Source organism: Chlorocebus sabaeus, chromosome 13 (assembly GCF_047675955.1).
Source record: "Chlorocebus sabaeus isolate Y175 chromosome 13, mChlSab1.0.hap1, whole genome shotgun sequence".
Taxonomy (NCBI): domain Eukaryota; kingdom Metazoa; phylum Chordata; class Mammalia; order Primates; family Cercopithecidae; genus Chlorocebus; species Chlorocebus sabaeus.
The window spans coordinates 23,146,152-23,290,330 of NC_132916.1; the positions used below are offsets into that span (position 1 = coordinate 23,146,152).

At 37.3% G+C, this 144,179-nt stretch overlaps 1 protein-coding gene across 5 annotated transcripts; it reads right to left on the bottom strand.

Annotated features, from left to right (window-relative positions):
- Positions 1 to 6,250: 6,250 nt before the first annotated feature.
- On the bottom strand, positions 6,251 to 83,561 carry FBXL4 (F-box and leucine rich repeat protein 4). 5 transcript variants are annotated; one of them, XM_038001098.2, is made up of 10 exons: positions 83,405 to 83,560; positions 64,686 to 65,001; positions 55,627 to 55,744; positions 54,411 to 54,994; positions 45,370 to 45,715; positions 39,284 to 39,528; positions 32,829 to 33,042; positions 13,740 to 13,811; positions 9,112 to 9,424; positions 6,251 to 8,134 (listed from the first exon to the last, which is right to left on the bottom strand). In XM_038001098.2, exons 4-10 carry the CDS (start codon positions 54,920 to 54,922, stop codon positions 7,971 to 7,973), a joined length of 1,866 nt encoding a protein of 621 aa, XP_037857026.1. In that variant the 5' UTR covers positions 54,923 to 54,994; positions 55,627 to 55,744; positions 64,686 to 65,001; positions 83,405 to 83,560; the 3' UTR covers positions 6,251 to 7,970. The 5 variants fall into 5 exon arrangements, with proteins under 5 accessions (XP_037857026.1, XP_037857029.1, XP_008005717.1 ...); XM_038001101.2 differs by lacking the exon at positions 64,686 to 65,001 and having other exon boundaries at positions 32,829 to 32,991; positions 83,405 to 83,561; XM_008007526.3 differs by lacking the exon at positions 64,686 to 65,001.
- Between the last annotated feature and the right edge of the window lie 60,618 nt (positions 83,562 to 144,179).

The window sequence follows — 144,179 nt, forward strand, 5'->3', positions numbered from 1 at the left end:
TTAAGAACATTTATTTTAGATTTTACTGGATGGAGTTATTTTTATGACTTTCAAATGAAGTTACTAGGGCTTCAACAATATTGACTCTATTTGGGGTATCTGTCAGCAAAAAACCTATCAAGAAAGAAGAATGGTGTGTCAGAATTTATGTTAATATTAACAATTCTCTTGCCTTGGTTGTTGTAATCTTAGCAGCAATTTATAAATATGCTATAGAAAGCGTTGCAGAAATATAACTTCCCATTAAAAAAAAAGAGTTTAACAAAATTAGCATATATTTACTGGAGAAGCTGAAATAAGTATATGTAGGTGGGTATATATACATGTATGTATACATATGTATGACTATACATATAATAGGGTTCACATTTAAAGTATTTATTTGTAAAGAAATGATTCTCATGATAAACTACCCCTTTTCCTTCATTCTCAGACTTCAGCAAAACAGATGCTAGCAGTGAATTTTTACTATACTTTTTTACAAAAGTTACATAAACATTTTTAAAATAGTCACTTATCAGAAGTTAATCTAAAATTTCTACTTTTTTCTATTACTATATAATGGATGGTTAAAATAGTTTATGGACCAGCACAACATGTAAATATTAATTAAAGCACTTGACAGTTAAATCCTACATACAAATATTCATATTAAAATCATCAGCTGGAACAGCAGGCCCTTAAGGTATTCCCAATTACTAGACTACGAGTTGTATTTCACAGAATTTTATGATACTAGAAGTAAATGAATGTTCTAAAACTATAATACATTAATAAAAAATGGACTTAGAAATTATGGGTCAAAATAAAAAGTAATCACGCTCAAAAATATTTTTAAAATCACATCACCAAAATATTAGTAACTTCCAAGGATTCTTCTTAATAAATAAAAAATACTTTTAAAAGAAACAAAATTACAATGCATAATCTTCAATGAGAAGGTTAAAAATGACCTTAGTGAATACTTTTCATAATACATCCTATAATGCTGTTAGTGGCATTTTCCAAACTGTGCTCTGAAAAACTAATTTCTAAGAGAAGTTGACAGGTATTCACAGAAGTCTGGCAAACAGTACAAATCTTAACTCACCTTCACAGTGTCTGTCCATTAGCCTTTTAAAGTCCCTGAAGTTCAGCAGTAAAGAAACCTAAATGTCTTGATACATAACCATTTTGGGAAATTGTACTGTGGTTGTTTGTATGCCTTTTCTGTACCCAGCACCCTTACCTCAATCTGTGCCTAGCTCAAAGCTATCAATGTATTTTTGTTGTCAATATATATTGACTAAACAGTGTCATTCACTCCATCCTAGCTCACCAAAAGTAGTTTGGGGCTAAGAACTGTGGAACAACAGAAGAATTACAGTAATGAAGGGATTGGTTTCTACAAAAGGCCAATACATGATGCTTTGGGAGTAAAAGGAGGAAAACGCTGTATCAAATTTTCATTTAAGTAGCAAATCAAACTTTTAAGTAAGTAAATCTTAATTTGGAGGAATGATTGAGAAGGTAGAAATAAATAACAGTGTGAACTCAGTTTAGAATGTAGTTGCAGACTCCTGTAATCTCAGGGTTTAAAATGCACCCAAATTGATGTCATTTCACAGCATGTGGATGGATTGTTAAGAGTTCTGTACACAGGCGATGGCTCCTCATCTAGGCTGATAATTTCACAGGGGCTGTGACACAAACCTATTTTCCCAAACCTTCCGTTATGTTCAGTGGTGTCCTGAAATGATCAATTTTGAAAGTGAACTAACGAGATACTCAAACTTATGTTACTACTCTAAAGTACAGAATACAAACAACAGAAGTCATTAGATATTGAACAGCATTTTTATGTAAATAAAATTAAAATATCTCAGTTGTCTGTACAGACAACTTCATTTGTAACAGACACTTGTTTTATCTTTGGTATATTCTATTCTATCTGATATGACTATTGTGCTTTTAAATGTTTTCCTTAAAATTTTTATAACTAATACTTCACTAATTACTTTACCAAATACATAGATTAAAATATCCCTAAATGTCAATTTTAGCAGGACTACCTTTTTCCTTTCAAAATGTAGTCAAATATACCTTTAACAGTATTTATATGTACAAAATTTAAGCCAAATACTCAAGCTTACAGGCACAGACCTTGAGTACACTTACTGCTGTGCCAAAAGAGTAATCTTGGCCCCATCCCTACTTATAAAAAAAAATAATAAAATCATGATCTTTGATTAAAGCAAATGACTCTTAACAGAATGTGAGCTATTGCCAAAAAATCACTCTAACAGCTATGGTTTTATACTCACAGCCTAGGCTTCTAGTAGTATGTTGTCAATAAAAGGAAATGAGGTGATGATTGGCAGTTAATGGTCACTGACAAGATTTTAAGGGTAAAGTTTCTCGGAAGTATCAACATCAAATGAGCTAAAGGGAGAAAAGTAGATGCAGCACTGATGTGTCAAAAATGACTTTGAAAGTGAAATTTTTGATGTGTCTGTAACAGGTATCCCTTACTAGCTGAAAGAAACAAATGAAATGCCAAACATTCACTATTAACATACATGGGGCCGGACACAGTGGCTTAAGCCTGTAATCCCAGCACTACAGGAGGCCAAGGTGGGAGAATTACTTGAGCCCAGGAGTTCAAGACCAACACAGGCAACATGGCAAGACTGTGTCTCTATAAAAAATTTAAAAATTAGCCAGGCGTGGTGATGTCTGTAGTCCCAGGTACTCAGGAGGCCGAGGTGGGAGGATCGCTTCAGCCTGGGAGATTGAGGCTGCAGTAAGCTGAGATCATGCCACTGCACTCCAGCCTGGGGCAATAGAGTGAGACCCTGTCTCACATATGTAATACGCACACATACATACATATATACATACATACGTGGTAGCCGAGTGTAATTTTTACTGACTCTTTGGTTAGTGTCATTACACTTGCACATACGAGTTTTTACTCTTCAGTTAATTCCTGGGAAATGCCAAAAAATAAAAATACTGCCACAGAGAAATTAGTTTTTCTTTTCTACATATTGGCTCAAAATTAAGCACCTGAGTATTAACTGTCTACATTTTGTACTTTTAAGATCTTATTTCAAAACAATTTACATTGAGAGGATTATTTATGTTTTTAAACAGGATCAAGGATATCTTTATTTCTAGACTCTGGGAAGATAATTTACCTGAGCAAAATGGAATAAATAATTATACAAAAATTTAAGTCAGTTGTCAAAACTAACAATGCATCATCTGGCTTCAAAATTTAATGAACAGAGAGTCTACATAAATATCTTTCTTGTCTACATATCTTTCTTGTTATGGTAAACACTTTGTTTTTTCTAACAAAACACTGCTCTTCATTTTAAAACCTAAACAGCAAAATGAGAAAGGTAACAGCGGATTAACAGGTTTGAATGTGGTTTATAAAATTTGGAACTGGCAAGCATGGATTAACTGACTCGAAAATACTCCGGAATAGGGTCACAAATTTGGTCCACAGGCCAAATCCAGCCAGCTCATAAGAATAGTTTTACATTTTCTAATGGCTGAAAAAAATCTAATGGCTAACAGAGTAGTATTTTGTAACACAAGGAATTATGTAAAATTCAACTTTCAGTGCTCATGAAATTTTATCGGAACATAGCCACACTCATTCGTTTAGGTATTGTCTATGATTGCTTTCACAATAGAATGGCAGAGTTGAATAAGTGCAAAAGAGGCTTATGTGGTGCGGTCATCATTTTGCACTGCTCCTTGGCACACTAAAAATTGCAGTAATGCAGTTACCAACATTTTGAGTGCTACATATATTGTCATACCACAATATTTTAAAATTTATTACTAGTGCTTACCCATAACATCAAAACAAGAGAAAAAAAGAAAAGTAGACTTGAAGTGACATTTTTAAGGCACATTAGTATATGGATTTTTAAAAATCAGATTAGACGTCAGAGTATGATGTTTAATATGCAATGTCATTAGAGCTGTTCTTTTTTTTTCTTTCTATCTTTTTTTTTTATTATTATACTTTAAGTTGTAGGGTACATGTGCATAATGTGCAGGTTTGTTACATATGTATACTTGTGCCATGTTGGTGTGCTGCACCCATCAACTCGTCATTTACATCAGGTATAACTCCCAATACAATCCCTCCCTCCCCCCTCCCCCCCCCATGATAGGCCCCGGTGTGTGATGTTCCCCTTCCTGAGTCCAAGTGATCTCATTGTTCAGTTCCCACCTATGAGTGAGAACATGCGGTGTTTGGTTTTCTGTTCTTGTGATAGTTTGCTAAGAATGATGGTTTCTAGCTTCATCCATGTGCCTGGCAAAGGACATGAACTTATCCTTTTTTATGGCTGCATAGTATTCCATCATGTATATGTGCCACATTTTCTTAATCCAGTCTGTCACTGATGAACATTTGGGTTGGTTCCAAGTCTTTGCTATTGTGAATAGTGCCGCAATAAACATACGTGTGCATGTGTCTTTATAGCAGCATAGAGCTGTTCTTAAAGAATACTATATAGTGCAGTCAGGGACGGTGGTTCATGCCTATAATCCAAGCACTTTGGGAGGCCGAGGTGGGTGGATCACTTGAGGTCAGGAGTTCAAGACCAGCCTGGACAACATGGTAAAACCCCATCTCTACTAAAAACACAAAAATTAGCTAAGCGTGGTGGCTTGTGCCTGTAATCTCAGCTACTCGGGAGGCTGAGGCAGGAGAATCACTTGAACCTACAGGGTGGAGGTTGCAGTGACCTGAGATCATGCCACTGCACTCCAGCCTGGGCAACAGAACAAGATTCAGTCTCAGAAAAAAAAAAAAAAAAATCAAAAATGAAGATAAAGTCGCAGCCAAAGTGATTCAGTTGTTAACTAAGCAAGGAAAACATTTTACTAACGATGACTAAATTGTGTTTGATTCCATCAGCTGAAGGAACGTGCCCAAAGTAAACTTGCTTAAGACTATTAAATTAGCCTTTTGGCAAGAATGGTTGCTTTAAGAATTGAGAACACTGGGAACAACATCAACAGTCAATAAAAAAGGCAAATGACCCTGAGTGGTTTTCCTTATCTCTTGATGAGTCAACAGATGTTACTGATACTGCCTAGTTATTGCTTATTTGATAAGTCAATGCCAATGTTGAAGTGACTGAAATTAGTCTCTATAAATTATCTGTGTGGAACAATTACAAGCATGAATATTTTCTAAGAAGAAAACACAAATTTCATGCAACCTGAAGTAGAATCTGCTAAGATGTGTTACAACTGGTGGTGCTAAAATGTGTGAAGCAAAAAGATTTAAGTTTGTCAAATTTTTTAAGCCAGTGAAAAGGTAAGAAGGTATTTAAAATCTATGGTTATTTACTGTATTATTCATCAGCAGGTACTTTGTGGGATATATTTGACTCAACTTTGTATTACTGAACTACTATTATCAATGGTGAACTTCATTTGCTCTCATAGTTTCTGACAGATTAAACACCAATGATTCAGTTATCTTTTGTCAGATACAGAAGATGAATGCTCCAATTTGCCCAACCACAATGGCATAATAGTGTTAGTTCTATCATGAGCTTTTACATTCAGGGTTGATATTGACATTTTTCTGAAAAAGAAGACATGTCCTCAACCACTATTATGGAACACTGAATGGCTTTGGAATTGAGCTTTTGCTCAAGACTTAATAAAATTTTGAAATGAATTCAAGCCAAAATTACAAGGCAAAACAAGTGTTTACAAGTGAAACATGTCAACAAAAGTTATTTTGATGACAACACTATTTGAATTACAAGTAACAACAAGCTGCTTTACACATTTCCTGTGCTATCAAAAGGTAAGAAAACAAAGCGGGATCTCCATTCTCACACAAATTTGTAGCTCACACTATAGTTCCCATTTGGAGTTTGGAGTTTGCAAGTGCAAAGGAAATTTCCATTTTTCAAAATCGATTTAACCCAGTGCAGTTGAGAAGCTCCTACCTAATCTTCAATTGGAAGTGATTAAGCTGCAATGTAATAACATGCTAAAAGGAAAATATCCAAAGAAGTTACCTTCGAAGTGATGAATATGCTCAACAAAAATCATATTCTCATGGATTAAGTATTTAACAATATCTATCTGCAACGAATTTTCAGAAGATACGTAAAATCTTATTACAGATCAGCATTAGCAAGTAAGTACTTATAATCAACTTTAATGACACAAAACATTAACTTTGATCCTCCCCCTAAATTATTTTCATTGGTAAACCCATATTACAAAAAGATAGTTCTCAATTATTGTTTTGAATTTTGTCAACAAAATTTTTGTGCAAATGTTATTTCTCTCCAGTTATTTAAGTACCTACATATCAATCTCAGTTTTACCTCTTAGCCCACAAAGCCTAAAATATTTACTATCTGGCCCTTTATAGAAAAAGTTTCCTGACCTCTGCCCTAGAGCCAGAAGCTACCCTGAACATTTAAAAGCACAGGTTGAATGCAACGCCTCAGAAGCCAGATGGCCCGGGTTTATATGTTGGCTCTGCCACTAGCAGCTTTAGGATCATGAGTAAATTATTCAATCTTTTTTTGCCTCAGTTTCCTCATCTGTAAATGGGGGTTAGTAATGGCATTTATCTTACAGGGTTGTTGTGAGAATTGAATTAGTAAATGCAAAGCACAAGAAACAGGGCCAGGCACAAAGGAAGCATTATCCTCATATGACTACTGAACACTTGACATGTAGCTAGTGCAACTGAAACAGTGAAGTCCTACTTGAATTCAATTAAAATTAATAAAATAGCCACATTAGCGGCTATTTTAGTGGCTACAGTATTACCACAGTTCTACAGGATCATGCTAGGGTGTGCGGATGCTGGAATATAACCATTTTGCACTGAGTAGGACAATGAATTTTGTTATACTACAGTTAATATTAGTTTTCTGTTCAAAACAGCTGTGCCTTTTCGTGCCACAAAATATTTTCTACTTTCTCAGTAGCAGAATTAATTAATTTTTTAACAAAACAATGTATGTTTTTGTATAATTTGTATAATTTTATATATATATCCACATTTATGATTTTTTTAATATATAAAGAAAATCCACATATATTCAGAAACCTCAAAACTTTACCTTTTGCAAAATGTTAAGGCATCTGCTTCTAGCAGTTGGAAAGCTTTTTTATTTAGTAGTTTACCTCTTATTCTTGATTATACCAAAATTTTTATATTGGCATTATCCCGTAGTGAAATAGACAAAAATATCAGAAGAAAAGCGGAAACACTACAATTTTCTTTAAGAGAAAGGGACCTGCTACATTGCCCAGGTTGGAGTGCAGTGGCTGTTCACAGGTGTAGTCGTAAGTACACTAGAGTCTCAAAATCCCATCTCAAGTAATCCTCCTGCCTCCACCTCCTGTACCACTAGGACTACAAGTGTGTGCCACCACACCTGGCTAGAAAAACTACAAATTTTCCAGTTGAACAATTAATTCAAAGAAATAACCAAACAGCTGGAAAAGCATGTCTCTTTCTCCAACTAGCTCTGACCATTTTGTACATACTGAACAAAACACTTGCCAGGTCACAGGCTTAATAAGACATCTTTACATGGAGGTGTAAAAAATTACCTTTTTTTTTGCATAAATACCATGATACTTTATTGCTTAGTGTTCTTTTGAAAATAAGTTAGCATGTTTCCATGTTATTCTTTTATCAATCATATTATTGACTAAAGCATATCACTGATTAACATAAGGTAAAAATATCATCCACTCACATATTCTTGAAGAGAAGTGCTTGCAATATTTTATGAAAACATTTGTGCACATTTTTACTTGATTTAATGGACAGTCCACTTCATATTTTTCTTTAAAATCTACAAATATCTTAATTCTTACCATTAAAACAACTACAACCAAAACCCAAAACCAATCCCAAAATAAACCCCACCAAAGCACATTAATTTTATTACAGAACATATATTAAGTCACTGAGTAAAGCTCTTTTTTATGAACACTTTTGGAAAGCTTGCATTCAGTTCTAGCACAGCTCTGTTATCAATCTGCGAACAAAAGGACACATCAAGTAAAGAAAGATCTTTACAAGATTCCAGGAGTTTTCTTAAGGATGCCGGACTTACCATTCTTGTTCCTATTTAAGGAAAACAAAACAAAGCAAAAGAACACCTTAAATATAACATTTATATAAAGTGCTAACAATTAATCCATTCATGATTTATTGTTTGTAATGAACCTGAAATAACCCTTTACAAATTAAAATCATTTTTTCAAACATAACTTCATATTGAAATGATTTTGTTAAAAAAAGTAAAAGTTGAATTTTCCAGCCAATTTAGCATCTAGGACCTGAATCTTGCCAATATCCTACCCACTATCTTCATTCCTACCTCCTATCCCTTCAAATCAGCTCCTCCCTTTCCTATTTCTGTCACCCCAGTTCAAAATGGTTTTCACCATGCATTTGATGTAAAATGTGCAAGTACGATGTGACTTCACAAAGTATCAATTGTGTGCACAATGATAACTACTGTGACACTGCTAGCACCCCTGGCTAAAAGTAAGAAGTAACAAAATTACATAGGGTTCCTTTCTGATGAACGCAGTAAGGATGCAAAAAATCCCACAGTTGGAAAAGATTTTCAATAGATCTGCATGGGGTAGAACTATTCCTAAACACTAGAATTATCAGGGATAAAGATTTCATAATATTCCTTAATCAAGAATTTTAATTAAGAAACTTTAAAAAAAAAAACTAGCTTGAATTCATTATACAAATGAATCAATTTCTTTTCTCTCCTTAATAAAAATAGAGAGCACAGCTCATGTCAATTCTCACTCTTCCAAGTAGACCAAGAATTAATGGTTAGAGTTTTTGATAGTTTCAACTATAAAACTCTGTTACTGTCCTCACTATTTTATTAAAGTACATATATAATTATTCCCTATATTAACTGATCTATCTTGCATTTCCTATCAAACCAAGCAGTCTTATCAGGACAAAATTTTTATTGAATCCAAAAATTTTCTTTTTCCTTACAAAAAGTCTGAGATTGGCTTTTATGTCAAGGAAACAGACATTTAAAACAAATTCATACACTGCATCCTTACCTAGTATGTCCAGCTGCTGTAACCTGGTACAATTACATGCCAATTCTTCAATGTCTGTGTCACATACAGATCTGTTAGCTGTAAGAAAGAGTTTTTGCAAGTGTGGGAGCTGGCGTGCCAGTCTGGTGAAGCACCCGGTGCTGCTCTGCAGAGTTGGGCACCAGCCGAGGTCAAGTTCCTCCAGAAGTGGACACCCAGAAGCCAGTTCTGCTATTCCATTCTCAGTAATATTCTTACATCTCCATAGATCCAGGGTCCGGAGATTTTTACACTTGGCTCCTATCATGCTAGCTATCACATCATAGTCTTCAATCTGGAAATCAAATAATTCCAATCTTTTACATGTTATGCTCAGACATGCAAACTGTTAAGTCAGATTCTTAATTACAACCTATTGCTTTGCTCCCATTTAAACAAATCCACATCCTTGTTAATACAGATCTGCCCACTCATCTCACAGATCTGCCACCGTTTCATAAAACAGCCAGGAGTACTCATTTATTTAAAAATCCATTTAAGAGAACTCCAGACAGAAGATGTTAATGAATTAAATCCCAAAGCAGTCTGAAGTCTTTGGTCTCTCATGAAGAATTAAAGGATTATGTGTTCTTCTTTTATGCCCACCATTTCAACCTTGCTGCTGCTACTCATTGACAGCACCTACTTTCTTCCATGTTATATATGGCTAATATACTTTGGCAGGTATATAAGAGCTCCCTGATGTGCATCTTGTAGGCTCTAAAACACTATGTGGAAATGCTGATAATACTAATAAGGATACTAGTTTTGGGTTAAATTAGGCATTTGGGGACTGCACATACAACATGAAAATAATGTAGATTACATATGTTAAACAACAGTCAGTTATTGGAGATGTCCAGTGCTTACCTCATGATTACAGGATAAGACTCTACTAATCAAGGATTAAACATTTCAGTTCTTGGGCTTTATATGCTTTAATAATGTTCCTTTAAATAGGTTATTTTAAGAGGTTCATTTGATTTTGTTAAAATCAGATATTAAAATTATCACAAGAAATCAAAAGGAAATAAAATAGTAAACAAGTACACTGATTATTTCCTTTTGTTCTTTTGTTTAATTGTATTTTCAACAAACATTTATGCACCACTCCAGATGCTAGGACCAGCAGTAAACTGAAAAAAGGAGAATATTGTCCACATTTTTGGGAAAGACACACAGACTAATTAAGTAAGGAAAAAATACCTTCAAAGAGTGACATATGGTGGGAAAATAATAAAACAGAGTGATGTCAGAGTGATCAGAGTGTAAGGGGTTGACAGAAGAGGTGGTAATCGCTGAAATCTCCAGGAATGAGGTTGATGCATTCGAGGAACAAAAATGAGATCCATATGGCCCAAGGGGAGAGTCACGCAGTGGCCAGGCCATTTAGACCATGAAGGAGTTAGATTTTTCTTTCAAGTACTAAGGAAGTCAATGGAGGGTTCTAAGCAAAGGAGTGACATATTATTATTGACATAAAAACCAATGCAAAACCACCTCTGGCTTCTGTCTGGAGGATGGGCCGATGGTGGGGAGGGACAGAGGAGGAAGCTGATTGAGGAGGCCTGCAACACTGTAAAGGACAGATGACACGGGCTTGGATTAAGGTGGCAATGGTGGAATTGTAGAAATCTGATAGATCTGGGGCTGTATTTTTGAGGTGGAACCAAAGGCTGACAGATTAGATATAGGGGTAATGATTTCTAAGGTTGTGGATGTCAGTGTATGTATGGTGGAATCATGCTGAAGTCCACGAAACAAGTTTGGGATTTCCTTCATCGAGTATACCTGAACAATACAAAACTGTGGGTTTGATAATCAGGACAGCCAATTAGCTTATTTAGAAAACAAAAATTTAAAAAACTTTCTGAAACTCATGATTCTGATTGTGCCCAATCTGTGCCTGGCCAATCTCAGCAGCATTTGAACAAATTCTCTACCAGCAGAGAATACAGTGAGAAATTCCTTCAAGAGTTTTTTGTTGTTGTTGTGAAATTTTCACAGCACTACTCATGCCAAATTCAGGGCTAGGAAAATAAAAATGAAACTAAATACTTTTTACTGGAACAAAGGCAACCTATCCCTCCTTTATTAACTACAATTCCTTCTAAATTTTAGATATTATGCAGGACTCCTTTTCCCCCCAAAATACTAGACATATTTATTTTCTTATTCATTATCTAATTTTAAAAATAGGGCAAATGCCACAGAGGAACCATCAGCAAGAATTTAAGGGACCTGACTAGGATCACATAATTAGCAGGAAACTTAAGAACAGGCAGGTCTTAAGATTCCTTAATTTAGGCAACTTTAAATCACTTCAATCAGCACTATATAATAGTGAAATTTAAACTTTTTAAAGTCATTTTTTAAAAGTAAAAAGAAATAGATACATTTTGTCTCTTTCTCAATCAAGAGAAAAAATAAGTATTTCTAAGGAGTCCTAAAAAAATGTTTACGGCATTGACTAGAATTCAGATTTATTACAGGTGAGACACTACTCCTCAGAAGTTCTTGTCACTGCAAATCTAACTGGCACTTGTGGCACAAAGATTAGTTTCAGAAAAAAAGTGACACAACTAATTTAGTATCTACATTAAACTCACTACAGAGAAAGTATGCCATGAGGCGAATACTCAGCAAAGGTATATAATACACCACAATCACCATGGCAAAGTCAACACAGTGCTCTATGTGTGTATACTGTGAACAGTTGCTTCATAAATATCACAAATCTAAAAATTGCTATTATATTGACAGTCAACAATAAAATGTAATATAGAAAAATGAGTTCAGTAGTCAGGCAAGGTTTGAAAACACTGGTTTTAGCAAAAGTAAACAGTTTCTTTGTTGTACGACAAACCACTGTAAAACTCTAAGACCAGGCTGGAGTGCAGTAGTATAACCATAGCTCACTGCAGCCTCAAACACCTGGGCTCAAGCAATCCTCCTACATCAGCCTCCAGAGTAGTTGGGACTATATGTGTGAGCAACCATACCCGGCTTCGTAATTTCATTAGGAATCTCCACTCCACTCCCAAATACACAGCCTTTAAAACTGATTATCCTTTAGAGCTAATTTTCTACATGTCAACTCTGGAAAATGCTAACTTAAAATAATATAATTCCAACCATAAGCATATACATAATTCCAACAATAAAGCATCTATGGTCAGAGGGTTGATTTTCTAAGGAATGTTACTCCAGTTTAAGGGGAGGTAAATAACAAGCAGAATACGGTACGTCTAAGCAAAGTTAAATGGTCCTTACCAATCTAAAGAGGGCAGGCTAGCAATAAGGAAGATCCAAGTGGCAGTAACTGGCTGGTTTGTTGTGACAGAAAAGGCCATCAAATGTCACTGGGCCCATCAAGAAGAGTCACTAGAGAGACCCACAGAAGCCTATCAAATGGCTTACTATGGAAAGAATTTGACCAGAAGTGAGGAAAATCTAGTGGGCTCCCAAGACTGTTTCTAGAGACTGAGACGACCTGTGCCCATACTTGGGGTTTAATAAAACCTAACCACAGAATTTTAAAGACCATGGGGACACGGAGATAAATATGTCATCATAAGAGGCCTACTTAGTCTACACTGCCAAATCCTGGGGCATTTCTGAAGCCAGGCTGAGCTCTAAGAGGTGTTCAAATGGGACTTATTTTAGGTCAGGGACACTGTCTATTGACTCTAAGCCTAGCATACCAGTTTTCTAGAATCTTGCAATCATTTTGCTTATTCAAGTCTTCCTACTAAGTGAATGCAAGGCAAAACTGGAATGGTCTGGGGATCTCCTAAACCTACATTGTTTTAGGAAACAGAGGACAAATGAGGAGGAATGAATTCTTCCAGTCAGTTACACTGGAAGATTCACTTACGGCATGTGTGCACACACACACACGCACATGCACACCTTCTCCACATAAGATTTCTATTGTCCTTTACATCTCAGTATTATTTAAAAGCTATGTAATTATGTGGTTAGATTAAAAGATTTAACTCTTCCCATGAGCTCTTTCAAGGTCACATAAAATCATATTTTAAATCTGGAAGGACTTTAAAGTTTATCTAGTCCAACAGTCCCTAAGCTTTTAGATTTCACAGACCAGTAAAATTTCCACACACAAAAAAAGAGTTCCAACATAGGGTGTTAATCTTTCTGTTTTGACCAATAAGAACAGTAAAACAAACACAAAAACAGACAGATAAAATAAACCTATCTATTATCATTAAAATTTCAAGAAAATTATCTCAGGATTTAAAAGCTAAAATAAGCTTAGCGAAAAACTTACTAAACTATTGGCATTTGGGTATGACTAACATCTTAGAATGTGAAGAAACCTAGAGAGGTGATTAGCTGTCGGAGACAATATCTGGTTTGAGGCAGAACTATACTATATTCCAGCACACTATACTTCTTTCTTTGCTCTCCTGGACAAATAACATCAGTGTTTCAAAGACATACTTTTGAAAGCAAGGGACAAAGAAGAGAACCATAAATCTGAAAACCTGTGGGTGTGTATGGGGCAGGGTGAGTCAGGATATATTTCACCCATAGGAAGAAAAAGAGAACAAGTAACTGAGAAGTATAAAGAATTCTCAAACACTTACCATGACACAACTGCCCAAACTGAGGTGCTGAAGCTCTGAACAGAAGTTCAAAATGCTGAGCAGTGCTGTTTGCTGCCATTAGGGACCACATCAGAGGCAAATATGGAAAGTGAATGAAAGTGAAACAAAGAGAAGAGGTCAATTAGACATTAAAGGCTGTCACTGCTTTTCCTGAAATGCAGCTCAAAAGCTAGGTTACAGAGTCCACAAATGCCATTTAATGAGTCCCCAGAGGCTCCACCATTGATTGGCTTGGAGTCAAGGTAATCATTACTAGTCTCCATGTAAGTTGTCACTTTGTATATGGTTTTGGATGCCCTAAAGATACCTATATTCCCTATGACCTCTCAGTTCATTTCCCAAAGGTAAGCAATTTGAAAGTCTGGCTAAGATTGAACACCAAGACAAGCTAAACCACTCCTCCCTCCACAAACAGAAACAAAAAGACAAAAAACCCACAGCAGGCTGGTGACACTCCTGAAGAACAGCTGCAGCTCTGACATTCACTGATCAGCTGCAGCCTGATGGAACTGCCAATAGAGTCACCCCAAATCAGGATTGAGCTGGTGACTTTAATGTCAAAGGATTCTCTTTGCTGACAAGGATACCAACAACCATTGAGCACCTGTCAGTAGCAACATGCTGACTGAAATATATATAACATGCACTTTCTAGTCATGTTCCTGCCATTTAAGCCCATCTATCCTGTGCAATGAAAACGGTCTCACCACTAAAGAAATCCAAAGACTGCTACATAATCATGGCACCGTAAAATATTTTTTAAAACATGTCTGCCTTGAAAAACTGTGAAAAGCAAAAAATGCAAAATATTCAAATTTCTAATTTTTCTTTTATCAATTAAGGAGAAAACTATTCAAACTTACATGGCAAAATATCTTATACAATTTTAATATATTTAAAAATTAAGATATTATACAACTTCTGTAAAAATCTATTCCAAGTGTTCAGAAACTAAAAAGTATCAGTTGAGGGAGAGGTGAAGAATGTGTCAATGAAAATGTAAAACATTCGGTCAAATCCCAGATAAGATTCTCATTGAGAAAATAAAGTAATAAAATATTTCTCATAATGTAAGGTTACTTAAAGCAAAAATAATAATAGTTACAATAGGTCACAGAGCGCTATTATACTTGTCTAATTATTTCATCATTGAGCATTTCTTTGAATTTAAACAAAAAAAGTTTATATTGATTTTATACTTAAGTTTCAACATAACAACATTTGTAAAACAATCCCATGTAGCTCTCAGAATGGTAACATTAGAAAGAGTATATAAAGATAATTTAATTTTCAGGTTCTCCACAATACTTAGCCATGTGAACTTATTAACAGATAGGAACATAACATTAGGTTTTTTTTTTTTTTAAATTACAGGACCACATCCATATTAAAAGGTTGTGTTATAAGATTTTCCCTTAAGTAAGATCCAGAGACTATTAGATTTTTTAGAAAGAATCTCATAAATTTTTGTTGGTAAGAAATTTTAAATTAAAAAAAACACATACATACACACATACAAATAATTCACAGAACTTGTTTGGTAATTTATTTTTAAATTACTTACTATGAAGAATCTCAAATACACAAACAAGTATAGGTTCCAATATAACACCCATGTAGCCACCACTAAGTTTTATCGACTCAACATTTCGACATTCTTTGCTTATCCGGCTACATTCTTGCTTGGCTCCGTCCATTCACATACTTCCTCAGAGGTAACCTTTATCATGACTTGGTGAATACATTATGTATCCATAAGTAGCACATAATACTGTTCTATATAGTTTCTATATAAATGCTATTACAATGTCAATATACTTCTGCATCTTCTTCATCAGTGTGAGGGACCTGTCCATGTAAATACATATAGCTCTAATTCACTAATTTTTAATGAAACTTGTTTGGTAATTTATTTTTAAATTATTTACTATGAAGAATCTCAATATACAAACAAGTATAGGGTCCAAAAGAATGCCCATAATAACCATGTAGCCACCACTCAGTTTATCAATTCTTAATATTTTGTCTTCTTTGCTTATCTCACTACATTTTTATATCCCTCCATCCATTCATGTACTTCCTCAGAGGTAACCTTTATTAAGGCTTGGTGTTTAAAACATGCCTGAAAATACATAATTTTAGTATACGTTATGTATCCATAAGTAGCATATAATATTAACATGAGAAATTGTTGTATAATATTCCATTATGCAAATATATTACAGCATACACTCTCATTTGATTCATATTTAGTTGCTTACAATTTTCACCATTACAAACAGTGTTAGAATAAACATTCCTTTACATGCTTCCTTGTGCATTTATAGAACAGTATTTCTCTAGAGCACATACCAGAAGGAGAATTTCCAGGTGTTTACGTATTCTTTGACTTTATTTGGCTTTGCAAAATAGCTCTTCTGAGTGCTTAAATCAACCTATTCTCCCATCAGTAGTGTAAGAGTGTTACGTTCCCACATCTTTATCAACATACGTAGACTTTTCATCCTTTTAAATGTCTGCCTGTCTGATGAGTACAGAATGGTATAATTTGCATTAGTCTGATTACCAGTGAGACTGAAGATCTTTTCATATGTTCATTGGCCATTCATATTTCCTGCTATGTAAATTGCTTCATCACATCCTTTGCTGATTTTTCTTTCCATTGGGTTGTTTCTTCCTTCTTGACTTTTGGAATTCTTTATTCATGCTGGATACCAATCTTTCTCAGCTATATCATCTACAAATACTTCTCTGAGGCATGTCTTTTCACTGTTTATTGGATTTTCTGAGACATGAACATTTTAAATTTTAATATGACTATATTAAATGTGGCATTAATCCTTTTCCCCCTTATGTTTGTATTCTGTTGTTTTTTTCCAAAAAGTTCTTCTTTAGCTAAGGAAGAATCTAAGATTCTTCTTTTTTAAAATCAGAGTTTTAGAGTCTTTCTTTTTTGCACTTAGGTTTTTAACCCAACTACAATTGATTTTTATATGGTAGGATATCAAATTTCATTTTCCCCATATTGTTCCAGTTTGATTCACTGAAGACTCCATTGTATCCACTGATTTGTAATGCTTTCTATCATATATAAGGTTTCCATATATGCATGAGTCTACTTCTGGGTCATTTTGTTTCACTGGTCTATTTTCCATTCCCTGTACCAACATTTCTGTCTTAATTATTATAGTTCATAAGTCTTTAAATCTAGTATGGCAAATAGCCTTTCCTCATTCTTCAAACATCTCTTAGCTGCTGTTGGCCCTTTGCTCTTTCATGTGAACTTTAGAATCACCTTAAAGGTTTCAGTTTTTACCTTTTAGAAATAATACAAAAAGATTAATTTTTCTTAATCTCCTCTCCATGGTCATTAGTTAATTTACTAGCACTTTATCAATTTGTGTGTCATAATTTTTTTTATATTTGATACTTCCTTACAGAATTTTTCTTTTTGTTGAGAAATATTTTTAGTCATTCTGAGTGTCTATGGGTCATAAAATCTTAACAACAAACATTTATTGAGTACTTATTAACATGTCAGGCAGCATTGCTGTAAATTCTTTACATAGATAAATCCTCACAACAATCCTATTAACTCATCCGTTCATTTAATAAACTGTTATTGCATGCCTACTATGTGTTAGGCACTGTTTAGGCACTTGGGATGTAACAGTGAACAGAAAAGTTAACAGCCTGTAAGGTAAATATTATTATTTACCTATCCTATCATTATAAATAGGGAATCAGAGTGACAGAAAGTTAAATAACTTAGCTTAATATTTACCCCCAATCTTTTTTTAAAAATAAATTTTATTGTGCATATTTGAGATTTGTCCTCAATCTTGAATGAAAGTTTAGCTAGACTTAGAATTTTAAGATGACAGTTACCTTCTTTCAACACTTTGAAAACACTACCCCATTGCTTATCAGTCTCTTACTTGATAAGAAGTCTATTGTCAATCTAATTGTTTTCCTCTGCAGGTGATATATCTTTTCTCTCTGACAGCTCTTGTCCCTTTATTTTTGATCTCCTGCAATTTTATCACAATCTGTCTAAAAATTTATTTTCATTTATTTTGTTTAAAACCCCAAGTGCCCATTTTGATTTGAAGACTCATCTCTCTCTTCATGAAAGATGACGATTCTAAACATTTCTCTCTTCAAATGTTACTTCTCTACCATTCCTTCCATTTTTTTCTTCAGTAACTTCTATTCAATGAACACTGGAGTCTCCTAGTACCAGCGGTTAGAGTGGTTTGAAAAATATGTCCACATGTTATTCTATACGCTTTCCTTCCAGAGGTAGAGCTTAATTCTTCTCCCTTTGAGACGGTGGGCTTAACTTAGCAACTCACTTTTAACAAACACTATATTGTAGAGGTGATACAGGTCACTTTGAATATTACATTTATGATAGTTAATTTTATGTATCAGCCTTACTAGGCCATGGGGTGCCCAGATATTTAGTTAAACATAATTCTGGGTATTTGTTTGTTTTTGAGATGCAGTCTCACTCTCTCCCCAGGCTGGAGTGCAGTGGCACAATCTCAGCTCACTGCAACCTCCGACTCCTTGGTTCAAGCGACTCTCCTGCCTCAGAATCCCAAGTGGCTGGGATTACAGGTACGTTTCACCACACCTAGCTAATTTTTGTATTATTAGTAGAGACGGGGTTTCACCATGTTGGCCAGGATGGTCTCAATCTGCTGACCTCATGATCCACCCGCCTCGGCCTCTCAAACTGCTGAAATTACAGGTGTGAGCCACTGCCCCCTGCCAATTCTGGGTGTTTCTGTGAGGTTGTTTTTGGATGAGATTAACATTTAAATCAGTAGACTGAATAAAGCACATTGCCCTACCTACTGTGGGTGGGCCTCATCCAATCAGTTGAAGACCTGAATAGAACAAACAGGCTGACCCTCCCTCAAATAAGAGAGAACTCTTCCAAATTCAGGAAAAAAACAATGTCTGATGGCCTTCAAACTGGGACACTGATTTCTTCCTGAATTTGGATGTAAACTGAAACATCAGCTCTTCCTGGGTCTTAAGCCTGCTACCTGTCAGACTAGAACTACACTAGCTCTCCTGGGTCTCCAGCTTGCCAATTCGTCCTGCAGATTTTGAGACCCGCCAGCTTCATCATCATGTCAGCCAATTCCTTATAATAAATATCTTTACCTCCTATTGGTTCTGATTCAGAACCCTCCTAATACAGTTATAAAAAGGCTGTGGCTCCTGTCTTGGCTTCCTCCCTCCCAACTTGTTCCCTTGGGGGAAGCCAGCTGCCATGTCATGAGGACACTCAAGCAGCCTGTGGAGAGGCCTGTGTGGAGAGAACAGGGGCTTTTGGCCACAAGCTGAAGGGAAACTGTAGCAACATCACCCTGAGTTTGGAAGCTGAGCCACCAGCCATAGTCAAGCCTTGATATGACTGGAGCACCAGATAACAACCTGGCTGCAACCTCCTTAGAGACCCTGAGCCAAAACTAACCAGCTAAACCTGACCCACAGAAAACATGTGAGATAATACATGCAGGTTGTTTTAAGCCACTCATTTTGAAGCAATTGATATATAGCAATGGATAAATAACAGAGTCACTAGTATATAGTAGGCACAATATATATTTATTAAATGAGTAGGACTGCCTTGCCTTAGGAGTAAATGTGTATGTGTGTGACAGAGAGAGAGATTGAGATTGTGTGGGTGTGTATAAACCTTACAGCAGTTTCTGACATACCTTTTACAAATTTGAGTACATTCTTCAGACTTCTCTTCTAATTTAGCAATCCTGTGTCCAATTTAGAATTTATCCCATCTATTTATTATTTCCTAATGACTATTTGATAGATTTCTAATCAGTTGTTTTCACAACTATGTGTTCTTGTTTTAGTCTATTTATATTTCAAAATTTCTAGTTCTTTTTCACAAGGTGCTTTCACTTATTTCTTTGAACTGCCATCTCTCAACCCCATCTTTTTTTATACCTCCTTGTTTAAGGGTCTTGCACATTGCCCCCTTCTAGAACCAGGACTTCTGCTGAAGGTACAGAGGTCCTGCTCTGCAGTGGCACTGTGGATACTGCAGGACCAGTAGAAGGCTTAGCTCAGTTCTGACCAGAAGGCAGGGCCAATGGCAGGTCACGATATACTTTTTGGTGTATCTGCCCAGAACAAAATCTCTTCTTTCTCTAAGACTTCCATCCAAACTCCTGGGGTGGCTTGGAACACTGTCACCTAGCTGATTATCCCCAGACTGGGACAAGAAGATTCTCATGATATAGTTTGAGATAAATTCCCTATAGAATCAGTTCTTTCAATTAAAAGTAAGAATAAGGCCAGGTGTGGTGGCTCATGCTTATAATCCTAACACTCTGGGAGACCAAGGAGGGAGGATAGCTTGAGCCCAGGATTTCAAAACCAGCCTGGGCAACATGGTGCGACCTCATCTCTACAAAAAGGTATAAATAAATAAAAATAAAAACATCAGCCAGGCATAGTGGTACATGCCTGTGGTCCCAGCTACTTGGGAGGCTGAGGTGGGAAGATTGCTTGAGACCTGGAGGTCAAGGCTGCAATGAGCTGCAATCATGCCACTGTACTCCAGCCTGAGTGAATGAGCAAGAACTTGTCTGCAAAACAAACAAAAAAAAGTAGCGTAATAGTAAGAAAAAATATTTATTGTCAAGAATACTATATAACCTGTCTGGACTGTTCCTCAGAGAAAGCACAACTTTTGCTTATTGCGTATCTTAAAGATTGTAACTTTAAGGCACAGACCTAACAGCATATCGTCCTAACTCATTTTTGAACTGAAGTCTAATTATATATGTCTAGAACACATTTGTGATGCATTATTTTCTCCGGGAGAATTTCAAGTAGATGCATTATTTTCTCTGGGAGAATTTCAAGTCATAGAAGAGGAATTCACAACAAATATTTTATACTAACTTATATCAGTCTGTACATTAAACTTGGAATTAAAAATCATTTAATATTAGAACTATCATTTTTAAATCCTCAGCTTGAAAAGGAACATAGAACAAGAGATTTATGTTGAATGATACAACTGATCTTTCTGAATAAGAGATATGAGATCAAATGTTGAGACCAAGATATTGCGAGATGGGGGTGATGGTAATGGAAAGAACAACAATGACCTTGGAAGAGATACTGTGAGAAATTAACAAGAAGTCAAATAGAGATAAATCAAAGGGCTGACAGGCAGCACTGAGGTGAGTAAGCACAAATTAACACAGTTTCATGGCTTTCTCCAGCAAAGCTCATCAGTGAAAGCCAGAGACTGTGGGAGTACCCAGGTTTAGAGAACATGCCTATAGAACCAGTTGACAATGTCTTTAAATACAGTTAACCCGTTTCCTCCTAAAATATCTTTAGAATATTCTTTCTCCATGTTGTTAGCATTCAGAATTAAAATGTTGTTACTGATGTCAAAGCAAAGATAATAAACTACGGGGAAATTAACTCTTCGTTTCCAGATATAAAAGGGCCTGATTTTGTAGAGAGCACCAACTCAATAGTTTAGAGCAGAAGTTGGCAAACTACTGTCCACAGGCCAAATCCAGTCTATTGCCTGTTTTTGTACATAAAGTTTTATTGGAACACAGGCATACCCACTCATTAATGTATTGTCGGTGACTGTTTTCACACTACAACAGCAGGATAGAGTAGCTGTGACAGAATCCATGAGGCCTGTGAGGCCTAAAGTATTTACTACCTAGCCCTTCACAGAAAAAGTTCGCCAATCTCCACTCAGGAGAACAAAACAATTCTACTATAATGAGTATATGCAGCACTGCTACATATCTAGAACACACAAATGGATGGATCAAAGCTGTATTATTAGGTGTACTGTGAAAATGGCACAGTATTTTATTTATTCAGAAATGAAAAGTGAAAAATTATATGTACCTCTGATTCAAGACATAAAGTATCTTTCAGGTCCCCAAGTCTACATATTCTGCTGGTTAGGTCTTGAAAACTCATTCAATGGAAGTACAAGAGTAGTTCTATAAAACTAAAATATAATTAAAATAGCAGCTTTAATAATGCAAGGTTCATTTCAAATGAGTTTGTAATTTTCAAACAAAGGGCAACCTTACTTAAACAACTATGGCAAGGAATTCACTAAGGAGTGACTGGGTCCATGATTATTTCTTCTACAGAATTACTAAAACATACTCTAGGTGCACGCTGTCATTTAGCAGTAGAATACATGTTCATAAAGAAAGATTTATTTTACATTCCACCTAAAATCTACCTATTAAACCTGTTCAGCAGCTTCAAAACCCAATGGATAACTTTAAGTAATAAATTCAACAACTCCCCACACATCCAAGTAAAGAAGCATATGCTTCTCAACCTGGGACTAAACTGGAAGAGTAAACACATAATTAAATATTCAAGTGGGTTACATGACACTCAGCCATTTTGGATAGCGAAATGCCAAAGGTAAAGAAGTAAACAGCAAAATACTATAACAAGTTATAACTGGAGAGAAAAGCAAGAGACAAGTTCAATGTGAACAGTTTTTATTAATGCAACTAGGCAAAAACAACTGTAAAGCATGCTTACAGCATCAGGGTTCCAGACCATCCTCTACAACTCACAAAAGGACTGTAAAGGAATTAGTCCATAAACATCATACTCTGATGATTATAACAGGAGAAAGACTGTTTCCCCCTACTTTCACAACTGCCTTCTTGTTTGTTTAGCAATTTTATTCCCCTTAGCGTCCTTTAGTGAAGCCTCCAAATACTTAAGACTACTACAATGATTACAATGACTATTGCTAAGAAAATGATTTCACTTTGGAAGGCTGAGGTAGGAAGATAGATCACTTGAGCTCAGGAGTTTGAGACCTGGGAACATGGCAAAACCCCATCTCTACAAAAAATACAAAAATTAGCCTGGCACAGTGGTGCAAGCTATAGTCCCAGATACTTGGGAGGTTGAGCTGGAAGGATCACTTGAACCTGGCAGGCAGAGGTTGCAGTGAGCTGAGATCACACCACTGCACTCTAGCCTGGGCGACAGAGTGACACCCTGTCTCAAGGAAAAAAAAAAAACAAGAATGATTTCAATTTCAAAAACAATTTAGTTAATGAAATGATGGATAACAGATGTGGAAGTTTGGTGTATGCAGATATGAAGTGCCATTCAGTTATAAAGAATTATTATTAATGCCTTTACTTGTTACAAAGAAATTTATTAATAGATAAAAGGCATGAATTCACATTTTCATTGACAGCTTTTTAAGAAATGCTATCCATAAACTTCATAACTTCCCACCCTCCAGACTTCTAAAGTGCTAAGCAAAAATACTTAATAAAAATAACTGTTTATTATACTCACATATAACTTTTAGATAGTCCAGATTTATAGCTTAGAATTATATTTATGCATACCTGTACATTTTATAATATACTGAGAACCTTGTATAATTAATGTATGCAGTAATATGCTTGCTATTTTACATTAATGTAGGTTTTTAGCTGTTACAACTAGTTTATGACCTTTTTTATTCAATGTTAAGAATTGTTGGTTATCTTTAATAAAGAATGTAACCCTTAATTATAACACTCAATATAGGACAGTAGGATTCCAAATTAGTATTCTCCATTCTAAAATATGATGCCTAGAAAGCATATTAATAAGGGCCAGGTAACAAGTGTACATATTACAGACAAAGACTAGCTAAAATATAGACTAGTTATATAACATCATCAGAAACAAATGTACTTTCATTGATTATAATACATTTCAAACACATCAGACCACTATCTCCGAGTAAGAAGGTGAAATTTTATAAAAGTATATTCACTAAATGAAAATGCATAAATCTGCATAACAAATATCTCCAAAGAAATCCTAAGAACACAACCACTCAATTACTGGAGTGCAAAATATATATATAAGTGTAAATCTTTCTCTAATTAAAAATTGTTTTGCTCATCTTACAATTTCAATAAACTTGGTGAAGAAGAATATAGAATAAGTTGAAGGTCAGGTGCAGTGGCTCACGCCTATAATCCCAGCATTTTGGGAGGCTGAGATGGGCAGATTACTTGAAGTCAGGAGTTCGAGACCAGCCTGGCAAATACGGTGAAACCCCATCTCTACTAAAAATATAAAAATCAGCTGGGCATGGTGGCACACGCCTGTAGTCCCAGCTACTCGGGAGGCTGGGGCAGGAGAATCGCTTGAACCAGGGACGCGGAGGTTGCAGTGAGCCAAGATCGCTCCACTGCACTTCAGCCTGGGTGTCGTGAGACTCTGTCTCAAAAACAACAACAACAAAACAACAAAAAAAGTTGAAGTATTTTGAGAACTATTTAAAGTACTTGAAACTAAACATATGTAGAAATAATCACCATTTTAGAATATTTAAATTCAATTACTTTATCCAGATTTACTATGAACCATCTACAAGAAGTTATTCTTTTATACAGTTCAAATACACAATATGGTATAGATTATACACTGATACATAATCACAACCTGAAAATAATATTGTCTTTCACAACTTTAAGATCAACATTGTGATGGGGAGTTAGAATTCTGACAGAACTCTAAAAAGAAAAGGCTAAATATCATAAATCATAAAAATTAATAAAGCTCCTTATACTACCTTTGAGGAAAAAGAAGAAAGTTCTCTAAAACTAACTGTAGATGTTTAATAGCTACCCTAGACTACAGACTCCGAATTTTAGCTCTAACATACAAGTTTCAGTTTCAGGTTCAGATAATTTGTCAAATTCTTAAAATTCTTGCGTGTGATGAAACAAAATCTAAGACTACATGTTCACACACCTCTGCCTTGCCCTGCAGTCTCATTTTGAAGCCTATATTTATCACTGTATTGGATCTTTCCTATAATAATATAGTCGAATACATCTTTCCTCATAGATACTCAACTGATCAACTGATCAATCAACTAACTGATCAATGTGTATAACAACCTATAATAGATGCAGAGATTTGCAGTCAAAAAGACATGGGACTGGGTGTGGTGGTTCATGCATGTAATCCCGGCACTTGGAAGGCTGAGGCAGGAGGATCACTTGAGCCCGGGAGGTTGAGACCAGCCTGAGTAACACAGTGAGACCCTATCTCTACAAAAAAATAAAATAAAATAAAATAAAAACATGACAATTTACAAATTTCAGTTCTGTAACTTTAATTTAGCTTTCCTCAGGACATGCCAACAGAGAGGATGGGCTAATCAGCCATCTCTCTTTTTTTTTTGAGACGGAGTCTCGCTCTGTTGCCCAGGCTGGAGTGCAGTGGCCGGATCTCAGCTCACTGCAAGCTCCGCCTCCCGGGTTCACGCCATTCTCCTGCCTCAGCCTCCCGAGTAGCTGGGACTACAGGCGCCTGCCACCTCACCCGGCTAGTTTTTTGTATTTTTAGTAGAGATGGGGTTTCACCGTGTTAGCCAGGATGGTCTCGATCTCCTGACCTCATCATGATCCACCCGTCTCGGCCTCCCAAAGTGCTGGGATTACAGGCTTGAGCCACTGCACCCGGCCTAATCAGCCATCTCTAATGAATGGTGTCCTTTCCAGGTAGATTTCTTATACCTGGCTTATTGGTCACTGTCATGGTTGTGTTTGATAAGGAGTCTGCCCCCATTAAAAGATGATCTCCTCCACCACTGCACTCACAAGTTAGGCTTCTTGACTCTAACTCAACTACAACCCATTCATTCAGGGCACACATACCCCACCAAGTTGCCTATTCCCATTGAAAGTTCTACAAGGCCAATCAGGACACAGAAATATAGCCTACAGACACATACCAAGGACTCTAAGAAAGTTTGTTAGTTTTATCTGTGATAATTAAACTTATTATCAGCTATTAAAACTTGATTCTTGATTGTGTTTAAGAACAAAATAATTACTAATATCTTTCTGTTTTATATATTATCTAGCTATATTAACATTTCTGTTTTAAATAGACTGCATTTTAGATGACAACTAACAACAGCGTGCATTAGTTAATTTAGGTGACCAAAGCCGGTTCTTTCTATTTTAATTTCTCACCCTGGTCTTAGTTATCAGCACTGGCTCTGTAAGTGAGAAGCCACCCTCTTCATTTGCCAATAAGTTTGGTCTTATAGTCTGACTTGGTTAGTTGCCATGGCTCTTTTAAAAGAAAGGCCATCCCTGCTCTACTTATCAAAATACAATAATGTATTGTTTAAATCAAATAAGAATGCGCTAAGGAGACCACCATATACACACGTCAGAAAACAAATTCATAGCACTAAATTAAATTGCACTCTTTCAAAAGATAGTTAATATATCTTTTGCAGAAAGCCCAGCCGCTTTCATCAACAGTCAGGGTGGTGTGCAATTTTACTCATATATGTGATCTGCCAAATAAACTGGCACAGAAAGAAAAAAATAGGAGAGTGTTAATATCTTACAGAAGTAAAGATCAACTTCTTTTGTTGTCTTCTAGTTCATGAAGATAAAAGCAGAGGGGTCCTTGAAACTGTCGACACAGCCGAGCAGGCCAAGTAAACAGATGCCAAACCATACTTGCGGATTACTGTCATATACTAGTCCCCCACAATACCTATCATCAGTTTTTTCACTTCTTCAGATTCTTTCAATTTATGCTCTATCATTCTTGAAGTGAGGCAATCAAAACTGGATGCAGGTGTTCCATTTATAACTCCAACTTTTAAAAAACACTCCTGGTTTTCTAGTCTGCTGCTAAGCAACAGAATAACATTCTTACTGAGCTACCTATCATGCCCCACTCTCACCCCTGACTCCAGATTTTTTTTTTTCCCCAAACAGAGGAAAGGTAAACAGGTTCAAACTTCTCACACTAGTCCAGATTGTTTTAGTACGTGTGTGGGACTTATCTTAAAGACACTCTCATGCACTATGTTAAAAAGTTTTTCTTATGCTATCCTATACAAGGTGTGTATTACCTTTCTAGGGCTGCTATAACAAAGTATCATAGACTAGGTAGTTTAACCATCAGAAATTTACTTGCTTACAATTCTGGAAGCTAGAAATCTGAGAACTAGGTGTCAACAGAGTTGGTTTCCTCTAAGACTTCTCTTACTGGCTTGTAGCGGGTCATCTTCTTCCATTGTCTTCACACAGTCTTTCTTGTGCGTGTGTGTCCTAATCTCCTCTTCCTTAAGGACACCAGTCATATTGGATTAGGCTCCACCCTAATGACCTCATTTAACCTTAATCACCTCTTTAAAAACCCTGTCTCCAAATACAGTCACATTCTTAAGTACTGGGGGGTAGGATTTCAAAGTACGAATTTTGGGGAGATACAATTCAGCCCATAACACAAGTATCTGAAAGTAGATTACAGATACATGCCCTTTCAGGGGCAAATTATGTCTTTCACTTATAATGCCCCAGGGGTAAAGCGTTATTATGTTTTCAACTTATTTTTCAAATGGTTCAATAAAACAATTATGCATTATAGTAGGGGAACCTGGGTGAAAGTACAAAAGAAATCATTTTTTTTCAATTTTCTGTAAGTCTGAAATTATTTCAAAATAAAAGTTTTTTTCAAGTATCTAAAAATCTATTTAATGAGTCAGATTTATTTTATTTTTGAGACAGGGTCTTGCTCTGTCACTCAGGCTGGAGTGCAGTGGCACAATCACAGCTCACTGTAGCCTTGACCTCCTGGGCTCAAGCGATCCTCCCACCTCAGTCTCCTGAGTGGGACTACAGGGGCATGTCCAGCTAATTTGTTAAATTTTCTGTAGCAATGGGGTCTCGCTATGTTGCTCAGGTTGGTCTTGAACTCTTGATCTCAAGTGATCCTTCTGCCTCAGCCTCCCAAAGTGCTCGGATTACCAGCGTGAGCCCCTGAGCCCAGCTGAAGGGGCTAGATTTTTACAGTTCTACTTTCACGAAAATACATCATCATGTATGGTTAAAGAAGTACTTGCAATCAATGTTTTATCGTACATAATAAGAATCTTATGAATAGAGAAGAAAAGAACCAAAAAGACTGAACTTAACTCCTTTAAATCATTATAATACCTAATTATTTCCATGCCACGGATGGTAGAAGAAACTAAGCACAACTAGAGTGTCTTTCCTGTCTAAGTTCCCATCTGTTGCAGAAAGTGCTGTCTATTCAACTCTAAAAGATGCACCAATTTCAGGAGGAAAAAAAATTACCCTATTTAGCAACCCATTTCACTAGTAATTCTGGGATCACACAGTAAACAGGGCATAAATCTCAGCTCAATGGTAATTTCTTCTAGAAAGGTTTCCCAATGCAGATCATCCTCCAACTAAGGACAAGCCTGTGACAATGCTAGCATATATTTGGGCTTACTGTATACCTGTTCACCCTGTCTTTTATTAATGTAATAGTATCTTGTTCTTTACTAGGCATGTATTTAATGCTCTGCATCTAATGAAATTCAACAAATACATGCCACTGACTCCGCACATAGCTTACTTAGTGAATTTTCTTTGCTAAATTAATAAGACATTTGTTATTTCTCTGATGAAGTCATTTTTCATTGTAATCCTAAACACATCTAAAGAAAGAAAAAGATCTCATGAAATAAATTAAGAAACTAAGCTGAACTATATTTTACTATCTTACAAGCCTAAAAATTTTGAACGAACACTGATGCAAGGAGGGACCACATCAGCATCCCAGAATTTACCTACCAGCATACAAGACAATTCTGACCCTGCCACCGTTCTGTTCTCCTGAGGTCTCATTCTTACTGAGTCATCAGGCCTGCTGCATGCCTGGCTATGGCTAACCACTTAAGAACACATCACGTAGCTATCAACAACATATCATTTTACATGTCAAAATTATTTTGAGGATTGTCTGTCTCAATGCTGCTCTCCATTACAGTATAAAATTGAGAGTAGGCCTGTATAAACTATTTGCTTAAAGCAGTTAATTATGTATTGATTCCACAAACTTTCACTTAAATGTTTCTAAATGTAATTTGAATAACAAATTGTGATTTATAAATTCAAAACAACTAAGACTTCAAACTAAGCTTGTTCATAGTAAAAAGACAAAAAATCTATTTTCCTGCAGAAGACATTTATTTAAGTTTATATACTTAAATATTATATACTTAAGATATACTATTAAGTTTGTATTTTATCATGGATTATAATGTTGTATATGTTAGTTACTATGCTATATCTCCTTACCAACTACAAATTAGAAATAATAAGTAGTAAAGAAAATCCTTGTTTTAGATAAATAGCCAAGCTATCAGAATAACTACAATTCTATGCTTTTATATATCTTATGATTTTAACTACCACATCATCAAGGCCACAAGACCTGAGTTCAAATCCTGACTCTATGGCTTGTGCCAGTAGGCAATTTATTAATCTTTTGAGATCTTAATTTAAGTATGTGTAAAGATGAGAATACCACCAAACCCTATTCAGACTAGTATAAAGAAACAATAATGCCAAATGTCTAGGACAGCCAACAGAATATATTCAGTAGGTTTTCCCAAACTTTGGGACTAAAAATCCAGGTCTCCAAAATACTCAAAAGCTTTATTCACTATGCATACGGACTTGTCTAAGTCTTGTAAAATGGCATAAATATACTATACTTACTAATGTAAATTATGTAAAGGCACATAAACTGTAACTGTACTGCATCATCAACTGGTCTCTGTGAGGTTCATATGCTATAATACAATCCATTATTTTGTCATACTAATTTTTGTTTATTTTAGAATTTTGTAGGGTTCAGAAAAACAGGGTTAAAGTGGTCCTGGATCATTTGTAGCCCTTTTAAAACAAAATAACATCTCCCAGAAAACTAAAATTGTTATTTTCTTTTTCTTTTCATGTATGTCCTTAGAGCAAGCAGAGGCATTTGAAATTAAGTACTGCTCCTTCTTCAAAACAGAGTCTAGAATATGAGAATATACTGCCAGTGAATATGTGGAACGTTTAAAGACAGACCAGTCTCCCACATCTTGCCTTCTCATTCTGTTTGCTCTCATCCACCAACATCAGTAGGTGCAAGGTGAAAGGTGTGTATCAAAGGAAGAAGGAGGTGACATAACACTTTGCTTAAGTGACAATGGAGGTGTTTACAGATTGATATAAATACCAGTGCTGTAGCTTCTGTTTGTTTTCAAAGAAACCAGCTGATTATTTTGCCAGTTCTCCTTTTTCTGATTTACTTAGTACCCATGTGGGACTATGATACAGATCCCAAGAATGAGGAGATAATAACAGAAGTGAGTGAAGTATAGGTAGAAAGCAATGAGTTGAGAAGCATTAAAAGTAAACACTGCCTGGGTAAGATTTTCTCAATTTCACATTTGCCATTTATATCACTAAAATAACAGCATCTTTAATTTTAAGTCAACCATAGATCAATGAAAACTCAATTTTATAGTTTTTTTCTACATATTCAATGTCAGAAAAATTGTGTAGTGTTTATGACATTTTACTAGATGGGCTAATAAAAAAATTTAGTAGGAAGTAACAGAGGGTACAACCTAAATTTTATTTAATACATTCATACAATGATTTTACATCCATATTTAAGTAACTGAGGAAAATCAGAGCTTATGTTATCTAGACTTAGGTACATATGTATAAATTTCCACTCTTCAGATATGAAATCTTCTTAATCCTCATAAATCACACTTAAAAAATTTAGTCATATCTATCAGTCTGAGACAAATTCAAGAAAACTGTAGACTATTTAATAATTCTCTGACACTTAGATCACATTACTATATAACATTTCAAAAACATCTCATGGGATATATTTCAAGCCACCACAGATATAAGATGCCTAGCAAGTTGATATTTTTTTGGTTTTTACCCTATTTTTCTTCTCAAAGGCTCATTTAATAATTACATTTAATAATTATGTGTGCTATATTTCTTATTAATCAGAAATTTTTAAATGGGGCATTTAAATCTTCCTTGCTCAGAGGATTTCAGTTTATAGTACACAGGCCCATAAAATAGTAAATGTGCCAATAAAAAGCAGGCATGGCATAATTTCAGAATGAACAGTCCTACCCAAGAAAAGATAGCTAACAATTTTATAGCCACACAAATGGGGAGTCATTTCACCACATACCAATGAAAACACAGGCTAGTATCATCTGGCATTCTGAGACAATAATTCTTTCATTTTACAAATAACAAATCTGGAAATCTGAGACAATGTCTTCACCTAGATTACCAAGCTTATCGCTGGCAGGGCCAGAACTAGAATCAAAGTCTTTTTTCCACCATGCCAGGTCACCTGCTAAAGTCTAGCTAAATATTCTGCCCAAAATTGAGAATAATGCCGTCTTAGTCCATTCGTTGTTGCTATAACAAAATACCTGAGGTTGGGTAGCTCATAAAGAAAAAGAGTTTATTTAGCTCACAGGTATGCAGGCTGGGAATTTCAAGGGGCATGGCACTGTCATCTGCTCGGCTTCTGGTAAGGGCTTTCCTGCTGTGTCTTAACATGGCAGAAGATCAAAGGGGAAGCAGATGGTGCAAAGAGGTCAAACACAAAGGGCATTCTCATTTTACAACAACCTGCTCTCTTGGGAACCAAACCATTCCCACCAGAACTAATGCAGTCTCCCAAGTCACTGGTATATCATTTTGGAAAAGTAATTTGGTTATCTTTATTCATTTACTTAACACATATTTACTGAATGGCCAGTCTTTACCAAGTACTATTCTAGATTCTGGAAACACGGCAATGAAAAAGACCGACAAGTCTTCTACCATTATATCCTAATGTGAGAAGAATGAAAATAAGCAAGAATACAAGTATCATGTCAGAGAGTGACAAGGATGTTAAAAAGGAAATAAAACTGAAGGAAACAAACTAGAAGGGATGCTATATTTTATGAGTGTCCAGGAAGCCATCTCCAAAAAATATGCAAGTTGAACACTGAGCTGAAAAAATGGCAGCCATAATGAGCTAGACAAACATTTCAGATAGGCAAAAGAACAAAAGCCCTGAGCTGGGACCAGGTCAGAACATTCAAGGAATAGAAAGAAAGCCAGTATGTGTGGAGCAGAGGGAACAAATACATGACAGTGTGTACTACAGGGGCCCAGTCACATACTCTTTAACCTAGCAATACCACCTGTAGGACTCTATCCAATAGCAGTAATAGTAAGTATGTGTAAAACCATGCACAGGCTGGTGGTGAAACCCCATCTCTACTAAAAATACAAAAATTAGTTGGGCATGGTGGCAGGCGCCTGTAATCCCAGATACTCAGGAGGCTGAGGCAGGGGAATCGCTTGAACGGGCCAGGCGGAGGTTGCAGTGAGCTGAAATCACGCCATTGCACTCCAGTCTGGGTGACAGAGTGAGACTCTGTCTCAAAAAAAAAAAAAAGAAGAAGAAAACAAAACTACACACAGAAGAATCTTAGTGCTAGGTAGTTTGTAAAAGGAAAACAACTGGAAAAACCAAATGTTGATCAACCAGTCTGTTGATCATTTGGAGAATGTTAAATGGATTATGGTATAACATATACTATTACAGTAAAAGAGTTGGATAATATATGCACTGACCTGGAAACATGTCCTAGAGATATTATGTGAAAAAGCAAGTAGACTAATATATATGACATGATTCCATTTCTTAATGAGACTCATTAACTATGGTATTACAAATTTTAACCCCTAAGTCTGGTCCAGGATAAATACCACTTTGCGTCCCCCCACTGCAAGCAAATGTCCTCTTGCATACTATCCTCCTACCTTTCTCTAATTCGTTCCCTGCCAGCATTTTGGCTTACCTCAACCGTTTCTTTCTTTTCCTGGGGACATGAATAGCATTACGAAAATTTTAAGAGCACAGAGAAGAACATTTCCTTATAATTTCAAAACACATTAGGTTTGAAATAACTTCACAATGACTGAATCAGCTCTAATGATTTCAGAGTAGTCAGATGGCATCATAAACTTGATTTAAAAATTTAAAAAACACATTATGAGCAATTAAAGAAAACTAAATATTCAGTTGGCTACTATAATAGCAATGATGAAAATTATGAATTATTCTTACCTCTACTTTTGTTCGATAGAGAACAAGTCGTTTAAGGCTGCATAACTTGGCAATGTGGTTGAAAGCTTGAGGTGGTAGCTTATCACAGGAGGAGAGATTTAAGGCTTGTAGATTTGGACACATCTCAGAAATAACTTCTAAGCAAGTTTCATTAAGAAAGTGGCTGCAAGACAATTCAAGGCGTACTAATTCAGATCCACAAACCTTCAGAAACCTGCAAAAACAACATTCCATGTGAATTTTATAAAACTAAAAGATATTTTTGCAAGAACTTTGCAATTTTAGCAACTCTAAGCAGATACATTTAAAAGGATAGATTTCTATCAGGGAAAATGTAAAATTTGTTTTGCTTAAATTCTTATTCACTGCATGCTGAAATATGAATGGTTAGGCTAAAAAAATCAACTTGAGAGGATAAAATGAATTCACATCATATAAAAAGTCAGCTAATGCTAAGTGGAAAATTAAGAAAGTAGAAGATGTATTTTCCCTACTTACCTATCATTCACATCTAAGTTGGTAAAGCCAAAAAAAATAATAATAATAATAACAAAACTCTAAACTCTTGGGAGATATTTCCCCCTCAACAGAACCTATCCAGTACTGGATAATATATTTTGAACACTGCACATGAAAGTGACAACTTTAATTAAGTAACCTCAAAACAAATCAGACTAGGCTCTTCTCAACTCAGAAAATGTCTATGTGGGTTTAACTAGAGTACTGTTACGGTCCTTGCAGCTGTTACTATTTAGCAGCTAGACTGCTTGATGTTGAAAATATTCAATTGCAGCTTCACATAAAATATATAGAAATAATCCAAGATGAAGGTCACAAAATGCTTTATCAGAGTAATTATCACAATATTTATCTCAGTTATATTATAGCTGGGGGAAAAATAGTCGTGTCCATGATCATCCCCTGAAAACAATCTAAGAGTAAACATGAATCTAGGAGTATTTGAATCCATGAAACTTTATCAACTAAGCACACTGAACCCTCTTAACAGTGCACCAATTATGACTGTCCAGGTCTCTTGACATAATCTTCCCACCAGTGTCACATCAGTAATATACTGTTAGTCAATTTATGCCACATCTTTATTCCTAAATGATTTAATGAGCTTACAAATACACATACAAAATAAAATTGACTAAATCAGATTAGTTGTGTAAATAAATCAAGTAACACTGGTTAAAAGATGTGGTTTTTTGCATTGTTCTACTAGTTCCTAGCAGAGACCTTGGAAAAGGCATTTACCCAAATCTTAGCATTTCCTCAGCTGTAAATGCAGACTTGAAGTATGTAACAACATTCACCACACTGCCTAGTGGAATTGAAGCTGAAATACTATGCAAATGCAGTTTTTAAAGGTCAAAGCACCCCATAAACATTAAGTATAAGTTAAATCTTGGCCAATTCACATTTAAACAATAAAAAAATTCAGTTGCTGCAAATTTAAATATTGTAAATAACCCAGTAGCCCACACATCTTATTTACACCTGAACACCCATTTATTCTAAATTCAAACTTGTATTATTTAATTTGTGACATTTCATACAACTGCACACTCCTTCCTTAAAACTCTGACACTCCTCATGTAACTGCCTCTCTTGGATCTCCTCCAACTCCTCTCACTGCTGTTTCCTTTGCTAGCTGTATTAGCTAAACTGCAGTTCGCATGAAGCACATTCATTCATTCATTCATTCAACAAATATGCACTGAGCTTCTACTATCATCCAGGTTACAGTCTAGGCACTGGGGAGATAGCAGTGGACAAAACAAAATCCCTGCTCTCATGAAGCTTACTAATGTTTTGAAGAGAGATGGAGAAGATAACCAAATACGTAAAGTAAGTCACAAATTCGTGAAAAGTGCCCAGGAGAAAATAAAAGCAGGAAAGCACAACAGAAAGTGTCAAGGATGGACAGAGTAGTCAGAAAAGCTTCAGAGACGTGGTGAGTAAAACCCTGAAGGAAGCGAGAGGGTGACAAAGCAGATATCTGGAGGAGGAGCATTCTAGGCAAAGGGAAGGGCAGTCCAGGGCAGGATAACAAGCAGAGTGAAGAACAGTGAGATGGGGGATACAGGAGGCACAAAATGATGGAGAGATGAGTAGATCAGAGATGAGGGACAGTTTACATAGTGTGTGTCACTACAAAGACTCTGGCTTTATACCAGAAAGCAAACTGTTAGCAGACAATAGGAAACTTCCCAAGTTGATTTCATGAATGATAGAATTTGAAAGCACAATGAGATAAAGTCTATACCTATACTACCTTTCTTTCTTTCTCTTTATCAAGAATCCTGTATTGCATATTTTTACTCTGAGCAGATTATTTGATTAATACCCTCATATTATCTCTACTTAAATTTTCAAAATGTATACTACCTACCTTTTCATATCTACATCCCAAGAGGGCAGAGACAGTAGCAGACTCAATTAGCTGCACACAGCTCTTACTTCTTTCCTTAATGCTCCTCATGCAGGTTTTATTTTAATGCATAATTACATATATGTATTTATTCATCTCAACTGTGCCACTGATCATTTGAAAGGAGAACTCAGCTTGTTTATTTCCTGCAGTCAATTCATTTTACATTGTGCTCATAAAGTATTTTCTTATACTGAAGATTTTATGAGAGGACCTAAGTTCATATAAACAATCCCAGACTAGTCTCCTGCTACGAGAAAAGGAATCTCTGGAGAGAAAAATAAATTGCTTATCATTATGAGGTGAATTAATTTGTCCAGAATAATACAAGTACATAAGAAGTAATTTACTAAATGGTAACTTGCACCCTAAAATAATTAAGATCACATGAATGAACGATTTGAGTCTACTTATCACAAAATAAAAGGTAATAGTCCTCAGAAATTGCCTGAAGTATAAAAAAAGAATTAGATATAAAATATCTATGACTTCTGAATTCCTAATCTCATGGTTTTTAGCTGACCCTCACCAAGTTTTCTAAAACAGTAAATTCAAGATAATCTTAATCCCAAATAACTTGGAACATTATTTAACATAGTTGATCCAAAATAAAGCCATTAAAAACAAAACTTCTGCTTAACTGTATAGGGGTAGTATCCAACAATGATAGAAAGAAGGGAAGGCCGGGCGCGGTGGCTCAAGCCTGTAATCCCAGCACTTTGGAGGCCGAGACGGGTGGATCACGAGGTCAGGAGATCAAGACCATCCTGGCTAACACAGTGAAACCCCATCTCTACTAAAAATACACACACACACAAAAAATTAGCCAGGCATGGTGGAGGGCGCCTGTAGTCCCAGCCGCACGGGAGGCTGAGGCAGGAGAATGGCGTGAACCCAGGAAGCAGAGCTTGCAGTGAGTGGAGATCGCGCCACTGTATTCCAGCCTGGGCGACAGGGCCAGACTCCGTCTCAAAAAAAAAAAAAAAAAAGAAAGAAGGGAAAAGAACATCTTAAAACGGTCCCTACTTTCTAGAGTTGACAATCTAAGACACAACTGTATAAAATATAGGCAGGCAACTGAATAAATATATTAGTGGAAAATAAGCTCTTCATACCATAAAACTTTAGCTGTATGTCAAAATACCTAATAAAGTTCTCGAATCTAGAAAGCATCCAAGAATGTTTCCTAAAGGAGTGAATATAAACTACTGAGAACAAGTAAGAGGGGTTTAGAGTAAAAACCCACACATAACTGAGGGGGAGACAAGGCCGTTCAGCAACTATTTGAAGAAAAATGGTAGGGAACAAATGAACCTAAGGCTTTTTGAACAGAATGATACAATTAAGTTCTAAAGCACAAACAGGCAGGCAGGCAAAGGAACATCTAAGACATCAGGGAACCATATTAGAAAAGTGGAATTATAATAGATGTGATTTTAATGAGTAATGATATGCATGAACAGTACTCAAAGTAGCAAATCACAAATCTGTAGCTAGATTAAGATTTTAATAACTGATTAAAAGTTTTAAGTTCTCTTTATTCCAATGTAACCTATTTCTCTGCTATGATGAATAATAAAAATTCCTAAAAAGTTATTTAAAATCCAGTTAAACAGTTCTGACTTGTGAGATAAGGTTTTTAAGCAACAAAAATAAACTGCATCAAACTTTTTCCCAAAGATTTGTTCAAAAAACAGCTCATCAACATTGGTCTCTAGTTTTTAAATGTGCTTTTCTTCTTTAAAATATTACAAATAAGTCTTCTTCATAGCAATGAGCATAAATAGACCATACTTATTCATAGATTACACATTAATAATCAAGCCATGCATATTTGTTTATTCTGGGAATGCTGCCTACAAGCCATAGTAACTATCAATTCAGCAGTCAAGTCATGGGGGCCAACAGTAATCAGTAGGGAAAACTCCAACACGCCCCGCCCAAGAAAATGTTCTCTCTCCCTCTTGCTTCAACTTTTTCTTTTCTTAATGGGAATAGTGACTACACTTAAAGGAATGCCATCAAGATTTATGATTTTACTGGCTGAAATACTACAGTAAAATATAAGAACTTAAATCTATATATGGCTTGTTCTGATTATTCAAACTGCTCTACGGCAACTACCCTGGGTGAATTGAAAATGGACGATAAATTGTGGGTTAGAAGTAGACAGAAACTCTAACTTTGCAAAAGATCTTTATCCATTACTAGTATAAAAATTTTTTAAATGGCATGGCTAAGTTTTCTTCTTATAAGTGATGTTTCTTCTCATGTGCTAGAAGAAGCTACATAAAGAAACTTAAAAATTGATTAATATTAGCTTTATATTTTACTCATTATCACAGTCATATGCAGCACTTTGCCAGTGAAGCTGGACTTCAGCCATTCATGACCAATGTTTTCTTTAATGTCTACACTTAGTTACTACCCAGTTATTCTGTTTATAAAAATAAATAAGGGATATGCTTATATGTTTATCTTAATATCTTTATCTTCTCTGTAGCCTGAAGGCAGGAACTATATTATATAGCTCATATGTCTCTGCATACGATCAACACCCACTGAAACTCCTTGTACACAAAGGGTAAAAACAAACATTTAATAAATTCTTAATAATGGAAAACATTGGGAAAGAGCTATGAGGGTGATTAAAATGCCCCAAAGGTCTATATAATGTAAAATAATGCTTACTGACACCACTTGTTCTATCTGTTCTCATATTCAGTTAGTCTTGGTTTATGATAATGTATGCTCTAAATATTCACAGTCTTCATTAGCTTCAGTTCTTTCTTAGTCCTATTAGCAGAGAAAAGAATTTGAAATGTGTGTGTTTGGCACAAGGGGAAGTAGAAAGGACTAAACTCTGTTTCACTGGACAGCTGCCAAATATCTAGCAATGAACCCCTTCCCGTGGCTCAATTTCTGGCAGAAAAGAAACTCAGCGCATCCACGGTTTCAACACTTGCTACTGGCCATTACTGCTTGGTTTATTTTTCACTCTGATGCATAAACTATCAAGGTCAGTATTTGGAACACATTGTTACTATTTCAAACATCATTACTTCATTTAAATCTAACAATATCAAATCTTTATTTCTGGAACTGCATCTTTATTTTTACAATCTGAGTTAAGAGGAAACAAGGCTCTACATACAAATTTCTAATTCATAAACCAGTGTTCTAGAATGTATTCACTGGAGATATGTGTAGGGATTGCTATAGTTCATTTTTCGTTTTTAAAAATAGAATACAAGAGTATTCATTAATTAAAAATAACAGAAAATTTCTCTAAAGTTTCTACTCCTTCATTATTTAACTTCATGAAAATGCTGGGATTATATGTAACATACCATGAGAAAAACCATGATCAAGGTTAGGAGAAAAACTCCTGTTTGTATCCTAAGAAAAATGACTGTGGCATTACTAAATGAACATGCACTTGCGCAAGCTTTCAAATGCTTAACAGGTGACATTTAATAGTAAGGAAACGAAATGCTTAAATAGAAAGGAGCAGAAACACCTGGGCAGGTCTGCAAGTGTGGTCGCCTATTTAGCATGCAATTGCATTTTCAACATAATTAGTTTAAATGAGCTTCTAAATCTGGGTGATGTATTGCACATGTAATTAAGATTTAATTAAAAATGTTCTATAATAAATTGTTTTCCATTTCTGACAAATCACATTAGAGAGGTAGATTTTGATCTGGAAATAGTTTTTAAAATGTGTTAATCATCTGTGCTGAAAATATGAGAAAGAAGAAACAGGAGCCCTGAAGTAAAGGGTATAGTTTCCCTTCATATTCATATAAAATTTAGCTGAAGAGGATAGTAAAACACTCATTTTTTATAAGCAGCAGCATTCTAAACATGACACTCAAAATTTATTTCCTTTTAATTTTTGTAAGGTACAAGTTACATAATTTCAAACTTTTATTATGAAAACTACTACATAAGTATAGCCTGCTGCTGGGGAAAAAAACAAAAAACAAAAAAAACTTCATCAAGCCTTTGTACTAACCTGCTAAATCCTGCAACAGAGATGAAGCCTCTATTGCCAGTCCAAGATAAATTAAGCCACTGGACAAGAGTGCATCGAGACTGTAGAAATTCCAAAGAGGTGTCATCTAGTTTTGCCCAGTATGGTTGCAGATTGAGATGGATGTATTGTAGAGGATCACAGCAATGCTGGCTCAGTAGTTTGCAAGTCTGTGCTAATCTACACAGGTCTGGTAGTGTAAGATGATTCAGAATCAGTTGAATAAGCTAAATAAGACAGAGAAACCGAGATCGTCAAGAATGAAAAGCAGTATCATTTTATGAAACATATAACATGATCTAATAAGGAATAAAATGTCATACATTTTATAACAATATTTTCATATAGTAAATAAAAACATTCAATGGAATTATCCAAAGAGAAGAAATCATGCATGCATTTGACTATAGTACATTTCGAGACTGTTCAAAGTATACTCAGCGCATACTGCCTACTCATTTTCTTAGGTGCAAAGATACATTCTGGTAATCTATTGAATAATACAATTTGTCATACTCAACATCACTGAACAGCTACTACGTGCCAGACACTGGGGACAGAAAAGAAAGAGTGCCAATTCTCAGAGTGCTTATAGTCCAGTGGGGATTGGTAAGGACAATGATACATTTTAATAGCTTTGACAAAAAGAAACACAGAATGCTACTAAAGCCTAGCAGGCCTAGCTTCAAAGTGAAAGTGTACCTGTGCCAGGAACACTCAGCTTTTTTTTTTTTATGTATATATACTGTTAAGTTCTGGGGTACATGTACAGAATGTGCAGGTTTGTTACACAGGTATACACGTGCCATGGTGGTTTGCTGCACCCATCAACCTGTCACCTACAGTAGGTATTTCTCCTAATGTTATCCCTCCCCTAGCCCCCTACCCCCCAACAGGCCCCAGTGTGTAATGTTCCCCTCCCTGTGTCCAGGTGTTCTCATTGTTCAACTCCCACTTATGAGTGAGAACATGCAGTGCTTGGTTTTCTGTTCCTGTGTTAGTTTGCTGAGAATGATGGTTTCCAGCTTCATCCATGTCACTGCAAAGGACATGAACTCATCCTTCTTTATGGCTGCATAGTATTCCATGGTGTGTATGTGCCACATTTTCTTTATCCAGTCTATCATTGATGGACATTTGGGTTGGTTCCAAGTCTTTGCTATTGTGAACAGTGCTGCAACAAATATACGTGTGTATGTGTCCTTATAGTAGAATGATTCATAATCCTTTGGGTATATACCCAGTAATGGGATTGCTGGGTCAAATGGTATTTCTAGTTCTAGATCCTTGAGAAATTGCCACACTGTCTTCCACAATGGTTGACTAATTTACATTCCCACCAACAGTGTAAAGGCGTTCCTATTTCTCCACATCCTCTCCAGCATCTGTTGTTTCCTGACCTTTTAATGATCACCATTCTAACTAGCATGAGATGGTATCTCATTGTGATATTGATTTGCATTTCTCTAATGACCAGTGATGATTAACATTTTTTCTTATGTTTGTTGGCTGCATAAATGTCTTCTTTTGAGCAGTGTCTGTTCATATCCCTTGCCCACTTTTCGATGGGGTTGTTTTTCTCTTGAAATTTGTTTAACTTCTTATAGATTCTAGATATTAGCCCTTTGTCAGATGGATAGATTGCAAAAATTTTCTCCCATTCTGTAGGTTGCCTGATCACTCTGATGATAGTTTCTTATGCTGGAACATTCAGCTTTAACGAGTCAGGGGCAAACCAGGTGAAAAGAGAGTCTAGTGGTAAAGACTGTGTTATGAAAGCCTCACAGAGGAGCTTGGGTTTATCCTGAAAGCAATGAGGAGTCCTGAAGGGTTTTAAACTAGAGTGACATGTTCACATTTGTGTTTCAGAAAGAACATTGCGGGGGTGCTACTGGAAGCAAGGAGGCAGGAAGAGAAACCAGCCATGGGGCTAATACAGAATTCTAGGAAACAGGAAATAAGGGGTCTGCTTAAGGTAGCTGGCAGTGATGATGGAGTAGCAAATATATATAAGAATTATTAAGAAGGCAGAATTCAAAACATTGCTTTCTCTAATTAAAATTATCTTATCGAATTACTGCAAGATTTATTTTTTCTTAACAGTTGGGGGCTTCTAGTTTCAAAGAACTACTGCTTAAACAGCCTATTCTGAACTAAAAACTATAAAGAAAAAGACACTAAATATTTGCTAAATGTTAAACATCTTATTTAGATGAGAGAGGGTTTTTTTTTTAATTTAATGTATTTATCTAGTTAAATTTTTTGTTTTGCAATTAACCTAAATGCTCTTCTTCAATTTATTTTGTTATCTAGGCTCAGTATTAATTTCAGGTCAGAATTTCACTGTTTTAAGTCAAAATATCACAAAACATAGAGTAACAACAATACGATCTTTAAAATAAGTTTAAAGAGTATGTAGCCAAAATCTCCTTACTTCTGATGTTTCTTAGTAATTTTCTACCCAGTGACTCTCCAACCTGCTCCCTGGCTATTAATTCCCACTTGCCCATGCTGTTGAACCCAGTCTCCCTCTCACACTGCAAAATCCCATTGTAGTGGTCCCTATACCTAGCACGATTGAGTAATTTTTCTTTAACAAATCTCATCATCCAGATACGTTGATGTGTAAAATATTACATGAACAAAAATCAACAATTTCAAGTAAAAAGTAAACCCAAACATTGAAGAAAGGTCTAAAATGAGAAGTTTCTGCCTCTCTACACTCAGTTCTAACCATCCCTCTCCCCAAAGATAAGCATTGTTAAGTTTTTCTGATCTCTTCCAAATAAATGTATATGAAATTGTGTTCTTGAATTTGCACTAAAACAATGATACTATATACACCATTCTGCAACTTGCTCTTCTCATTTAATGATATATCTTGTAGATCTTTCCATATCTGCACATACAGACCCACCTCCTTCCATTTCATAGAAGTGACATAATTCAACTAGTTTCTCATTGATGCATTTCCTGCTTTTTTTCCTATTGCATATAATACTGCAATATCATTGTGTGTATGTATTACGCATGTATGTTCATCTTGGCAAACTTTGAAAATATATCCTTATAGTAAATTATATGCATTTAAAAGTTTTGATGGAAGTGGAAAATTGCCATTCAGAATGTTCACATCAATTTATATATCCACAAAAATTGTATGAAAGTACCCTTTTGTGGCCGGGGGCAGTGGCTCACGCCTGTAATCCCAGCACTTTGGGAGGCCGAGATGGGCAGATCACGAGGTCAGGAGATCAAAACCATCCTGGCTAACACGGTGAAACCCCGTCTCTACTAAAAATACAAAAAAAATTAACCAGGCATGGTGGCAGGTGCCTTTGGTCCCAGCTACATAGGAGGCTGAGGCAGGAGAATGGCGTGAACCCAGGAGTTGGAGCTTGCAGTGAGCCGAGATTGCGCCACTGCACTCCAGCCTGGGTGACAGAGCAAGACTCTGTCTCAAAAAAAAAAAAAAAAAAAAAAAAAAAAAAAAAAAAAAAAAACCCTTTTGCTTCTATCCTAGACAACACTGGTATCAAAACTTTTTTATTCCAAAAGGCAAAAAAGGAAGAAAAGATATAAAACTGTTTTTATTTCTGTTTCTTTTTTTTTAACAACATAAATATAACAGCTTCCCAGAGGAGTTGTCAATACATTTCCCTCTATCCTCTTGGCCTGTTCCTGGACTCTATTCTGTTCCATTTATCTATATGTTATTTCTCCCATATCAATAGTCCTCCAAGTAAAATAACTAGGTTTTTTAAAGTTTATGTGTTGGAATGTCGTGGATTGTTTGGCTGCAAATGAGAATCAGGACTAATACCTCTCTATCACTCTTTTCCGGAATTTTCTTGAGTATTTTCATATTTTTAGGCAAATTTTTCAATTTAAAAAAATTCTGCTAGCATTTTAATTGGGACTTCATTGAATACACTAAGGAAAACTGATATTTTTACTTTATTATATTTTTCTACTCTAGGGCATGTTCTAATTTTTTAGCAAAAGTAAATTATCTGTAAAGTCTAAAGTATCTGTGACTCCCCTTGACTAATTTGGCTGTATACTGGACCACCCTGAAGACCACTGGCTGAAAGGATAAAATGCAAATTTCTTGGTGAAACCCAGACAGCCCTCTATGATGCTGCAGAATAGACTCCACACTGCCAAAGACAGGGAGTCCCAATCACTGTCATCTATGTGCATGGAGCTGTGCACTGAGGCAGCCCTGAGCCTCCATCCAATTCCATCTCCTACAGTTTTCCCTATCAAATCCTATGTTTTGGCCACACTGAAATACTGGAGTTCCCAAACAAGTCTCACAGTTTCACTTCTCATCTTTGTATCTTCTCTTCCCTTTGCCTAAAGTGTCCTCTGGCCTTCATTCAAATTCTATGGGTCAAGCATTTTATCAGGTCTGGAAAAAATTCAATAAACTGTTTAAGATGTATTTGCTGAAATTAAACTTCTGTTTTACAGTTTTTGCAAGTGGGTAAGAATCAAAGCAGCGATTCACTCTACTCCAGATGAACTGCTCCTACTGCTGCCACAACAGACCCTCCTCAGAGCCCTGAGGAGCAACACTGTCAGTATCTCATGCTCCTCTCTCCCCACAAACCCAGCTTTTCCTTCATCTTTCCTCCCTCTTCCCAGTAAAGGCCAGTCTTGTCCAATCTGTGAAGCTTCCTTTCCAACACATGAGGTCTGGGTGGGATCCTGGTCCCATGGCTTAAAGACCAAATTACTTTGGACACTTAAATTCATCTTTATGTGGCAACTTTAGCTACTTCACAGGACGTGCCATGGCATTTTAACTGTAATACGTTGGAGAGGCATTATAGCTACTATTACTCTAACACATTCAAGAGGCTATCTTATTGTTTCATGAAAGTTAAGCTATTTGTGTTACTTCCATGAAATCTGAAATACCCATCAATTTGGAAGAGGGATATCTCAGTTGGTTAAAATTTGAGTCTATAAAGTTTTCTTAAAAAGAAAACTGATTATACATTTTTAGCCACACAGTAGTTTTCAGTGGGAGACAGAAATGCTTGGCCCTACTCTCACCCCTAGGAATATTTCAAAACTGGTGGGGAGAGGTTTTGGTATCACATGGTCCTGGAATGCTACTAGCATTTGACATCGGGAGCCTGGAATGCTAAATATACCTCAGAAACACCCCAGTAGGGACACAATGAAAACAAGACTTCAGACTAGACACATAAAAAAGTATTAATAATTCCAGGCCGGGCGCGGGGGCTCACGCCTATAATCCCAGCACCCTGGGAGGCCAAGGCAGGCGGATCACGAGATCAGGAGATCGAGACCATCCTGGCTAACATGGTGAAACCCCGTCTCTACTAAAAATACAAAAAGTAGCCGGGCGTGGTTGTGGGTGCCTGTAGTCCCAGCTACTTGGGAGACTGAGGCAGGAGAATAGCGTGAACCCAGGAGGCGGAGGTTGCAGTGAGCTGAGATTATGCCACTGCACTCCAGCCTGTGTGACAGAGTGAGACTCCATCTCAAAAAAAAAAAAAAAAAAAAAGTATTAATAATTCCAAGGTAAAAGCACTACCTGCCTAGACCAAAAATTACAGTTAGGAGAATACAGAATAGAGTTAGTATAGGGAAAAAAAAAATGACACTTAGAGAAACTATGGATTAAATAGAATAAGCATTCATCTCACAATCTTAATATTCTTATTTTTAATAGCAAATCATCTTTAACATAACTAATACAAAGTTATGCATGTACTGCCCATACTTAAACTGTGTAATATGAATTAAAGTGGATTGTTACTTGTTACTGATTTTTGTATTTGGTTATTATTAGCAATATGAAAATACATACTTAATAGTTTATCCAGAAACACTAAAGCCAAACCAAAACAAAAGCAGTGAAATTAGTTAAAACATGATTTTGTCTAGTTTTTCCAAAATCAAAATATACAACATCAAATTACATATACCTTACTAATGCTCAATTACCAACGCTCAGTAAACATTAATATCTAAAGACTAAAAATCTATAGTGTTTTATCCAATACTGCTGCTAAACATTTTTGGCTTACCTCATAAGGTAGTTTATCAAAATATCCATTATTTGGCCCTTCCCTGAGGACAGCACTGCTAAACTTTTTGTTAAGACTGTCCATTCCACAACCATCCTTTTCTTCATAGGCATCATCATCTATATCATTCATGTCAATAAGTGAAGTCTTGAGAGAAAGCACTGGCTTGTCCTTCACACCATGTAGCACAACTGCATCTAATTCAGTGTAATAATCCAGAAGAGAACTATTTACTTCCAGTCGTATAAGATTTGTAGGAAAATTTATCTGCTTAATACAAGGTTTAAACTGGCGAGCTTGGGAAGCATTCAACTTCGTAGGTCTCTCTGACCAAAGAATCTCCCATCTGCCAAAAAAAGAAACTTCCCTATAATACAGTTTAGAATGAGATCTACTGGTCCCTTAAGGTTATAGCCCCATGCCCAGTATGTCACAGTGTGAAACAAAGTCATCAAAATAAATAGAATCCAATATAAGTATTGTTCCCAAGATATAAAGACGTTAAAAAACCAAATGCCACAGACCTTATTACGTAATTTATTTTTATAAGTCCCCAAACAGTCCTTTTTTATAGATTTCACATTGGTCAGTTTAAAAACCGGAACATGTAGTTAGAGGTAGCTGAACAACATTCCATTTTACAAGATAAGTAAACTCAAAGTAACAATAAGACACACGAAGATGAAGCTCTCCTGTGTACATGGCTTAAACCAACTGCAGAAACTAAACTGATCATTTTGCTTCACAAAGGTCTCCTACTTCAGCCTTTCCATTTCTGTCACTAGCCTCATATAAACGCAAAATTTTCATATTATCTTTTTCTCTTTATTTTATCAAATCATGAAGTTTCATCAAATTTTTCAAGAAAGTGTTTCTTATATACGCCCTTCTCCTGAATTTCCATTTTTGCCATCTTTAAGTTATCCTTATATCCTTAGTATCTAGCAAATATCTAAACACATAAAAGGGGAATAACATTCTCCTATTTCTCCAAATGAACTCCTGCTTCCCAGCCAGATTAATCATTATTTTCCATGCAATAAACTTATTTCCACCTTTATGTCTTTGCTCGTGTTATCTTCCTCCCCATGAAATGCCCAACCTACTATTATCTGCCTATCTATTCTTCAAGGCCTAACTTATATTCCATCTCCATATAAGTCTTCTTATAGAACTATTTTCCAAAATTAAAGATTCTTCATAATCATAGTATCATCAGGTACTTAATATACTTATATGTCAGTTAACTATTTCTCTAATATTGTTTCTAATAGAGAAGAGAAAATTAGAAACATTTAAAAAATACTTCAATTATCAGCTTTCCTCTATTCCTAATTATTTACTGTGGCTAGTAAAATTTTTTAATAAAGATTTTACATCAAGGAATAAGAATATTTTTAAGTCTCTCAATATACACTACAAACTGCTTTCAAAAAAGCTTATGCCAATAGTACATAAGAATGATCACTGAAAGCATTAAAAATAATCTCTAGTTTGATTGTGAACCATATCTCCTTATGATGTAATTTGTAATTCACTGATTAATAATGACACTTAATTTTTTTATATACTCATTAATTACATGAGATTTTTTTCCACCAATAAATTGTTTGTTTATTTTCCTGGCCCAATGACCTACTGAGATCTAAGTAAAAACTGATAATGGCAAAGCATAGAGGAAACTGAAAAAAAAAAAAAAAAAAAAGAATTGGAAATTCAAGGGAGAAATCAGAGCCAAAACTATAGAAGCCATCAACATATAGGTACTCCAACTGTTTTTAGGCCCAAGAAGGGACCAAGAAAAGCATATAGCCACAAACTTGGAAGAATAGAGAGGGAAGTATGGCAATTTCCACCTCCAGGAATAAAAGCAAGCTCCAGAGGAATTCTAATAAACATATCACGAAGGGAATCAGGAACCACAGAACAGGGAACTTTAACAGTAGGGACTTTTATGGAAGTTTCCAGAATGTTTAAAATCCCATACTTGTTATTTTTGCTGATTCTCTCCTGAAATGTAGGAATAAAATCCATCAAACATAAATAGCCTGTGAGTACTTGTATTCAGAGGCAACACTAAAGTAGCAATGGAGAAATTAGTTACGATCTATAACCAATCTTGCAAGGCAGGGAAAGAGTTCCAAAGAATGGAGCAGGCTGTGGCAGGTTTAATGAGGAAAGAGAAGCAGGTGGGTATCTTCTTCCAGTGACAAGGCAGAAAAATAAACCTGGCGTGCCAACCTGAACCTAAGAAGTGTCCCTAGAGATTAGCTTGTAAAATCAAAGGTTCCTAACAAAGGAATTGATTTGAATAACTCTAATGTAAATATATGCAGTAAAACAAAGCTAGTCATATAGGTGCTGGGGAACAGAAGCATGAAATATCTAAAACAATACTGGTGAGAAAATTCAAATTTTGGTCTTACTCTTTCGTCACTACTGCAAATTGACACCAGACAATGCTGGAGGAACATCTCCAAGAAACAAGGACCCCTCAAGACCCTATGAAACAACCACCTATACTGGTTTACAGCACATGTGAACCAAACCAACCTTTTTGTTTAGTTTCAATGGGGAGTTTTGTGAGGCCTAAGAAAAACACTGAAAATATAATATAGAAATAACCTCTGCCAAGTGCTTAGCAATAAATAAATATGCACACAATACAGGTCTTCATGTATAATTTGAAATGCATTATAATGTAAATCAAATTAAAAAATTATAAATATAAGTATAAAGATATTGATTAGAACATAAATATTCCATTTTAATAATGCATTAATCTACAAAACTCCTCTCTAGCTACCTTGCAGAACATGCAAAATAGACAGGGTTGAGATGATGCTTTAAACTGACTTCCTTAACATTTCTAGCATGTTTAAACTTATTAGGATTAATGTTATTTTAGCATCATTCTTGCTTCTGACTTCTATATAGCATGAAGATTCTTTAGTTACACATATATCAGAAGCTGCAAAAATTATACTTAAAGTAGAATATCAGGATCGTACCTGTCTTTAGAAAGATTTAAAAATATGTCTAAATATTTAAAATTTGCAAGTAAATCATTAGTTTTTATATTTTACTTTTATTTTTCTTGATAATCTAAAAAGCAACATGAAAAAAAAGACAAAAATTATTTCTAGGTCTGTGGACACTTGAATTAATATTAACTATGAGACCAATACAAATAGATTTTCTGCTATCTGCATTAAAGTTTTTGTTTAAAATTCCCCAACAGAGCTAAAATGTATCATTTCAAAGTTAAAAAGAGAAAGGTATCTATCCTACCCAACAAGAGAATATTCAAATTTCTTTTTATTCTGGAAAACTAAAGCCAGAATAATAAAAACTAGTCAGTGACAACAAGAAAACAAACATAAACATATGCACATGTACACAGGGGTACACACACATACACACACACAAACACACACACATTCTGGAGAAAGCCCGACTCTTTTAATTCTCTAGCCCCAGGGCAGAGTTGATATGATTAAACTCCTTTAGGTCATGGCCTTTCATACACGGTATTTATCTACTGGACAAATCTGACAAACTCTAATGTACTCTTTAAGTATTTTAAATCTCGAGTATCACATGTGCAAATTTCAGCCTGGAATGTCTTTGAGACTGGGCTTACAGTCTGCATCTGGAGCATTCAATTCTGGGATGGTAACCAGCACAGCCCATTTAATGTTCTTTCTGTTGATTGTACTGGATGACTACTATGTGTCCAGTGCTCAGAAACAATAAACCATTCTCTCTTTGACTGTTGACTTGCTGTTATACCACTGAGAAACATTCTCCAGGGCAACCAGGAAGCAGTGGGTAGATGAGAGGAAGAGAGATGTTTCATTAATGGAAATCAAAGAAAGCAAGTTTTCTAATCTGTATTGAGGCTTGAAGCCAGGCAGATGAGTACATAAAGCTTCCCTGCAACCAAAATTTATCCTAGCCAGTTAGTATATCTAGTAGCCAGCAAAGAAAGTGATCTTGCCAACTCTGTTCCATTTCACTAGCTGAAAGTAAAGGAATAGTATAAGAAAACAGAAATAACAGTAAAAAGTATTCTGACAGGTGTATCTATTCACTCCCTGCCTCCCAGACCATTTCTAATTGGAAACTAATAAACTAGCATGTACTTAAAAAAATAAAAAATAAAAATAACTAGCGAAGAGCTCGGTCAATTCTGAGTTAAATGACAAAATCATGTTTCTTGGCCCACAGAGTCGAAAGGACCAGGTCATGATAAATTTGTGAAATCGTTACTTAACTCAATTTGGTAGCAAATTCTATGAAAGCCTCTTTTTTTCTCCCTGCTTTCTTAATTTCAATATTATATAGTTGGACTGCTTTGTACACTGAAAAAAAAATTCCACATCATTAAATTTCATTCCCAAATAACTTTATTCCAATTGGTTTCTTTAATCTGACCTCTATTTGTCATCTTCCTCTTCCCCCTTTCCTTGTCTCTCTCTTCCAAATGGTAACCCTGAGCTAGCCTACTTTCTGAGTCTTACATAGGCATCCATTAAGATATTATTCACAGGACTAGGGCACTCTAAAACCTGCAACTTCCACCTTCTGGTTTCAAGCGATTCTCCTGCCTCAGTCTCCCGAATAGCTGGAATTACAGGCGCCCACCACCATGCCTGGCTAATTTTTGTATTTTTAGTAGAGATGGGGTTTCACTATGTTGGCCAGGCTGGTCTCGAAATCCTGACCTTGTGACCCACCCACCTGGGCCTCCCAAAGTGCTGGGATTACAGGCGTGAGCCACTATGCCCGGCCTTTTCCTTTTCCTCTTAATAAGGTATTAAGCAAGAAATGAAAAGACTTTAAGATCTGGTAGAACTGCCTGTAACTTTTCCACCCCATTTACTGAACAAAGAAATGCAATCACACGAAATAGGAAAAGACTGGTTTTAAATTTTAAATGTTCTGGGACTAAAAGTAGTTAATTTCCTGCAAATTCCTGAGCTACTCCAACACACTCTTGTTTGTTAACTTCTAAGGGGGGGATATAAAATTAAAATAATAGGCAGTGCAGCCCAGTGGTTCCCAAACAGTAGTACAAGATGGAGTTTTCCATCAATAATGTGAGAATGCACATTTAGTATGCACCTATCACACATATATGTTCTTATAAAATTGAAAAAAATCTTTATTCAAGATTCTAATCATGCTAATTTCTTGGTATAAACTGAGTTGCTTAAGTAATCATTTCACAAATTTGTCATGATCTGGTCCTTTCGACTTTGTTGGCGAAGAAACATAATTTTGTCATTTAACTCGGAATTGACCAAGCTCATCACTGGTTAATTTTTTTTTAAAACAGATGCATAAACTTTTATGAAATGATGGTGATGATAGATAAAATTGGTATTTTGTCTTTTCACTGTACATTAATTTAGCACAGTAAATAATCCAACAAGTCTATGAGTTCCCTAATGTTTATGATCATTATTATGTTACTAGTTTATTGTGACTGACTCCTCCCACTTGAACTCCATTCACCTGCACACCCCCCATCTCATCAGTTCTATGTGCCACCCTGCAGATAGGCTTGCTTTGCTCCTAAGGGTTTACACCTACAACCTTCTTCACAAAACTACCTTGGGCTTCATCTAGGGAGTGACATGTGCCTGGAAGACTGACAGTCCCCATTCCCACCCTTCCAGCCCATGGTCGAAGTCTGGTTGGTGCAGGAGTACGAGAGCCCAGCTCTCTAGCAACTTTGCCTCCCAGCAGACTGGGACTTTACATGATATTGCATCCTTGCTTGACTTTTTCCCATCGTGCTTCCTCTACTCCCTTACTAGCTTCTCCCACAGTTTTTGCATAATAAATTGCACAGGAATAGTCGCCTCAAGATATTCTTCTGGGAAGCTGATCCAAAATATCTATAAAATCCAAAAGTCTAGAAACCACTAGTTTAAATCTTAAGAATGTCACTCCCATGTCTGCATTTGCCAATAGCTTATTCTCTGCATTCTTGGACTTTTCTCACTTCTTCAAACACCATGATCTTAGCTCACGATCTCACCTTCAAATGTGCTGTCGTTTCTCCTCCTTTCCTATCCACACTGGGGCCTCACTCAACCCTCAGGTTGCAGGTAAGTCACTTCCCCAGGGAAGCCTTCTCTGAGCCCATAGATTAGGTTCTCCCCTCTGCCAATACATGTTCTACATAGTCCTCTTCTAGGCTGGCCTGTAAGCTCAAAAAAGAGCCATCTCTGTCTGACTCTCTACTTGGTTCCTAGCAGTAAACTAGCAGAGAGGGTGTTCAATAAATGTTTCTGATGGTATAAAAAAATTCACCCAAATGTTAAAACAGTTACTGAATTTGGGCAGAAGAATTACAGATTTTTTTCATATATATTTTCCTTTTTTTTTTTATTTTCTAGCTTCTTTTTAAACAATGAAACAGCTATTGATTTCATAATCAGTAAAATTTAAAAAGGCTTTTTCGTATACCTTAATAATATATTGGTCACCTTTTTTTCTCTTAAAATGTAATGATATTTTCAGTAGACTAAAGCTGAAAATCAGTAAAGAAAATTAGAGATACATGTATAAATAAAGTTTTAACTTTAATCACAATCACACACCAATAACTCTCAGTAACCCAAGAGCATGATTTATACTTAAAATTAGTTATACAGCTGTTAAGTTTTACACTGGAGAAAACACATTACATGTTCCATTGTTCTCATCCCTAAATCTTTTCAGATTCTTGGAAAAAAGTAGATAACTTTGTAAGAAGAATGACAGAGTCCTAATAAAACAATTCTCATGTAAGAAAAGATCCTGCCATGCACGGTGGCTCATGTCTGTAATCCCAGCACTTTGGGAGGCCGAGGCGGGCGGATCACCTGAGGTCAAGAGTTTGAGATCAGCCTGCCCAACATGGTGAAACCCCATCTCTACTAAAACTATAAAAATTAGCCAGGCATGGTGGCACGTACCTGTAATCCCAGCTACTCAGGCGGCTGAGGCAGGAGAATCTCGTGAACCCAGGAGGCAGAGGTTGCAGTGAGCCGAGACCATACCACTATACTCTAGCCTGGGTGACAGAGAGAGACCCTGTCTCAAAACAAAACAAAACAAAACAAAAGATCCTACCCCAGTAATACTTTTTTTTGATTCTTAAGGAGAAAAAAAAATCTGATTTTAATTAAAGTATGCTGGCTTTCTGAGATTAAAAAATGACTAATAACATTATTTGCAATGAATTATTAGGTAGTTCTGGGGAAAAAAAAGTAAAGATTATACCAGCAATCTTCAAGTTGAGCTGTACTCTGTATGCTTTCTGGCAGGCCCTGGAAGTGTTCCCTTAGAGATGAGGGGACAGAGACATCAGAGGAGCAGCATGTTACAGAGGTAGCAGCTGACCCCTGCCCACCTCCTCCTGCACTGGCAGCTGGCCATCCTACAGCTGAACAGGCGCCCTGATCTGCTCTCAGGCTAGAATAAGCTCCCGAGAGCAGGGATTTTTATTTACTTTCTTCATTGCTCACTGACACATCTCTAATACCTAGAACAACACCTAGCACATGGTAGACACTAAAATATTTAATGAATGAGTGATTTAATAAAGTGATATAAAGTCCTAGGAACTGCTAAGATTCATAAGTAATAGAAAAAATCAGCAAATAATATGATCAGATAGTTAAAGGAAAAAGAAATATAAATGGTTTTTAAACATATGAAAAGATTTCAACCTCAGAGATAATAAAAGAATTTTAACAGTTAACATGAGATAACATTTTTCACCTATTAAATTGCAAAAATATTGAAATTTATTAACATACTCTGTAGGCGAGGCTTTGGCAAAACACTCATGTATATGCCCTGCTAGTGGGAATATAAATAGTACAGACCCTTTGGAGAGGAATTTGGCATTATACATCAAAATTACAACTGTTAAAAATTAAAATTAAATGTAATTAAAAATAAATTGTTAAAATGCAAAAACAAATGTTAAACATTACAAAATTATCAAATTATCCTTGGTTGAGTAACCTTCTTCTGGGAAATTTATCCCACAGATATACTTGCACACATGTGAAGTGACTTATGATAAGGTAATTCCCTGCATTAATGTTTATAACAGCAAAAGACTAGAAACAACTAAGTGCCCATCCATGGGGGACTAGTTAATAAGTTGGGGTTCATACACACTATGCATTACTTGCAACTGCAGGAAAGAATGAGGAAGCTCTCTTTGTACTTACACGAAAAGAACCAATATATACTACTGTGTGAAACAAACAAGGTACAGTACAATGTGAAAAATATGCTTACTTTTATGCATAAAAAAATAAAATTATATTTGTATTTGCTTTTATCTGCACAAAGAAATTCTGGAAAGATACAAAATGAGTGATAAAAGTGGTTTATTTGAGGGCAGAATGGCCCTAGGCACATGGAGAACAGGGTACGTGCAAAATTGCATTATATTAATATTTTTTTTAATTAGGAGGTTGAATGACAAAAATGAGAGCCAAGGAGCTGCTAGGCGCAAAATAGGCTTATAGGGAGAATGCATGAATTACTTAAAGCAACATTTATTTTTAAATGAATATGCTTGTTGCAAAAACATTCAACTAACATTAAACCAAATCCCCTAAGGACCTCCTCTTAAGTATCACTCACAGGCCTATTGTGAGTTGTTGAAAAGATTTAAAAGTAATAACGTGATGCCTGTTTGAAAATATTTTCAAAGTCATATTTCATACTAACGTCTCAGAATGGTCCCTATGAGTTCAAATTGTGTTTTTTGGTTTTGGTAAATTTTATGAGATGCAAATAGCATAAGCCATGAATATTATAGTGTGAGGTACTACAAGTATAAAGCCTGCATTAAATCTTTATATGAGTGATCTCTCTTCCCCATCAGAAAACTAAGGAATATTTTCAAAATCAAATTCATGTAAATCACTATAAAGAATGCTTGCAATAAAAAAGATATCCAATATTAAAATAACCAAAACCTTTCTACCATATATCTTAGGTCATTAAAAAATTAGTCTTACCTTACTTCAGTTGGTGGATTTGGGGAATAAGGATTTGCAGAACAAGCGAGAATTCTGATGACTGCTCCAGGATGATAGGTTTCTAGAACATGAACAGCTGTAGGATACACCTGTTGTTCAAAAGTAAGTTCCACATAGTCCTGGCTCTGAAAATTAGGTGGCGTCCTCTTGAATGGCAAGGAAGCACTAGGACACTGATCCCACCATGTCCCATAAGTTCGAAACACAGCTGTCTGAGTAAAGTCACCAGAACTTGGGAATACATTTGGTACGCCAGCCAAATTCCACATGGTATAGGACATACTATTCTCACTTCCATAATGGGAACTGAAATCCACTACTTCTTTGGCATACTGGACCACCTCCGCATTGAGAGGAGAAGTCCGGCTGTTTGATTCTATAGTTCTATGGCTGCTCATCATCTCTCCTCTTGTAGCTGTCCTGGCTCGGCGCCGAAGGCATATATAATAAAACACAGTCAGAACTGTTAACATGGGAAAGACCGGTGACATCTAGATGTGAATTATGAAGCTTCAAAAGGTCAGGTGTCCTCAGTAAGACGCATGAACTCTTTGAAGGATGTTCTAAAAAAATGAATGGTTTGGTGAAGTAAAATAATTTAAATAACCCGAAAAATGCATGGATAAGGTAACAAACAGGCTCTACCCTCAATGTAATTTCCAGGAATGAAACTAAAAAAACAAGTTTTAAAATACAAATGTGAAGTCATGTTCTAATGTATTTTTAAGAAACCTAAATATTGTTATGTATACAATATGGGAAGCAAAACTATATTATAAGGCAATGGAAGATATATAATCCAAAAAGCCGTATTTTATACAAAATTATAGCCATCACTCAAGAAATACTAAGTCTTTGAATCTGAAATTAAAATTATTTAAATTACATGGTGAACGACTAAAATACTGCTGTAAATTCAAAAGAATCTTAGTCATTGCTGTAATTTTACATGTTAACAAACAATTCCCTACTGTTAATTATTACTCTCTTCCAAACATACTAAATTCAGATTTCACATTATGGGAATACAGTTTTTTTGGTGCTGACAGTTAATCCAGATGAACTAAATTAACTGCCGTACACATCACAGATCACCAGACAGTGTTTAATTTATAACTCTTAGCATTATTTGTTAGGGCAGTCCACGGCTGGCTGGCATCTGGTTTGTTGCCAGCTACTCTTAGAAATCACTCACCCCGGATAGAATGGCCACAGGATACACATGGGAAATGCAAAAGTTGGCATTCATCCATGTACCCTGAAATTTGCATACTGACTTCAGGTACAAATGCTGACATGTGACATTCTTTTACCTGTAAGACAAGAGTTTTGGAAAATATTTTTATGTCCAAGTCTCAAAGTCAAAATATCCAAAAATATGATTATAAGTAAACAGCCAGTTATTCAACTTTTCAAATCAAACAGGCCACATGTTTCTATTTTGTACACAATTTTAAATAACGTAAAATAATGTATTTTTTAAATGTTATGCTAGAATATAATAAAGATTTAATAATGAACACTATCTACAGAGAGGTTGCAAACTCACAGCTTTTGTTTCAAACTACGTTTGCATACATATTTTACTGAGGCCAAACAGTGTTTTTTAAAAATTTGATCTAGTTTGTAACCTTCAACAATCAACAAGACCCCAAGAGGCACGAGCTCTCTCAATGGCCACTCTTGTTCCCAGCCAGCTCCACTCATTTACAACATAGGCTGGGGCCCATCCTCATTGACTAGGTAAACTTTTGTTGACAAAAACAAGGAACTATGAAACAAACTTATTTTTGTACCTGTAAAGTCTTGAGTTTAACTTCTAAGAAAGGAGATGTACCAACTTTTCTTCTTCTTTTTTTTTTTTTTTTTTTTTTGAGTCAGAGTCTTGCTCTTGTCACCCAGGCTGGAGTGCTGTGGCACAATCTCGGCTCACTGCAACCTTTGCCTCCTGGTTTCAAGCGATTTTCATGACTCAGCCTCCCGAGTAGCTGGGACTACAGGCATACGACACCACGTCCAGATAATTTTTTGTGTTTTTAGTAAACACGGGGTTTCAACACGTTGGCAAGGCTGATTTGAACTCCTGACCTCATGTGATCCGCCTGCCTCAGCCTCCCAAAGTGCTGGGATTACAGGCATGAGCCACCACGCCAGGTCCCAACTTTTCTTTAATAGAGTGACGTACTAGTCTTCCAAAAGTTTAGCACTAAGATTATAAAACATTATTTGCACTAAATGTCCCTTCCACTCAAAAACCTCCAATGCCTTTTTCTTACCTACAAGATATAATCTAAATTCTTTGGTTTGGTATTTTAAGGCTCTCTTCAAGCTGGACCAATTTCTTCTTGTCTAACCCAGCAAACCCAATCAAGTTCTAATCACGCTTCGTATTTTACATTAAGTCTCGCTTCCTCTATCATTTCTTTTCTAACCACTTTTTTCCACATCAGTAGCCTTACTTTCTGACACCTACTGGCACTGCATTTCTATAAGACATATATACCTTAGTTCCTCTAGGGTTTATATTAGGAGTAAGTCTCTTGAAGGAGGGAATCTAGCCAAAGATCTTTATTTCTCAAAGTACACAGTACATAATAGGCACAAAATATTTGACATGTTGATAAAAAGGTGATGAGCAAACTAAAAAATTGTAAAACTCCAAAATAATTTTAAATTGTACAACAGCATCCCTTTGCGACTCATTCCCAGACAGATCCAAACACACTGAAATGCTTAAAAATATAAACACTGAAACGCTACTTAAAGAACTGAACTTGAAACAAGTGCAGAGAATCCACAGTTATAAGAAACTAAGAAGAAAGTCAGCTGGGCATGGTGGCTTACACCTGTAATCCCAGCACTTTGAGAGGCCGAGGCAGGTGGATCACCTTAGGTCGGGAGTTTGAGACCAGCCTGACGAAAATGGAGAAACCCCGTCTCTACTGAAAATACAAAATTAGCCAGGCATGGTGGCACATGCCTGTAATTCCAGCTACTCAGGAGGGTAAGGCAGGAGAATTGCTTGAACCCGGGCAGTGGAGGTTGCAGTGAGCCAAGATCGCGCTATTGCACTCCAGCCTAGACAACAACAGCAAAACTCTGTCTCAAAATAAAAAAGGTCAATGAGCAGAAAAAAGAAAGTCAATGAGCAGAGGTGAGGGGCTCAAGCTAATATGACTCATGGAACCAGTTGCAGGCCATAATGGTTACAAGGGGGCTCCCTAACACCCAATGAGAGACGTTATTTCAAGACACCGGTCACAGTTGGAAGGACCTTCATAAAGCCAAAACTCTGAAAGGATCACCCTATCCATGAAACCAGGACTATAAAAAGTTAGCTCACTGGCGAGGAAGCCCAAGTAGGCATGACATCAACCAAGGCAATGGGGGGAAAGTCACCAGAGGAAATCAGAACCATATTAGGCATGAACCACACACAGAGTGTGGGACTAAATTCACACAACCTTCATGGTTTAGAATCCCACCCTATCCTCATGCTAAAAACTGAAAAAAGAAAAGTAGTCCTGAACTGGTGAAACGTTAGGACCTGATAAGAGCAAATGTGAAAACTCTTTGCAGGAATGCTTCCAAAGCACAGAACAGACTAAACCTTTACTAATGATGCATCACAGTAATAAGTTACCGACCAGAATAGAAAATGAACCATGATGAGAGATAGTCAGTGGACTCACCAAATAGAGGGATTTACAGCACAAGAACAAGAAATAACGGAATAACCAGAATAAGACTTTTTCTAAAGAAGGGCAACAAAGCATATATTAAAATAAATAGGCTGGGCATGATAGCTCATGCCTGTAATTCCAACACTTTGGTAGGCCAAGGTGGGAGAATCACTTGAGCCCAGCGGGGTGGAAGTTGCAGTGAGCCAGGATTGCACCACTGCACTCCAGCCTGGGTGACAAAGCCAGACCCTGTCTCAAACAAACAAACAAATAAATAAATAAGGTGTTTCTGTAGCATACACTTATTGGATGTATTCATGAGTCAATGAACCAGATTCACCTCAGGACATATTATACCAAATACTGAAGTATGTCATGTTATAATTGGGGGAAAAAATAACTACCTGTTATATTACTTCTTTATTCAAACATTTCACCTACCACGAAAAATATATATTTAAGGCTGAGGCTGGAGGATCACTTGAGCCCAGAAGTTCAAGGCTGTAGTGAGTCATGATCGTGTCACTGCACTTCAGCCTGGGCCACAGAGCAAGACCCTGTCTCAAAAACAAACAAACAGACAACTTTTTGCAACTCAAGTCTCAATCCTTAACACAAAAATTTGAAATGGCACAAATCTTTCTTTTACCACATACACTTTATTTCAAAATAGGGCTGCAGATAAATTAAGAATCATTTTTCAAAGAAGTTACTTGAGTCTCCTCTTTTCAAAAAGAAAAAGAATTAACAAATAAGTTAAAATGCAAAAATAAAATTTAGGAAATAAAGAACAACATATAACACATATTCAAATCAATTGACAAATCAGCTAATTTGGAAGACTATGGATTTGTTATTCCTGGAAACCATCAAAGGAAGGACAGAAAACCATCTGCCACAGTGGATGGATAAGTTGACTGCTTAATCTTTGGACATCATGCCTCACTCCACAGTCTATAAATTGCTTCAACTAAGCTCCTCCCACTTTCTTTATAAAACTGTGTTTATCAAAAAGTAAAACAGTTTTTTAAAACCAAAGAAATATCTGCAAAATAAGATATCATCATTCATGTGAATTTTCACAAGCATTTTTGGCAAAAAGATTTTAGACAAATTGTGAAAGTCATATTCTGTTTGACATACCAAGCCACAAACTTTGAAACTGTTTCCCAGCTTTTACCATTGTAGATTATAAGATAATATCAAAAGCAGCAAGACTGTCATATGGGCAATATTATATTTAAGTTGTGTTAAAGTTAAGCAAAATTTTGCATTGAGGCAACATATGTAAAAGTGAGTTATAAACTGTAAATATATGTGTTATATGTTCAAACTTCTTCAATATAGAAATGTAAAATGGATGCTTTAGTTTTTTCCAACTATGGATAAAAATAATATTTAATGCTAATTTTTTCAGGAAATAAAGTTAAAAATGGCAAAAGAAATTTTTAAAGGAAGGAAATGCAGTGTATGATACACTGAAAAAGCAAATATATTTATTCTTTTTCCAGCAGTGCTATTCGGAAAATGTTATAGAAGTTAAAACCTGTTTTTGAAAATAAGCAAGGCATAGAAATAAAAAAGACAAATGCACAAACCCATTGCTAACGTCCTTCATTGATTCTAAACTCCTTTCCAATCTACTAAGATGACACATAAAAGTGTTTTAGGGGTGGGGAAGAACATATGGAGAAGAAAGGATAGCTCTCTCTACTTTTCCCTGGGAAATGAAGCTGAAAAAGGGAATGAAGCCATTGTCTCAGGACTCATGTGGGGAGCAACGACCAATGCAGAAGTCCAAATTGTCCAGGCGCTGTCTGGACTTCTGCCAAGGCATGGAGGCAATTTGTGGTAACCAATGAATATCCCAGTGGGCAATGAACCAAGTGTAAAAGATACAATAACTCTATTTTATGAGGAGAATGGGATTCAAAGATAAAATTATTTTTCCCACCTGGTGCAAATAAATAAATATTAGTCAGGAACACTTTAATTTGTCCAAAAGAGTGATTATAAAATGGACCTTCCGGGAGACATTCTCTTTTCTTGTTCATTCAAAAAGCTATTTTAATTTTAAAGACTCACAACATATAAAAATATTATTTTCCATTTAGAATAAGTCAGAATTAGGATGATCTTCAATTCATTTGTTGCTTAATTCAATCACTGATAAACAATGACTATAAGTGAGAAATTCTCTACACTGAACATTTATACTAGCACAATCAAGGAATACCAAAACAACAGCCATTTTAACTTGTATCATGAGACTTTTGTACTCCTTGGGAAACAACTTGCTTTTATACGACATGATTTTTTTATAATACAACTTAGGTTTCAACCACATCTTCCATATTATAAAATGCTTAACAAAGTTAAATAACACAATTACAGAGAAAGCAGTAACAGTGGAAAAGAGAAATTAAGAAGTATAGACAAGGGAGAACGTATGTTTACTACTGAGATTTGAAGTGAGATGGGGAATCGATGAGGCGGAGAGAAGCAGGATGGCAGGAGCTGCGGAGAAGTGGGCTTGTACTTCAAAGGGAAAAGGAGGAAGGAAAAGGACTGTTAATAAAATAACAAAGGGAGCGATCAGAATGAACTAGAGCCAGGATAGTGTAAAGGCTAGGTTCACAGTGAGATGAAAGAACCTGAAAACAACTTTAAAACTGAAAAGAGGATTCTCAACATATACTAAAGTGAAAAAACATGGAAAAAGACAAAAAGGACAGGCAATAAGGCACAGGCATACATAGAAGGCAAATTGTAACAATATTTACTTGCAAAATTGCCCAGAGACGTGTCAATGAAGTCATAGGGAAAAAAAAAAAAAAAGAGAGTAAGTTTAGACAGCTTTGCTACATAGTACCAAAATGTAATTAGAATGCTCCATGTGGTAATGACTCAAGAAAAAAGGCCGACCCTTAAATGCTTATTATTTCTGAATCCTGCTGAAACCGATCAAGACACACTATTTTGAGGAAGGACTTTTCTGCTTGAATCTAGAAATCAAAACATAGGGGAATGAAAGAAAGCATTAATGGAAAAAGAGGGGAATGATACGTGAATCTGATGCAGCATCTGAAATTCCTATCAGTTCTCTTTCCTGGCCAGCCCCCTCTAGCTTTTATACCAACTTGTGCTCTTATGCCCCCTCTTGCCTCTGGTAACTTCTCAGTCTCCTCCCAGGTTTTCTTCTTCCTAATTCTTCTCATATACACAGAGGTACCATTAAAGGAAGGCTGTCTTTTTGATAACATGATATACAAGAACATTCAATCTAACTTTGAGCCCGCCCTCCACTTCCCTTTCATGTCCACACCCACCACCCTTGCTGTAGACCCATCAGAACCTCCACCATGCCCTTAGCAGCACTCCTGCTTTCATGCCTCAGCATCCTGAAATCTTCAACTAAGGCTGGATGGCTCTGGAATGCCCACTCTCTTCCACTGCTTGGCACTCTCTTACTCAATCTTCAAGGTCAGGTTCATACTTTATCTACCATGCACCTTTCCTCTGCTCTTCTATGTTCATATTATTTGCTATTCCTTACATGCTGAAATATTTCTCTACCTGAATAGACTATGAATCCCTCAAGTTTGGAGAACATGCCTTAATTATAACTATACCCTTAAGGCCTAGCACATGCCAATATATGCTCAATAAACATGTGTTGTTTTACGGAGATTGGAAGAGTAGACGGCATAAGAGAATTAAAATAAATCAGTTTAAAATAAACACAGAAATGAAACCAGCGATTCTTCATGATAAGGCACATGTAAACCAAAAAATGATGCAAGAAATGTTCCATATCTTGATACAGAGAAAAAGAGAGAGGAAATGGGTAATAAAAACTGAAACGCAACAGGCAAGAATCAAATGTATGAACTTCTTTGAAGCCATCCATGAAGGAATAGTACATATATTGAAATTTTACTGTTCAAAGAGAATGAAAAAAGTGGCAACTTCTGTTAGTACAAAAGCAGCTTCTGAATACATAAGAGTCTTGATTCTGGTCACAAAGAAACTCTGATTGAAATTAAAGAAAGATTCATGAAAGAGATGATTAGAGAGGTAAAAGAAAGCTATTTCCTCAAATACAACGATATTTTTGCACTCCAAATCTATGTTAAAGTGGTACGTTGATTATGGAGAACTAGAAAAACTATGGCTGAAACAGAATTTCTTAAAGAGATAACCTACTAGTTAAGAAAAAAGAGACGGAGAATCGCTTGAACCCGGGAGGCAGAAGTTGCAGTGAGCAAAGATTGCACCACTGCACTCCAGCCTGGGCGACAGAGCGAGACTCCATCACAAAAAAAAAAAAAAAAAAAAAAAAAAAGAGAGAGAGAGAGAGAAGAGACAGGCTGTAATATAAGAGCAAAGGTAACAAAACAGGTTAATATTGTTCTGGTATTAGATGGATGTAAAGGAGCAAATGCCAAGCATTGGAAAAACTCCTCTTTTTCTTCATCATAATTATTGATATTCTTTTTTTTTTTTTTAATTTATTATTATTATACTTTAAGTTGTAGGGTACATGTGCACAACGTGCAGGTTTGTTACATATGTATACTTGTGCCATGTTGGTGTGCTGCACCCATCACCTCGTCATTTACATCAGGTATAACTCCCAATGCAATCCCTCCCCCCTCCCCCCTCCCCATGATAGGCCCCGGTGTGTGATGTTCCCCTTCCCGAGTCCAAGTGATCTCATTGTTCAGTTCCCACCTATGAGTGAGAACATAATGAGCTTCTTCACAGAATTGGAAAAAACTGCTTTAAAGTTCATATGGAACCAAAAAAGAGCCCGCATCTCCAAGACAATCCTAAGTCAAAAGAACAAAGCTGGAGGCATCACGCTACCTGACTTCAAACTATACTACAAGGCTACAGTAACCAAAACAGCATGGTACTGATACCAAAACAGAGATATAGACCAATGGAACAGAACAGAGTCCTCAGAAATAATACCACACATCTACAGCCATCTGATCTTTGACAAACCTGAGAGAAACAAGAAATGGGGAAAGGATTCCCTATTTAATAAATGGTGCTGGGAAAATTGGCTAGCCATAAGTAGAAAGCTGAAACTGGATCCCTTCCTTACTCCTTATACGAAAATTAATTCAAGATGGATTAGAGACTTAAATGTTAGACCTAATACCATAAAAATCCTAGAGGAAAACCTAGGTAGTACCATTCAGGACATAGGCATGGGCAAAGACTTCATGTCTAAAACACCAAAAGCAACGGCAGCAAAAGCCAAAATTGACAAATGGGATCTCATTAAACTAAAGAGCTTCTGCACAGCAAAAGAAACTACCATCAGAGTGAACAGGCAACCTACAGAATGGGAGAAAATTTTTGCAATCTACTCATCTGACAAAGGGCTAATATCCAGAACCTACAAAGAACTCAAACAAATTTACAAGAAAAAAACAAACAACCCCATCCAAAAGTGGGCAAAGGATATGAACAGACATTTCTCAAAAGAAGACATTCATACAGCCAACAGACACATGAAAAAATGCTCATCATCACTGGCCATCAGAGAAATGCAACTCAAAACCACAATGAGATACCATCTCACACCAGTTAGAATGGCGATCATTCAAAAGTCAGGAAACAACAGGTGCTGGAGAGGATGTGGAGAAATAGGAACACTTTTACACTGTTGGTGGGATTGTAAACTAGTTCAACCATTATGGAAAACAGTATGGCGATTCCTCAAGGATCTAGAACTAGATGTACCATATGACCCAGCCATCCCATTACTGGGTATATACCCAAAGGATTATAAATTATGCTGCTATAAAGACACATGCACAAGTATGTTTATTGCAGCACTATTCACAATAGCAAAGACTTGGAATCAACCCAAATGTCCATCAGTGACAGATTGGATTAAGAAAATGTGGCACATATACACCATGGAATACTATGCAGCCATAAAAAAGGATGAGTTTGTGTCCTTTGTAGGGACATGGATGCAGCTGGAAACCATCATTCTTAGCAAACTATCACAAGAACAGAAATTATTGATATTCTAATTGTACTAGATTTTAAAAAACTAACACTGAAAAAATGTTATAGTGTCAGCATGGAAATTACTTGGTATGGTATCTTAAGGCTTTATGTGCCTCTCTCTTCCTCTAAATAAATTCTTCCCCAGTTAAACCATTTTTATTGGCCGGGCGCGGTGGCTCAAGCCTGTAATCCCAGCACTTTGGGAGGCCGAGACGGGTGGATCACGAGGTCAGGAGATCGAGACCATCCTGGCTAACCCGGTGAAAACCCGTCTCTACTAAAAAAATACAAAAAACTAGCCGGGTGAGATGGCGGGCGCCTGTAGTCCCAGCTACTCGGGAGGCTGAGGCAGGAGAATGGCGTGAACCCGGGAGGCGGAGATTGCAGTGAGCTGAGATCCGGCCACTGCACTCCAGCCTGGGCCACAGAGCGAGACTCCGTCTCAAAAAAAAAAAAAAAAAAAAAAAAAAAAATTTATTATGACTGTATTTTTTATATCAATAAGGCTCAATGTAGAAAAAATAGGTGGAGTTCTTACCTGAAACATATGGATCAAGAGGAAGACTGGAGACTCCTATCCAGCTTCAAAGCTTCTTGAAAATCCAAGCAAATGAAGCAAATGGAGAAGGCAAGGGAACCAGGCCAGGAAGAAAAATCGAAAAGGAGAGCAAAAATCTTAAAAACCAGAGGTAAATAGTACCACTCTCTTCAAGGAATCAAGGTAGATTTCAAAAATCAAGGAAATGATGCAAAAAGTCTGGAACACAGTAGACTCTGCAAAATCCTCTGCTGAGTTAATGAATAAATGGCAGGAACTAAGCAAGAAGTAACCAAGAAGTCAACTAGGAACGAATCTATTGGAAAACAAGAGATAAGATTCAGAACAAATTTAAACTACGAATTGATAAAGGTTAGTTCTGCAGAATGTATTCTTTCTTTCCTAGAGTTTCTTTAACAAGCATATCTAAACTTCTGAAATATTTCATAATCGATCTTTAGTAGCAAGAAAAGCAGAAAAAGGAATTGAAGAAATCTTTTTTTTTTTTTTTTTAAAGTAGAGCTATAGGATGAGTGGAATGTTTATTTTGTTGTTGTTGTTGTTTTTCTGATATAATGGATCTGGAAACTCTCTTCCTGCCCAAGATGCTATCTCAGAGTGACAAGAAAGGATATGTTTCTAATTACACAGGTACGATGACACAACATAACTTAGAAATACATTCCATTGTTATATTACCTATATATTACCTTTTTCTTCAGGGTTTAATGATGGGTAAGAATAAGCCATCTGAATGAGAAAAACTGTGAATCTGGAATAACCCTAAATCTTTAGCAGATACGCAATGCATATTTAACTGAAACATTAAAAATTGGAGATATCTGGTTGAGGATAAATTTAAGGAACTTACTGAAGAAAGAAAAAATGATATTTTGTTTATTAAAGTCATACTAATTATGTGAATTTACTTTAGCCAAATATTAGCCATATATTTTTGTACATTAACATAGAGAACATTTTACCTAGAAAAAAATACAGTGGATTTACACCCTGCCTAACAAAAATCCAAGGACAATACGTCTGTCATAGCTTGCCATTATAGTTAAAATAGCAACTAACTAAAATGGTTTAATACTGTTAAATTAACTTTAGTATAAAATGCACCCCACTTTAAGCATATAATTTGATGAGTTTTGACAATGACAGAAACCAACATAACCACCACCAAAACCAAAAGACAGAATATTATCCCAGCCTAAAAGGTTCCCTGGTCAATCACCTATCCACAACCTGCGCCAGGCAAAAACTGATCTGCTTTCTGTCACTACAAACCAGATTGTCCTTTATTCCAGAATTATATGAAAGTGAAATAATATAGTATGTATAGTTGACCCTTAAACAACACAGGTTTGAACTGTGTGGGTCCACTTATATGTGCCTTTTCTTCTGTCTCTGCGACCTCCGAGACAGCAAGACTGATCCATCCTCTTCCTCCCTCTCAGCCTATTTAACATGACGACAGTGAGGATGAAGACCTTTATGATGACCCATTTCCACTTAATGAAGAGTAAATATATTTTCTCTTTCTTATGATTTTAATATTTTCTTTCTCTAGCCTATTTCATTTTAAGAGTACAGTATACAATACATATAACATATAAAACATATATTAACCAACTGTATATGTTACCAGTAAGGCTTCCAGTCAACCATAGGGTATTCAGTGGTATTTAAGCTTATGGGGAGTAAAAAATTATAGCTATATCAACAGCATGGGGGATCGGCACCCCTAACCTTCATGTTGTTTGAGGATCAACTGTATTATTTTATATCTAGCTTATTTTATTCAGCCTGTCTTCCAGATGTACCCATGATGCTATGTGTATGAGTAATTCAGTTCCTTTTTATTCTGAATCAAATCCTATTATTATACAGTTGACCCTTCAACAATGTATGGGATTGGGGCACTGACCCCCTGTGCAGTAAAAAATCTGAATATAGGCTGGCATAGAGGCTCATGCCTGTAATCCCAGCACTCTGGGAAGCTGAGGCAGATGGATCACCAGAGGTCAGGAGTTTGAGACCGGCCTGGCCAATATGGAAAAACACTGTCTCTACTAAAAATAAATTTTAAAAAATCTGAGTATAACTTTTGACTTACCCAAAACTTTACTAATAGCCTACTGTCGACCAGAAGACTTACCAATAACATAAACAGTTGATTAACATATTTTGTAAGTTATATAATGTATTCTTACTATAAAGTAAGCTAGAGAAAAGGAAGTATTGTTAAGAAAATCATAAGAGAAAATATACTGACTACTCATTAAGTGAAAGCGAATTACCACAAAGGTCTTCAGTCTGATCTTCATGTTGAGTAGGCTGGGTAGGCTGAGGAGGGAGGAGGAAGAAGAGGGGTAGACCTTGCTATTCAGACTACAGAGGTGAAAGTGATGGAGGAGGTATAAAAAGAGGCAGGAGAGGCAGGCACATTTGGTGCAACTTTATGGAAATATACTATAATTTCTGCCTGGCTTTTTGCTTTTTCATTTCTCCAAAAATATTTCTATACAGTACCAATCCTTCTTCTACTGTTTGCTTTAGTTGCAGTGTCCATGTCACAGAAGGGTCCATGTTGTAAAAGAAGTCAAAACCGTCCAGAATAATTGGAACTTTCTGCCAGATTGTCTAATGTCAATTTGTTTTCTGGCACTGCTTCTTTTATGTCTTCTTCCTCGTCATCTGGCACTAATTCAGAAATACTCGTCTCCACCAAGTCGGTTTCTGTTAACTCCTCTGGTGTGGAGTCTATTAGCTCTTGAATTTCTCTAAGATCCGTATTTTGAAACCCTTTATCCTCCTCCCCCTGCACATATATATATATATATATATATATATATATATATATATATATTTTTTTTTTTTTTTTTTTTTTTTTTTTTTTGCCATATCTACAATCTCTTTCATGATTTCCTTGATTGGTTCTGTCATATATCCTGTGAAGTCATGTACACTATCGGTACAGTTTTCTTTAATTTTCTTATTGTTTGAGTCTTGATGGCCTTCACAGTTTTTTCTGTAACAATGGCATATTCATGGTGTCATCCTTCCGAACATACAGGTTCTCTCTGTTGAGGTTCTCATCTACAGAGTTGACAGTTCTTTCCATAGAGTACCATGTATAATAAGCCTTAAAGCTCCTTATGACCCCCTGATCTGCAGGCTGAATTAGGGACATTGCATTTGGGGACAAGTGGAATACTTCGACATCTTCAGTGTTAAACTCGTGGAGTTCTGGGTGGCCAGGGACCTTGTCTGATACCAAAAGATCCTAAAAGCCAGTTCCTTATAGCAAGGTATTAATACCTCCTGACTTCAGGGAGAAAGCATTGATAAAATCAATCAAGAAAAAGAATTCTCACTGTCCAGGCCTTCTTGTTACATAACCAAAAGACTGATAAGTGGCATTTACCTTTTCCATTTAAGGCTGGGGGTTAGTAGCTTTACAAATAAGGGGAGTCTCGATCATAGACGCAGATGCATTTGCACAAAACACCAGAGTTACTCTGTCCCATCCTGCCTTAAATCTTGGTGCTTGCTTTACTTCTTTAATAACAAATGTCTTTTGTGGCTTTTTTTTCCCCAGAATAGGGCACTTTGTCTGCATTTAAAACCTGACTGAGGCTGGGTGCAGTGGCTCATGCCTGTAATCCCAGCACTTTGGGAGGCCAAGGCAGAAGGATCACTTGAGACCAGGAGTTCAAGACCAGCCTAAGCAACACAGGGAGACCCTGCCTCTACAAAAATAAAAAATAAAAAAATTGCCAAGTGTGGTGGTGTGAACCTGTAATCCTAGCTACCTGGGAGGACTGCTTCCACCTCAGGAGGCTGGGGCTACAGTAAGCTGTGATCATGCCATTGCACTCGAGCCTGGGTGACAGAGCAAGATTCTGTCTCAAAAAAAAAAAAGACAAGACAAGACGGAAGGAAGGTAAGTCAAGAAGGATGGAAGGGACTGGGCGCCAAGATGGCTGAATAGGAACAGCTCCAGCCTCCAGCTCCCAGTGTGAGCGACAGAGAAGATGGGTGATTTCTGCATTTCCAACTGAGGTACCAGGTTCATCTCACTGGGGCACGTCGGACAGTCAGTGCAAGACAGTGGGTGCAGCCCAACGAGTGAGAGCAAAAGCAGGGCGAGGCATCCCCTCACCTGGGAAGCGCAAGGGGGAAGGGAATTCCCTTTCCTAGCCAAGGGAAACCGTGACACACAACACCTGGAAAATCAGGTCACTCCCACCCTAATACTGTGCTTTACCAAGTTCTTAGCAAACGGCACACCAGGAGATTATATCCCACACCTGGCTCAGAGGGTCCCACCCTCATTGCTAGCACAGCAGTCTGAGATCTAACTGCAAGGCAGCACCGAGGCTGGGGGAGTGGCCCCCGCCATTGCTGAAGCTTAAGTAGGTAAACAAATCTGCAGGGAAGCTAGAACTGGGTGGAGCCCACCGCAGCTCAAGGAGGCCTGCCTGCCTCTGTAGACTCCATCTCTGGGGACAGGGCATAGCTAAACAAAAAGCAGCAGAAACCTCTGCATATGTAAATGTCCCTGTCTGACAGCTTTGAAGAGTAGTGATTCTTCCAACACGGAGGCTGAGATCTCAGAACTGACAGACTGCCTGCTCAAATGGGTCCCTGATCCCCGAGTAGCCTAACTGGGAGACATCCCCCACTAGGTGCAGACTGACACCTCACACCTCACACGGATGGGTACACCTCTGAGACGAAGCTTCCGGAGGAACAATCAGACAGCAACACTTGTTGTTCGGCAATATTCTCTCTTCTGCAGCCTCCGCTGCTGATACCCAGGCAAACAGGGTCTGGAGTGGACCTCAAGCAAATTCCAACAGACTTGCAGCCAAGGGGTCCTGACTGTTAGAAGGAAAACTAACAAACAGAAAGGACATCCACACCAAAACCCCATCTGTATGTCACCATCATTAAAGACCAAAGGTAGTTAAAACCACAAAGATGGGGAAAGAGCAGTGCAGAAAAGCTGAAAATTCAAAAAATCAGAGCACCTCTCCCCCTCCAAAGAAACGTAGCTCCTCGCCAGCAAAGGAACAAAGCTGGACGGAGAATGACTTTGACAAGTTGAGAGAAGAAGGCTTCAGTCGATCAAACTTCTCAGAGCTAAAGGAGGAACTACGAACCCAGCGCAAAGAAACTAAAAACCTTGAAAAAAGATTTTACGAATGGATAACAAGAATAACCAATGCAGAGAAGTCCATAAACGACCTGATAGAGATGAAAACCATGACACGAGAAATACGTGACAAATGCACAAGCTTCAGTAACCGACTCGATCAACTGGAAGAAAGAGTATCAGTGATTGAAGATCAAATGAATGAAATAAAGCGAGAAGAGAAGTTAAGAGAAAAAAGAGTAAAAAGAAATGAACAAAGCCTCCAAGAAATATGGGATTATGTGAAAAGACCAAATCTACATCTGATTAGTGTACCTAGAAAGTGACGGGGAGAATGGAACCAAGTTGGAAAACACTCTGCAGGATGTTATCCAGGAGAACTTCCCCAACCTAGCAAGGCAGGCCAACATTCAAATTCAGGAAATACAGAGAATGCCACAAAGATACTCCTCGAGAAGAGCAACTCCAAGACACATAATTGTCAGTCACCAAAGTTGAAATGAAGGAAAAAATGTTAAGGGCAGCCAGAGAGAAAGGTCAGGTTGCCCACAAAGGGAAGCCCATCAGACTAACAGCAGATCTCTCGGCAGAAACTCTATAAGCCAGAAGAGAGTGGGGGTCAATATTCGACATTCTTAAAGAAAAGAATTTTCAGCCCAGAATTTCATATCCAGCCAAACTAAGTTTCATCAGTGAAGGATAAATAAAATCCTTTACAGATAAGCAAATATTGAGAGATTTTGTCACAACCAGGCCTGCCCTACAAGAGCTCCTGAAGGAAACACTAAACATGGAAAGGAACAACCAGTACCAGCCATTGCAAAAACATGCCAAATTGTAAAGACCATCTATGCTAGGAAGAAACTGCATCAACTAACGAGCAAAATAACCAGCTAACATCATAATGACAGGATCAAGTTCACACACAATAATATTAACCTTAAATGTAAATGGGCTAAATGGTCCAATTAAAAGACACAGACTGGCAAATTGGATAAAGAGTCAAGACCCATCAGTTGGCTATATTCAGGAGACCCATCTCACACGCAGAGACACACAGAGGCTCAACATAAAGGGATGGAGGAAGATCTATCAAGCAAATGGAAAGCAGAAAAAGGCAGGGGTTGCAATCCTAGTCTCTGATAAAACAGACTTTAAACCATCAAAGACCAAAAGAGACAAAGAAGGCCATTATATAATGGTAAGGGATCAATTGAACAAGAAGAGCTAACTATCCTAAATATATGTGCACCCAATACAGGAGCACCCAGATTCATAAAGCAAGTCCTTAGAGACTTACAAAGAGACTTAGACTTCCATACCATAATAATGGGAGACTTTAACACCCCACTGTCAACATTAGACAGATCAACGAGACAGAAAGTTAACAAGGATATCCAGGAATTGAACTTAACTCTGCACCAAGCGGACCTAATAGACATCTACAGAACTCTCCACCCCAAATCAACAGAATATACATTCTTCTCAGCACCACATTGCACTTATTCCAAAACTGACCACATAGTTGGAAGTAAAGCACTCCTCAGCAAATGTAAAAGAACAGAAATTATAACAAACTGTCTCTCAGACCACAGTGCCATCAAACTAGAACTCAGGACTAAGAAACTCAATCAAAACCACTCAACTACATGGAAACTGAACAACCTACTCCTGAATGACTACTGGGTACATAACAAAATAAAGGCAGAAATAAAGATGTTCTTTGAAACCAATGAGAACAAAGAAACATCATACCAGAATCTCTGGGTCACATTTAAAGCAGTGTGTGAGGGATATTTATAGCACTAAATGCCCACAAGAGAAAGCAGGAAAGATCTAAAATTGACACCCTAACATCACAATGAAAAGAACTAGAGAAGCAAGAGCAAACACATTCAAAAGCTAGCAGAAGGCAAGAAATAACTAAGATCAGAGCAGAACTGAAGGAGATAGAGACACAAAAAACCCTAAAGATCAACAAAATTGATAGACCACTAGCAAGACTAATAAAGAAGAAAAGAGAGAAGAATCAAATAGACGCAATAAAAAATGATAAAGGGGATATCGCCACCAACCCCACAGAAATACAAACTACCATTAGAGAATACTATAAACACCTCTGCGCAAATATACTAGAAAACCTAGAAGAAATGGACAAATTCCTGGACACATACACTCTCCCAAGACTAAACCAGGAAGAAGTTGAATCCCTGAATAGACCAATAGCAGCCTTTGAAATTGAGGCAATAATTAATAGCCTACCAACGAAAAAAAGTCCAGGACCAGACGGATTCACAGCCGAATTCTACCAGAGGTACAAGGAGGAGCTGGTACCATTCCTTCTGAAACTATTCCAATCAACAGAAAAAGAAAGATTCCTCCCTAACCCATTTTATAAGGCCAACATCATCCTGATACCAAAGCCTGGCAGAGACACAACAAAAAAAGAGAATTTTAGACCAATATTCCTGATGAACATCGATGCAAAAATCCTCAATAAAATACTGGGAAACCGAATCCAGCAGCAAATCAAAAAGCTTTTCCACCATGATCAAGTGGGCTTCATCCCTGGGATGCAAGGCTGGATCAACATACGCAAATCAATAAACGTAATCCAGCATATAAACAGAACCAAAGACAAAAACCACATGACTATCTCAACAGACGCAGAAAAGGCCTTTGACAAAATTCAACAGCCCTTCATGCTAAAAACTCTCAATAAATTTGGTATTGATGGAACATATCTCAAAATAATAAGAGCTATTTATGACAAACCCAATATCATACTGAATGGACAAACACCAGAAGCATTCCCCTTAAAAACTGGCATAAGACAGCGATGCCCTCTCTCACCACTCCTATTCAACATAGTGTTGGAAGTTCTGGTCAGGGAAATCAGGCAATAGAAAGAAATAAAGGGTATTCAGTTAGGAAAGAAGAAGTTAAATTGTCCCTGTTTGCAGATGACATGATGGTATATTTAGAAAACCCCATCGTCTCAGGTGAAAATCTCCCTAAGCTGATAAGCAACTTCAGCAAAGTCTCAGGATACAAAATCAATGTGCAAAAACCACAAGCATTCATATACACCAATAACAGACAAACACGGAGCCAAATCATGAATGAACTCCCATTCACAATAGCTTCAAAGAGAATAAAATACCTAGGAATCCAACTTACAAAGGATGTGAAGGACCCCTTCAAGGACAACTACAAACCACTGCTCAGTGAAATAAAAGAGGACACAAACAAATGGAAGAACATACCATGATCATGGATAGGAAGAATCAATATCGTGAAAATGGCCATACTGCCCAAGGTAATTTATAGATTCAATGCCATCTCCATTAAGCTACCAATGACTTTCTTCACAGAATTGGAAAAAACTAAAGTTAATATGGAAACAAAAAAGAGCCAGCATTGCCAAGAAAATTCTAAGTCAAAAGAACGAAGCTGGAGGCATCACACTACCTGACTTCAAACTGTACTACAAGGCTACAGTAACCAAAACAGCATGGCACTGGTACCAAAACGGAGATATAGATCAATGGAACAGAACAGAGACCTCAGAAATAATACCACACATCTACAACTATCTGATCTTTGACAAACGTGACAAAAACAAGAAATGGGGAAAGGATTCCCTATTTAATAAATGGTGCTGGGAAAATTGGCTAGCCATATGTAGAAAGCTGAAACTGGATCCCTTCCTTACTCCTTATACAAAAATTAATTCAAGATGGATTAGAGACTTAAATGTTAGACCTAAAACCATAAAAACCCTAGAAGAAAACTTAGGCAATACCATTCAGGACATAGGGATAGGCAAAGACTTCATGTCTAAAACACCAAAAGCAATGGCAACAAAAGCCAAAATTGACAAATGGGATCTAATTAAACTAAAGAGCTTCTGCACAGCAAAAGAAACTACTATCAGAGTGAACAGGCAACCTACAGAATGGGAGAAGCAATCTACCCATCTGACATAGTGCTAATATCCAGAACCTACAAAGAACTCAAACAAATTTACAAGAAAAAAACAAACAACCCCTCAAAAAGTGGGCAAAGGATATGAACAGACACTTCTCAAAAGAAGACATTTATGCAGCCAACAGACACATGAAAAAAAGCTCATCATCACTCACCTTCAGAGAAATGCAAATCAAAGCCACAATGAGATACCATCTCACACCAATTAGAATGGGAATCATTAAAAAGTCAGGAAACAACAGGTGCTGGAGAGGATGTGGAGAAATAGGAACACTTTTACACTGTTGGAGGGACTGTAAACTAGTTCAACCATTGTGGAAGACAGTGTGGCGATTCCTCAAGGATCTAGAACTAGAAATACCATTTGACCCAGCCATCCCATTACTGGGTATATACCCAAAGGATTATAAATCATGCTGCTATAAAGACACATGCACACGTATGTTTACTGCAGCACCATTCACAATAGCAAAGACTTGGAACCAACCCAAATGTCCATCAACGACAGACTGGATTAAGAAAATATGGCACATATACACCATGGAATACTATGCAGCCATAAGAAAGGATGAGTTCATGTCCTTTGTAGGGACATGGATGTAGCTGGAAACCATCATTCTCAGCAAACTATTGCAAGAACAGAAAACCAAACACCGCATGTTCTCACTCATAGGTGGGAACTGAACAATGAGATCACTTGGACACAGGAAGGGGAACATCACACACCAGGGCCTTTTGTGGGGTGGGGGGAGCGGGAAGGGATAGCATTAGGAGATATACCTAATGTAAATGATGAGTTAATGGGTACAGCACACCAACATGGCACATGTATACATATGTAACATACCTGCATGTTGTGCACATGTACCCTAGAACATAAAGTATAATTTAAAAAAAAAAAAGGATGGATGGATGGATGGATGGAAGGATGGAAATGAAATGAAATGAAACGAAACAAAACAAAACAAACAAAACAAGAGAAAGAACCCCATTTAAGCAGATAGCCTTTCTCCTCAATTATTTTAATGGTATCTGGGAAATCATCTGCTGCCTCTTGAACAGTAGCAACTGCCTTTCCTGTTATCTTAACATTTGTAAAGTCAAACTTCTTTCTACAATTATCAAACCATCCTTTGCTGGCATTAAATTCTCTAGCTTTAGATCCTTCACCTTCCTTTTGCTTTAAGCTGTCTTACATTAACTTCACTTTCTCTCAGAACATATTAGAGTCTACAAGTATGCCTTTCTTATAGTAATCCTGCACCCACATAAGAGCTGCATTTTCAATATGAGATAAAGTGGTATTTCACAAAAAGTGCAAGGTTTTGCACCTGCTGATGTAACTGTAGCAACAACTACATAAATTCTTTTTTCTTTTTTTACAGTGGTCCTTTTGCTGGATTCATTTGTCTTGAAATGACAGGTAACCATAGCTCCAGACTGCAATCTCTGGTACATAACAAGCAATTCAGTTTTTGCTTGTAATGTCATGACTTCTCTCTGTTTCTTGGAAACACTCCCGGCATTACCAGTGGCACTTTCTAAGAGTCCCATGGTGTTATTCAAATTTTATGGTATTACACTAAGCACAGTGAAAAATACGTGAGAATCACAAGAAATCACTTCTTACTGTAATACATAATTTACTAGAGAGAGAAACTGCTCATGTGTAGATGACTGCTTCACACAGCACTGGAAGTTGAAAGCTGCAATATTTGAGCTCACTGCAATAGCAACTGGAGGTGATTATGAAATTATTACAGTAGTATAGTATGTACTACATCTAATTTTATGCAGTTATGATTTAATACTGAATTTATATTTGTTTACATTTCTCTCAACTGCAAATGGAAGCATGTACATTCTGTAAGTGTGTGACTACCTTTTGATAAATTTTAACTTTTTATAATATATTTGTGTGCTATTCATGGCAGTAAATTATAAAATAGACTAGTATCTGCAAATATTTTATTTATTCATGAAATACTTTGTTTTTATATATATTTCCAGGCTATGCAATCTGCAAGTTTTTTCAAATTGTTATAAACCTCCAAAATTTTTCTATATTTATTGAAAAAAAACTGCATATAAGCAAATACCTTCACAGTTCAAACCCATGTTGTTCAAGGGTCAGCTACATAGGCATATCAATTCAGTTGTTGTGAACCATTTGGGTTGTTTCTAGTACCAAGTTATTTCCAAAGTGGCTGTAGCATTTTACATTCTGACATCAACATATGAGAGTTCCAGTTGCTCCACATCCTCATCAATAGTTAACATGGTCTATCTTCATCCATTCTTGTGGGTGGGTGGTGATACCCTGTGGTTTTAATTTGAACTTCTCAATTGATTAATGACATGGAACATCTTTTCATGTGCATATTTGCCATCTGTATCTTCTTTAGTGCAGTGTCTATTTTCTAATCCATTTTTTTGTTGTTGTTGTTTTCTTATTATGCAGTTGTAAGAGTTCTTTATATGCACTGGATACACATTCTTTGTTAGACGTTTTTGCAAATGTTTTCTCCCAGTCTGTGCTTGCCCTTTCATCTACTTGATAGTATCTTTTTTTCTTTTATGGGATACTTGTACATGTCCTAGCAAACATATTACTGAAGAGCAAGATCAAGTACAGTTTCAAAAGAGTAAACCCTGAGAAAGTATTTCATCTTAGACCGGGGAAGTATTTACTCTTAGGGGAAGACCTGGGAAGAGTTAATTACAAACGAATCAAATTTTAAGATACCAAATTAGATTCTGCAAACATTTCTAGTGGGAATGCAAAATCATATAGCCACTTTGAAAAACAGTTTGGCAGTTTATTATAAAGTTCCATCCACCCTTACCAAACCATCCAGCAATCCCACTCCAAGGTATTTACTCAAGTGTACTGAAAACCTACATTCAACCAAACACCTGTATACAAACGTTTATAGCAGGTTTATTCATAATTGTTCCAACTTGGAAACATCTAAGATGTCCTTGACAGATGAATGGACAGTGTTATATCCATACAATGAGTTACTACTCAGGAAAAAAAAAAAGAAATAACTACCAATCCAGGCAATAATATAGATGAATCTTAAAATGCATTTTGTTAAGTGACAGAGGTCTGATGCAAAAACTACATATTGTATGATTTCATTTATGTGATACTTTGGAAAAGGCAAATAGGAAAGGCAGATAGATCAGTGATTGCCCAGGGTTAAGGGAAGAAAGAGAAATTGACTATAGTAACTACGAAGGAGTCATACAAGGAATTTTTAGGATGATGTAAGTGTTCTGTGTGCTTTTGCTTTCAGTCAAAACAAGTCAAGTTGTAAACCTGATACCCTAGTATTGATGTGTTTATGCACATGCTAGCTTACTTGTCTGTTCTCTTTAAAGATAAGTACTACTTGGCATGTTCTGCCCACTTATTCTGCCCAGGGCAAAGCCTGCTCACACAGCCCCAACCACTCGTCTTGCCTTAGGAAACTACCTGTCTGGAAAAGAGAATAGTGATCTTCATGACATGAAATATTTCAGCCCAGGAACAAGATGGTCAACATAGATCTGCATTTATACGTCTGAATAGAATTAACCATTTTAAAGACAGGGAAACAAGCAATTACAACAAATGGCATTCAATAAAAGCTAATGCCAAAATTAGGACAACAGTTTTTATAAAAAATCATTATTTCATGTTAATTAACAGGTTATAGGATCCATAAAATAAGTACAAACTAACTTAAAAATTTTCTCTAAAATTAAAAGGTGGTGACTGAAATAAATTGAAAATTAAGAGAGACAAATAAATGACCTAGCGCACATATACAAGAAACCTAACATCTGTATAAGATAAAGGCTGAAGCTGATTTAAATTCAAGGAAATTCTAAAGGAAAAAAAAATGGCTCATAACTCTTATTCACATAGAAATAACAAAATAAAATAAAAAATATTCTAGATATGCAAGTATACTTCCCATAACTCTTCCTGAAACTATTACTTAAAAATGTATCCCAGTAAAAAAAAAACAACAGAATTAAATATTTCAAAAATAGGGAAGACATACTATTGAAGTAACCAGTGATCTTATAGTTAAATCTAAGTGATACGATACTGGTAAAATTTTAAAAACTGGTTAGAGAAAAAAAAAAAAAAAACAGAACTACTGATATGTTTTGCATCTGTGTCTGCATGCTGAAATGTAATCCCCAGTGCTGGAAGTGGGGCCTGGAAGGAGGTGTCTAGATCATAGGGGTGGTTTCTAATGGTTTAGCACTATGACCCTAGTGGTGTTCTCATAAGAGTTCTGAAGAGATCTTTTTGTTTCAAACTGTGTAGAGCATCCCCCACTCTTTCTTCCTCCTGCTCCTGCCACATAACACCCTTGCTCCTGCTTTGCCTGCCACAATGATTGCAGTTTCCTGAGGCCTCTGCAAAAGCTTAGTAGAAGCCAGCATCATGCTTCCTGTAAGCCTGTGGAACTGTGAGCCAATTAAACCTCTTTACTTTATAAATTGCCCAGTCTCAGGTATTTCTTTATAGCAATGTGGGAACAGAATAATACAACTATAGAAAAGAAATCAAATCAATGAAACCAAGAATGTAAAGAAGGCAAGAGATCCAGGTCTCAACTTATTAATGGGAAGAATGAGGGCAAAAAAAGAGTCATTTATAGATAGTTTCAGAATTTCCAAACTTGCAGCAGAGGGGGAAAAAATGTTAATATGACTAGGTTAAATTGTCCTATTAAGAGATAAACGCAATTTTGTACAAGGTAACCTTGTGATGGAACCCTTGTATATTTTGACTGCAGTGATGTTCACAGGAAATCTACATAAAATTACTTACGACTAAACAGGCACAGGGATGGGTGCATGTAAAACTGGTGAAATCTGAATAAGGTTGTATCAATGTCAATTTCCTGAGTATAATATTGTACTATAGTTATGCAAGGTGTTACCACAGGTAGAAACGGTGAATACACACAGGATCTACATCTCTCTGTATTATTTCTTAGAACTGTATATGAATCTACAATGATCTTATTTAAAAGTTTTAAAAAATGTAAAACAAACCAAAAAAAAAAAAAAGGACAAACTTCCAGGTCGGGCACGGTGGCTCACACCTACAACCCCAGCACTTTGGGAGGCCAAGGTGGGTGAATCACTTGAGCCCAGGAGTTTGAGACCAGCCTGGGCAACACGGTGAAACCCCATCTCTACAAAAAACACAAAAATTAGCCAGGAATGGTGGTGTGCACCTGCAGTCCCAGCTACTTGGGAGGCTGAGGCAGGAGGATCACTTGAGTCCAGGAGATGGAGGTTGCAGTGAGCCAAAATTACACCATTGCACTCCAGTGTGGGTGACAGAGCAAGATTCTATCTCAAAAAAAAAAAAAAAAAAAAAAAAAAAAGACAAACTTCCAAATTGGAAAGGAGGAAGATTTCAGGGAGAAATAAAAGTCCAGCTCAGTTACATGAATGTTTGATGTTTATGAAAGGCAAGTAAAGCAAAATGGTGTAAAATTACTGAAAATAAACCTATGGGCAAAAAAGCCCTATTAGGTACACACAAAACTGACAGAGAGGCATATAAGACAATGTAGACTCCCAGGCAAAAATCATTAAACAGGGCAAAAAAGACACTTTATATTTTTTAAGATAAAATCCACTAAGAACAATTACACACATTATCTTTAAGGCTGAATTCAACCAAAATCATAATCACAGTAAGTATCTAACATACTTTGCTTACTGATTTGTTGGCTTTGAGAAAACAACAAATTAAGGATATAGTATCTTACAACAAATGTGCCAAGTCAAATAACAGGGAAAGGATAGTTTACCAAAATAAATGTTTTAGGAAAATGTCCAGCAATTTGGAAAAATAAATTTGTGATAGTATGCCATAGCAACCATTTTTAAAAATCTAAATCTATGATAACAGAATGTGTACAAAGAGCATTTTAATAATCTTGGGGTGGAAACCCAGAGGCCATAAAGGAAAACAACAGCAGAACTGGCAACATAAATAATAAAGACCTTTATACAGCAAAAGCCCCAAGAAACACTAAAAAATAGACTACGACAAAATACTAGCATATGGTGAACCAAATCATTAATAGCCACAATATGTAAAGAGCTATTACAAATCAATTAGAAAAGAGGAACATTTCAACAGAAACCTAAGCAAAGGATATGATCATGCAAGTAAAAATGAATACAAATGACCAACAAACATACAGATAGTCAACCCCATCAATAAGCAAAGAAATGCAACACTAAAACAATAAAACAATATTTTTCATCCAAAAAATTACTAAATATAAAAAAATAATCATTTCATCTTAGCAAGTCTCTCAAGTTTCTGCATGTCATATAAGCAGAGGCACTGATGGCCTTTATTTTTCATCTTTTCAGTGGTGTTCACACAGCAAATAGCCTTGGCAGATAAAGAGATGTCTCCCTCTGGTAGAGGGTAGGTTTGTTTACCATGCAGGAAAATAAAGATAATGTCTCCCTCTCTGGCAAAGATCAGACACGTTTATTTGCAGCCCACTATGAAAGATTCAGGTTCCCTAAACTAAGGATTCCTCTCTTGTAACACAACCTACTTCACCTGCTAGTGTCACTGGGCTCTTGTCACATCACCCCGTGGAAATCAGGGCTCCAGCAAATCAGCATAAGATGATCCTCTGGCTACCGTTACTGTTGTGTTTTGTCTGTCAGTCAGGAGTCTCATATTTTCCGCCAGTTTCCATGAAACTGTTAGCTTGCAAGTAGGGTATGATCTCAGGTCCTTGACAATTATTCGCAATGTGATGTGGCAAAAGCAGCATTTTGATAAATTGTCTAAATTTACTCTTACCAACAACTTTTGAGGAGTACTTTGGCAGAGTCTCTCATAATTTAACACTTATGTGTAGCCTCTGACCTAGCAATTCCATATCTTAGGAAATAAACTAACATGCAAATATGACAATATACAGAATAAACACAAAAATGATCCTTGCAGTTCTGTTTGTAATAAATTTGGAAAAATGCCAACAGGGGATTGGCTAAATAACTTTTGGGTTATTCCTACAATGAAATACCAAAAAGACTTACAAAAAAGACAAGATACTATTATATGCACTGATACAGAAGGATTTTCATCCATAAAGTGGAAGCTATAGACAATTATACATGGTACACTGCCATTTATGAAACAAAAGTAGATTTAAATCTATTATTTTTAAAATCTGCAAGCAGTGATAATCTTTATGGAACAAGGTTACTGCGTAGGTGGGCACACAGCACTTTCACTTCCACCTTTGAGGATTTCTGTATTGCTTGATCTTTTTTAAAGAATGCATACATTTATTTCATGAGCTAATAAGGTTTTAAGTGTCCACAGTAACAACATCTTAAAATTTATTATATTTGAGATATCCAGTTGGGATGGTAAAATACAAACGGATATGAGGATGTCCCAGGGAACACTTCAGCCATTTATCTCTCAGATAACCATTTTTTCTCTTAGAAACCAGGTACAGAACATCCTAAATCACAGGTGATGGGGAGAGGCACACTACAGTTACTATGATATAGTGCAAAGTCAAAAGGCATGCAGATTTTTAATCAGGCAACTTCTCCATGTAACTGTAAGGAGCAACTCTAATCGCAAGCTCTGAGTGAGCAACAGAAGGGATTTATTTACTAACAGTTAATGATTCAACTGACCATGGAAAAAGCAAGCTAAAATAAACGAATCTCAATAATTGGCAGGAAAATTTTAAAGGGGCAAGAGGTAAAGAAAGGGAATCAACTTGCTCCCACTAAATGTGTTCATTTCAAAAATATTTAGTGATGTCTACAATATGCCAGGCATCGTTCCAATCCCTAGACATTAAAACACATTATAAACCTAGAGCAATAAGAGCATCACAGAAGCCAGGATCACCACAGGGAGCCAAAGAACACTGCACGACCTTCAGAAAGTCCCAAGAATACACGAGAATTTAGGGCCTATGGTATTTATAGGACTGATCAGCAGGGAAAAATAGAATTCAACAAATGATGATGCAGTCAGTAACAAAATTATAAAGTTAGAGCCTTCTTATCTCACACTAAATATGAATAAGATCATTAACAATACTAGAAGAAAACGGAGGTGGATATTTATATATAATTCATGTAGATAAAGGCCTTTTTAAAAGGACGCTGAAGTTAGATCCGCAAAGTTAAGATCGAGAATGTCAACCACAGCAAAATTAAGAGGATGAGACTAACACAGTAAAGAAAGAAGGGGTAGTTTTTGTTAACTGACCATATGTGCAAGCACCATATGTACCATTGTGCAGAGTACTATAATTGTATTATTTCATCATTGCGTGAGTAAAGAAATTATCCATCTTACAATGAGCTGATTTATCTGATTTTCAAGTCGGTAACAGAAGGGAAGAGTTTGAAAATGCAGAGTTCAGAAAAGCCAACTTTTGGGACAGAAGTTAAAAACAAAGTACTCAGAACACAAGTATGGAAAGAAGAATCCAATTCAAGAAACTTTTAGAGTGCCTACTAGAGCATAATGCACATTTCCCCCAAGTCCTTAATCTGATAAAGGACTATTGGAGCGTTCATGACTCTGGATGAATCTCTCTCTACTCAACCAACAGATACAATATGCGATATAGGATAACGGAGGCAGGAAGTAAGCCTGAAAGAAAAAAATATATACCTATACCTGAACTTAAGAAACCGAGGAGTGCACGCAAGCAGCAGAAAAGGCAGCTTGTGTCTGCGAACAGAGCCTGTCCACAGAGATCCCTGCACCTGGTGGTAGTGTGCCCTCCGGAGCATAAAGCCAGCCGGGCATCAGGCCGACGCAATTACCTGACTACAAGCTTATACCATCTTCACCTTCTATAATAGTTATTTGTATACTGTATTTCAATCTGTGAATGCATCTCGAAGCTTTGTGGCAATGATCACTGGGAAATCAAGGAAATCCAAAACCACCCGTTATAAATATGTTGACAAGGAGGCCAAGCAGATGGTCATCAACGCACTCTAGAGGCACCCCTAAACCTAAACATCGAAACAAGGTTGTAGCTGGGCACCCTGTAGCAGTCCTGAAGAAAGAAAACATAGGCCTGGTTAGGCAAAAACCATCGGATGTCAGAGGGAAATCAAGGGAGGAGGCACAGGTATCACAAGCACAGGCGGGTGTGTGGCCGACGCGTGGCTGCCGGGGCAGCACAGAGCGCGGGTGTGGGCGACCCGCAGTACCCCCTGGTGTAAACAACCCTGAGCCGCGCACACTTCCGGACGACGTCTCACAGCCTGCAGGCAGACTGTCGCGTAGAAACAGCCCGAAGCACGTCAGCAGTTCTCAGAGGCCCCAGCAAGCCCCGCCAGCGTGAAGCGGGGGCGCGGGGCAGCGGGCGGGGAGGGGCCGGCAGCGGGGGCCCCTGCCAGGCGTCCAGACTCCCCAAAGCGCGGAGCTGCGCGTTGGCTCAGCCCCGGCCCCGCCCCAGTGCCGAAGGAAGAAGACAGAGACCCACGGGAGGGAGAAATAAAGGAAGGGCCGTACCCTGCAGGGTCCGGGAGAGGCGCGCGCAGCGGGCTTCACCAGCGACCAGGCAGTGCGAGAAGGCCGGGGTGCGGGGGCGGCTCCCCGGCTCTCTGGCCGCTGCACAACCACCGCAAACCCGGCCCAGCGCGACCCGGAAGGAAGACGCTGAGGCCGCGAGGAGGGGCGGGGCCGGGGGGTGGGGCGGGGCCGAGGGGCGGGGCGGGGCCAGAAGCAAAACCGGGCGTTTCTCCCGTGGGAGGTGCTTTGGGTCCTATGGACAGCCCGCTCCCAGGCCAGGGGGAGGAGCTTCCTGCTGGCTTTCCCGCTCCACTGGGGCCAGTGTAAAGGGCCTAGGTAATATACAGTGGGCAGTGGCTACAAATCCTCTTCGGAATAATCTCCTCCAAGTACTGACTCGCTATGTGTAGTGCAGTCCTGCTAGGACTTCTTCAGTCCAGACTTGGTAGATCAGGTGATACATAGGTAATACGGCTGGAACGCATACGCAGAGGAAAAGTATAATATACATTATATGCGTCTGAAGGTATAATTCACCTAGTTTACAAACCTCCTCTGCCCTGTATACAAATCCTGCATGCAGGCTCATTTCCATACCAACGTTCAGAAGCCTCTGACCATTACCTCTGATGAAGAAGATGGTCTGGCAGTCTCTCTTACTCCATTTTGGTTTATTTTTGGTAGATTCAGTATGGCTTTTTTTTTTTTTTTTTTTTTTTTTAACGGAGTCTCGCTCTGTTGCCAGGCTGGAGTGCAGTGGCGCGATCTTGGCTCACTGCAACCTCCACCTCCCAGGTTCAAGATTCTCCTGCCTCAGCCTCCCGAGTAGCTAGGACTACAAGGGCGCGCCACCACGCCCAGCTAATATTTTGTATTTTTAGTAGAGACGAGGTTTCACCATATTGGCTAGGATGGTCTTGATCTCCTGACCTTGTGATCCACCCGCCTCAGCCTCCTAAAGTGCTAGGATTACAGGCGTGAGTCACCACGCCCGGCTTTGGCACCTTTTTTTAGTTTGCATCATATTTATCTTGTTACAAAATATCCACTAAGATGGAAAATATTTAGTAAAATGTTGAACTACACATTATTTGCTGTCTGAATGCTCCTAATGAGGCAAAACAGTAAGGATATTTACTTATATATGAACAGAATCAATACACGATATGCAGTATATATTGTACATGAAAAAATTAAAATTTTTATTTTCTTCAACTTTTTGATGCACAATAGCTGTACATATTTTCATGGTACACCTGATAATTTGATTCATTTCTGTAATCAAATCAGCATAACTGGGTTACTCATCCCCTTAAATATTTATCTTTTCTTTGTGCTAGGAACATTCAAATTATTCTCTTCTAGCTATTTTGACATGTACTATTGATTAATGTTAACTATAGTCATCCTACTGATCTATGGAACACCAGGTCTTATTTCTTCTAAGTGTATGTTTATCTCCCCTCGTTCCCCCACGGCCCGCCCCCCCGCAATACTTCTCAGTCTCTGAGATCCACTTTCCGAACTCCCACATATGAGTGAAAACATGCATTCTTTGTCTTTCCATGCTTGGCTTACTTCACTCGTCATAATGACCTCCAGTTCTATCCATGTTGCTGCAAATAAAAGAGTTTTGTGGAGGGTTTTATGGCTGAATAATATTTCATTGTGTATATGCACCCCATTTTCTTTATCCATTCATCTGCTGCGTGGACACTTAGGTCCTAAATCTTGGCTATTGTAAATAGTGCTGCAATAAACATAGAAGTGCAGATATTTCTTTGATATATGTATGTCCTTTCTGTTGGATCTATACCCAGTAGTGGAATTGCTGGATCATATAGTAGTTCTATTTTTAGTTCTCTGAAGAATCTTCATACAGTTTTTCACAGTGGCTCTAGTAATATGCATTTCCACCAGCAGTGCACACTGGTTCCCCTTTCTCCACATTCTCACCAGCATCTGTTGTTCCCTGTTTTGTTTTGTTTTGTTTTGTTTTTTTGATAAAAGCCATTCTCACTGGGGTGATATAGCTCATTGTTTTGATTTGCATTTATCTGATGATTAGTGATACAGAGCATTTTTTCATATACCTGTTGGCCATTTGTATGTCTTCTTTTGAGAAATGCCTGTTCAGATCTTTTGCCCATTTTTTAAATTGGATTATTTGTTTTTGTTTTTGTTTTTGCTTTCTTATTGAGTTGTTTGAGCTCCTTATATAAAATATTCTGGTTATTAATCCCTTGCTAATTAAATAGTTTGCAAATATTTTCTCCCATTCTGTGGGTTGTCTCTTCACTTGATTTTTTCTTTTGCTATGCAGAAGCTTTTTAGCTTGATGTTATCCCATTTGTCTGTCTTCACTTTTGTGGCCTATGCCTTTGAGATCTTAACCAAAAAGATAAGATCTTGCCCAGACTTATGTCATGGAGCCTTTTCCCTATGTTTTCTTCTAGAAGTTTCATAGTTTTGAGTCTTAAATTTAAGCATTTAATCCATTTTGAGTTGACTTTTCTATATGGTGAGAGATAAGTTTCTAATTTTATTTTCCTGCATGTGGACATTAGTTTTTCCCAACACTACCGAACAGACTGTCCTTTCTCCATTGTGTGTTCTTGGCACCTTTTGTAAAAAAGCAATTGACCATAGATGTGTGGCTTTATATCTGGCCTCTATATTCTGTTCCATTGGTTAATTTTTCCATTTTTATGCCACTACCATGCTGTTTCGATTGTGATAGCTTTGTAAAATATTTTGAAGTGAGGTACTGTGATGACTTCAGTTTTGTTCTTTTTGCTCAACATTGTTTTCTCTATCCAGGATTTTCTGTAGTTCCATACAAATTTTAGGATTTTTTGTTCTATTTCTGAGAAGAACGTCATTGATATATTGTTAGAGATTGCACTGAATACGTAGATTGCTTTGGGTAGGTATGGGCATTTTAACTATTCCTCCAATCCATAAACACAGAATATCTTTCCACTTATTGCATCTTCTCTAATTTCTTTCATCAGGGTTTTATAGTTTGAGTGTACAGAACTTTCACCTCCTTGGTTAAATTTATTCCTAAGTATTTTATTTTATGGGTTGTTTTTGTAGCCATTGTAAGTGGGATTGTTTTCTTGATGTCTTTTTCAAATAGTGTGCTTTTTGTGTATAGAAATGCTACTGATTTTTGTATGTTGATTTTATATCCTGCAAACTTACTAAATTTATTAGTTATAACAGCTTTTTTAGTGGAGTATTTAGGGTTTTCTAGATATAAGGTCTTGTCATCTGCAAACAAGGACCATTTAACTTCTATACAATTTCGATGCCTTATTTTTTTTTCTTACCTAACTGCTGTGGCTAGGACTGCCAGTACTATGTCAAATAGAAGTGAGAAAGTGGGCATCCTTGTCTTGTTCCAGTTCTTAGAAGAAAAGCATTCAACTTTTGTCTATTCAGTATATTAGTTGTTGTGGGCTTGTCATATATGGCCTTTATTGCATTGAAGTACATTCCTTTTATACCTAATTCACTGAGCTTTTTTTCAGAGAAAAATAATGGATTGTGTCAAATGTTTTTCTGTATTGAAATGATCAATGTGGTTTTTGTCCTTCATTCTGTTAAAGTGTTGTATCACATTTATTAATTTGCTTTATGTTGAATCATTCTTGCATGTCTGCTATGAATCCTACTTGACCATGGTTAGTGATCTCTTTTGTTGAAGATTTTTGCATTTATATTCATCAGGGGTACTGGCCTATAAGCTTTCTTTTTTTGTTGTGTCCTTGCCTGATTTTGCTATCAGAGCAATGCCTGCCCCATAGAAGGACCTTGGCAGTATTTCCTCCTCTTCAGTTTTTTGGAAGGGTTTGAGAAGAATTAGAATTTGTTATTTAAATGTTTGATAGAAGTAAAGTCAACATGTCCTGGGCTTTTCTTTAATAGGAGACCTTTTATACTAGTTCAATCCGCCACTTGTTACTGATCTGTTCACATTTTCTATAGCTTCATGATTCAGTATTGGTAGGTTGTATGTGTCCAGAAATGTTTCCCTTTTGTCTGGGTTACCAAATTTGTTGGCATAGCATTGTTCCTAATAGTTTCTTCTGATTTTTATATTCCTCTGGTATCAGTTGTAATGTCTCCTATTTTATCTCTGATTTTATTTATTTGGGTCATTTCTCATTTTTTCTTAGTCTGGCTAAAAGTTTGTTGATTTTGCTTATCTTTTCAAAAAATCTAATTTTGAATGAGATCCTGGAACAGAAAATGAAGGTTAGTAGAAAAACTAGTGAAATTAGAATGAAGAGTAGAATTTATTTAATAATAATACACCAATACTGGTTTCTTAGTTATAATAAACACACTATTGTAACATGAGCTTTTAACAATAAAGGGAAACTAGATGAGTGATATATGGGAACTCTGTATTATCATTACAACTCTTTTGTAAATGTCAGTCTATTCACTGGAACTTTTCTGTAAATCTAAACCTATTATAAAATTAAAACTGGATTAAAAATAAATATAATAAGTAAATAAGACTGATCTGTTTATCATTGCTGGTGAGACTTCATTGAGTTGATAAGCATCAACTCAGTGCTCAAATTCAATCTAACAGTGGTTTCTTAATCCTAGATAACTTCTAAAGTTTTTATTTAAGCATAAAGTATATTCAGAAGATAACACAAAAGATGAGTGTACACACCCTTGTATTCACCATTCAGATAAAAAAAAAAATTACCAGTACTCAGAAACCTCCCAGATTCTCTCTTAAATCTCTTCCTCTTACTCCTGCCCAAAGGTAACCATTGTCCTGAATTCTAACACCAGAGATTAATTTTCCTGAGTTTCGACCATTAGGTAGATGGGATCATACATTACACACTCTTCTGAGTCTGGCTTCTTTCTCACAACATTAATTTTGTAAGGGTTATTCATGTTGTCAAGTGTAGTGATAGTTTCTTGAGTTTCTATTATATAAATATGCCATAATTTATTTGTCTGTTCTACTCTTGATAAACATTGAGCTGTTTTTAGTTTTGATTATTGTAAGCAATGCTGCTATTAACATTCTTGTTCTTATCTTTTGGGTGCATACCTGTTGCATTTCCCTCCATACATTTTCATCTCTTCAATGTTTAAGAGATGTGGAATTTGGTGCTATTATTTATTTAGTTTTTTTGTTCACCTTTGCTTGTAATGGCACTTTAAGTGCTGCTTAGAAATAAGAAGTTCTTATTTAAAGAAAGGAAAAGCCTAGGAGAATGTTAGATTTCTGTGACTAGATGGAATTTTGGTCATCATTGCTCAATCTACCCTTCCTCCAACCTTCACATCTCAAGGGCCATGTTGTTGTCATGCTTTGTTTGCTGGGCAGGAGAACCAAGTGAGGCCAAAAAAAAAAAAAAAAGGACGATGCTTATCAGTTAGTGATGGCCCTGATTTAATGGGGGAACTAATGCTTAGTTATTAAATGGAATGTTGTTTGGAAATGAATAGCTTCCCACGCTGTAACAGCACTATTACAAATAAAGAAAGTCCCAACAAGGCTTAATTGTGCATAAAGTCACCAACTCAGCAAGCTGGTTATGATCTATTCTATGTGAGCTTCAAAAGTTGCAATGTTCTACTCAGATGGGGAGGCGGGCAAAAAAGCAGCAGGTTCAAAACTCTTCTTTGTCCCTAACTCTTGAAACACTCACCATCATACCCTTGACTATTTTCAAGTAATTTTTCTTTATCTTAAAATAAAATGTCTACCAATTATTAACTTTCAGGACTGTACGTATGCATGACAATGTCAGAGGGTAGAGAATCAGAACATTGCAGAGGGCCAAAAATGTCTTCACAATAAGTTCCCTTTGGTTTTCTACCATTGGTTTCTAAGAAAGTTCTTCTCTCAAGTCAAGATCTCTCAGAAAATGCAACTCCATACATTTTCTACATAACTCAGCTAAAATAATTTGTCCTTCTGTGAAATCTTAGGTTAACTAGTTTGTCGGAAAGCAGAGTTCAGTCAATCATATTAGTTCAATATTTTTAATATCCCAGTGGCCAAAGAGCATGAACAGTAGCCAGTAGGACTAATTTTGGAGTCTACTTTTTTCTTTAACCTCTTATAGTCCATAAAAAGGTTTCAATTAATATTAATCTGCCACAATATTAATCTAGAAGCAGTCACAGTTGTTAAAAAGAAAATCATAATTTTATTTTATTTACTTATTTATTTATTTGTTTACTTGTTGAGATGAAGGCTCACTCTGTCACCCAGGCTGGAGTGCAATGGCATGATCTCGGCTTACTGCAACCTCCGCCTCCCAGGTTCAAGTGATTCTCCTGTCTCAGTCTCCCGAGTAGCTGGGATTACAGGCGTGCACCACTACACACAGCTAATTATTTGTATTTTTAGTAGAGACAGGGTTTCACCATGTTGGCCAGGCTGGTCTCAAACTCCTGACCTCAAGTGATCTACCCGCCTCTGCCTCTCAAAGTACTGGGATTACAGGCATGAGCCACTGCACAAAACCTATTTATTTATTTTTGAGACAGAGTCTCGCTCTGTCTCCCAGGCTAGAGTGCAGTGGCACGATCTCGGCTCACTACAGCCTCTGTCTACTGGGTTCAAGCGATTCTCATGCCTCAGCCTCCCAAGTAGCTGGGATTACAGCCGTGCACTACCACACTTCACTAATTTTTGTATTTTCAGTAGTGACAGGATTTTACCGTGTTGGCCAGGCAGGTCTCAAACTCCTGGCCTCAAGTAATCTGCCTGCCTGGGCCTCCCAAAGTGCTGGGATTACAGGGGTGAGCCACCACACCCGGCCCAAAAACTAGAATTTTAAATAAGAAGCCCAAATCCATGGAGTCCAAACGCTTTTTTTTAAATAGATGAGGAAACTGAGGCTTAGAGAGACAAAATGAATTCCCCAAATCAGAGAGACAGAGCTGTCGATGAAATCTAGTTCTGTGACTTTAAATTCAAAAATTTGGGTTTTTCTTATGATATCATATTTCTTTACACTTCAATAAACTTAACTAAATATGCTCCCATATTAGCATAACCTTGAAGTAGCTGAATATAATAGAAGGAAAAATTGAACTTGGAAGTAGGAAGACCTGCTATCCAGCTCTGCCATTTTAGTAGTTCTGTGATCCTAGATGAGTTGCAACTTCTCTGAATTTTCTCGCTTTTATGAAACGTTCCTAACTCACAGGTACTAGAGAGATTTAAAAGAGATCATATATATGAAAGTACTTTGTGAGCTACAAGGTAGTATGCAAATGTGTGAATTTTATTAACATTTATTAAAACACGTGGAAGATCAGTAATTGAGCCTTTCCAACACAAAATGTCAGAATAGAACCTTCAAGTTCATTCTAGTCTAACCCTTTTAATTGTCACCAGAAGAAAGAAAAGCCTAGAAAGACTGGATGACTTACCCAAAGATTTGTGACAAGTTGCTTGCAAAATGAAGACTTGAATGTAGGTCTCTTAACTTGCAGCTTCCACTGAACAATTTCTAATATCCTTAATAAGTGAATATCAATTACAAGGTTCTTTAAAATGATATGATAAAACTTAAAACTGAGTTCGCACAGGCCTACAAGCAATATTTTGAAATATATTTGAAAAACAAAAGCCTCAGCAATTTGTTCTGTTTGTGCTGTTTTGATTTGATTTGTCCCTTTTTCTGTAGCCTGGGTTATATACTCAAAAACTTCGCATTAATCAAGATTGTCAGTGGTCAGGAGTAATGCAGGAGAAATACTACCTAGAGACAAAGGACCAAAAAGCCCTCTTCCTGAGGTAACTTTATACCTACCAATAGCTAGGAAAATGAAGCTTACGGCCAGGGCCTTGGGTAAGCTCAACTGAGGCTACAATTCCTTTCCTCCCTACTTTTTCCTTTTTTAAGTGGAGATGCTTTCGAAAGAGCTTCTGTGTATCTGTATTAGGCAGGTGCCTGTGGTCTGTTCATACAGTGACATGCTAATCTATAGAAATTTAAAGTGCATCTTTAAATATCATCCTTTGTGATACTATAACTGTTAAGGGGTTTCTTGGCCAGATTCTTCAGTGCCTTGTTGGGAAAAATGCCTCCGTTTCAGAGTCATTTAAAAAGAAATAAAGAAAACGATTTTTTAAATATGCTTTCCCTTTTTTTCTTTTGGTTATACGTTGGTAGAAGGTCTCTAGAATTTTGAGGTGAAAATGCCTTTGCCTCTTTAATGTGCTGATCAAAAACGTGACCAAGCATTAGAGAAATGCAAATCAAAACCACAACGAGATGCCATCTCATGCCAGTTAGAATGGCGATCATTAAAAAGTCAGGAAACAACAGATGCTGGAGAGGATGTGGAGAAGTAGGAATGCTTTTACACTGTTGGTAGGAGTGTAAATTAGTTCAAACATTGTGGAAGACAGTGTGGCGATTCCTCAAGGATGTAGAACCAGAAATACCATTTGACCCAGCAATCCCATTACTGAGTACATAACCAAAGGATTATAAATCATTCTACTATAAAGACACATGCACATGTATGTTTATTGCAGCACTATTCACAATAGCAAAGACTTGGAACCAACCCAAATGTCCATCAATGATAGACTGGATAAAGAAAATGTGGCACATATACACCATGGAATACTATGTAGCCATAAAAAGATGAGTTCATGTCCTTTGCAGGGACATGGATGAAACTGGAAACCATGATTCTCAGCAAGCTGACACAGAAACAGGAAACCAAACACCACATGTTCTCACCCATAAGTGGGAGTCGAACAATGAGAACACCTGGACACAGGGAGGGGAACATCACACACTGGGGCCTGTCAGGGGGTGGTGGGGTTGGCGGGGGATAGCGTTAGGAGAAATAGCTAATATAGATGATGGGTTGATGGGTGCAGCAAACCACCATGGCATGTGTATACCTATGCAACAAACCTGCACTTTATGCACATGTACCCCAGAACTTCAAGTGTAATAATAATAATAATAAAGTGACCAAGGATAAAGCTCCTTATTATATATCATTCTCTTACTATTTTTTTCTTGCTTATAATTTCAGCCTTTAATGGTGAGAGATTTGATTGCTTCAGAGTAGGGGTCTTTCCTCCAAAACAGATGACTCACAAAGCAAGCCACTAGGAGTACAAGAGGATGATAATCCAGGAAGGGCTGCAGGCAGTATTTTTCCTTCCTCCTGGCTCCTGGCCTCTTGTCCTTTGAGATTGCCTGTGGCTGCCAGGGCAGTATAAACAAATTGGAGCTGGATCAGACAAGATTTAATGATGGTCGGTGTGGTCGATCCATTATGGAACCAAGCACTTTATTTACTATTTACTAAGTAGATTGCTATTCATATAGTGTTGGACCATTTTTTAGGATGAGAGGTCTTGAACTAATTTCATATTTTGGTGTTCTATTTCCCTAAAAATGAATACTCTTCCATAGCCATTAGTGCAGCTAGAAGGGAATCCTAATGCAATTACTTAAAAAAAAAAACTCTTTAGGGGACTAACACAAGTATTTGAAACTCAGAAGTGTAGAGTTTTGAGCTGCTTTCTTTGAAGGTAGCATTTTGATGGCAGGAGAGGCCATTTTTTGGTAATAACAGTATTAGTATTTTATTCAGTCACTAATAAGAATTTATGTTTACTTAAACTACAAGTTAGGTCTTACATATAAATTGTGTGTGGTAGGATATTCTATTCCAATTTGTGCCTCCAACTGCCTCAGACATGTATCTAAGCAGGCATTCTTTTACATAAAATGCCTGACAAATACCATTTGCAGTAAAAGTAGGAAAGTCGTACAGGCCAATACTTCTCAAACTTTAATGTGCTTATGAATCTTCTGGAGATCATGTTAAAATGCAGGTTCTGATTCTGGGTGGGGCCTAAGTTCTAAATTAATAACAAGCTCCCAGGTGATACAGATGTCACCGAATCCAGAACTACAGCTGAGTAGAAAGTTGTAGGCCATTTCAGTTGCAGAATATTTTATCTGAACTATGAAGACTGACCATGAACAGGTACTAAAATTACAAAGCAATGCCTTAACTTTAGCTGGAGACACAAGCCAAGCAAATGGATATAATCTTGTTAAACATCTGTGTTGACTCCTTTAGACAGTTTTTGGATTTCCTTGGGAATGGGGAGGGGTATTCCATATTCTATTTTCATTTTACTGCAAAGGTAGGTGCAAGATAAAAAACCTAGGAGGTGATGGCACAAATGGGCATCCCTTTCATTTCAGAAGACTAAATACCTGGCCCTTCTTGCAAGTAATTGAGCAACCCAGTAACCAATATCAGCAGAATTTGGGAGACAGAATTTTGGCATGTACCAAGAATACATGAGCTTGATCAGTTTCACTTTCTATATGTAAAAATTCCAAACCAGTAGTGTCACGTCTGCAGCTGCTGTTGCATTTCGGCCCAACTTAGCTTTCACCAAGTGTGAGTGCAGCACAATGCCACAGAAATGAGGGCATAAGAAAAACATCAGATTTATTATTCATAGCAACAGCTCCAAGTCCAGACAGCTCCAAAGTAAATCTGAGCAAGGACTTGCTGTGACTTTGTGACCAAAGACTTAATGTTCTCATATCATTAGTGGGCTCTGGCACTTTATCAAACCTGTAATATTGACTAACTACCAGTAATTGCTGATTTATGGGCAAACTTTTCTCAGCCTTGTTTTCTTCAGGACTCTAACAGACCTTCATCTTCTGAAAACACGTTGAATCAGTAAGTTCACGTTCTCTTTGAGCTTTGCTGTTTTTATATCTAAATAGAGGACATCTTGCTCTTTTACCTGTTGCTGTCAATAAGACCTTGTAATACTTTACTTGCCTTAAGTTATCTGTTTGAAAAAAACAGCCACACTTCTATGCATTCACAGAGGGCAATTAATGAGAATAAGGCATGTGGGGAATAAATTTTGTTATTCTGTAATTTTCAAAAGCCCTTTACTTAAGTGCAATAAAATAACGATACAACTAAGAATGACTTCTAAAGAGCATCTAGTCCTCGGTGACAAATAGGTTTCACTTCCAGTGCCATATGATAGAGAAATGTCAGGAGATGTGCCTTTTATTTTCTAATCCAGATCTAATACCAACCAAAACTTCTATTCCATGTTCTTATTTTCTTTTTTCTTTTCTTTCCTTTTCTTTTTCCCATTATCTGGCACGCTCTATGTAAGATAAAAGTATCAACCAGGCACCAAAATTAAATCTGAGGAAGGATTATACCAAGAGCCTAGGACAACTCTACCAACTTCATCTTACCTTCAAACTTCTCCTACCTCTTGTTTTATCATTAACTAGCACCAGGGGCTCCCCAGAACACATCCATGGCAACTGTTGTTCTCCAGCATATTCAAAGGGACACGTATTGCCCTTGGGTGCTTTGTGACTCATTCCACACTCACGAATGACCACGTTATTGCAAACTTAAATCATGATATAGAATGTTTGTTGCCAATCCACAGCTCACAATAGTTGGACACATAGCCGTATCTCAGGTTCTCATCTATATCCTTTTCCAGGAAAACTCCTGTCAGGTGTCTCCTCCATCACGTTTCACCCTTCATTAGCATTAGGAGGGAAGCAGAGGTTGGTGACAGCATCATCTGGGACCTTACAACAACTTGGAACTGTCCAAGCATAGAAATACATGTTTTCCTACTTATTTCTGGATTCAGGAGAGTGTTAATTGCAGCCAAGATGTCTAGAGCTGATTTAGGTCTCTCTCTGGCAGTGTGACGTTGGCTGAATTACTTCACTTTCTAGATATTTTGTCAAGTGTGGATAATGGTATCTGCTCTTAAATGTGGTTAATCAAAGAAAATCTGCAAAAGAACTATGCTCTCTCCACAGGAGAAGTTCTAGTCTATATCAAACAAGAGATTATTAAGACACTGATATTTTCAAGCTGAGTTAAGTGTAACTGAATTTTCCACAGTAAATGTACATGTTTAGTGATTCTGTTATTGGTGGGCTGATTCTTGATATGTTAATGAAGACCAGTGTATAGTTTTCTTGATTAACCCATGGCTTAGGACTTGTTACTTCAAGCACTAAACAAGGTTCAGATTTTTTAAAGCATTACATCCAATGTATCAATTAATCGTCTTAGGAATTAGTGTAAAACTAGCACAGATCCCTGTTTATGGAAAGAGATGGTTATGTTAGTTGGAATGCTGCAACTGAAAAAAAAATTCTCAAATATCAAATAATTGATATTAATATATTTGAATGGAAGATACATATTATTTTGTTAGTGAGATATAATTCATAAATGTGTACATGTTCTAAATAACTACTTTATGTGGTTTATCTCACTTCCAAAATAGACACTATTCCATATATCTAGCAAATATTTTGAGATAGCAAAATGCCAATACATTTTTCAAATTAAAGTAGGAACTATAGTAAAGTATTGAAATTTCTTTCTTGCTCTTTCTTATAATATTTGCTATCACTTTTGATGTTCAAATTTTCACATTTAGCTGCTATTAGGGTTTGTTAATTTGTAATCAGACCTGAATAATTAGTATAAACTTCCAGTTACTATCCAAATTAAACACTAGATGTGTGTCATAACTTGCCATCACTCAAATTCCTTGGTTTTCCCAGGTAGGCCCTTGAGATCTTTGCAAATTTATACACAAAGTTAAGTCCAAATAGTGAGAACAATAATTTATAGAAATGCTGAAGGAAATGATATATCAATATATATTGCATGAAATATACATGTGCACACACACACACACATATACATGAACACACTCCCCGAGTCTCAAGTCAAGGCCTCTCATCAGTTTAAAATACCTAAAGCTTATCATAATATATAACATATAAACCTTGTTATAATATTTTATCATTCCTTTTCAGTTAGAAATTTAACTCAACAAATTTGTTTTGATGATTTATTATGTGAAAGGCACTATGCTAAATGTTGTAGGAGAAATAAAGACTAACAAGGACCTCACTATCAAGCCAAGGACATAATCCGTGTGTACAAATAATCCACAAGAAGAGGGTTTAAAAGTATCACAGGTAAAAATCTATGGGAGCATAAAATAAGACAAGATTGCCACCAGGACCAGCTTTTTAAAGGAGTTGGCATATTGAACTGAGCTTAAAAAAAATAGGTACAATTTCTAGGATTTCCCAACAAAGACAGTAGCATGAACAAAAGCATGCAGGAGTACTGTTGTTTGAATTTTGTCCCCTCCAAAACTCATGTTGAAACTTAATTGCCATTGTAACAGTATCAAGAGGTGGGACCCTTAAGAGGTGATTAGGCCATAAGGACTCTACCCTTATGGATGGGATTGGTGCCATTATCACAGGATAACTTCGGTCCTTTCTTGGCCCTTCCTCCTTCCACCATGAGATGACACAGCAAGAAGGCCCTCACCACATGCTAGCACCTTGATATTGTACTTCTCAGCCTCCAGAGCTGTCAGTCAATAAATTTCTCTTCATTATAAATTACCCAGTCTTACGTATTCTATTGTAGCAGCAAAAAACAGACTAAGACAAAGGGGAAAAAAGGCTGGAAGTATATTGGGATTGGTGATGAGAGAGGGATTATGGAAAAAACAGTAAAGCATCTCCTTCCTCAAAGTGTTCTATCCAGAATTTCACCTGCTTTCATCAAGACTGTGAAAATAGTTTTTGAGTACAGATTGGTATGTGAAGAAATTCTAAATCAGAAAGTGATTTTCTAAGGAGTACATACACAATAATTTTAATTCTTTAAATTGCCCAGGACAACTGAGGATTGCATTCACTAACATTATAAATTTTCACTGGGAGTCTACAGAGTACTCAAAGAAATGGAAAAGCGAGTCATCTGGTAATGCTTTGTTGGTAACCATCTGACAAGCTCAGTATACAGAGAAGATGGCTGGGAAGGCATAAGAGGTCACTGGGGTAAGAGTCTCTCAGCTGAGAATGCAAGTGCAGGCACTAGGCATTACTCTGTACTCCAGTTGAAACCCACTAGGGAGGGGGAGTAGCAGTTTTAGATTTAAAAAAAAAATGAGAAAATAATCCTAAAATGGAGGGGCCTGTCTGAATTACCTTAAGTAATTGAATTGTTACCATAATTCATTCAATTATTCAGGCGATGGGTGATCTGTAAACCAATCTGAATGTTTCTTCTCACCCTACTCCTCACATTCAACTGGTCTCTAAGTCTTGCCCTTATGCCTTTTAAATATTACTTGGATCTGACCCCTTCTGACCTCTAACTTATTTCCCTTCTGTTATAGCTGGTATCCCTTCCTTCATGCTTTCTTCCTTCTAATCTATGCCTCACATTGCTGTCAGAGTTGTATTTATAAAGTGCAAAATGAGTTGGTGCAAAAGTAATTGTGCTTCTTGCAATGAAAAGTAATTGCAAACCCACGATTCCTTTTGCACCAACCTAATACACAAATGGTTCAAACTCTTCAATAGCCTCCCACTATCTACAAGATCTGGACCCAAATTCTATATATGGTACATAATATGCATGACACGTTGTTCTCCACTCCCTGCCTCTGTCTCTAGATTCACCTCTACCTAGTCATCCTGTGATGAGCCATATAGAATTATCATGAAAATAAACCCATCCTCCAGAATTTACCATTCAATAACTTTATGCAATGGAAATTTTCAAGGCAGATCTTCACTGGATTAACGAAGAGGACCTCTGTGTGCCTCAAGGTATTTTCAAGCAAAAGAAAAAAAGTAAAAAAAAAAAACCAAAAAACCCTCAATCCAAACCTTCTAAATTCACTTTGAAAAAGCTTACCTAGTGTAATTCCACAGAAAAAAAATCTTTCAAATGGAGTATTTTAAATATTTGAAATCTATATTTTATTCTAAATATTTGTTTTATGTATTTATAAATATTTGCTTCTAGTTAACAAGTATATTTTGTATTTTCCTTGCATTTGCTTCTGTGATTAACATTGGTATTTTTATAGTATGAACAGAACCAGAACTCTAATTTGTAAGATTGCATAAATAGGATAAAAAGAATTTGCCTAAGCATGACTTGACTTCTAACTATTGTACAAGAACCAATTATGCTGTCAGAAGTGGCCTATACACAAGCTTAGAAATGAAAAGGGAACCAAGAGACTATTAAAAGAACTCCAAGAAAATACTTTGCACAACTCCATATTAATAAAATCTTAAAGAAATGAACAGTAGTCTAAGAAAATATAAATTACCAAAATTGGCCCTTGAAGAGGTAGAAAACCTAAATAAATCAATTTTCATGGAAAAAATAAAGTTGTCACAGAACTACTCCTCAAAAATGTGCAGGACCCAGATGGTTTTACAGATGAATTATTTCAAACTTTCCAGGAACAAATTGTTTCTATGCTATATAAACTGGTCCAGAACATAGATAAAGAAAGAAACTGTCTCTATTCTTTATATGAAGTCAGCATCCATCTAACAAAGAAAGCACAAACTTCAGAACAATCGCCCTTAAAAGAACTGACTCAAAACTCCTAAACAAAAGATATGCTTAATTACTTTAAATATTTTTAAATGTTAGAGAATGGCCTAGTAAATTAATTTCAGAAATGCAAGGTTAGATAGTAGAAAATTTATTAATAGATCAAAAGAGAAAAATCATGTCATCATCCTGTGATACAAAAAGGACATTTATTTTGATAAACTTGAACTAGGAAAATGCATGAATATTCCACATTTGCCATAACTATCATCTGCTTTTTAAATGGGTATGAAATGGTTAAACAAGAAAACCCTGAGACTCCACAAAGCATCATAAACTCCAAACATTCTGTACAGTGGAGGAATTTGTTTTGGTCTAATTCTACCTATTGCTTTCTTTCAGAAATGGAGAATGGGTTGCAAAGTGCTTCCCACAGCACTGCCCTGGAGCAGAGAGGGAGACAAGATAGCAAGCAGCAAACACTGCACAGGTATAAAAACCCCACTCCTAGGAAAAAAAGCAGCTACAGCAGGCATTTTGCTGAACATGTTGTCGGGGAGAAATACAGCTGATAAAGAAGCAGATACTGATGGAAAGGCTGCCCATGCTCGGGAACTGACAATAACAGCTCTGGTATGAAGAGGTGATCTGTAACACACAGAATATAGAGAACCTGAACAGTATGGGATACATAAAAAAAATCAATAAGCCAGTTCAATACAAGAAGAGAAGTCAACCAGAACAGGACAGAAACCATTACCTTAGCTACACCTGGAACGACACTGGGTATGCACTGGAGTTTTGAATATTTATTGATAGTTAAGTTCATTGTACAACCTGTAGGGTAAGGAAGGAGGAGTGTGCTTGTCATGTTACAAAAGTCCATGAAGACCTAAGGGCCTGCAGGATATTCAGCCACTTTTTACGGAGAGTCTACTAAACTGTGTTTTATACCCCCTCGATAGCAGGCATGAGATATGCCTCCAGCTTCAAGCAAAACAACTCTGCCACTTTAGCAACTGCAGATTGGAGAAGAGCTTGATACAGGAACCAAAGGCAACCTAATGGTGGAGCCAAAACCTGTTTAAATGGAGCATTCGTTCTTGACTGGTGGCAAATCCACACAATCATTTCTTATGAGAACAAAGATGTCCTGAGCAAGGGTGAGCTGCAGTTCTGCTTTATTGACAGAGCAAGCCCAGACTTGAAATATAAGGATATGCTTTTCGGTATAATTACTGGACACCTCCATAGGTGTATGCCTTCCCTCACACTGCCCTTTTTAGCATCTCCTGGTACTTTCTGTACCCATCCTTGCTCTTAGAGGAAAACAGGCACAACATCTACATGGATTCTCTTTAAAAAATAAAAAAGTCAAAGCAGAAGAAAGAACAATAATCCCTAGATAGTTGTGAGTGGCATGAGAATGTGTCATGTAAAGGTAGCATGGAATAAACAGATAAGTGGGAGAGTAGGATAATGGATGGTGAAGGTTCAGGATCAGAGAGAGAAAGAACAAGAGAGAGAGAGACAGAGAAATAGATCTTGAATAAAAGACTGAGAAGCTCCTAGGAATTTCAGGCTAAACAGTAGAAGAGGAGGAGGAGGATTTAAGATGAGTTCCTGTGTACTAAGTATCTCATCCTTCAAATTTTGAGACAGACTCAAATAAAGACCAGAATTCTTGACTGGGCCACATATATCCAAATGCAACATGTATTTAAATGTTTATGGATGTTTCCATTAGAATCTGAGAGCATTGAGCATTGGGATATAATAACAAAAGCCCAATTCTAGTCCCAGTCTTCCTGCTCTAGACCTGGCTCTGACATCAATATATCTTGGGCAAGTTACTCAGTTCTCTGGCCTTCAGTTTATTCATTTGTAAAATGACCAGTCTCAGCTGGATGATCAGTGCAGAATTATAGTCCCTTACTACTCTAAAATCCATATTACATTGATAGTAGAATATCTTTGTAATGCTGATATGAGGAGCTGGATTTACTAATAGGAAGTGCTCTGGTCAGATTTTATTATTTGAAGTAATGCATCATGGATATAGCCAGATATGGGCGATAATAAGATAGACACAAATATGGTTTTGTTGTACCCTCTTCTAACCAGTATTTCAAGCTTAAATAAAAATGTAACTAATGAATGAAAAAATAGTGAATTTAATTTAGATTACTTTGAAATGTATATTGTAGCCAATTTTAAGGGGTAGTATGTAAAACATATACACACGCATACATATACACACATATGTCCTGAATTTGTTGCCTCAAAAACAGAACTCTAGGTAAACATTCACACAGGTCTCCTCCAGTCACTCCAGAGGCACGGACTGCTCTCCACCATCCACAAATTTTGCCATTCCACACAGAAGGAGGGAGATAGATTCAAACGTGTACAGAATTTTTAAAAATAATTTTCCTTTCTTAGTTCCTCTTATGAATTACATGTTTGTAGAGTATTTTATTAACTACGCTGAGAATTATGCTACTTCAAATACTGCTAGGGTGGATTTCTATTGTTTTTGTCTAACACTCACCTTTTTCTAGTGACACCACCTGAACTTTCTTTTCTTTACATTTATTTAAAAAAATTTTTTTGAGACAGGTTCTTGTTCTGTCACCCAGGCTGGAGTGCAGTGGCACCCTCATGGCTCACTGAAGCCTCAAACTCCCAGGCCTGAGTGATCCTCCCACTTCAGCCTCCCAAAGAGCTGGAACCACAGGTTTGTACCACCATGCCCGACTAATTTCTTTTATTATTATTATTATTATTATTGTAGAGATGGGGTTTTCCTATGTTGCTCAGGTTGGTCTTGAATTCCTAGGCTCAAATGATCTTCCCCACTCAGCCTCCCAAAGTACTAGGATTACAGGCATGAGCCACCACACCTGGCCCACCTGCACTTTCTTTAGGGAAAATCCACTGAAGAAATTCAGACGGGCTGACCCTATCCCAATAGCTCTGGGTTGGCCACTTGAATTAGGATTGGCCCAGCAGAGCACCATGTCCCCCTGCCCAGTGACTGGTTCATCAGAGTCAGTGAGCGTTAGATGTAGGTCTCTTGAGGAAGTTATTGGGAAACAGATGCTGTTTTTTTCACTGGAATTCTTAAACAGGAGGATATAAACATTGAATTGGGAGTGACCACCATATGGAGACAGTCAGTCTGAGAATAAAGTCCAATGAGGAGCCTGGAGAATGAGATCCAATTAGGTCTCCCAACTTAACTGTAATATCTGATAATCAATCAACTATCCTTCCTGAGACCCTCTCTTCTTTGACTTCACATCATATATATAGCCAAATATAGTTACAGTATTGGAGATAAATAGTTTATAATGATATATACGAGTATACTACATGTATTATATATTATATATAACATAATATATATAATTGATATAATCTATTTTATATTATATATGTTATATATAATTTAATGATATATATTATATATAATTATATATATTGATTATATGTAATAATATATAATATATCATTATATATATATTTAGACCTTGGATAGAGAATTATATATCATATGGCCTACATTTAAGTATTCTCCAAGTTTTTCATCAGGTTTTATTCTCACTCTATTCTCTTTTGGTAAGTCATCTTCCATTTAATTCAATGAACATTCACTGTGTTTCTGCTCTGCTAAGCATGAAAGTTAAAAAAAAAAAAAAACCTACATAAGCAGTTACCCACGTGGAGAAGCAATGGAAAGGTATTCCCAGGCAGAGAGGAGAGTAGGCACAAACACTAAGAGATGTGAAATACTGTGATACATGTGGGGAACCACGAAGAGCCCAAAGTAGTTAGAGCATAAGACTGGGTGGGAAATGATAGATTTCAGCTGACAAGTTAATCATTTTAGCCTCTTTTCATCATAAAGGGTAGAGCAGTTTGTCCTTTTGGAAATAGATAATCATTCTGAATTTGGATTTGGTTTCCCTACCCACTTTCGACACCTGATGCCTTTGCCATAAACTCTTTTCATTGACTCATTGAATACATTATAACCCTCATTTCCTTCTACGAAACATTTTCTCCAACCAAGAAACTCACTTCATATTAATAGAGTTGATATGAGCCACTAGCACTGCCCCATTATTCTAAAGAGCCTGCCTGTATGGAACAGAACATGGTCTATTGAGGACTTGGATATGTCCCAGCTGATTGTACTTTTGAGGATAATGCCCAAAGCAGATGTTACTTTCTAATGTTTTCACTCTTTGATCTCCTGACTCTCCCCTAAATTAGATGAAAATTATGGCATTAAGCTAATAGATGATGAAAATAGTTTATAATGTAACAAACATAAATTTGACTGAAAAGATATTTGAAATCTAATTATGTGATTACTTTTGAAAAAATAATTTGTGGGTTTGCGTGCATATGCATGTGTACCAAGAGTCAAAAAAACGGATATACTCATAATTATGGTTTATTACATTAAGAAGATACAGATAAAGATCAACAAAGGGAAAAAAGACATAGGGCAAAGTTCAGGAAACACCAGGCACAAGCTTCTAGGTATCCCCTCCCAATGGAGTTGCACAAAGACACACTAATTCTCCCAGTAACAATGGGTGACAACATATATGAAGTGTTGTCAAACAAGCAACTCAACTGAGTCTTGGGTTCAGTGTTTTTACTGGGGTCAGTCATTGTTTTAGTCTGTTCAGACTGCTATCACAAAATGCCATAAACTAAGTGGCTTCTTGTCTTAGTGTATTTTGTGTTGTTATAACAGAATACCTGGGGCTGGGTAATTTATTTGGAAAAAAAAAAAAATAGGTTTTTCTAGCTCATGATTGTGGTGACTGGAAAGTTCAGGTGCCAGCCTCTGCTCAGCTTTTGGTGATGGCCATGTGCTGTATCAAGACGTGGTGGGTAAGCAGAAAGGCAAGTGGAATGTGCAAAGAGAGACAAAACAAGTCACTTCATAACAACTCATTCTTGAGAGAAGGAATCCAGTCCTGAGAGAGTGAGAACTCACTCACTTACTTCAAAGATTAACAGGCATTAATCCATTCCCATGACCCTAACACCTTCCACTAGGCTCTACCTCCCAACACTGCCACACTGGCAATTAAACTTCAGCATGACTTTTGGTGGGGACAAACCATAGCACTTTTAAACAACAGAAATTTATTTCTCACAGTTCAGGAGGCTGGGAAGGTTAAGATCAGGGTACTAGTAGATTCAGTATCTGGAGAAGGGCCATTTTCTGGTTCATAATATCTTCATAGACAGTACCTTCTCACTCTAACCTCAATGGCAGAAAGGGGCAAGGGAGTGCTCTGGGGTTCCTTTTATATAAGGGCACTAATCCTATTTGTGAGGGTTCCACTGGCATGACCAAATCACCTCAAAAGGCCCCATCTCAAAATATACCACATTAGGAATTAAGTTTCCACATATAGATCATTTAGTCTATTGAAGTCTTGTAGGCATGCAGTGACATATGACTGATCTCAGGTATTCAGACCCCACCACCTGCCCAGAGCAAAAAACAGGTATAAGCACTAGTGAATTTTCAAAAGAGTAATTTGGGAGGGTCTGAGCTCCTGAGCCACTCGTGGGGACCCAGCAATTGGTCTGTGGCTGTGGTGACTGAGGACAGGAACAGAGGTAAGGATGACGTGGAGGTGGAGAGGGAGCTGCTTGACCTAGCCCACTCTATTTCAAAAGAAAAGTTTATAAACTCTGATGATTGATTAATATAATACAGCATATTAAGAAGTAAAAAACAAAAGTTAAAGATGACTCCTGTGTTTCAAGTTTTAATTCCTGTCTAAAGTATCAAAGGCACATGATTGGAGTACCATGGGTAAATAATATTATTCATCCTAATAAAAAAAACTTCTCTTTGAATTTTTAGTGTATGATTAAATTATTTTCTTCCATTTGGCACAAGATTCTCATTATACTTAGAACCGTTATCCCCATTGGGAAAAGAAGTTTTCTTACCCAGAATTAAGCTGATTGCCAAATTACCATTTGTGCTGACAATGTGTAAGTGTCATAGCTTTTGTTTCTAAGTTACTCTTGCTCCCTGATGAACAACGATTTAGTTTGTGTAAGTGTTTAACACACCAAGTTTTAAAGCCTAGTTGTAATTTTTAGTTCAAGATGTTTGACTTTTCATCCACATTTAAATATCTGGAAAACACTTGGAAACCTCAGCTGAAAGATCAAACAAAATTCTGTCACCAAGGTTCCTGACCTTTCTTCATTTCTGAGAAAAAGAATTAAGACTTCAGGCTTTCTTTTTTTTTTTTTTTTTTTTTTTTTTTTTTTTTTTTTTTTGAGACGGAGTCTTGCTCTGTAGCCCGGGCTGGAGTGCAGTGGCCGGATCTCAGCTCACTGCAAGCTCCGCCTTCCGGGTTTACGCCATTCTCCTGCCTCAGCCTCCGGAGTAGCTGGGACTACAGGCGCCCGCCACCTCGCCCGGCTAGTTTTTTGTATTTTTAGTAGAGACGGGGTTTCACCGTGTTAGCCAGGATGGTCTTGATCTCCTGACCTCGTGATCCACCCGTCTCGGCCTCCCTAAGTGCTGGGATTACAGGCTTGAGCCACCGCGCCCGGCCGACTTCAGGCTTTCTTAATACACATTTGAAACCAAGTTCATTGATTGAGGGCTTTCCGTTCTGCATTTGTCTCCTTGGCTGCAGCTAATGTCAGTGTGAAATCTGTGGCCCTCTATTATTTTCTCTTTTTTTCTCCAACTTCTATAAAGTTCAAGTGACTTCCAGTGGAGTAAATGAGTGAAAAAAATACAAGTCCAGATTCTGTATAGGTCTGAATATGTAAAATGGTCAGGATCTTAAATTAAAATGCTAAAATAACAATAATCCTAAAACTGACTACTAGACAGAGGGTTTACTGGAATCTGGAACCTCATTCTTGTTTTCATTTGGTAAAACTGAATATTTTCTATTTCTTCATGTATTCGCTGAATGATTGATTGTTGAGGCTTACTCTGTGCCAGGTACTCAGTATACCTCAGTGAACAAAACTCAGACTTTCCACTCATGAAGCTTACACTAGGGTGGTGATATAAAATAAGCATGACAAATAAGTACATCTATGGTAGGTGAGGAGGTGATTGGTGCTCTGAGAAGAAGAAAATGTAGAGCAGGGTAGGAAGGAATAAAGAGAGTAGGGTAGGGTGGAGGTGCTGCTGTTTTAAAGGTGGAGATCAAGCCAACCTCCTAGAGGTGAGAAAGGAGAACAAACCTGAAGGATGTGAAGGAAATGCCAGAAAGAAAGAGCATTCCAGGCAGAGGGAACAGCAAGCGCAAAGACTCTACTGTGGGTCGTTGCCTCGAATGTTCCAGAAACAGGAAGCCAGTGTGAGTGGAACGGAGCAGGCCAGGAGGATAGTGGAAGGAGAGGCAGTCAGGGCAGCACCATGGAGGGTCAGATCAGCAGGGCTTTGGGAGTCTTTGTAGGGACTCTGGCTCTACTCTTTGAATAGTCTGTTTTTATGTTAATGACTTTCTTTTGTTCGTTTATCAGAGGATGTAGGCTGTTGCAAGCACAGGCAATTATTAGGTACTCAGACATGCCTGTTGACAAACTCAAGACCCCATTTAACAGATTAAATAGAATCATAGCTGTACATTGATGGCATAATATCATCATTATTGATTTGCCGGTCATTCTCTCTCCAGATTGAATTTTTCCAGGATAGGAATGGAAACTTGGTTATCTCTGTATCACTAGTGCCTGATAGGACATAAACACAGTGCCTCACATTTTATCACTTTAGTTTTTGCTGTCTCATGTCATTCCTATATTACATCACATGTGTTATTATTTTCTTGTGGAGTATGTACTTCCTGAAGTCCAAGATTATCTACATTAGTGACCATAGCTATTCAATCTTCTTTTTTTTTCATTGTCAGATGAATTTTCTGCTAGTTAAGCTTATATTTTCAGCATCCCTCTGAGATATGCATGTCTATTTCTACCTCTATGCCTTTGCACATTCCTCTTGCACTACATTTTGTACCTATTTTTTGGTAGCAAAATCCTCTCCCTTGCTAAAGTCTACCTCAAGGCTCGTCCATCTCCAATGATGTTTTTCCCAACATCACCTACCCTTTCTTGTGCATTTACTCAGTGCCTTCCAATTTATCACTTTAGTTTTTGCTGTCTTATGTCATTCCTTTATTATATCACACACATTATTCTTTTCTTGTGGAGTACGTGCTTCCTGAAGTCCAAGATTAACTACATTAGTGATCATTTGCAGAGTGTTTATGTCCAAGCAGGCACTAATTTTACAGAGATAACTAAGTTTCCATTCCTATCCTGGAGAAATCCAATCTGGAGAGAGAATGACTGGCAAATCAGTAATGATGATACTATGCCATCTATGTACAGCCATGATTCTGATAGTGACAACACCCTGAACAGAGAGGAAAAAGGAACCAGTATGTATTAAATGCCAGTTACTGAGGATATTCTCACATGTTACCTCATTTAATCCCTGCAGATAGAGGTTACAAACCTCATTTTAGAATATGAGGAAATTGAGGTCCAGAGAGGTAAAGTGGCTTGTCCATGATTGCTAAGATGGATATAATCAGTCCTGGGAAGTAAGTAGGTAGGCCTTTGATTTTTGCTTAACTACACAATTCTTCCACTTTCCTATTATCCTTTACCAGTTCAAAGAACACAGCAACTAAGAAATATGTTTTATGTCATCCAAATAAAATAGCAATTTATTTCATTTGTCTTAATGTCGCCTTTCAAATATCAGAGGATATCCATGGTATAGATATATTTCTTTATTTTATAAACTTCAATCTTTTCTCTCTTCAGACATTGATATAAAAAAAGAAGTCTAATTTTAGCCCTATTTTTCTCTTATAGTTTCTATTATCTGTTTGTTTAAAGATCAGTTGTGAAACAAAACTGTCAAGTTCAAATTCTAACTCTGCCTTTTATGCATTATAAGTAACTTAGTTCAGCAGTTTTAGGTCACTTCATTTGTAAAATAGAGATGCCAATATGAGGACTCTGCCAGAATTAATATTTTTAAACATCTGCTACTATGTAACTGAAAAATACCATTCTAGTGAACAGAATTACAGATTTCTTTGCAGGCATGCAAAAGACTAGAGGATATATGCTTTAATTGATTAGGTGGCGTCTCAAGTAACTTATGGAAATAAATAAAGACCATTGGTGAGAGAACAAACAAAGGCTCTATATTCAGGACTTGCTATAACATATCGAAGGAGTCAGCCACCATCACTTGCATTTTGGCAAAGATTCACAGGCAGGCAGAAGAATGGGAAAGCTTTATAGTTGAGAAAAACAGTAACAACAACAACAAAACTTTAGGTATGCTCTGATTGGAGGTTGTTGGCATGGGGAAGCTGTAGGTAGACCAACTAAAAGTGAGATATCCCACGTGATTGGTTAAGGGTTCAAACTTGGCTTTCTCTGGTTCGTCCTAAGTTGGGAGCAAGAAGAAAAACTATAAAGCTGTCTGTTACTAATCAAATCCTGGCCATTTGGGGCCAATTGTTACAAAGGTTATTATTTGGCTTCCAGAATCAATTGCTAGAGATGGTGGTCTTACTTCCTACAAATCTGACTTACAGCAGACTGGCTTCCATGCTGGTTATTGCAGATAATGAGTTAGTTTCCTGGAGTGATTGCTGCACACTGTGGGCCAGAGTTCTATTTTTATACACAACCTGGCTATTGCCTGTTTGTATATTCAGTCTCCCATTGTAGATCTATCAACAGTTGACTTAGCAGGTCTGTATGATTTACAAAACTTCATGTGTGCTAATGTATTGTTATTTTTAAATTTTGTTCTGGAATAACTGGAACTCAAGGTGCTATACATGAAACTATATGGAACTTCTGAAAAATGAAATAACTTTTAAAATTCTTTGTGACAAAAATCATAGCCACCAACACAGGAAAGGTAACTCAGGTATGTGTAGAGAGAGTCATAAGAATCCTACCAACATTGTAGTGTTAGTAACTATTCTTTTGGCCACTTCACATGAAGGTGGCCAAAAACACAGAGTGGAAATTTGTTCTTCACTGGATAATTCCTGACTAGTGATGCTTCTCTCCCCTATGCCCAGTTCTCATTGTCAGGGTGAGGTGAGGCTTCCTCCTGGCTCTAAGGGGTAGTCCCAGGCCTAAGTCAAGCAGTATATTATATTTCATGACCACAGTGGTTGGTTCAAATAAACTCATGACTTAACCTGGTCCAAAAAAGTAAATTTCAGGATTTTTAATGAGAATGCTGGAACTAACACTCTCACATTTTCCTGTTGGGCATGAGCCAGGAAGACTGTAACCCCAGGGACAGTCGGCAGCCATCTTGCATAAATGAAAAGAATGTAAGTCTGAGAATAAGATCAACATAAATAAAGCATAGTCCAGCACTAAAGAAAGAGGAACCAGAGAGCAACTGATGACATCATTTGAATCTGAGTATTTTCTATTTATAGCTTCATAGTCTTAATTATAAAATGAAACTTAGTAAAGCATAAAGACAATATAAAGTGGGCTAAAGTAGCAAAAATAATCTCAATGCTCATAATCCTATCATCCAAAGGTGACCAAGGTAACATTTCAGAGGGCAGAATTTCAATAGGCAGAGTCAATTGGATGAAGACACTCATAGTTGGAAGATGAAGGCTGTGTTTGGGGCATAAACCAGAAGAGTAACACCATGTCATACTTGTCATCAATAGCAATAGACAGAAATTACCATGCAAGATGAAACCATTTCTTCAGCAAAAGCCCTGTGACAAAGATGGTTATTTCTTTAAGGAGCAGCTTTAACCACAAACGAAAAGACAGGGTTTGATTTGACTATGGACAGTGTAAGAAAAATAGTCCAGGTTCGACTAGACAAATTCATACATGGAATCTCACTGTCAATGAAAAACTGCAAAGTTGATAGCTGAAGCCAAAGCAAATGCCATTGATCTGAAACAGTATGCCCTTAGGAAGCTTTCCATCAAGAAATGTACTTCTCAGCCCATACGGAAAGTGAAATAGGTAGCCATGTACCTAGTGTGATTTCAGAACTACAAGTTTTCATTTGATCAGAAAAGTGCTTTCCCTTTGGACCTTTTTATATTCCCTTCTGCTTAAGCCAAAATCTCCCACCCCAGAGAAATTTTAGTGAGTTAGAGAACAAAGCCTAGTGCGTTTTATATATATATATATCTCCTCTAAAAGAAATGAAATTTGACTGAGCCAGTGTTATATAAATGAGTCAGAGACAGGTCCTGTTTATTAGCCTAGAATGACTCCAATGTTACTTCCTCACAGTAGGCTGGAACCATTAGCCCAAAGCCCACCAACAGCAAACCCAAATTCCCTCATATCCATTAAACATAGTCTAAATAAACATATTTTTAGCCATTCAGAGTCTACCTACTTATATACTCCACGAAACTGCACTCAACATCTGCTCGCCATAGATAAGACAAAGCCTGTAGCTATAAAAGATGCCAAAACTCTGTTGCCTTTCAGAGTTCTCTGACCTAGAAACACCCCACCTTGTTGCTGAGCAACATCACCTAGACATGGAAGCCCCCTCTCTGATTTTCCCCTTTCCCTTGTGAGTTTCCCTGCCCTATACCCCTTTTAGGTGGTAGCCTCTTGCTGCTGTTACTGGAAGGTCTCTCGCTAGAAGGGACTTCCCCTCTCATGCAGCCCTATCACGGCACTACCCAGTAACTTTATTCTGTGTTACTACTTCTCATGATCCCTCTCTTTCTTGTTCAACCCCCAAATCTCTGAACTTACCAGAGCCAGCTGAGTCCAGATTTTCTTGATTCATTTGTGCCATCTTGTACAGAAGAAATATGTTCTCAAAACCTTGTTAATGAAACAAATTTCATTGTACATTAATATTAATATACTTCTCCTGCTCATCCAAGTTCTGAACTGACTGAGAGATAAAAGAGTCAAGGGGATAATGTTCAAATTTCTGATGGAACTACTGTAGACCATGGCATTCCTGTGGGCTTCCTAATGCTGCACCCAGAATTAGGCAGATTTACACACTCAGTGTCAGGAGGAGCTGAAGATCCAACCTTCCCACTCCAGGGGCAGATCAGAGCTCATGCTTTCTCCAGGCAGATGTACCCCAAAGTGACAGTCAGAGAAAAGGTTAGTCTTTTCCCAAGTGCACCAGGCCCAGAAACCACTGAGTGATGGGGACAACATAGGCCAAGGGTTTCCTAATGGACGGCCCCCCGACGCACATGGAAGGAAGCAGGAGCATTAGGAATAACTGTTATCCCCTAACAATTATATTCTCTTTTGTGATTACAACTTATCATAAAATGGAAATGTTTCTATGGACAAAGTTCAAATCCAAGATGATATGATTTTACTTAAGAACCACCAAACTTTTATAATCATATTTTAAAGGAGGGATGCTATTATTCCTTCTGATAAAATGCATATTTAAATACTCAAATTATATCAGTGAAGACTACTAAACGTATTTTTATGTTTTGAAATATAATACACAAGGCAAAAAAATATGTCAACTTAACTGAATGAAACACAATGGCCTGAAAAACCTTTCATTTCCATGAAAATTTCGTATCGTATTCTATGCTAGGAAAACAAACCACAGTTTTAGGTTTGTTTGGAACCTTTTCCAGTGATTGTAGTTACTTCTGGCTTTTGAAAATGAACAATTCCATTGCAGTTCAGAGAATGAAGAGGCACCAAACTCCAGCAGTGGTGACAGCCTAAAATATAGCAACAAAGGAGAGGAGAGCATGTGTGGGAACACATCGCCCTAAGTGTCTCCCAGGCAAGTTGTCATATGATGTTTATCAAGTGACAACCTCAATTACAAATTCTATAAGCTCACATATCTGCCTGGCATGCTTCTGTATTATGAGGTATACTTGTAAATATCAACCAGGCTGAAATGAAGCCTATAAAACTTAAGTCACAGGAAACAAGAAGGGAAAAGTTTTGAGCACACGAGAACAAGGGGTTATGTAAGGGTGCTGTGGCTTTAACTGTAAGCTCTGAAACCCTGAGCGTGTTGTGACACTGTTGTGACATTTAAGAAGAGTTACACCAGACAATTTAGATTTCACTGTGACATATGCTGTATAAATTCTTTAATGTTTAGCTTATCTTGCACTAAACAGCAGAAGAATACTTAGTAAGTGCAAGTAGGTCAACATCACTTTAATTTGCATTATCAGTTCAGAAGAACATTTTACACTATATGTGTTGTGATAAAACACTGTGTCATTTCTGTCACCCAATGCAGAGTATTTTTAGGTCTTTGCACATTATGTGTAGAGATATTTGGTATTGCCTTTAATGTAACTTGCCATCTGTGTTCTAGTTTCTAAGCATTGGCAGAAGCGAGCTAAAAGCATTGGCCAAACTTCAAGGGGTTAAGATTTTTGCTAACAAATATGGACTATTTGATATGAAAACCATCATTGTTTGATATGTCAAATAAAACATTTGTCAATCAAAAGTCTTTAAGCACTGGGCTATGTGACATTTACTCTTTTATAAACCAACAAAGTCCCTGGTGGCATGCCTTTTTTCCTCTCATTTAAATAGTGGTAGGAGAACAAATCATACTTCAGGGCAAGTTGATAACTGCCAGTCACGATTCCTGCCTTGTTTACTATAATGAGGAGGGTAATAAATGCATCTGACCATTTCGGCTGGCATTTGCATAGATGAATGATTTGTCCAGTCAGTCGCTCTCCAGTGATTTGGGTCTTTTTGTCAGCACAAAGAGCATTCAGTCTCTCTGGAATTTACAGCAGCCAAGCTCTCATTAGCAAACATCCTTTACCATGAATGATTCAAATAATTACCACTGAAATAATAAACTGTTTCACAAAAACATTTTATTTGATGGCTCCAAACATCAACTTTTCTGAATTGTTGACATTCAAATAAGCCAGAGAGCTTCATTGTTAAGGAACAATGGCACTCTTGTTAAAGGGTGGGCATTGTTTTACCTCCAATAGACCTTTAAACTTGGCTGGCTATCAAATGCGTCCCTCAAACTGCCAGCCAACATTGTGGGTAATCAGAGGGCATGTACCAGATGGAGCAGTTAAAACTTTACATATTCAAACTCCAGGAAATATTCTTTAGATTTTCTTTTGAGGTTGCAAACCTAGAACTCCAGATTAATTAGCAGCTGCTACTTTGTATCTTTTTTGCACCTATTGGAGCCAAATAATATTAAATGTCCTCACTTATACTGAGCTATTCAAGTGTGAATTCTTTGCTATAATGTATTCTATGTGTATAATTAAGTGTTATTTGATATAGTTTTAGAGATCGAACAAATGAGCAAGCAACAATTATACCTTATTATGATCTTCTCTAGTGCATAGCCATAGGGTTGCTCTCAGTGCATTACCAAATTCATAGCACCAGCCAGGCAGCAGTTCCTGTTATCAACTTTTTTCACCCTCTGCGCTATGCATAATTTAGAGAGTTTTATTAATTTTGAAGTGGTTTAATGTATGCGCATGTTCTAAAGATCTAGGTAGATTGTATGACTAAGTTTAGCTTTCATAGAGCAATTGTTTATGCATGTAAATGTCTGAAAAATATTTTCCCTCAAATCTTAAAAAGCTATGGTTTCATTTAAATAGATTAACTGGCACATTGCACCTTCTTCCTTACCTGCAAGGAAAAATTCAGGAAGGGAACGAGTGGAATATATTTCTGTGCTTTGCAAATTTCCTCATTACTTTGCTTTCACTTTCAAATTTAGACATGTTATATATAGCAAGAATGGAAAACTGTCAACAATACTGAAATACCTTGATGTTCACATGAAATTACAACATGATACAGGAAAATGATGGTTGTTGGTAAGCACAATTTTAAAATGCTAACTTTGCAGACTATCTTAAAGATATTAATAATACCAAGTAGATTATATAGACCCAATAGGCTCATTCCCATAGAAGTCAAGAATGTCAAAATTACCCTTTAAGATGTGCCTGATGCAGACGGCCACTTAAAACAGCAAGCAATTCCTGAAGCTTCCATTTCTATCTCACAAAGATAGATGCAAATTAGAAACAAAATTTGTCAAACTTAAAATAATTTACTTTCCTTTATTGGGACATTGTGTCCAAATTCTCAAGTTCCTCCTTTGCTACTAGCTCAGAGCCTTTTACTCCAAATGCTTGGTGGCTTTTTTGTTTTTCCTTCCGGATGCTGCCTGTCCTGGCTGGTAATCACAGGCAAGACTACGGAGCCCATTTTTCATTTCACTATTTGGCTTATCAAATCAAAGGTCAAGAGATGATGAAGAAACCCCAAAATAGCCCAGGATTGGCAGATTTTCCCCTAAGTTTTCTAAGAGAATATGGTGCTTATGAAAGTGAGGGAATAAAGAACTGGCTATAGCCATAAATCATGCAGGCAAGAGCTTTCTAAGTTTTGCACGGTTTCACTGCCTAGTGCCCAGAGGCCCAGAAAAGAAAAGCGAGGCGTCCTACCATTAATAGTGCCATCCCCACGGTCTCAGGGCTGGGGGCATGTGAGGCCAGCTTTCTGACATCACCTCATCGTTCATGATTGGAGATGTTGACAAAGAATAAGTACAGCCTTAACTCTTTAGCTGTGATCCTTTTCAGACATGACTTGATATACTAGGAATATAGAATCACAGAATATCAGTGCCAAAAGTGACATCAGGATCACACTAAGCAGCAGAACTTGTACTCAAATTGGGTCTCTTGACAGCTCAGGCAGAGGTCACTCTCTTAGTTAGACCATCGTGATATGCCCCAAAGGCCCAAACCTTATTTGTGATTACCTTTTTCGTTACAAGTTTACCCAGACAGGCATATGCTCTATACATGTACCGACTTTCTTTAGTCTTAATAAAAATGATGGCACACTGTGTCATCAGCTGACAAAAGTAACTCTTGGCCAACAGGCCTTTTCATGGCAATGTCACTCTAGGTGCTTGGACAAGAATCACACATGGTAGTGTTGTTAGTTCTTCCCCAAAGTCCTTCAGGTTTAAAGCAGAGGTTTTGTTTGTCTAACAAATATTCCAGAAACTGCTACTATCAAGTTGCTAAGATATTTTTAACGCCAGATCTTCAACTCATGTAGAAAATGTATTGTCTTCAGTTCCATTTGGAGGGGAGAGGAGATAGACCAGTAGTTCCTTGTGAAACAGTCAATGCAGTCTCTTGAGTTGTCTAGAATATTGATGTGTTTGATGTTGTGGTTTGATTGTAAGATTTAGGCATATGTTTTGTCTTTAATAAGTGCTTTGATAATATTGAATTTTGCATTAAGCTGTGTTATGGGGCTGAATTGTGTCTCCCAAAATTCATATGTTGAATCCCCAGTATTTATGCACTGGAATACAAATGCAGAATGTGACTGTATTTGGAGACAGAACCTTTAAAGAGATGATTATGTTAAAGCAAGGCTGTTAAAATGCGCCTTAATCCAATCTGTCCGGTGTCCTTATAAGAATAAGAAATTTAAACACAAAAGGAGAGATATCAGGGATATGAGTGTGCAGATAAAAAAAACCATGTGAAGAGGCAGCAAGAGGGGAGGTAGGTATCTGTAAGCCTGGGAGAGAGGTCTTGGGGAAACCAACCATGCTGACAACCTAATCTTAGACTTCTAGCCTCCAGGATGCTGAGAAAATCAATTTCAGTTGTTTAAGCCATCCAGCCTTTTGCTATGGCAGCCCTAGCAAACTAATACAAGCTTCTTAAATGTATAACTTTCTCTAACCTCTGAAATAACCCTTGTTGGGTTCTCTACCTGAAATGTGCTTTCTCTCCCTCTTCCTCTCCCTTTTGCCTGGCTAGCTCCTACTCATCGTTCACATCTCAGTTTAGACAGTGCCTCCTCCAGGAAGACTCCCTCCACTACATAGCCTAAGCCCAGTACCCTTCCTATGACAATAGCTTGTCATAACCCTTATATGATGCTAAGCAGGAAACCTGAATTTACACTCTTGTAAGCAGCAGCCAAGCATAATAGGTTTGGCATTTGACCTTTCTTTGCCCCATTTCAATGGAAAAAATGCAATGTTACAACTCTCAGTGACATTGTCAGCTTGCTCCTCTGTAAGGAAAGCAAAAAAATTCCAAGTACATGTGTGCTGCACTAGCTTTAGTAAAGTTTTTTTTTTTTAGTTAGGATTGGTTAAAAAAAAAAAAAAAAGAATATAAACCAAAGAGAGTTAGGGTAGGCAAGAGAAGTTTCAACCAAAATGTTGGCATAATGTAAACCTGCAAGTGGGAACAATTAAATAAGGGAAATTTGGGGAAGCTTTCTGTTAGAATACATACACAATGGAAAATCACCAACTTTAGAAATAGAATAAATAGTAATATAAAAGCAGAATTATTAAAGTCTTGGACTTACACACTTAACTTTGCAAGATTCCATGCCATACTGACTGTTGATCTACTAGAGGCACATATATATATATACACACACACACACATATATACACACACACAGAAATACATACATATGCAGAGACATGTGCTCACTCACATATCCATGTACACATGTACATGTACAGACATGTGCACACACAGCTGAGGGAGAGGCTAACTGGACACTCCCAAGAAGAAGCTGTTGCTCATCAACATTTTATCTAGTAATATGTATTTGTTTTGTTCAGCCTTGATTAGCTGCTTTGAGGCTACTTTTTCATATCCGATCTGTTGTGGAAAATCTCCCAGTTGGGCAGCACTTAAATAAAGCAAGAAATTCATCTACTAGAACTACCTCTCTAGCTAGAGTTCCTGGTGTGTAGTAACTGATTCTGTTGCATTCACAGTGCCTATTGGCATGGAACCCTGAACTTAGAAAATGTTCAATAAATACTGTCTTTGAAGTGAAATGAACTAATGAAGGAGAAAAAGAGTACAATCAAGAAAGAGAGGAAGATAAGAGCAGGCTTTCTTGTTTTTGTTCATTCTTCTACTACTTGCTTTAAACCCAACAGGTTCTAGTATTTACATTCATTCCCTTAGTACTTGATCTTCTCCTAAATGACCATGTTTATAGTATTTCTTTTTCATTTGGAAAGATATGGGTTTGAATACAACTTTTCAGAGTTTGAACAGCAAAGTCTGCCTTTCCTAACTTACTAAATAAATTTACAACTACATCCGTTCTGATAACTTCTGTTTGACTCTAAATAGTCATCATGAAATAATTATAGATGCTTTCTTCTGTTACGTGAAATAATTGCCTCTCCCACCCCCACCCCCGAACTTATTCACTAAGCTGTAATCATCACAAAAAATTTATTTATGCAAGGAAATAGCAAGTTATTCACTCAGCTCATTTTATTCACCATTGTCTTCTGATTTCTTCACACTACTTAATTTAGCACGTCAAGGTGAAACGATTAGTTTATCTCACCTTGACACAGTTATAGTCCACTGACAAAACACGTTTGTTACATTCTTGTTGGATACTTTCTCTCTAGTAATAGCTATCTCCTGAATTACCATTGGTTGGTATTTCCAAGTCAGAATAAGTATGTGACCAGCAGGTAAATCTGGCTGATAATAAATCAGAACAAATAAGAGCATCAAAGAAAATGCATTCCCTTAGGACCACTATGCATGATAGATAAGGCATTGTTTCAGATCAACATCTGCTTTTACTCTTCATGATGATAAGAAAAGCCCAATTAACACCCACAGTTTAAAAAGATGCAACTTTTTATTTATCTAAGACTCTACTGCTAAAAACCTTGCCAGATTTACAATTCTAAAGACAACAGCTTTTTGTAAATGTGTTTTATTTGCAGTTATAATATCTATAGTTAAATCAGTTCATTAAAAATAGAGTTGTAAACTATCTCTCAAGCTGCCATATTTGAGGGTTTAAAACAACAAAAAAAATGATTTAGATTATATTCTTACACTGCATTTAAGTAGAACCATGAAGTCATCTAGTATATAAAACAACGTCCTTAGATAGGAAATCATTGTTAATTAAGATGGACGTTAGGACCATATAATTTTATATTACACAACTAGTCACTCAACTCACTGTCCCTAAAGCACTTTACCATGGTGGGATTCACTACACTTAGCTTTTAAAGTGTTGTTACCTGTCTGGGTCTCAGGGCAAATGAGCAACAGTATACAGTCAATGAAAAAACTGACACCTTCTTAAGACCAGAAATAACTACAAAACACGCTAGCTGCAAAACCTTCCATCTGGGTGATAGCAGGTTCTATTTTGCCTTTTGAATTATATTATTTCTTACAGCCCTATTGACTTCATTCTTTTCACAAGAAAGCTAAGGAACTTTTTTCTTTTAATAAAAGCTGAAAAGATCCTAGATTTTCCCAGAGGCTGTGTTATGTGTGAGGGTGCCCAGGCAGGGGCAGGAGCGCTGTACTAAGAGCTGGGACATCTGGATCCCACTTTGCTAATTGTGATTGGAGTTTGCCTCTTAATCGCTCTCTACCTTTATGTCTTCATTGTTAAAATAGGAATACTAATAGACGCCCTGCCTGCATAGTTGTTATGAAGATCAAATGAATTAATAAATGGGAGAGTGCTTTGGAAAAGTTAAAAGTGCCACTCAAGCGTTAGTTATTCCTATTTGGCTTTCATATTCTTCGGAAGCCCCATTTATAATAAGGCTTTCCTGGAAAAGTAGCTGTTTCTTGAAATCCCATGAAAGCTTTGTCTTTGTATTATCTCTTATGGGTTCCTTCGGAAGTTCAGCAAGTTTCTCTGTTCCCTACTGTGCTGTGCATACATTGCCCAGAGCGATTCCAGGGCCAGCCCTGAAATGGGCAGCCTGCTCTGCACATGGTCTGCTCAGTGAGGGCTGGTGCTATGGTGTTGAAATTAAAAACACATATGCTGTTTATAGTGTTTTTCTGATACATTTTCAATAGATAATTTTGAATTGACAGATGCACAAAGAAAGAAAAAAATGTAAACTATCCTTAATCCTACTACCCAAACACAAACATTGTTAGCATTTTGATATACCTCATGTATATATCCTTCTGGCTTCTTTCCACACATATAGAGCATACACTGTTTATTTGACAATACATGTGTTATTATGAACTGAATGTTTATGTACTCTCCCCAGATTCAAATGTTGAAGCCCTAAGACCCAGTGTATTTGGAGATAGGGCCTGTGGAAGGTAGTTAATATTCAATGAGGTCAAAAGGGCAGGGCCCTAACCTGATAGGACTAATGTTTTCATAAGAAGAGATACCAGAGAACTCCCTACCACATCCCCTCCCAAGCCATGTGAGGTCACAGCAAGAAGGCAGCCATCTGCGAGCCCGGCAGACAGCCCTCACCAGGAACCAGATCAGCTGACACTTTGATCTTGGACTTCCAGCCTCTACCAGAAATACATTTCTGTTGTTTAAGCCACCCAATCGATGGTATTTGTTATGCCAGCCCAGCCCAAGCAGACTAATACACACATATTAATACACTTCCACATCATTTAGGTATTTTAAATTAATACATTGTGAACATTTCTCCATGCATTGACAATTCTACAGTGTGATTTGAATGACTTTAAAATATAGCAAAATATGGATACAATCTAACTTTTTTTTAACAATTCTCTACTGTTGGACATTTAGATGATTATAATTTTGGGCTATTTTAATAATGCTTTGATAAGCATCCTTGGATATTTATCTCTCTGTATAGCTTTCATTCCTCAAAGTAGAAGTGTGGGATTAAAAGAATGAATACTTTTAGAGCTTTTTATATTTATTAAAATGTCCTCCAGAAAGACTGTATGACTTCACACTCCTACCAATAGCTATTTGAGATTGCCTGTTTTCAAGAACTCTCACCAACAACAGGCACTATCAGTGTAAATGATATCTATCAGTTTGAAGGCAAAAAGGTATCTCATTGCTATATTAATTTGTATTTTTAATTTCTAAGCTATTGAATTATTCATATATGTTTGTTTAGGATTTATTCTGTATGGATGGAGAGGAAAGAATCTCCCTCTTAACATATTATTACAATTACAAACAATTTTATTATTAAAATTTTAATTTTCTAATATATTAGAAACTTTGTTTTATGAGACACACCAAATGTAATCACCAATCCTGTGATTTTCAACAACACACTGACATAACCTCTCTCCTTTGCCTTTCATAATTCTGAGAAAACCCAAGAAATATAAAAATTGTTAAGGTTTTATGGAAGCCAGAATTTAAAAATTTAAAAATTTAAAAATAAGTAAGTTTAATGTTATTACCTGAGTGCTTTTTTCTCTAGCCTTAATTATCTATTACTCTTCATCATGGCACACAATAGATGAAAAATAAATATTTGTAACATGACTGAATGGATTCTACTGTTTTCTCATTTCAAGTAGAAACAAATAACAGCTAACTCTATTCTAAACCACTTTAAATTAATGACTATCATCCCCTCCATATCTATCCCTCAAGTAATCCTCCTTTACATTCTCCTCTGTAATGTTAAACTTGACTTTTTTCCTCCAAGATCTCCTGAAAGATCACATTACTAACAAACAATGAGTGGCTAAAAGTTCCAGGGATTGCTCCTCCAATTCTCTAACTCAATGACCAAGTCTTTGGCTCAGTTTCAAGTAACAAGGGGGAAAATTAGGGAAAGTGTGTATGGTTCACAATTTCTCCAAGTCAGGTGGAGAACAAGTGCCATGTAAAGCTCTCTATTTATTCTTTTGTTTAATCAGCAATTGATATAGAAAATTTGCCATAAATTGGCTTTGGAAAATTCATTATTTTTCAGCATATTACCCCAGGAGGCTTTTTGATCTTTATTTTCTTTGACTGTGACTAACCTTGATCTACTCTTCACTTTTGTCCATTCCCAGTGAAAATATATTTTTATAAAATTAGCATCTATTTTTTGGTCATTTGTAAAGAAGCAAGTACCGAGAGATCTGTCATAACATTTTTGATACAGTTAAAAAAGAGTTAAAAGAAATTTCCTTCAAAAAAACCAGTACAAAAGTACTCCTACATGTACTAGGCTTTCAGATGCCTCAAATATTTTCATGAATGAAAGCCCTTTTGGTTATTTTCATTATAGAAGAAATTCTTTTATGGAAAATTCAAACTAACAAAGGAAGCTCAGATTGCAGTTCTAACATTTTTTAGCAGAGTTGACCAAACATGAGTCCTAAATTGACGTATTATGAAACACAATAAATAAGATTTCAAAGGCTGGCTTAACACTGCAAAGCTTTTTTGAAACAGACCTCTCCTTTATGTATCTATCTTTCTGGGAGTTCATGGATCATGAGAGGATGTGGAATTTGGAGGCCTCTGGTTATTCTTACATAGTCACAGCTATTGGGGAGCTGAGCAGTGAGAGTCAGTCACTTCCCGTAGAATCATCTGCTGTAAATTGTCCTCATTGCCAGCTTGGAAGTGGAAGAGGCTTTATATTGCCTGACCTGGCAGTTATTAAAAGACTACACCGGCATTGTGAAAGGTTAATTGCTAATAGATAAACAGTTCAACTCAAACAATTTCTGTTGAATTCTTACTTTGTCCAAGGCACAAAGATGGTAGTGTTGACAGCTGTAGCATGGGCGGGCGTGATGGTGATGGAAGTTGAGGTGGTGGTATGTGTGCGTCTGTGAGGGGGAGAGAATTACAAAAAGGAATGACCTAGTCCCTGACCTCAAGTATGGTCAGTGCTCTAATGGAGGCATGCCCAAAGGCTGTGGGAGCAAAGGGGCAGGAGATGTCTATTCTAAAAGATGAGGAAGAGGCATGGATTACCCAGGGGTTCAGTGGTTCTCATTTCAGGGTACAAGAGATCAAAATTAAACTCAGTGGAGTGGATCAAGAGGCAGAGGACAGTTTTAGAAAGAAAGAGGTCTTGTAGGTAGCCAAAGGAGTACAGCTAAGACAGATTAAGAATTAGTCAAGGAGAGAGACAGACAGACAGAAGAAGAACAAGAATCTGGGCCAGTCCAAGACATTCATGTAGGTAGATTGTTATACCTTAGAACCTGAAAGAGTTACATCTAAACTCCTGGAGAATGTTTGCTCTAAACTAGAATGTTTGGAGAATGTTTGCTCTAAACTAGAGTGTAAGCTCCATGGGGGTAGCCAATTTTTCTGTTTTCTTTATTGTCCCCATCCCCCCAAAAGAACCTGGCACTAGTAAGCCACAAAAGTATCAGCAGAAAGAATATATGAACATATGGGATGGAAGACTTCTAGAGTCAGAAGGGAGGCCTGTGTTTCAGAAGCTGGGGTTTGAGGAAATGCCTCCCCTCCTCCCCTCAAGATGTCAGGTGGTAGCATAAATTGTGAACAGTAAACTGAAAAATGTGAAAGATGTAATAAGATATTAATTAGAAATAATTTTTTATTCCCCTGGACTTGGCATCTAGAACCCAAGACTGAAACTAAAGATGAATCAATTACCTCATATTATAAAGAGATCAGAAAACAATTAAAAACAAATGCGTCCTCAGAGCTTATTAAGAGTTGGCCAAACAACAGGGAGGGAGAATTCAAAGGAATTACTGGAGTCATAAGTCATCAACTCAATGGGGAACACTGTGGGTTTTCTTTCTATTTCCTCTTTCCTAACAGTTTCCAAATTAGGAAGAAGGCTTTAAGAGGATTGCTAGTAGAGATTCTCTGTCAAAAGAAGAGACTGGCCTCTCACTCTCTGGTTGAACATGTACTTATATTACTTGCAGTGCCTTTTTGAGTAGAAAGAACAGAGAGAGATGGCAAGGTGAGGAGAAGACTATACAAGTGGTCTTACTCCCACCATTTGGTCTGGCAAAGATGACTGAGCTGTCCATGGATCAAATGGACACAAAGGACATAATTAGCTGAACTTAAGTCAAGAGTGAGAGGACCATGTCCTTGAGTCCAATGTCCATTGGAATCAAGACACAGTGGGATGTATTCCTAGAGACGAAAGTAGGGGCATTGGAAGAGATGAGCCAAGTGAGGGTCATAAGTCAGGGCACTGTGCAGTGGGAGATGCAACATCACTGCAAAGTTTCCTAAAGAGCAAAAACCCTCATTGTCGAACACCTGGAACACCTTCATCTCATGAGAGAGACATAATGCGGATACCTGCCACCCAGAGGGTCATTCCTGGCCAGGAAAGAAGAGACAGCTGAGAGGCCCATGGCTATACCCAGGTAAATAAGAGATTCTGTTCCCTTTCCATTGTCCTCCTCCCTGTGCAAACCTGTGAGAGGAAAAGGAGACCCAGTCAGAGAAGAAGCCAAGTTCCTCTATCAAAGCTAGGCTGATGCTGAGAAGGGAAGAAGAAGTAAACACTAAATCAGATGTGAGACTGAAGTTTCAATTAGAATGGACTTTTTAATTGAAAGAGACTGTTGATAATGTTCTTATGGAATGATGAGAAAGGGAAATTTTTCAGATTGAAGTTAAAAGCTGTGATTTGAAAGGGGAAAGTGATTATGTTTCTACTCTATCAATACCAGATTGCTCTGCAACTGATTGTAGGTATAACCATGGTCTCTTCTCACTGAAAAATCAGTGAGACTCTCAGCTAGGAGGCTAGGGTGGTGTTGCTATTCTAATGCTACCAAAAAGCCTTATCTTTTATTATAATGATTCTGCCTCGTCTATTTGACACGTCAATAGTTCATCGAACAAATATTTATTGAACATATACTACTATGAACAAGGCATTGGTCTAGGCACTGGATAGGCAAAGGCAAATAAGACAGCCACTACCTCTGCCTTGCATCACAGTTCCACACTAGAACTTGCTGGGCTGGCAATTTCTTTGTATAGAAAATTATACACTAATTGCACTCAGATTGCTCTTTCAAGGTCTACAATGGTTCAAAGTCTAGGTTTTAAAATGCAAAGACTTTTTGCCTTATAGACATTGGGGCATTTGTACTGATTTTTAAAATTCCTTTTTGCAACTACATAGTTCCCAGCAATGACAATAGGCTGGATTAGGGCTTGGCAGACTTAAAAGGGCCATATATAGGAGGTAGGAAATACTTTAGGTCTTTCAGGCCAAGCAGTCTCTGTCACAACTACCCAGCTCTGCCTGTGTACCATGAAAGTGGCCAGAGGCAATACGAATAAATGGATGTAGATGTGTTCTACTCAAATACTACTTACGGCCACTAAAATGTGAAGTTCACATGATTTTCATATGCTGCGAAATATTATTCCCTTTTGGAATAATTTTCAACCATTAAAGAATGTACAAACCATTCGTAGCTTGTGGGCTGTAAAAGAGTATATAGACAATTGGATTTGGCTTACAAACCATAATCTGCTGGCCCTTTGACTAGAAACATGACTCTTTATATGCAAATTTATTTGCAAATGCCTCCTACAAAATCCTGTTTTTTGTTAGATTTATGAGTTTCTCATGTCCATGAATGTCTGTGGTGCCCATGACAAGAATGGAATTACAACTCTTCAGGTTTTAGGTTTTACATGTTTTCTGTGTTGACTGTGATTTGGAAGATTCTCTTGCCCATTACTCAGAAGTTCTTCCTCTGTGGAATATCTCCCCCTGTGATTATTGCTTGGATTAAAAGTGATCTCCTCACATGAGTGTTCTGCTGTTTCAAGGCATTTCCTGGAGTAAACCATGTTCCTTCCCACCTCTAGGCTTTGCCTGTACTGTTCTTTGACCTGAAATTTTCCCCTAGTGGCTACACCCTTCCTTTACTAGGCTAACTCCTTGGGGGATCTGTAATCCATTTAAATGTCAATTTCTCAGAGAAGCATCGGACCATAATTATTTTTGTAATGTTTTGATTGACAGTTGCCTTCTCTTCTAGACGGTAGCCTTCCCAAGGGTAAGCATCCATGGGTCTTCAGCTCACCATTGCCTTCCAGTGCCGGGTGTGGTACTAGATATAGAGTCACAGTCTGGTAGTCAGGAGGGCCAGGGAGTTCGACTGCTTGTTAAAACACTGGTATCAGCATCTTCTGACTGTGTCACCTCCCTAAGCCTGTCTATTCATCTGTAAAGTGGGATTAAAAGCATACTGACTCCATAGAGTTATTATGAAATTTAATGAGATAATATGAATATAGTGTGTGGCTTAGTGGCTGAGATACAAGTTATTATTTATAAAATGATCGATTGTTTTCCTGATTGCCATTCAGTGAATATTTGCTGAATTGAATTAATAATGAGGGCCATTAATATTGGGTGCCTACTCCGTGACAAGTACTATTGAAACAGCTTTACATGCACTATTTCATTTCATCTTTTCTACCACCCAAAGAGGAGGATACTACTCTCAACTCTATTTTGCTGATAAGGGAGCTGAAGTACAAAGAGGTTAAGTGTAACCTGCTCAGTCACACTGTAATTAAATATGTAATTAAAAAGTGAAGGAGTTTCTCAGATTATGACATATATTATTGGTTTCCAATGGGTTTATTATAATGCTTTTTTATCTTTCATACTCTTTTTTCTGGCCAAAACAAAATCGTTAGCAAACAGCATAACCTTATATGAAAACATTTATTTTATACAGGTACTAAAAATCGATAATTTTAAAAAGCGTGATCAAACTGATGTACCCTCTTCTGTGGTCACAAATATTATTTTCCATAATTCAATAAAATATGGCATTTGCATCAAGGTCATTTTGTTATTTGTCTAAATTTGGACACAGGCATATTTAGAAGATACCTTAAAATCTGCCAACCTCGAAGTGCATAAACACCACAGCATTGATGTAAATATAAGTCAGCTAAAATATATCAAAGTAGGAATTCTAGGAAAAGGCTGAATGAGGAAAAAATTATAGGCATCTATATTTGGCTATATTCACACCGACCTATGTAAATAAGTAACTGTCTACTCATATTCATAAACATTTAATTCAGCAATATTATAAATTTGTATTCTTACCTGTGAGTAGATCTGACATATTGCTCACCCACTAATTTAACTTAAAAAGAAATTCTTTAGGCAAGTAGCCCACTTAAAGCATTTTATCCAGAAAGCAATAATTTTTCCAGTTACTTTAACAATACACTGAATAGTGTTTCTTTCAAAGGTAAAGTACATAGAGAGATTCAATAGGCAGAAAGGTTACAAGCTCAAGGCTCTTGACTTATACTCACCTGAATTCAATCCTAACATGACTTAGGATATTTAAACTGCCTAAGCCTCAGTGTTTCCATCTGTAAATGGGATAATAATAGTATCTACCTCATAGGGCTGTCGTAAATGTTAGGCTGATGTCTGTGATAGGCTCAATACAGTCCAAGGATTATAATTGTTAATTTACATTTTTTTAAAAAACTCTTCTGGGCTGGGCACAGTGGTGCATGCCTATAATTCCAGCACTTTGGGAAGCTGAGGCGGGTGGATCACTTGAGGTTGGGAGTTCAAGACCAGCCTGGCCAACATGATGAAACCCCGTCTGTACTAGAAATACAAAAATTAGCCAGGCATGGTTGCAGGCACCTGTAATCGCAGCTACTCAAGAGGCTGAGGCAGAAGAATCGCTTGAACCCAGGAAGCGGAGGTTGCAGTGAGCCAAGATCGTGCCACTGCACTCCAGCCTGGGCGACAACGTGAGATTCTGTCTCAAAAACAAACAAACAAACAAACACTTCCTAATATGTTTATGGGCTTCTGAATAGCACTTGGTAGATGTTTAAAATATCATTGTTAAATTGAAATGAAATTCAAAAGGTAAAGTGTTTAGTATTGAACAGCACAGTCTTTGTATTGGTTGCCATTCAATCTTTCCCAAACACATCAAAGTGTAGGTTGCGTAAGACTCACCTGGGGAATCTTTTTAAAAATTAAGATTCTGGTGCTCTGAATCTTCTGAATCAGTCAGTAGGTCAGGTATTAGGCTATATGTGCGTATTTTTAAAAGCCCTTACAGGGATTCTGATGGATAGTCAGATTTTGAAACATTACCTCAAATGCACTTGCAATTCAGTAAAAAATTTCCCCAGCATTTCTGTTAGCTAGATAAGCCTTCAATAGACGGTAACTCCATCCCAAGTGTTCCTGGATAAAGAATGTCCACATTGCAGCATCTATAGCCTCATTCCAGAAGTGTCCTTTTTTAACTCTCTAAAGCTTTGGCCAATATGAGGAAGTCCCAGAACAGCATGAGAGAAACCAGAGGGAAGAGTACCTGACCCTAAGTGTTTTCCAAGGTGTTGGTGCCTCCACCCCAGGGATCAGTTGCTCCTCACCACCAAAGAGAGGGAATGAGCAGCATAGAGATAAGATAAAGCAAAACTCTCTCACATCCTCATTGGATTTCTATTCTTCTGTATGTCCCTGCGCTATCCAATACAAATCAAAAGCGGACAATACATACTCATTGACTAATTATCATAAGCTTAGAGTCCACCTCCCATCATGTCAGCAAAATACATATCACCTATGGGATGTGAATTTCGCAAGTGAGGTTTAATTAATAGGGATCTTCATTGAATCTTGTGAAAAATTGCATACATTTTATTTTCTCCTGCCTTCATGTCTCCTCTTTTTGTAACCATGTGTTTCAATCGCCTCTCACGGGTTCTCCTTGGTGAAAGTGCCCTATTCTCTCCTGCTCTCTAACACCTTCAGGCCTGCCATAGAGTCACATGCTACGGGATATAAATAACTGAAAAACATTCATCTCTGTGGTGGCAGAGAAGCTGCTGCCACATTTTTTTTCCCTGGAAACCTGCCTTTGGTGTGACAGTATTCTACAGCAGTTTGAAACATTTTCACAAAACATTTCTGAGTGAAGCAGGGAGAGGGGATGAGGAAGTTAAGATACTGCTGTGGCCTTCACACATCAGTTTATAACTTGCCTAAATATTTATTTATCATCATGTCAACAGGGCTTAAACATGAGCCAATAATTCATTTCAATCCAGATCTGTATTCTCTGAAGGGTTCTTTTTAGGAAAAAAAAAATTGCTCTGTGCTTCTAAACTTTTACTCCTTTATCGCTGGGAAGATATCTATTATTTACTTAACTTAGTGGGTTTTTTTTTAAGAAACTGTGACAAAGATGTAAATTCCAACTGAGCAGGCAGAGTGTATCTTTGGCCACAATTTTATCTCTCTGCTTAGCACAATGACTGGCAATAGTAGGGGCTTCAAAACATATATATTTTGGCACATGCCTGTAGTCTCAGCTACTCAGGAGGCTGAGGTGGGAGGATGGCTTCAGCCCAGGATTTCGACATTGCAATGAGTTATGATCGCACCCACTGCACTCCAGTCTGAGCAACAGAATGAGACCCAGTCTCTTAAAAAAAAGAAACAATAATAATATACTATAAATATAATATAATGTAGTATCATCAATGAAGACCCACTTTAGAAAGGAGGTGTTCCATGGTGACAGATCTATGCAAACGTATCCCCAAAGACCGAGGAAGCTGAGAAGCTGAAGAAAGAGGCTGACAATTCTGGTTTCTCAAAGAGAAACATTTAATAGGGACTTACCAACAGACACGATGTCTCAGTGGCTGGGAGACATCCTGTTTTTGGTGAAATATGTGCAGCTGGTCATGTTGCATACTTTCTTTTGAAACTCATGATCACTGGGGAGTAAACATCTTCATGAAGAGTTGTCCATGCTACAGGTTTTGAGGTATTGTTTCTTTATGAGGGGTTATCTATGCTATGAGCATGGTTTGAAGGCCTTGCTGCAGAATACCGTGGCATGCAGGGATGAAACGTCAATCATCATGGTGGTTCTGCTTCCAGATGGTATCATCATTGCCATGCAACAGGCTGTTTTCCTACAGGAGGTTTGGAGGCTAAAGAAGACAGAGAGGCCTTTGGAAGACCATTCTGGGGGAAAAAGAATGCCAGATAGATGGGAAATTCTTTTCTGCCAGCACATATGCACATACACACTTGGCAGGGGGTAGAGGGAGAAAAAGAGAGAGAGACCATAATGAGATAAAGAGGATAATATGGTATTTGTCAATGAAAGGAATTATGCCCCCCTTCCCCCCTTGCCCATGACATCAAGGGGAGTATAGATAATGTATATGTGCTTCAAATAGAAGTTCCTGGAGTGGCTCCCCCATTGCTCTAAGGATGAAGTCTTAGCATGGTTTGTAAGGCCTCACATGATCTAGCTCCTGCCTACTTGTCTAACTTCAGTCTCATCCCACCATTCTATTCTAGCCATATTGAATTTCTTTCACAGTCTCTTGCCTATGGGCCTTGGCATATGCTGTACCATCTGCCAGGAACATGTTCCACCTCTTCACTGGCCAATTCCCTTTTATCTTTGAGGTATCTGCTTAAGGGTCATTTCCTCCAAGAAGTCTTCCCAGGCCTTTGGGTTGGGTTCCCTTCCAATGTTTCCCCATTATGGCACCTCCTATATTGCACTGTAACTGCTTGAGTAGTTGCCTCTGCTGAGACTGTGAGCTCCAGGGGACAGTGACCATGCCTATGTTGTTTATCACTGCGTCTTCAGCATCAAGCACGGTCCAACACACAGTCAATAAATGTTTGTTAAATGAAAGAAGAAAAGAAGAGAAAAAGGGAAGATATCTATAGCCTGAACTGACTCAGTTGCTGTTGTCTTGGCTTTCCTGGCTCTTCTGTAAGACACACTGAGTGGAGTCCTGGGAGATGTGAGAAGGCAAACACTGAAGCAACTGAGTCCAAAATTATGTTTAGGAAAGAAAAGAAAAAATAAATAAAGGAAGTCAATAGGTTTTCAAAAACAAAGATTTTTTTGTAGTTAATATACTCATTAGTAGTTATATTTGCTATTAAGGAATTCTTATTAATTAAAATTTTCATTTAATATTAGATAACGTTCCATTTTTCAATTTTATCTTGACTTATGAGGAAAGAGGAATATGCCAACCAACATAATTCCACACAACCTATTTTCTTGGAAATTCATAACACAGATAACTTGATTTAGGTATACAGAAATAATCAAATAGAGTTTTTAATTAATTTTAAGATTAATGTTTTGAACATGGAGCTCATTCAATTCAGGAACCATTACTTCTGATCTTCACCACCTGTAATCCTGTCCTGAATCCTTATATGCTCAGAATTATGTCCAAACAAAGAACATTTGTTATCCTGGTTAAAAATGGCAGGAGGAGGGAATCCAGTCACAGAAAAGTAATCCATCTCACCATGTGTTTCCTGACTGCCTTCATTTTTTCATTCCCATACAATGCGGGGTTGGGTTGTGGCTCTCCTACAAATAGGCTTTCAGTTCCACTGAGGGAATGCAATGGTCTGTAGTCCACAGAAATGGCAACGAGAGATCAGGTAAGAGCCCTGCATGTCCTGAGTGTGTAAGAGTCCCATCTGACTTCAATACCTCCCTGCTACCTGGGTGGAGTTATTCATTTGAATTTTGGTTCCTCTGTTTTTCAATCTATAATGGGAAAATGTTTAATAATTTCTTGCAATTTACTCATCTTATTTTAAACTCTTATGTAACCTGAATAGTTGATATTAAAGTATAACCATTTTGTGTTTTTCTATCATATAATTGATCGAGGGCTTTGCCAATAAAAACTGTTTGTTCAGAGATTAAGGAAAAAGAGAAATCTGACAAGGAGCATTAATTTGATGAGGAAATCTATTTCCACAATTATCTATTTTATATTATCAACTGCTTCCTCACAGGGAAACAGTTATGTCCAGTAACTCTTTTGAATATCGCCAGGGCACCTAACACATAGATATCTGACAAATATTCATTGATACATTATTCTAAGCATACTAAGCACTAATCAAATATTCTTTATCAACCTATGATAATTTTCATCTCTGGTATAAGAGGTGGCCAATAAGGTTTAATTGATATAGAAATCACAAAGTTAAATCTCAAAAATCATATAAAGTTTCAAGAACTTGAAGGATGGAGGCCGGGCCCGGTGGCTCAAGCCTGTAATCCCAGCACTTTGGGAGGCCAAGACGGGCGGATCACGAGGTCAGGAGATCGAGACCATCCTGGCTAACACAGTGAAACCCCGTCTCTACTAAAAAAATACAAAAAAACTAGCCGGGCGAGGTGGGCGCCTGTAGTCCCAGCTACTCCGGAGGCTGAGGCAGGAGAATGGCGTGAACCCGGGAGGCGGAGCTTGCAGTGAGCCGAGATCCAGTCACTGCGCTCCAGCCTGGGCGACAGAGCGAGACTCCGTCTCAAAAAAAAAAAAAAAAAAAAAAGAAAGAAATTGAAGGATGGAATAAAAGTAGGCATTAAACCGATGCTAGTAAAACATTAAATGTCGTATCTTTGAAATTACCTTGTTTCTTAATTAGAATTCTTCAAGCATATCAATTGAACTTGTCTTCACTGAGAACCACACCCTAGGCAAATTCAAAGCATGGAAGGGAATTATTTTCTAGTTAATGAAGCATGTAAGTTTATTTTAATATTCAAGGTTGTGATGGGTGAAATGTAAACTGAGAAGTTTTTCTTTTTATCATGGGTCATGGTATAATAGCAGTACTTACTGTATGAAATAAATGTCCAATTACCATAAAACAAATGGAAAGTCATTATATTTTACTTGGTTTTTGTATGCAGTCTGTGAATTTTGTTTCCTTACAAATTAACATGCAGTAATACTTTGTATATGTAGTTAATCCAGGGAACCCAACCTTATCTTTTCTGCATTATGAACTTCATGGGCTCTATTCTAGCAATGATAACTTAAGACTTTCTCATCTCTGAACCTTTGCATAAACCATTCTTTCTGCATAAAATGGCTTTTTCCTTTCCTTCGCCAATCTATGAATTATTTTTCTTCCAAGACATTTCAAAAACTCATCTCTCCTAATATGCTGTCCGTGTCACTTTATTTAATCATTTATAATTGTACACATATGAAGGTTGGTGTCTTGGTTCATTTTATTTTGCTCTAACATAAGACCTGAGACAGGGTAATTTATAATAAACAGGAATTTATTGGCTCACAGTTCTGGAGGCTGGGAAGTCCAAGATCAAGATGCTGGCATCTTGCAGCAAGGGCTTTCTTGCTGCATCATGCCATGTCAAAGGTAAGAGGGCAAGAGGGGGCTGAACATGCCCTTTTACAAGGGCACCATTCGCACCCATGAGGGTGGAGCCTTCATGGCTAATCACCTCTAAAAGGTCCCACCTTTTAATACTATTACAATGGAAATTAAATTTCAACATGAGTTTTAGAGGAGACAAACATTAAAACCATAGCAGTTGCATCAGTCGCCTTAATTGGCTAGATAATCCCAATAACAAGTGAATCATTTATCTTTTCCTGGGATAAGATTGCTAGTCTCAGCTCTCTGCCGTATTTGTTTATGGGTAAGTGGGGAGCAAGAGGAAGGACTAGTTAGGACAGTTGCAGAGTGTGTGGCTCCGTGCTAGCTTATCACCCTAGGAAGAGAGTTTGCATTATACGTCAATATTAGCTTTTAACTTTAGCTGTTGTCTGTCATCGTATGTCTATTTCATTTGTATTTGCCTGTCTCCATCATTAAATTCTATTTATTTTACCCATTTATGGTGAGTCTTTTGAAACCAACAATGTTAGAATTATTATGTGTTTCTGTGAGTAGTGAGAACACATTGGTTGATGATGCCACAGTGACAAATTCAATTGCCTTCAGGGCCCAAGCAAGTTATATAAATGTGCAAAGAGATACAGTGTTAGACAGGGAGCAGAGGCTATGTAAACTGGAGGTGCCTGCCCAGCCTACGGGCATTCAAATGCAAAAATTCACAACACCCCTGCCAGTCCAATTTGGCCTTCCACTCACTAGTTTGCAACCCCTGATGCCCTTATTTCTTGCTCTTAGCCTGTGAGAGATGTTGGTGGTGACAGGGTGATTAGCTACATTTTGTTGGTGAAGGAATTGAAACACAGAATAGTAATTCTACAAAAGTCACACAGGAAATTAGCTTCATGCCTATGTCTTGTTCAAAGAGAATAGATTGTAAAAAGGTAAAATGGAAAGCACGACCTAAAACCTGAAAGTGAATAAGCAAGGTTCTTTCTCTTACAGAAAAATATTTTCTAGTATTTGGAAGCAGTTTACTTGAACATATAATAAGTTTTAAAAGCATGATTAAATCAGTCTCCTTTAATATGATTTGTGTGTGTATGCACATATGTGTGTGTATATATACACATACATACACACATATTTTATGATTAAATTATAATTAATTTGGGAAATGTGGTATCTCATCATTCCTAAAAGATTTTTTACTAATATATAAATTACCTTGCATTATAGAAAACCTAATTTTCAGGAGGAGAATTGTTCCTTTCCTAGATGTCCTACAGGTTTTTGCCCCCAAGATTATGCTTTATTTACTATTATTACTATTAGCTTTGAGGGGAAGAGAATGTTGGGTAACAGATCCTAGAATCCTCTTGTAATGTGAATGCTTTGAAATTTTTATTCACTTCTACCACAAGCTGAGAAGTAGGCAAAAAATATTCTGCAAATCAAGCCCGTTAAAATTTCACTGCAAAGCATGGACTTGACTGACTGCAAGTGGAGCTGTCAGCTCATACAGGCGTCACTGTCAAAGGGCTGTGTCATCTGTCAGTGTCGGTTCCAGCTCACTGTTCCACATAGAGGGAATGCACTGTTGCCTCCCAATTGATAACACGCTGCCAGAAGCATGTTACTTTCTCATCCGTCTTCTTGTAGCTGTCAAAAATGGAATCCATTAATTAGTTTGTTCTTGTGAATTTTAGTTGTTCTGAAGACATGTAAATTTCAACGTAAGACAAATAAAAATCCCAACCCAAACCATGATGCCAGTAAGAGCTCAAAATCCCAAAGTGGCAGCTATTACTGACAGTGGCAAAAACTGACCAGCTAAACTCTGCCTTAAGTGAATATAATGATGTGGCTAGTTTCTCATCCCTTTTAATGAGAGCAAGCTTCCCAAGGCAGCAGAGGGAGAAAGGGAGAGTTAGAGAATCAGGCAGGGGAGACGCCCTGAACACGACTCTAACTAGTCAGGCAGTTTGACACAACTTAGAGAGCCTGGTTGCTGCTGCTACTGCATGATTGCCTTTTTGTATTTTATTCCTCTCCAGTGGATTTCAAAAAAAGTTTGATGGGCTTTGTTTTCCTCATTTTGGGGGTCCCACAAAGCACAGGCAATTCTGTAAATCCGGTATACGTGAGACTGGGCACCTCATGTGTAATTCACTTCAGCACTCCAGTCTACAGTATATGTAGGATTTGAAGGAATGCTCTAGAAGAAACTTGAAACAAATACTTTGAACAACCTTTATGTCTGATACAGTATATTGCAAACATAATTATGGTTTAGCTCAACCCAATTTTTTCCCTTTCCATCTTTTCAAGTGAGTGATAAAGGATTGCATTGGCACTAACTTACTCTATTCTATAAGCATTTCTTAGGTGACTATTTTGTGTAGCTCACTGTGCTAGGCACTCTGGGAAATACAAAAGTGATTAAAATACAGCCTTTGCCCTCTACAAGTGCCAACTTTAAAGGGAGAGGCAGGCACATACACAAAGAGCCCTGAGGTACCAAATAATGAACCACGGCAGAAAGGAAAGAGAGATGCGCTTCATCCCAGGGAATCTGAGAAGGGTTCCTGGAGCAAGCAATGCTTGAGCAAGGCTTTGAAGGAAGGGTTGGTCTTCACACAGCTGTTGCTATGGTTTGAATATTTGTGCTTCCCTGAAATTCATAAGTTGAAATCTAATCTCCAAGGTGATGGTATTAGGAGGTAAAGGCCCTTGGGAGGCAATTAAATCATGAGAGCAGAGTCCTTATGACTGGGATTAGTGCCTTTATAAAAACAGGCCTGAGAAAGCTGGCTTGCCTCTCCCACCATGTGTACACACAGCAAGAAGGTGTCATCTATGAGGAAGCAGGCCTGCAACAGACATCAAATCTGCCAGTGCCTTGATCTTGGACTTCCCCATCTGCAGAACCAGGAGAAATGAATTTCTGTTGTTTATAAGCCGTCTAGTCTATGGTATTTTATTACAGCAGATGGACAAACTAAAATAGCTATAATACCCTGCCTTTTTCCCCTTTCATATCATGTATAAAGGAGAAAGTGTGGAGCAAAGAAGTTACCCTGTAAATGACCAGGGAGATAGAACTTCCACAGATGGAGGTGAGCAGGGAAGAGCTTTCCATTCAGAGATGCCTGTATGAGGGCTAATTCAGCACAGTGCAGGGAGGGTTCTGGGATGGAGACATCCTCCCAAGCACTGTACATTTTACCAAAGCCAACAAATAAGACACCCCTTTCCTGGAACATGTAGGGGAAAGCAGTTTATTAACACTGTTGCAGGAATACATCTAATGATTTGTAGCATAATTAAATGGTAAATACAACCAGAAGGATCTTTCTAAAATTTTAAAAATTATTTACAGGTTTACGCATTGCCAGCTGGGATATAATATAGAATGGAAAAGTATTAGAAATAATGAAAAGTAATTAAAGTACTAGAATTAATGAAAAGTAAGATAAAAAATAATTTAGCAGAATCTTTTTTAAGATATTCAAAACATTTAAGGAATTTGTGATTCTTTTCTAGTCAATAGCATAGTAGTTTAGGGTTATTTTTAGCCCCAGGAGGGAAAGGACTTCGTTTTGCTCGTTGCTGAATCCATATAACCCAGAAGAGTTCGTGGCTCATAATAGGAACTCAATCAGCATTTGTCACATGTACTTCTGGCAAAACCTATCAACTGCAGCTTAGCTGAGTCTTAGAAATGGAACAAACACTGCCGTGCTCAGGCTCATTCTGCTACCATACGTGAAGGATAACTTTAGTTTGGGCTGAAGTTTTACTAGAAGGATAAGGGCTTTGTATTTTAAAATATGGACATTTGTCAACTAATTTGGTCATGGTTATTTCTTACAATTTGAATAAAACTGATTTAAAAGGAAAGAAAACAAATTGATAGCTTAGAAAAATGCACTATCAATAAAGGAATGTTGCTAATGCTAAAAATGTTTGAAGTGCTTATATTTCTTTCTATGAAATGCTAATAGTAAGGTTTACCTAGAACAAAGTGAGATTGTCAACTATCTGATTTATTCATTCTCCCTAACTAGCCAACCTAAATAATTCAGTCAGCCAAGTGTATTTGGTATGAACAAAACTAGTTTGACTGCCTTCACATCTAAACAAACCAGATAACCATAACCTCTAAACTTCACCTTGGGATATTTGGGCCCAATCTCTGTGTCGATAGGCTAAAGATGTTAACTAGTTGCTTCATTGGTAACTGCAGGTAGTTTGCTTGTATGCTTCTAATAAACAGGAGTGAATGTGGTAACCTCTCTGGACTGAATCACTGAGGAAGAAACACAGAAACACTTGAGGAGTAACTGAAAAGAGCATAGCACAGATGTAGGCAGGAGCAATGTTCAAACCATGCAACAACTGACCGCTAAGAATGGACACTGGCTGCAGCTATGGTCCGGAGTCTGGGAAGAACCCTTCTGGGTCAGGCACTGCTGGATAGTGAGGGAGACCACGGCAGCAAGCTGGAAGCACTAGGTATAGGAGGGTGGGTAGTGCTTGTGGCAGCAGACATTTACCACTGGTACAAAAATATTTTGATCTCTTAACAGTTAGTACAAAAAAACCAGTGTATACTGGTTGAAAATTACTTCCTCAATATGGACATAAAATCTGGTTTTCATCCATGAGGAGCTGCTATTAGTGCTCAAGTGTTCAAGCCCGTTCGTAAAAACATTCCAGCTGGACTGAACAGTGGGCCAAGCAACCAAAGGGGAGTGTCCAGGAAATTAACGGCTCTCTGGGTGTCTGTTGATAGATCCAGTGTGATCTCTTGTTGAGCTTCGGTTGGATCAAATGATGCCTATTGGGGGCTGTTAGCACACGTCACAGAGAGAGATCAAAAGGTTTCATTTAACCAATGGGGATGCCAGACTTTAACTTCTAGCACACACCTCTGACACAATAGTACTTGTCACAACAAAATTCAGTTCACTTAACTCGAGTTCTGTATGTGTACAATAAAAACGGAAATTGACTGGGTTATTTGGCCATTCTAATTCCTTACAGTCAGCAGCAATACCTTGCTTCCCTCAGACTAACACTTCTCTCTTTCCCTCTCTACAATTCCACCCCCTACACCCAACCTTCTCTGAACAAATGTTTATTAAAACCCAGTATGTGCCAGGCATTGTGCTAGGTACAGGAAACACTATTAACAAGAGGTCATTTTAATGCTTACCTGCACACCATTAATTCAGTTAAAGTCTATGTCAACATCTTTCCACCCAAAGCAAGCTACTCTCACTATGTGTATGAGGGGCACAGTTTCCCACAGGAGATGGATCCTATCAGGGCCTGAGGTAACTGCAGGAAGAGTGATTCTTTTTTTTTTTTTTTTTTTTTTTTTTTTTTTTGAGACGGAGTCTTGCTCTGTATCCCGAGCTGGACTGCAGTGGCCGGATCTCAGCTCACTGCAAGCTCCGCCTCCCGGGTTTACGCCATTCTCCTGCCTCAGCCTCCCGAGTAGCTGGGACTACAGGCGCCCGCCACCTCGCCCGGCTAGTTTTTTGTATTTTTAGTAGAGACGGGGTTTCACCGTGTTAGCCAGGATGGTCTTGATCTCCTGACCTCGTGATCCGCCCGTCTCGGCCTCCCAAAGTGCTGGGATTACAGGCTTGAGCCACCGCGCCGGAATGGTATTTTCAATGAGGAAATGTCATCACCAATACAGTGGGTGAAAGCCTGGCAAGTTACACTGAAGGTACTGAAGGCTTCCTTTCACACACACCTGTTCCAGTGGCCCAGATAAGAATGGGCCACTGGCATGGTCTTATCCACACAAGCGCCATCTGAAGAGCTGATCTCAGATGTCCCCACATATCAAAAGCCAAACCATCTAATTCCATCAGAGTTGAGTATCAGACAACAGTGGACTATATTTACCTGCTAAAAATATTTTTTAAAAAATGAACACACTTGTGGATGTTAGAAACCCATGAATGCCATTTTTCAGTAGACGAATTTCTTAGAAGTACCTGATTGCTCATTTAATTTCTAAAATAATGAACATATTTATTCTTGGCTATGAACTCCTGCCATAAAATAAGACAGCAGTTTAGTTATCTATAAATAATACAGCAAGGTCTGTTAAACCAATTTCTATATGTAAGATTTCCCCTTCTAATTGAATGCTTTTCTCTTTAATTAGTCAGTTTCTCGTGACCTTTAAATTCAGTTGGAAAAGTTAATCCTCTGGTTAATCTGGACCAATTGGTTTCTGAAACACCATTCAGTGACAAACCATTATTTCTAGCTCAGCTTTTAATTGGTTAGAATGTTATTGCTGCAAGATCCAGTAGCTGTCAGATTTGTCTGCTAGCCAGTCTGAGCTTTCTGGACATATTCCAAGTCATTAAAGCAACATCTCCTGTTCAAGCCAGGGATATTTATCCTATACCCAAGCCTGATGCTCTCTCCTGCCCTTATTTAATTAAGGCTTAAGGATTGTTGGAGGGTATCCTGATGAAGACTGGGGACAAGTACACTTTTGAGAAAAAAAAATCTGAGATTCCTTATGTTAAATGCTATTTTTGAATGATTGGGTGAAATCATTATACAAATCACAATTTAGCACTGATGCAAACTATGTTTTTGTTAGATATTTTATCACTTTTACCACAGCTTTGAAATTTTCCTGTATTAAAAGGTCCAAGGGAACCCAACTACATCATGGAATTAGAATAACACTAATCGAATATCAAATCCATGAATAACTTATTGAAATTATTTCACTTTTATGAAGAATAGATCTTATGTTTCCTTTTTAATTGTCCTATTCATATCTGAAAAGTCACACTGTCTCAGATACTAATAGGAGGTGAATATCTTATATCATCCATGTATATTTTTCCAACTGTGTACAGAGACTGTGCTGCCTAACAGCTTGCCATCAAAATCCTGACTAAGCTTTCTCCTGACCAACCTAAGTAACCTTGGTTAAGTTCCTCAAGTTCTCTAGCTTCCATTGCCTCTTTGATAGGAAAACAGTAAAACACTATTTGTGTTTTAGTTTCATAGGTGGTAATTATTAATCACAAAATGAATATGAAATGCTTTGAAAACACTGATATTCATGAAGTCCAAGTCTTATGAAGATTAAATCATCACACTAAAGGAGCTCCTTGAGTGACAGGCAGAATCAGGTTTATTCGCTTTTAAATGGGAGAATCTGTTTCCTCTTGAGATCTTTCTCCCCTCGATTCCACCCAATCCATTCCCAACTCACCCTCTTCTAGAGTGGCTAGTGGCACAGAGTTCCTGCTTCAGGATTCTTGCCTGCTCCTCACAATCTCTGCCCTCAATTTTCCTGATCATCAAGGGGTTGCACGGTAGGCCACATGCATCTCCTCACTCCTGATGTTTCCTTCCAGGTGGAAATGTTCCACGAGTAAAGCCCTCCTGGTCCCCTTCCCTCTTCTCACTTGGTCAACCCTTTGGTTGGCAGAGTAAGTTACTAAATTGGTAAATGTGGAAAGAATGAATTGGGTATGCTGGGCTCAAAGCTTCCCTCATTGTCTCAGTACTATTTGTTATCTGTGGGTTTGTGGAGTTTACCAGTCACCCAGCAGGTAATCCTGATGCTAAGCATTACAAAGCCTATTTGTCTGCATATATGAGCTGTATTCTCCACTGTAAGCTACATCAGTTTGGTCTTCTCTCTCCCTTTCTTTTATATTTTATTTCTTGGTTGATTCCAAACTTAGGTGAAGATAAGGGGTACTACTTTTTTAACCCACCTCAGACCCTCCAAACTTACAAACTTATATTTTTATTCTTTACATCCCACCCACTGAGCTCCAGATCCATATACCAATTGTTTTTAAGAATTTCTATGCATATATTTCATTAGTATATGAAACACACGTAAAAAACATCTAAACTAAACTCAATTACTAAATTAAACTGAACTCTTTACTTTTTACCTAAATCTCTTCCTTGTTTTTCAGACACCTTACCAGAACCCTGGGAGCCATCATAAATTCTTCTCCATATATCCAACCCATCACTAAGTCTTGGTAATTTGGCCTCCTCAATCCAGTCTTGCCTCTTTATCTCAGATGCTTCTGCCCTAATTCAAGCCCAGATGTTCAGTGCCTGCTCCTCACACACTGGAGTGACCTTTTAAAAATGCAAGTTGCTCCACTCGTAAAGCCTTTCCTCAGGATCCCTTCCAATTTAGAACAAAATCTGCACTCATTCCTGTGGGCTATGTGATCAGCCCCTGTTCATGTAAGTCTCCCACCCTCTCCCAGTGCACTCCCTGGCTCACTCTGCTCCATTCACACCAGCCTCCTTGCTCTTTCTGAGTTCTCCAAGCTCTGTCCCTCCTGGCACTCTGTACTTGCTTTCACTCTGGAATGCCCTCCCCACTTCTTCACAAGACTAGTTCCCTCACAACATCTAGCTCTCTGCTTAACATCATCTCCTCAGAGGGAACCTCTCTGGCCATTCATCTAACCTAGCCCTCATCCTCAGGCTAATGCTGTCATGCTTTATTTTTTTTTTCTTATCACTTATCATGAACTGGCATCGTTGGTAAAATTATTTACATTAGAGTATAACTCAATAAGGACAGGGATTTTCTCTGCCTTTGCACTGTGATATCTCCAGCACCTAAAATAGTGTTTGGCAGCATACATGGCACTCAACAAACACAGGTAGAAAAAAAAAATGAATGAACTATTTCAATTAATCTTCCCACCTCAAGTTACAAACCCCTCTAATCCCTTTATCATGCTGCAGGCGATACCCTCTCTAGGGAACAAATACGACTATGTGTGTAAATCCCAACTGAGAGGTCCTTGGCATGTGATACAAGATTCTTTGTGAACTGGCCTCTGGCTGCCCCTTTGGGCTCACCTCCTTCCACTACTCTGGACATTTGCTCTGCTTCAGTCACTCTGATCTACCTGCCACCTCCGACAAGGCGCACTCTTATATTTTCCCAACTTTAAAATAAACGTATCATTCCTCTGTCAGGAATAGTCCCCCATCTAACTAACATATTCCTATTTATCCTTCAGAATTCAAAGCATCACCATCCCCTCTTCTGTGAAGCTGTTTCTTGCTCTGTCCCCCCTCATCCCTGCTAGTTGGTCATTCTCCCCTTTAACCATGTAGAACTTAGAACACAGCTTTAATATTTCACCTATCACATTGGATTGCAACTGTGTATTTGCATGTCTTGAGACAAGCATATCGAGGGCAAGGATGTGAGTGGCATAACTGCAACACTTAGGATAATATATGGCACATGGTGGGGGTTTAATAAGGGTTATTGAATGAATAAATGAGTGAGTGCACAATAGCAAAACCACTGGGACACTGAGTGCAATGGGCTTGTCTTCTTTTATGTCCTGGTTCCTTTCAGCTCCCAATCTCTGGACTGACCCAGTATGGACATTTTAACGTATTGATTCTTTCAACCCACGAGCATGGAATGCTTTCCCATTTGTTTGTGCCATCTATGATTTCTTTCAGAAGCATTTTGCAGTCCTTCTTGTAGAGATCTTTCACTTCCTTGGTTAAATGTATTTCTTCTTTTTTTTTTTTTTTTTTTTGAAATGGAGTCTCACTCTGTGGCCCAGGCTGGAGTGCAGTGGCACGATCTCGGCTCACTGCAAGCATCGCCTCGTGGGTTCACATCATTCTTCTGCCTCAGCCTCCCAAGTAGCTGGGACTACAGGTGCCCGCCACCACGCCCGGCTAATTTTTGTATTTTTAGTAGAGACAGGGTTTCACTGTAACCAGGATGGTCTCGATCTCCTGACCTCATGATCCACCCGCCTCAGCCTCCCAAAGTACTGGGATTACAGGCATGAGCCATTGCACCTAGCCTGTTAAATGTATTTCTAGATATTTTATTTGTGTGTGTGTGTGTGGCTATTGTAGATGGAATTGCATTCTTGATTTTATTCTCAGCTTGAATGTTATTGGTGTTTAGAAATGCTACTAATTTTTGTACACTGATTTTTGTATCCTGAAACTTTGCTGTAGTCATTTAGTATCAGTCTTTAAATGGAATATTTAGGGTTTTCTGGGTATATGATTATATAGCCAACATCCTTTCATAACAAAAATCCTCAACAAACTAGCATCAAAGGAGCATACTTCAAAATACTAAAAGCCATCTACGACAACCCTACAGTCAACATCATACTGAACCAGCAAAACCAAAAGCATTTCCCTTAAGAAATGGAACAAGACAAGTGGTGAGGTCCACTCTCACCACTTTTATTCAACATGGTCCTACAACGCCTAGCCAGAGCAATCCGGCAAGAGAAAGAAATAAAAGGCATCCAATTAGGAAAAGAGGAAGTCAAATTATCCCTCTTTGCTATATATGATTCTATACCTAGGAAATACAAATTGTTTTGATAATCTAGACCAATTTGACAAAACATTTCTTTATCTAAGGGACTTTGTAATACAATGATCCTATTAAAAATTAGTGAAGTTGTTTTCTGAAACCCATTCCACTGCTGCGCAAACTCAACCTTAATTTTATCTTTTCTAAAGCATTGGATGAAGTGACGAATAACTTCATTAGCATAGGTAGTTGTGGCTACATTGTTTATCAACAATCCCTTATAAAGAGAGACAGACATATCCAGTAGTGCTGAGATGAAAGAGGCATTAACATATGATTGTTCTGTGAAAACAAATCATTTGACAGTAATATGTATTGTAATAGTTTGGAATGTCATTTAAAATAATCCATTCACATTCAACTAGAGATAGAAAATAACCTGGAATATAAGGCAAGTAACAGCTCACCTTAAAAATTCAACACAAATATACAGTTAGATATAAGAAATAAGTTCTAATGTTTGATAGGAGACTACACTGACTATATTTAACAGCAATATTATGTGTATTTCAAAGTAACTAGAAAGGAAACTTGAAATGACACCAACACATAAAAATGATAAACACTCAAGGTGATGGATATTCCAAATACCCTGACTTGATCATTAAATTCTATGCATGTAACAAACACCCCCATGTACCCATAAATATGTAAATGATTATATATCAACAAAATGGAAAAAACAAAGAGCAATGTTTAAAAAAACTGCTAAAAAGATATTTCTTATTCTGATACTTCTACAGGATGGAGGAGATGCCTTCAAATACAGGGGAAAGAATAATAGTGGAAATACCAATAAGCTACCAAATCTATACAAGAATAGATTAAAATGAGAAAAATCTAGGGATCTTTAAGGGTTAAGATATAGTATACAAAATCACTGTGAATGCAGTAAGAAATAACGCATTGCTTTTTCTGTATCTTCTCATTCTTATCACTTATTAATAGAATTGTGACAAAAAAAGGATAGATCCTTATTAACTCTTTGCCTGGAAAGGAAGAATTTCTAAGCATGACCTATTTGCCAGTTAAAATCAATTAAGTACCAAGAGAGTCATCAATTGGCCCAGGGCTGAAATCTATTGTAAAACTTCCTGGAAAATTGGAACCAAAAAAATGCTAATTTCTCACTACAGAGGGCAAGTAGCTTTTAATTGGATCAGGTTATTATTTATCTCCTGGATTTTAAAGACTGACCAGAACAGTAAGTACCTCCAATAAATTTCAACCCAATCAATGTGACTCAAAGATTAGAAAACTCTGCCATTCTTTTCCCTGACAGGTAGCAAAGATCAGTGAACTAAGAGACGGCTGGTGTCAGGAGTACTGAAGAGTGTTCGTGAGACAGTACCTGCAGGGAAGCCTCACAAAAATTACAGAACTTCTCTGGGCTTCCACTTTCTCTATTAAAAAAGTAATATTTTATAGAGACAGAATTTATATGATGACTTTGACAGTTCTATAACATGCATAAACACATACGTATACATACATGTGTGTGTGCATTTTTTAACTTCTCTCCTCAGGTCCTAATTTCATTAGAAGATTGGTGACAAATAACACAAAAGGATAAGTATATTCTTTCTAATGTCTCTTTTCTTCTTTCAAGGGAGAACTAGGCATAAAGCTGATCACCATTTTCTTTCTTTTTCCTTTGTTTTCCTTTTGAGATGGGGTCTCACTCTGTTGCCCAGGCTGGAGTGCAGTGGCACGATCGCGGATCACTCAATCTCTGCCTCCCAGGTTCAAGCGATTCTCCTACCTCAGCCTACCTAGCTGGGATTACAGGCACCTGCCACCATGCGGTTAATGTTTGTATTTTTAGTAGACCAACCATGTTGGCC

Coding starts and splice junctions, on each gene's coding strand:
- FBXL4 (XM_008007526.3), bottom strand. CDS start 54,922: ATGTCACCGGTCTTTCCCATGTTAACAGTTCTGACTGTGTTTTATTAT. Junction 13,812..32,828: donor TCTATCGAACAAAAGTAGAG/GTAAGAATAATT, acceptor CCCTAATGGCAG/CAAACAGCACTGCTCAGCAT. Junction 9,425..13,739: donor GTTTGGGCAGTTGTGTCATG/GTAAGTGTTTGA, acceptor TTTGATTTCCAG/ATTGAAGACTATGATGTGAT.